The 120,661-nt window shown below is 35.6% G+C and overlaps 7 protein-coding genes and 1 long non-coding RNA gene across 10 annotated transcripts; 5 read left to right on the plus strand and 3 right to left on the minus strand.

Moving 5' to 3' along the window:
* Positions 1–4,157: 4,157 nt before the first annotated feature.
* Positions 4,158–4,640, minus strand: LOC122294157. Its single transcript, XR_006237538.1, has 3 exons — positions 4,541–4,640; positions 4,351–4,446; positions 4,158–4,247 (listed from the first exon to the last, which is right to left on the minus strand). It is a non-coding gene; the product is annotated as an uncharacterized LOC122294157 (long non-coding RNA).
* Positions 4,641–30,220: 25,580 nt separating this feature from the next.
* Positions 30,221–37,986, plus strand: LOC122294029 (ubiquitin-activating enzyme E1 1-like). Of its 3 annotated transcripts, none has more exons than XM_043102498.1 (7): positions 30,221–30,374; positions 30,611–30,990; positions 31,734–31,951; positions 34,531–35,325; positions 35,564–36,432; positions 36,547–36,979; positions 37,222–37,986. In XM_043102498.1, exons 2-7 carry the CDS (start codon positions 30,627–30,629, stop codon positions 37,816–37,818), a joined length of 3,276 nt encoding a protein of 1,091 aa, XP_042958432.1. In that variant the 5' UTR covers positions 30,221–30,374; positions 30,611–30,626; the 3' UTR covers positions 37,819–37,986. The 3 variants fall into 3 exon arrangements, with proteins under 3 accessions (XP_042958432.1, XP_042958431.1, XP_042958430.1); XM_043102497.1 differs by having other exon boundaries at positions 30,614–30,990; XM_043102496.1 differs by lacking the exon at positions 30,221–30,374 and having other exon boundaries at positions 30,389–30,990.
* A 4,922-nt stretch (positions 37,987–42,908) lies between these two features.
* LOC122293195 (uncharacterized protein At5g39865-like) lies at positions 42,909–50,770 on the plus strand. The gene is made up of 2 exons (XM_043101694.1): positions 42,909–44,154; positions 50,507–50,770. The coding sequence occupies exons 1-2, from the start codon at positions 43,412–43,414 to the stop codon at positions 50,565–50,567; spliced, it is 804 nt and encodes a 267-aa protein (XP_042957628.1). The 5' UTR covers positions 42,909–43,411; the 3' UTR covers positions 50,568–50,770.
* Positions 50,771–57,728: 6,958 nt separating this feature from the next.
* LOC122295192 (inactive receptor-like serine/threonine-protein kinase At2g40270) lies at positions 57,729–63,216 on the plus strand. The gene is made up of 10 exons (XM_043104302.1): positions 57,729–57,918; positions 58,035–58,193; positions 58,307–58,445; positions 59,362–59,433; positions 59,513–59,671; positions 59,757–59,894; positions 60,579–61,165; positions 61,601–61,791; positions 61,872–62,004; positions 62,355–63,216. Exons 2-10 carry the CDS (start codon positions 58,037–58,039, stop codon positions 62,945–62,947), a joined length of 2,169 nt encoding a protein of 722 aa, XP_042960236.1. The 5' UTR covers positions 57,729–57,918; positions 58,035–58,036; the 3' UTR covers positions 62,948–63,216.
* A 2,054-nt stretch (positions 63,217–65,270) lies between these two features.
* LOC122294422 (pentatricopeptide repeat-containing protein At2g30100, chloroplastic-like) lies at positions 65,271–68,396 on the minus strand. The gene is made up of 2 exons (XM_043103154.1): positions 67,070–68,396; positions 65,271–66,480 (listed from the first exon to the last, which is right to left on the minus strand). The coding sequence occupies exons 1-2, from the start codon at positions 67,817–67,819 to the stop codon at positions 65,707–65,709; spliced, it is 1,524 nt and encodes a 507-aa protein (XP_042959088.1). The 5' UTR covers positions 67,820–68,396; the 3' UTR covers positions 65,271–65,706.
* Positions 68,397–87,642: 19,246 nt separating this feature from the next.
* On the plus strand, positions 87,643–89,817 carry LOC122295129 (two-component response regulator ARR10-like). The gene is made up of 5 exons (XM_043104191.1): positions 87,643–88,320; positions 88,425–88,501; positions 88,634–88,670; positions 88,801–88,897; positions 88,987–89,817. The coding sequence occupies exons 1-5, from the start codon at positions 88,059–88,061 to the stop codon at positions 89,606–89,608; spliced, it is 1,095 nt and encodes a 364-aa protein (XP_042960125.1). The 5' UTR covers positions 87,643–88,058; the 3' UTR covers positions 89,609–89,817.
* A 2,837-nt stretch (positions 89,818–92,654) lies between these two features.
* LOC122295027 (bZIP transcription factor 18-like) lies at positions 92,655–96,925 on the minus strand. Its single transcript, XM_043104033.1, has 5 exons — positions 96,367–96,925; positions 96,127–96,217; positions 95,884–96,010; positions 95,590–95,778; positions 92,655–93,158 (listed from the first exon to the last, which is right to left on the minus strand). The coding sequence occupies exons 1-5, from the start codon at positions 96,816–96,818 to the stop codon at positions 92,893–92,895; spliced, it is 1,125 nt and encodes a 374-aa protein (XP_042959967.1). The 5' UTR covers positions 96,819–96,925; the 3' UTR covers positions 92,655–92,892.
* Positions 96,926–110,224: 13,299 nt separating this feature from the next.
* LOC122293535 lies at positions 110,225–112,370 on the plus strand. Its single transcript, XM_043102098.1, has 5 exons — positions 110,225–111,095; positions 111,201–111,354; positions 111,514–111,601; positions 111,714–112,069; positions 112,178–112,370. Exons 1-5 carry the CDS (start codon positions 110,225–110,227, stop codon positions 112,368–112,370), a joined length of 1,662 nt encoding a protein of 553 aa, XP_042958032.1.
* Positions 112,371–120,661: the final 8,291 nt, after the last annotated feature.

Raw genomic sequence — 120,661 nt, forward strand, 5'->3', positions numbered from 1 at the left:
TCCATAAGATTATCAATTGAAGTAGTCTCTCCCAACCCAGCTAACTGAACAAGGTCGTAAGTGTATTTATGTTGATTAATAAATAACTCATGTGGTTGACTATGGACTTCCAACCCTAAGAAATAAGTCAACAATCCCAAATCTTTCATATGAAAGACCTTATGAAGATGCTTCTGAACCCACTAAATAAATTCAATATTGGATTCATTAATAATGATATTGTCCACATAGACCAACATAAAACAAAACCAGAATCACTCTTATGAAGGAACAAATAAGCATCATACTCATTCTGAGTGAATTGAAACTCAAGTAACGTATTGCGGAACTTCTCAAACCAAGCTTTGGGAGCTTGTTTTAGACCATACAATGACCCATTCAGCTTACAAACATCATTAGTTGAGGAAAGGGCATACCAAAAGAAAGTTTTATGTAAATGTCCCATTTTAAATCACTATGAAGGAAAATATTTTTCACATCCATTTGATGCAATCGCAAAAACTGAGAAGCGGCAATGGCAAGAAGGAGACGAACAATCGTCATCTCACTACAAGAAATATTAAGGTTCCCCAGGGGGGTTTTTCGTGCCAAAAAGCTAGGTTTTGGCGGGAATATTCTTTTTCCCACAAGTTCTGCCCGTGGGAGTCTCGTGGCGTATAATTCGCCGCAAATGCTTCCATTTCCCATGATAATTCTAATTGGTGGGGACTAAACGTTTTTAACCACGGAATGTTCCGTGGTTAAATCCTTTACACTTCATCGCAAAAGGCAATAAAATTCTGATCAATATCATGGGTAAAACAGATAATGCCACTAAATCCACCCGTGGGAAAAGGTATAATTCCCAACAATACAAGTCATAGGCAATGGAGTAATTCCCACCAGTGCTACCCTTGTGCAACGGTATTATTCCCATAAGTGGTACTCGTGGGTAATGAAGCACATCTGCCTTAAAAATTCGTGGGTAAAGGGGCAATAGTGACAAATGAATTTTGTGGGGATAATTATTACCCACTACTTGTTTTGTGGCAAATAAGCCCTGCTCCATTCATATATTTGTTGATTACCCATGATTGTGACAGTGGGAATTACTTAATTTCCATGAATTAAGTGCTGTGGAAAAAACCTTAATATATTGCCTGAGAAATTAACATTTTTTTTCCCCACAAAACAACACTCCTAGGCAAAAAACTGTTTCCATGAGAAATACCTTTAGGAAATGTGTCGAAGTTTTAGTGGGTGATTTTTTCCCCACAACCATATTCCATGTAATACCTATATTTTACATGGAGACATCCTGTGGCAAGGAACCTTTTATGGATTCTCCTACTATATATTGATTCCCACGAGTTTTGTTATCCATGATGAGTTGATCGAGATAGACACCACCATTTACCAATAATTCTCCCACAACTTCAGTAAACATAATGAATAACATTAATTACAATGATGTTTCTTACAACATCCACTCATTAAACATAACTCAGCTGGGATACAGATAGCAAATCCATTCAAAACATTTAGGTCATATATATATTTACAACATTGATAAGGAATGTTCCCATATGCATAGTCTTTGAAGGAAATGGAAAAACATTAATGTTTACCCTGTGGGAAGGAGAAAGGGTCATCAGCGTTTTTAACAACTACTTTTGGGAATATGCATACAACAACTACACTCTTCTACTTGCATAGACTTCCAGCAGAATAACTTCCTCCAACGTATGTTCACTGGTAGCTCCATTGAAAAAAAGGTATGACATATTTCATGGTTGATCTCACCAGGATACATTGATACTACCAGCTGCTCTTGATGCCTACATGCCTCTCTATACCAGAAAATATCCACTGGCTGAATGAAAAAGACCTGAAAAGATTCATACATGATGTTATGACTCTTTTTAAAACACTAGCAGCAGCAGTTTATAGCCCTACAATTCAGCATGGATCAACAACGTATTTAGAACAATTGATAACAAAGACACGGGAACCATCCAGCAGAATAATTTTTATTATATCTGGATATGAATAATATTCCACCCAGGGATGTTAGAATGCAATCCCCAAGGAAGCTGACAGAAATTTCCTGCTGCATCAGTAGGTTTTTGTCCAACAAGTGCAAGTTCACATTGTTTATACTGACACCAAATACAAGAGGGTGCAGTTGACACAATGAAGGTTATGGCACATTGTTATCAATTACCCTTGGTATCCATTTGTATACATGGTAGTAACAACAAACTCATCATTGTAGATGGCATTTCCATTTGCTATGTATGGCCAATATAGTGGAGAAGAATCTATTGAGATTCTGTGGTGTAATATGGCAAGTCCTAAACTATCAGATATGAAATGATGTATTGATTGAGACTATAAGCAATGCTATCAAGAAGATTTTCTGTTATGTAACTGTGAATTCGTGCAAACTAAAGTTAAACTATACTTATGAAACCCAATTTTCCCCCCAACAGTTACCTGCTGAGTTAGTAATCCCTAATATTTTTGTTGGCATTTGCTGTTGAAAAATTTACATTCATTAATGCCTAATTCCCAGTCCATTATGCAAAACAAGGCAAGAAAATCCAGTTGCTATATTCATGCTGCAAGCATCATTGATAGTTGTTTATACCTATGGCTTTCCTGCAGTTTCATGTCTGGTTTTTTCTGCACCATGGGATAATCATACTTAAATATAAATTAAGCATATATGTGTCCAATGAGGATGCATTACAGCTCCAACACATAGGTATAAACAACCAATCCTAACCAGCAATGCTAAATATATCATTATACCAGAATTAGTTATGGTGTGTATTTGCTTAACTTGCCATACAACTCCAGTGAGTTACCCAATGAATTATATTTGCACGTGAAAGCCTGAGGATTTTTGCATGCCATGTGGATTCCTCATTCATGCATAAAGATATAATATGTGAGTCTTAAGTAAATGAATTTTAAACCTTTTGCCTAACCTTTTCAATGTTAACATTTCCATAGCCCAAATCTGGACTTCAATATGTAATCATCTGATGTGGGTTACACTATGAACCAATTTTGTGCTTACCAGACATATTCAATCTGGTTAATTGACTAAATACAGATAATTACTGTGGTTCCCCCCCCAATTCGTAATCCACCTAATTAGCTATTTCAACCCACTAGTCATTTCCTAACCACAATTCATTTTCAACAAACATGTACAATGATTTCTCATACTTCATTTGTTGGTGGACTACCCTGAGGAGCATATATTAGCATCATCATGGATTCTAAATATCAAAAATCAGTATATTTAAACCAAGAATATTGATAGAAAATTCTATCTACCATCACCCAATCTCGAACTACATCCAATTACCTTATGTAGGTCACTTCGCATGGTGGTTGCCAAACAATTATACTTCCATGTATGAGCAAATACATCCTTCCATCACTGAAAAAAAATAAGACCTGCTAGAACCCTTACATGCAGATCCGTGTATGCACTACTTGTGTTTCCCTGAAGTGAAAAAATAAAGGAGATTAGCAATCTGTACCCAATCATTTAACAAATATCCAAGAACTTCCAAACACTACTTCATAGTTGTAATGAAATATATACTCACTCATTCAGCAGCAAACCATCACCTGATGGTAACACATCTGCTAATCTAGTACCCATTCCCATATTAAACTAGTTTATGGAATTCCCAAAACAAAAACCTGTGTCCACTTACAGTGGAACACCTCCCACTGTATTTTTTCAAGTCAAAACTTGACCCCCAACCTTTCCCCACAGTTGATCAAAATAAATACATTATAATTGTTTCCATTTCCAATAGGGGGAACAAAAACATGTTATATCCCCATGACTGTCTTCAAAAAACCTTTACAATATATTAGGAATTTTATGCATCTCCTTAAGTCTCTTGTTGAGACTCCCTACTTGACCCCAAATGTGATGATATGGCCATGATTTGTTTGTCATGCTCAGAAAACTGTTTTCGCAGCTCAGCCATATCACCCAGCAGTGCTTCTAGTTTACTCTTATATAAGTCAGCAGATTCCTTGTTCCTTGCATTCTCCTCAACTATACGTTTGAATGCCTTGTTCTTTTTCATGAACGAGGAGGGCTCAGGTATGACAGAGTGGCCCAGCCCTCGTGTGTAGCCAGACTTGAACCCCAACACCTCTTTGAAAACATCACCATTGTCAAGTTCAACATCCTCTTCAGTTTCTTTCTCACCCAACCTCTCAAGCATCAGATTCTTAAAGAAAATACAATAACATCGTAAGTGCTATTTTAAAATCTGACATGCATAAATAACAATATATTTAGAAATCAGAGGGAAATTATCACAATTAACTCACATAATTGTGTTCACTAGCTGCATTGATGAATTTACCCTTCTTATTGGACCAGTGTGTTTCTTTGTAAAACTCTATCATATTACAAGCCTCCTCACCCTTCAAATAAACATCCACTTAGTTAAGCCAACTCAAACAATTGGTTATCCATAACACATAGGACTCACTTCTATGTGTGAAACAGCTAGCTTACCCTCTCTTCCATAAGCCTAACAAATGATTTCCTGCCACTTGTATGTTTAATCTTCTGTTTTTTCCTATTGTTACTGTTCCTACGAGATTGCTCCTGAAATATGACAACCAAACAATATTGTCATGCACTTAGAGTTATGTATGAGATCTCCTGAAACTAGTATTTATGTATATATTTGTAAACAGATGGATGAAAAAAACTGAACTCAATTGTATTGGGCTCAAATTGCAACTTCTTATAAAACCAGAATCCCAAACCTTGAATTTGGGGCTGGCCCACATTTCACATAGCCACTCCCATACATGTGGCTCCACCCATTCCTTCCAACCAGCTAATGCCTCCTCATGCGAATCAAATTTCTTGTAGTGCTTGTGTAATTCATAGTGGTAAGCGTTGTACCTATCAGCTAGTGTGTTTACCACAGCTTCGCGATGATTGTCTCTACTCCAATCCAACACGAAGTCAGCCTGCATAGACATAGTGACTATATCAAATTCAAACTCTCATTTGAAATGTACCATAACAAATATGTCATAAATAACAACATAAACCACCAATGACGGAACCCCTACTCTAACACGATTGATGAGCTCGTGCTTCTCCTTCTCATCTATCACACTCCAACTTGCATGTCTCATATCCGCATGTACTCTTATAATCCAACTCACCCGACTAGTGAATATTGTGGCATTTTCGCATGATGGGCCTCTATGCCCATCCTTTATATTTAATGGGATCTTCCCCATCTTTCGTAACCTCTCAAACATAGTACCCTTAGCAGGCCCTCTGCCTCTTTTTTTATGGGTGGCACTGTAACTGTGAATAACACCAATAAACTAGTTAAATGGGGAAGCTGGTTCACAACGGAATAAACTTGAACAACATGTTATGAGCAACAGGTTGATACTATACTGACAAACCTGTGTTGTTGGCCCCCTCATTTGGTTGATGCTGTTCAACTTCGGGTTGAGACTCTTCTATGCCCACTGTTGGTACTGCTTCCTGTGAGGCATCAACATAAGTATCGTCCTCATCTCTTAGGCTCCTCGTGCATTGCACCAAATCTGGAACTTCAGAGCCCACAGTTGGTACTGCTCCAGTTGATGCATTAAATATGGGATTGACATAATCCCTTAGGCTCCTTGTTGGAGGCACCTGAACTAGAGCTTCATCAGTAGGGCTCGCTACTATGAGCGGACGTTGAGGTCTAATTCTTCCCCTCCGGCCTCTTTTTCCAGATATCACCATTAAGACCTACAATGGTTTTTCCCATAAGTACAATATGTGACTGAATATGTTTTAGCTAATCATGTGAAGTAACATTATTTATCTCCACTATAAAATTATGTTGTTTCTTTTTCCTCACTTTATGTATTCGGATTATGAAGCCACCATTACATATGGATGAAAAAAATAAGGGTGTTTGAAAGTGCCTGCAAATCTGCCATCGTCTCCTCAGGTTACAAAATTGAAATCATTTGTAGTTGACCCATCTTTTTTTAAATGTGAAAAAAGCTGTTCAACTTTTCACAGAAACCTGCAACAGGGGGAAAAATATTTCCCCCCTTTCATTTCCCAAACACCATGTAAGGCATCTATTCTCTCTAATTTTTCCTAGTTATAATCTAACCCATTAGCTACTTCTTTGGAACTACATTGCTGCCCCTTTTCACATGACAAATATACTTAACACCTTGGATGCCATTGGAAGATCAAAAAAGATACACCCTATACTGTAAACAGTTCAGTTTAGCACTCAACTTCATGGATTATACCAGGAAGTTCAACCTATGATAACTGGAGTTTGGAAGTTCAATTGTCTCCTTTTAAAATCCCTGGACTTGTCACATTTTAGCAACTTTACTTATTTAAGTAGCCATTTTCCCCATTATTTGGACAAACAAACCCCAAGCACCTCATATTGAGGTTTTGCTCTAAACCTCTCTTTATACCTTCCGGGTATGCAGCTAGCCTGAGTGGCTTCACTATACTCAGCAACAATGCCTGACAATGTACCATCTAGATGTTAACTACTAGGTCTGAATCTGACTACCACCCCACCAAACATGTCAGTACTCTGTTCTTCTAATGTTGGGTAATATGCAAACCCATATATTGGACTTACCGTTCATGTAAAAAGTAAGATTTCCTACAATATTGGAAAAGCGCATCGTATGAAATCAACTTTCATAGCAACCTGAAAGCTATATTCTTCTGTTAAAAGAGGCATTTTTATAGTGAACATTATATGTCCCACAGAAAAACCATCATGCAAAAAAGACATTTGCTTAGTGGAAACTAAGGATGTGATTGTGGGGTGAAAATAGGGTTTACCTTTACTTCAAAATGTTGGTCTGTTTGGTAGAGAAGAGGAAGAGCTGTGTCAATGAGACCAAGGTTTTCTTGCGGATTCCAGGCTTCAGTGACTACTTTTTTTTTATAAGTAGGCTTCAGTGTGTGTTTATCCCAGCAAACATCAGTGTGTAACCCTTTTCTCAGTGCTTATATGAGAAAAAGCCCTCTGGAACCCAGAGCAAACTCACCACTTTTCTGCCCTTAGGTACCCGGCCACAAATCTATGATGAAAAGCCAGCTTCTGTCACTTCAGACTCAGACACTGGCGCGAGCTCACATGTTTTCAGCAAGTTAAAAGAACCGCCAGCGGTGTGAAATTTTAGTTTCCCGCGTATGGACTTACAACTTAGCCATGTGTCTAATTATATATGTCACTGCTAAGTGTTATTTCAAGCACCATATGTATTTGAGAAGGGGCTGCCCAGCTTGATGTGGTGTATATTAAAACGTACTGGGTTTGTATTTATGTGGGGTTTAATAATGAATCAGCCGCCAATGATATCTATTTCTTTTATTTAAGGCTGCAAGCAACATGCTTTATACAACTAATTACCTTTTTTAAACCTGATTCAATGACTTTGACATATTATCACGGGGAGTATCTTGTCAGGATGTTAATGATGACAACCAAACAATTTGGACACAAGGCCATGTGTCTATTAAATATTGCTGGGCCCCAGATGGCATTTTAATTGAAAGATAAAACAAGTATTCGAGACACGATTTTCTGCCCAGTTTATACATTATATATACCCCTGATGAGACGTAATATGATTCAAGTCAAGACTTATCTGTTTGGACACCACTTGTCTAAAAGCCTCAAAATTTATACACGGTGGGACCCATTGGCATACTAGGTGCAAATATAAGTGTGTGTTTTGGACACCACCTTTTGTAATATGTTAAAAAGTAATTTTTTGTACTGGTCACTTGGCATATAACAAATCAGCCAGAACTGTAACATTATAAACTTTGGTAAAATGCTTGCTATATCTCATTATCAACCTATTCTACTATAACACATACATGTATACCCATTATAATGCTTGTTTAGCCATGCCGTACATTATACCATCATCACTGCCACTTCATTTGAATTGTTTCAATGTAATTTAGATAAGCGTAGTTCACATTAGCCAGTATGCCACTTATGGAAGTAAAACCCTCTTACTAGTATTGGTTTATGCCTAATTTTAAGAGATGGTATTCCATTTCCCTTTTCGCTCGATTTATCAGTGTAGCGTATTCTTCATTTAAATTTCCAGATTTATGCCTTTTTTCCAACATGTCCGATACATCGACCGTTTAGCGTGCTGATAAAATTCCCTTATCAGAATCTATTTACATCCAAGATAGCCCAATATGGTGAATACATGTCCATCATATGGCAGATAACATGTAAATTTTATCAGTCTTAACAACCTTCAACATCGGTTTGAGATTTAACTCAACCTTTGTATTGGTGTACGCCTTTTTTATAACATGTCCATTTCATGCCATTACCATACAAGAAATATCATAACCAAGTATAAGCATTAGTTTTTCTCGGTGTTTACCTTATCTTCCTTTCATACCCTTTTAATCTCAGTAGGTTTGTACAAAACGAACACTAATAAATTTATTTTTTTAGGTCTATTGCATGCCATTTTCCATTCTGCTACTATCATAGCGGTATGTCATAGTAGTTTATGTTTACCTTATCCCCCTTTCATGCCCTTTTATCTCAGTTTCTTGTAACAAATTGAACACAAATCACATTTAAATACCCCCATTTCTTGCCATTAACATACTGCTACCTTATCCCCCTTTCATGCCCTTTGTGATCAGTTTTTTGTAACAAACTGAACACAAATCACATTTAATCACCCCCATTTCTTGCCATTAACATACTGCTACTATGGTAGCAGTATGTTAATGTTTGAATTGTTTACCTTATCCCCCTTTCATGCCCTTTTCGATCTGTTTAATTGGACAAAACTAATCTAATTGAACTTTTTGTTTCATCTATACTTATATTTTTAGCCAAATGTTACACACTCAGCATATACTATACGATAAAACAAATGTATTAAATTTTCTAATCCATTTTCTACTCTGCCATGTAATATGGTGAATGCTATGACAATGGTGGTCAAAGACTTCCACCATTGGCTGCATCTTTCCCAATATTGTGGCATTGAGGTCATCTTTCATGCTGCATGCAGTCTCTACTAGTTCTTCTAATTATTTCTTGACTACTGAGGCAATGCCTGCTTTAGCTAATCCAATGCCCTGTATATAACAGGTTTCCCATACATGCTACATCCATTATTTCAATGAAATCTGTTGGTAACTGATTTGACATTGTTCAGGTCTGAAAATGGTGGAGATAGTGAGTAATTTTAATTGAAAGCAGCGTCCATTTATGCTAATTTTCCAGTGTGTTTCTTTTTTTGTTTGCCAACCAACTTTGCCCCACCACAAATAAAATACTCTATTAGGCTTCTGTGTAAGATTTATTTGAACTACTCGATGTCATTGAGTAAGATGGGACAACATATTCCAGATTATGAGGATGTTTTTGTCAGCACCAGATTATTCAATACAGTTGTCTTCATCAGTCCAACTGTATAGAATTGATCTGGACGTTATACTAGGGAGTGACTTTGGTCAGTAAACTGATATCCAGATTTGATGCCTGTACCAGATTAATAAAATAAAAATAACATTGATCTGAATCTTATTATGCCTTCATCTGTATAATATATAACCAATTTTAAATATGTAAAGGGGTCAGGTATTCAGTGTGACCTGCTCAACCAAGGGTAATTAGTTTCTGGTGGATTGAAGTACTTCTTCCAATCCCTTCCCTCGTGAATATGTTCTAGACCAGCAGTATGCTAATTTGCGTACCCAGCTTATATTCAAAGCACCAGATATATGATGGAAGCCCATTTCCACCAGTGGTCTGCTTATATCTTAATGTAGATGGATATAAGAGGCAGTGTATTGGGTATGTGATGACCTTGTCATTTTACTAAGGGGCTTACAGCTTAGTGTCTGTTTGGACTCTTCTTTCTTGAAAGTGAATTTATGGTCATGGTACCAACATGACCAATAAGATCAATAATTAAATATATGAAAAATTAGCTGTTGGAAGAAAATTTGCACAAGCATAGCATGGAAGATCATTGGCATGTTATATTCCAAACATCATGTGAAGCAAAACAAGCAACATTCAGCATATACGAAATGGGATAACTAATCCTCTGATTACCAAAGTTTCCTCATTCCAAGTCAAAGTAGAGAGAGCAACCAGGCTGGACCACTTCTTCATCAAATACATGCTTCACACGGGCGTACATGAAGTGGTCATATGATCTTAGAATTGAGACAGTCAGGCGCTGTCTGCAAACGGAGGAAATAAAAACAGCTGTCAAGCACCAATGGCAATCAACCATCAATATATAACATTATTAGTGTTACATGATAGTACTATAACAGAATAACAACAAGCATGTGTGTCAAACATCCACTTCTCCTAATTTGCATGTATTCATGATAACAACAATGGAAGCATTTAATGCCATTTCAATAGCTATGTAGAATTGATTAACATAAGCCTCCACATAATTATAGACTACATGTATTAAATAAAATTCTGATGATAAACCATCAATCTAAAATAGTCTGGGCAATGGAATTGAGGTTTTACATCAGTACCATCACAATCCACAGTAGGCATGTTCTCCATCATAAATTGCCGGTTAAGGTCTTCATCATCAACACAATCCTCATCGTCAGTTTCTCGGCACAATTGCTCAGGTGACATGGTTGACGGATGTACCGGCAAGTTGTCTGAATCTCCTCGGGTCAATGACTTGTGCGTCTCCGGGCTCGTTTCATTAACTGCACCATAATGAATAACATCAGTATCACTCTCATCTTCAGTTTCAACAGTGTCCGACCAATCATCATCATCATTAGCATCATCATGCAAGTCCGATGTCTTGTGGCGAATATTGTAAACATTTCTATTGGTTATCTTGTGTACCGCATGCCAACTTCCCCCCAATTCGGGTCCTTGATGTAGAATACTTGCAACGTTTGGCATGCGAGGGCAAATGGATCATCTTTATACCATTGCCTAGAAGTATTAACACTCGTGAAGTGGTTCCCAACATGTATCCCCCTTCTTCTATCACCAATGTCCCACCATTCACATTTAAACAAGAAACACTTACGCCACCCCATATAGCGTAATTCTATGATGTCTTGCAACACTCCGTAGAAGTCAATAGGCACTCCTTCATGGTCGCCATGAACAACAACCCCACTGTTTTGGGTGCGGCGACGCCCTTCAAGCTCCTTTGTGTGAAATCGAATTCCATTCATTATACAACCGGCATATCTCGCGACCAATGGATCTGGACCACATGCTAAAGCAAATATGTCATCGGTCACCGCGGGGGGAGTCATTGCATGCAACTCGGCAATCTAACATGGATAGTTGACATGTCATTACGCACATATAGAAAGTGACGTTATAACTTTTATAAATGATAATGATTTGTAAATGAAAAAAGATAATGACATACACGTGTTCTGAACCACAATGGGAATTGCATTTGGTGCCTATGCTCGAAGTTACTTGGGTTCCCTGCTTGCATCTTGTTACGGTGGTCCCTACAAAGAATCATGCTTTAATAACGTATTCAACATGACGAACACGAAGTAGAATGTTGAACAAGCGTTACAAGGGTGTACTTACTCTAAATAGTCCTCAATCTCTGGGCAATTATTAAGGACGTACCACGTGGCCTTGGCCAACAGATCTTCATCTAATTTTGAAATTTGGGCTGCCCCTAGAGGCCGAACCTTTTGGGAGAAAACCGATAAACTTGGATCTAGGGAGCTCTGCCCAACTGTGTCAATGTTCCGTTCATCTCGGTTATGTCTAGTCTCGATATCATTCAGATACATAGAGCAAAATGTCAGGCACTCCACATGCAAATATGCCTCAGCAATTGAGCCTTCTGGATGGGCTCTGTTGCGGACATACCGTTTGAACTTACCCATATACCTCTCGAAAGGGTACATCCACCTGTATTGGATAGGTCCTGCTAGCAAAGCCTCATCTGGCAGATGAATAGCAAGGTGCACCATGATATCGAAAAATGCAGATGGGAATATCATTTCCAGTTTGCAAAGAATGATTGGAATATTAGCTTGAAGCTGTTTCAACACTGTTATGTCTAGTGTTCGACCACATAATTCCTTGAAAAACGAACACAACTCTATTAAACATCGACGCACATCGGGTCGTAGGTACCCACCAATAACAACCGGCAACAAATATTGCATAAAGATATGACAATCATGACTCTTCATACCCATGATTTTTCCTTCAGAAACGTTGACACACCGGGAAATATTCGAGGCAAACCCATCAGGAAATTTAACTTCTGACAAGCATGCACAAAAACTCCTCCTCTCATTTACGTTTAACATATAACAACCAAGACGCATAGAAGTTTGATTACCATGATGCTGTAAATGTAATTCTTTCCTCAGTCCAAGATCTTCCAAATCCCTACGCGCAGTAGCGGTGTCCTTGCTTTTGCCTTCAATATTCATCAAGGTTCCCAAAACGTTATCACAAATATTTTTCTCAATATGCATGACGTCCAAGTTATGTCTCAATCCCAAGTCTAACCAGTACGGTAGGTCAAAGAAGATACTTTTTTTTGTCCAATTAAGTTCATTTGGTGTACGTTTCCTCTTCTTTAATAATTTACCAAACTGCACATTTGAGACCTCATGTAATTGCTCCATTAAAGCTTGACCCTCCACAATTTTTGGTTTGAGACGATGTTCGTCCTTACCATTAAAAGCTGCCTTTTTCCTTCTCCAACTATGATCTAGCACCAACCACCGACGATGGCCCATGTAACAATGTTTTCGGCCATGCACAAGCCACAAAGAATCTGTTTCAAAGTTACATGTAGGGCATGCCAACTTACCCTTCGTGCTCCAAGCGGAAAGATTTGCGTATGCAGGAAAGTCATTTATGGTCCAGAGTAACGCAACCCTCAATTGAAAAGATTCTCGTTTGTATGCATCATATGTATGAATTCCCTCTACCCATAATTCTGTTAACTCATCTATTAGGGGACGCAAGAACACATCAATATCATTTCCCGGTGCCTTTGGTCCAGGGATCAATAATGACATCATCATGTATGGATCTTTCATGCATAACCAAGGTGGCAAGTTGTACGGCACGAGTAGCACAGGCCAAATGCTGTACGCTTTGCTCATATTATTAAATGGGTTGAACCCATCACTCGCTAGACCAAGTCTGACATTACGAGGATCTTGAGCAAACCAAGGATGTTTGTTATCAAAATCTTTCCATACAGTAGAATCAGCTGGATGTCTCATGAAGTTGGGGTCGTCAACACGCTCTTCTACATACCATCTCATGGATTGGGCAGTCTTTTTAGACATAAATAGCCTTTGCAACCGCTGCTTCAAAGGGAAATATCGGAGGACTTTTCGAGGTATCCTCTGTTGGTTTGTTGTACTTACGGCCCACCTAGATGCATTACATTTAGGGCACTCGTCTTTATCAGCATGATCTTTCCAAAACAATGCACAATCATTTGGGCATACATGGATCTTTGTGTAACTAAATCCCAAACCCTGCTGTAAGCGGCGAGCATCGTGGTATGAGGCGGGGAATAGTGCTTGAGGAAATGCTGCTTGCAACAGCTTAATAACCATGTCAAAAGACTTCACAGTCCAACCACCAACTGTCTTTATGTGAAGCAATTTGACGATAAATGATAGTTTTGAAAAGTTGGTGCAGTTTGGATAAAGTGGCTTTCGTGCATTTTCCAACAACTTGTCGAAATTACCCAGTATCGGAGACTCAGTGGTGTGTCGTGAAGGCCCGTCGTCTACATGAAATTCTGTTCTACCAGAATTATCCATAAAGGATCCCACACGGATGTCATCTAACATTTCATCTACATCATCAATGTAGTCATTGTAGTTACCATCATCAAGAACTTCTTCATCCGAAAATTCTACCTCATTTTCTGTTTCCTCCTCGCCGTGGAAAATCCATGCAGAATAAGATGTATCAATACCTACGATGAACAAGTGATCCTGAACCAATGAAATGGGATGGAAAGTTCAATTTCGACATCTCCTACATGGACACCTAATGCAGTCTCTACCCGGTGCATGGGCCTTTGCCAGCTCTATGAAATGTTTGACGCCTTTAGCATATTTGTTAGAACGCAATCTATCTTCAATATGCATCCAAGCCTTATTCATCTGTATGTGTGACAAGGAATGGTACGAGTTAACAAGGATATGAGAAAATTCTGGTTTGAATATGAAGGTTAAAGAAAGGAAGTATATCCATTATCACGAAACTAGTTGAAGGAAAGCCCCAACCAGCATGCGAAGGTAAAGTCAAAGTTTCATTGGAGTGGTAAGATCGAGGTCACTTCGTATGGATTTATAACTGCTTTATACATGATATTGAAGGGGGTTACTCGGATTTATGGGTGAACATTGGATGACATGAACTACGGTTGTTACTAAAGGCGGTGTCAGGATACCCGACTAGTAAATGGGATCAATCCTATTGGACGCCACCAATTTAGTTTTATGGATGATATGCCCTACTCTCTAGATCCGAGTATAAATAACAATAAAGTGAATTGTGCATATTCTAAATTGATCCTTACTATAATGAAGAGGTAGGAATGTTGTCAAGGAAAACAACATTCCTACCTACGAAAAGTTATAATTAATTATATGGCTCTGCTTGCTTACGTTCAAGAAAATATTGCATTTAAACTGGGCAAACTATACATTAATGCCAGCTGGAAAAGAGCTATCTCAGTAGATGTATGTTTTCAATTTGAGGAAAATCAGCCCAAGAAAGACCTTATTTGGCAACGTAATAAATTTTAAAACGTTATATACCTATTGGACAGTTGACATAACTGTCCAATATAACACCCAGAAGACACTAATTTGACAAGTATCATAATGTAGCCTTATATTCATGCTTGCAATGGGATGTGGATTTGTAGAAACATTTGGGGCTTTCAAGAGGGTTTATGGAATCCAATGTACTATATGACTTCAAAATAGCTCCATTGAAGTCAGCAGTCCAATATGCATGGAAAGACATATAAAAGTAAATTTGGGAGAATATCTTTAAATCTAGAAACTCTAATATCAATGAAGGGGAACTATCCTAACATTTAAATTCCTTTCTGGATTCTACAGAATAAGGATATTTGCAAACAACTCTATTCCCATTGTTTGCCATATTGAAGCCCTAGAATGGGAAGCCTGCTTTAGGATGGCATCTAAAGGGATGTTGTTGTTCCCTGAAAAAATCTTGCATCTTTCAAAATCTAGTTGAAAGATGGCCAACCTTTCTGATTTCAGAGCAAAATCTATTTTATAATGGAGAGAATAATATAAAATGTGTAATTCTGTGGTGCTTGAAGCATAATGCAAACATGTGAAGTACATGCTATGCATGCAATGTGCTCTGACACGCAGTAGAGTCAATGACAACCATGTGTCATCCACAAATAACATGACCATTATATTGCAAAGCTAAGAAAAGTTTCATGACATGGTGTGTAGGTAAGTAAATTTACCTACATGCATATACCGTGATGGCCAATGCTATATCCAATCGGTCAAGATATGACACTAACCAACATATAATAAACATGATCATTTCCAATGGAAAGTTTATACACACTCGACATGAATTTCTGATAACAATATAAATCACAACATAAGGGATGATAAATGTTATAGGGTTTGGTTTATGCATTAAACCAATAGAAAATATATATATTCCGAAAGAAAAAAAGTACATTATATGGCAAAAATAACCCATCAAGCATATTAAGGTAACTTGAAGCAAGGGTTTCCAAGTCAGCAGATACTAACCTTTGTGTTGACCCAATAGAGCGGACACTTCACAGCAACACCCTGTGAAGCCAAAAAATGGCAGAAAGAAATGACAAGGGAAGAATATATGAGTGGATAATGGATGGAAAAACCATAAAACTATATACAAGACACGGGAAAATAGCAACAATCAGTTGTAATCATTTTAGCTTAATAACAAATCTGAAGTAGAATCAAAATCAATCGAATGACTTACCAAATACATCCCTAAATCAGCCTACTCAGATGCTATCAATTAGAGAGCAAAACTTTTTGGAAATGGCAAAATATTGTGATTAGCAAAACTTATAATAAGTCTGCCAGAATATTCCTCATTGGTTGCTAGAGATTTTCCAGATATGACAACATGGTCCAACAGGAATGTTCCGTGACATAAAGTGACGTTATGTAACTGACTATTAAGCAGGCAAAACTGTAGTTATCACTTTTATTCATGGACCAATCATGTTGCCTAACCCGAGTTGCTATAGAACAACAGAGAGCAACTAACCAAACAATGTTTATACTAGTTTAGAATGCTTGCTGTCATTTGAAAGTTTGAGTGTTAAAGACAACTGAACACAACCGTAGTTCATCGACCAATAATATGAACAATATTAATATCAACTTCAGTTTCATGTCTATACCTAGATCAAGGCCTCTTACGAATGATTGAGAACAGTATAATAAATAGATAGTGAATACACACTAGACAGATGTGAATGAATCATACATTATAATAAAACCAGTAAGTTAGAAACACTCAAATATAAGCAACTGAGATAGACAATATAGAACAAAATTAGCAAGTATTTACGAAAATGACATAGTTATGTCATTTTAAACTGGTTTAGCCAAACATATTTAGTTATGTCATTTTAAACTGGTTTAGCCAAACATAATTTCCTAACCAACACTTGTATGTGTAGCAAAAAACCATTTCATACAACTCGTGCTTAACAGTGAGGTGGTTATAGCAAAGAAAAAAAGGTAAGCCAACAAGAAATGATACCATATCGACAGTTCATACTTCCAGCAGAATTTTTACATGTCATTTCGAATAAAAATGAAAGACAAGCTACAACAGAGACTTTCAGAATGCAAACCAAAGTTTCATATTGTGCTGAACTATAGTGGAGGCAGTATTAAACCCAAAACGCAAGAGCACCCAGTTTTATACAGTAAATTAATCCAGTAGTACTGGTGTAATTAAAACAGGATGTAGTGAACTTCGACAAACTAAGCACATCAATTTATACAACCAAATACTAAGGAAAGACCACTGTATATCCAACTCAGATAATGATATTGTAGATATTTTAACATATATACAATATACATGCACTACACACACCTGATGCTCACATTTTCCCAGATTATTTTAGCGTAAACTATATTTACATGCAAATATAAGGATTTTTTTTTTTTATCACAATTCAGGATTTTTGTTGCAAAATACCCATAATCCTGTTGCCTCACATGGGACATTCATGGTTGAGTCAGAAACATGCATAGATATGTATAGGATCCTGTGAGGCATATGATATTTACGAAGACAGCCAGCCTACAGCCTCTCCATGGCGAGATCCTGATGAGTTAAATAGATGATTAAACTCAAATGGGACCAGAGCATGAAATCCCGATGCATTCGAAATGTACCAACTATTTAGAATTTAAAACATGCTTGTGGAAAAAACCTATGAGGAGGTTGATCTCAATTCTAGAGACAGTGATGGTTACTCGAACTCATAGAGTTTTGGAGAGTAAAGTTACTATGACTGTTATTTTTTCTTAGTATTCGTATAGTTTAATCTATCTCTGACAGCCAACAATACTTAACCAACTAACAACCAATACACCCCATTGATAGTTGGGCCTTCCGCTACTTGTAGGTCATGTAGGCCTTCCCCATAAAGGAACAGAAATCCATTAGCAGTTCTTCATTTTTTTGAAACAGGAACTGCTGATAGTAAGGTGCTAGGCTAGATTCCCATATTGAGAAATTATCACACCATTCACCCATCCTTTTCTATACTAATTAAATTGGAACTCAACCTCAAAGTCAGGAATACATAACTTGCTGCAACCATTTCTTTAATCACCACATTGATATGATGATATGTAGTTGTATTTTGGCTCTTGAGAGAGAGAGAGAGAGAGAGAGAGAGGGAAAGATATATCATCATATATAGGGTTTGAGCTAAGAAATGGAAGTAAAGCCCAGCATAGGTCAGGAAGCTCTGCTGGGATTTTAATGAAAAGGAAGCTTCCTTTTCATTAAAAGAGTGTCAAGAGGGGCTTTTCTTATGAGGATGGCAAACAACATCAAGTGTGACCCAGTTGGTCATCGAGCCGTTGGAAAGACATGCATGCCCATAACTTATACAGGGCAATACATTCAGCAATATGTTAATGTTATGTTAATTAATTACTTGATACTATCTTAATTTACACATCACCCAACTACAAGAAAGTCTGAAATTAAACATTGTTATCATATATATAAATATAAGTATAGATGATGTTTTCTACTTCTCAATCCTAATCCTTTATGTGTCTCGTGGGTATTCGACAACTACTTAGTGCTAATGTGGTGGTTGCTGGAACCATAGTTAACCTTGGACTATGGGATACTGTGGGTAATTAGTACTACATCATTGATGGCAGAAATTTTTTCAAGTCAAGGGTACAAAGTTATCTACGATTGACGGTGGTAACAAACTATTTTAATTAATTACACAGCTGGGTGAAAACAGGGCAGGATCCCTATAAGAGACTGAGCACTTTGAGTTATGGCAACTACAATGTTTTCTTGCTGGCTTACTCACTCACCTGCTCCGTTCAGATAAGCCAATATGGGTAAAGAAGGAATCCCATATTTAAAACCCCCACTGAATAAGTGTGTTAGACCAGAGTAAAATTTTTTCCGAAACACAGGATGGATTCGAGTTCTACATTCAGATCTCAGTGAACTGATTACAAGTGATCGATTTCATGCCTCCCATGCAGTGGAATATATCTGAGTTGAGGCATTACGGAGGCTTTTCGTGCCAGTAGTCCGTGTTGTAACCCAACTTGGTACGGATTAATCCTTACATATATATATATATATATATTCCCATATGTGTGTGTGTGTATGTTTGTGCTTCATACTTCACGTTAATACAACAAATATAAACAGGTAAGTTAATTTCCATCAACATCTAACAGAACTAAGGGAAGACAATTAGTGGTTAATTGATCCCCAAGGAGCTGCATCAGTCTCAACAGTGGGAAAAATCAAACATATTTCCCATGTTTCACTTCAGTTTTATGGAATTTGATAATTAATTCCAAAAAACTGCTCTTACACGTGGAATTCAGGTAAATAAAATAACACCGTAGGGTGAAGAGCTCAAGAAAGCCATTGGCAGCAGGTTTACATTCTCCTGCATAGCCAAGGTGCCACCACGTAATTAACACGATTAATTTGCAGCAATTGTTGTAAGGAAATGAAAGGTTTCTAGCATGTGCATAGATCTACCTAAAGAAAGGAAATTAAAATTTGGAATTGGCATTAAACCTTATACCTAATTATGTGATGTTATGGCTAAACATAATACAGCTCCAAAACTGTGAAGAAGAAACCGGACTCATGAACCAGAGATTTTTAATCCACAGAGAATTAATTACGATTTACCAGGCGGAGAGGGAGAGTTAATAACGATTCCCTGAAGAGAACATGCCGCGCTAGTCGTGCGTGGCGTCAACTGGCGGCAGAAGAGAGGAACAGGGCGGCAACTGTCGGCAGCGACTGGACGTACGTCGAAGGGGGCCGACGCAAGCAAACCACCGGCGTTGATGCACCCAGATGAGAGTATTCGAAGGATGTTGGGGATTTTGCAGGTTGGGGGTCGGGGAGTAAATGGGCAACGAAGCAATATTGTTTACATTGTGGAAGAGGCAAAAGACTTCATTGCCAATTCCCAAAGCTTTTAACACGACACCAATGTCGTCGTTGAAGGCCACGAATACCCACGGCTTATGGCTCGCCGCACGCAATCTGGTGACATTTGGGAAAACTTTATGCGTTGGTGACTTTTTGTGCCATAAAGTCCATATTGCCCACCAGTGGTTGTCATGGGATAACAAATTCGTGGTAAAATCCCTTATTTCTTGTAGTGTCTTAGCAATAGGAGCAAAAGTCTTGTCATAATCATTCTCATATTCTTGTCTATTTTCCAAACCTACCAAACGAGATTTATATCTTTCAAGAGATCCATATGATCTAAGCTTCACAGAATACACCCATTTACTATCAATATGTGTCACAGAAGAAGGACAATATACAATGTCTCAAGTGTCATTGGCCGCTAGTGCATCCATTTCTACTTGCATGGCAGTCCTCCAACACTCGTGTTTCATAGCCTGCTTATAAGATGAGGGAATAGCAATAGAAGGAAGTATAGCAAACAAAGAAGAATGAGATAAAAAAAACCATACTGATCCGGGGGCTTGGAGACTCTAGAAGTATGCCAACGAGATGGTGGATCATAAGATGTGTTAAAGAATTTATCAAAAGCCATGGGCAGATGCTTAGGAGGGGCAGAAAGAGTGGTCATATTTGCTAAATGAAATGATTTATGCCTACTGTAAACACAACCAGGTTTAAACCAAGTGGAAGCTGGTGTAGAAATTGTATTCTTATCTGAAAATTTTGGCAAAACACAGAAACTAGGAGGAATAGGGTCTAGATAAGTACGACAAAATTGTTGTTTGTCAAAGGATACCACATTGCAAGAAACTCGGATGCATTTAGCCCGAGGATCATTACAAACAAAACCCTTCTGAAAAGAATTATACCCTAAAAAGGCATATGTTACTGATTGAGTAGAAAGTTTTTGTCTTTTGTGAGACGGAAGATGCACAAAATAAATACAACCAAATGAGTGCAATTGAGAATAGCCTGGGGAGTGCCCAAATAGTAAAGAATAAGGAGAAACATTGTCTAATATTAGAGTAAATAATCTATTAATTAAATACACAATAGTAGACAAGTTTCACACCAAAAAGAGAGGCACACACGAATCAATTAGGAGAGCTCGGACCATATGGAGTATATAGACAAGAACGTTGAGAAATAATTCCTTGATCTTGAAGGAACATTTGAAACTCAGTAGATATATATTCTCCTCCCAAGTCGGAGCGAAGAGCTTTAAAAAAGGCAGAAAATTGTTTAGTGAGATAAACCAAGAAATGATTGAATACTAGAAATACTTCATTCTTAGTGTAAAGAAAGTAAATCCATGCGAAATGAGTATAATTATCAATAAATGTCACAAAATAGTTATAACGATTATGGGATTCTATCGGGGCAATACCCTACACATCACTATGAACAATGTGAAGGGCACGAGTGACACGAGATCCTTTTGAAGGAAAAAAGGCAAAACTTTACTTTTAGCTAACTTTCATGTATCACAATCAAAATTTAATTGATCAAAAGCATAGAGCTCTTTATTGCCAATTAAACCGGAAAATAACAACTTATGAAGTATATGAGAATTAGGATGGCCCAACCACCTATGTCAATCCTTCACACTCAAAGTACCAACATTACAAGAAAATGAGAATAAAGACTTTGACTCAATAGATTTTGAATCTAAACATAAAGGAAACAGTTGACTCTTTTGAACCCCTCGCGATCATCTTCCTGGTCACCTGATCTTGTACAAGATAACTAGAAAAAAGTGAATGACACTCTACAATTGCTATAAACTAATTGTCCAATAGAAATTAGATTGGTATTTAATGAAGGAGACACCAAAACATTATTGAAGGAATGAGAAATGTCACCTACAACAATGATAGGTAGGGCACTACCATCTGTCGTGTGAATTTTAAGTGGACCAGCATACTGTGAGACATTAACAAGAGAGTGTGAGGCACTTGTCATATGGTTGGTGGCACCAAAATTAAAATACCAAGGTTTAGAGGCAGATTTGATTTTACTTGAAATACCAAAAGCTGAAAGAGCTGAGATGATCATTTGTTGTACCATTTCTAGTGTAATAGAGGTGGGATTTTGAGAAATGGAAGCTAGAGCATGAGAGGAACTAGCCAAGGTAGAGCAAGCAGCACTAGTAGCTTTGGTAGCAGCTGAATAGGCAGTTTCTTGGCGACATGGAGGACGTATCGGGCAATGCTTGATATGTCCTTACTTCTTGCAATAGTTACAAGTTTTCTTAAAATAATTTGTAGCGAGATGCCCATAACCTTTGCAACTATAGCATTGAGTAGTGCTCAAATCCCTCCCTTTGGTTTTTCCTTAAGCTATATATGCCACAAGAGCTATAGGAACTTGTTCCATGGCTGTTTGGGTCATCAATCTTTGCTCCTCTCGAAATATCTCTCCCAAACACATATCAAATGGAGGCATAGAATCTTGGTTCATCATATTAGCACAAATAAATTCAAATGTATAGTTTCATAAGAAACTATATCCGTATACTTGCTTCATGAACAGGTTGAATTTCGACCAAACTTATTGCCGGAATTGAAGTGTATACAATATATGTATACTCAACCCACAAGTCACAAAAACTAGAATAAAACCCCTCCACAAAGAGAGCTCCTTGAGAGGAATTTGATATCTCTAGTTCAAGTTGAAATTTCCTAGCTGCATTATTCTGAGTATACATTCGCTTAAGATGATTCCACATATCACGAGCATTCTTGAATGTGCGTAAATTCAAGATAATATGGGGATCAACAGATCCAAGAGTCCAAGACATGACTCGGGCATCCTTATTTTCCCAAGAAGCCTGCTGATCTTTGTCCTACGGTGCCGCACTACTTCCATCAATATGACTTCAAAATTCCTTACCTTTCACTAATAGTTGAAACTGAAAAGACTACGTAGCATAATTGATAGACACTAAAGTGGACCTAGTCTTAAAGATTCTTTGCAAGTTCTAAATGGGCCAATTACAAGGTCAAGAGTTAGGAAGATCAATGAAACTATGTAAGGATGGGTGCAATTTACTTGGGATGAATCTTGCTAGACTCCAACATTCAAAATGGGTCTGAAGGAAGGAGAACTAGTTTTGATCCATTTGATGCAAACTATGGAAGAGTACAACATGACTTAGGATTTATTATTTGGGCCTATTATTATGTTTATGTAATTAAAGGTCTTGGACTTATTTATTTCATTAAAATGTTTTATTTTATTATTTATAGGAATTATGCTAGAATAATTGAGCTTGAAGATGTTTGACCCACATATGTTTTATTTTGTTGAACTAGAATTTTAAGAGAAATATTATTATATGTATTTTAGAGGGGGCGCCGGCCATAGCACCTAGAAAGGGTTTTATTTTCAGCAAGTGTGGATGCCTAGGGTTTTATTTTCTGCAAGTGTGAGTGTCTAGGGTTTCTCTTGCGATATAATTCGGCTAGGGGTATTTTAGAAAAAGGGACCTTATTTTGGCCTAGAGTTTTAATTGGGGTTTGGTTTAAATACTTTTTATAGCCTCATTTTACAAAGTTTATGAAATTTGATAAATATATTTCATTGTGAATTGAGTTTATCTTTTCTTGTTCTTGAATGAACTTTTAAACCTATCAAAGGCAAATCAAAACCTTTGTGGATTTCTTCCTTGTAATCTAAGTTATTGAGACAAGTTCTTCAATAGCTACAGATTTTCTATAATCTAGGTTCTTGAGATGAGTTCTTCAAAGGGTTTAAATTTTCCATTGGCTTGATTTTAACTTTCTTGGATAAGTTTTTAAATTGATTGTGGATTCAATGAATTTCAATTGTATGGGTTCATATCAATAATTCTTTCCATTGAATCGAACCAGAAGAGAATCTTTAATTTCAGAAGACATGATAGACGAGAAACCCTAGCCGCAACCCTTGAGACTAGAGAAAAAAAAAACCACAACTTCAGAAACAGAAAAACCCTAGTTGAGAATTTGGAAACCAAAAAAAAACCTTAGCTGAAAATCTTAGAATCAAATAAACCTAGAATTCTTAACCTGTCTCTAATACCATAGCAAGTTTCTTTGGCTGAATGATCTTCTACCTCTTTCTTCTCATTCATAAACAGCAAAAATAGATTACATAGATTAGAAATTCGAAATCTGACTTCCTATTTTAAAGGGATTCAAATCTTGGATAAGATATGTTTCCCATACTTATCTATCAAATCTTAAATATTCAAATCACAAATTCTATAAATCCTATACAACTGCACAAATCTGTCTATACCCGAAATACATAGATAAAACATAGAAATTAATTCAAGTAAATATAATCCACTAATGGTTTTGCCATTCTATGAGCTGCTTCATTGGGCATACATCCAGTATTTGGATAGTACATCTTGGGATCAACTTCATCATTTTCTTTACGTCATATATCAGGTTTCCTAGCAGGGACATGGATTCTCCATCAGCAAGTATCTCATTAACCATTAGTAGAAAATCGCTTTCAATGTGTAGTTCTTGTAAGCCCAAAGGGATACTTAATTGTAAATCCTTTAGGATAACAATCAGTTCAATCTCCATAGGATCATTCACCTCATTTTCTTTTTTACTAGCAGTCAATATGAGCCCACCTTTTTATCTCTTAGAATAATTCTCACTCTTGCTCTACATTGATCATGGAATATAGCTCTATCAACATTCAATTTCAACACCCCTGAGGAAGGAGGTAGCCAACAACATCTTGAAGCTTTATATGCTTTGAAGCTTTTTAAGCTTTCTTATGTTCTTGATATAAAGACAGCATAATCTACTACTTGCTTAGGCTTTAGTATGTTATCTTCATGTATTTTTTGGTTCCTTCTATACCACATGCCCCAACTATAAGAAAAAACTTCTTCACATCCCCATTACTCCCCTTGATTATGACTTCTTTTGCAAGATTTACAAAATCTTTTTTATCTGCATATGACATCAAGTAGCTAAATGGTTTTCGCCATCAGTCTCTTATGGAAGGGTGGTAAAAGAGAGTATGATTCACATCTTCCTCCTCCTCCTCATTATACTACTTGCAATAATCTTCTATAATCACTTTTCTATACTTCAAATTCTTCAGAGTTGGAATCCCATCTTTACAGGTCCTCTATACAAGCACTTTCACTCGATTTGGTAGCTTCATTTTCCATATTCTCTTCCACAACTTTTTCTGTTCCTCAGCATTTGAGTTCTCATCTTCTGGTCTGGACTATCCAAGTGGATGAAAGAATCTATATGCACTTCTGACATTATAATTTCCATTATTTTCATGTTCCCATATGAGACAATCTTCTCTTCTTTCTGAGCCAATTATAATCTTCAAAACTTTAGCTGTTGGTGATAAGACTCTTTTGACTTTATCCACATACCACCACTTTGTGGCATCATCAATAAGGCTTGCCACTATTTCACTATCTTCATCTTTATGTGCAGTGGAGGTGTGCGGTATAAGTTTATGATCTAGCAACTAGAAATTTATCCATATGTTAATAGATTTCCTATCCTCCACTCTCCACCTGCATCCTTATATCAAACTCTTTTTTTCCTCCCATAAACCTCTCCATACATAAGAAGGGGCTAAACCTAATGTTCACTCATTAAAACTAGTTTTTGGGAAGTACTTGGCCTTAAAAAACTTTATGCAGCAAAGTTGTGTCCTCTTTTAAAATCCTCCGTCCTTGTTTGGCTAGTAAAGCCAGATTGAAAGTCTGCAAGTCCACGAAACCCATACCTCTATTTGTTTTTGACTCACACATCTTCTTTCAACTCACCCATCGAATTTTGTTCTCATCTTTCTTTAAAATTTTGTCATCATATTTTCCAACAGATTACATATATTTCCAGAGAGTTTAAAGCAGCTTATCGTGCATGTTGGAATAGATAAGGCCACAATTTTGATAAGGACTTCCTTACCCACTTGAGATAGCAATATTTCCTTCCAACCTTGAAGCTTAGTTCATACTTTGTGCTTTAGGTGTGAAAAAACTTTATTTTTTCCTTTGCCAATCATATGAGGAAATCCTAGGTATTTCTCGTACTATTGGTAATTTTGTACCCCTTAAAAGGTCATGATCTTCTCTTGTTGGCTATTAGGAATATTCTTACTAAAAACCATAGAGGTCTTCTCTTTATTCACCATCTGATCCGAAATTTTCTCATAAATCTCAAGTAGATGTTGAATATTCAAGTTTGTCTACATATTTGCCCTAAGAAAAAGAATACTGTCATCTATAAATAAAATGTGATTTATTTTTTGAGCTCCCTTGCATATCTTTATTTCATCAATTTGCTTATTCACGTTAGCCTATTGTAGCAATGAGATCAAGCATTTAGTGCACAACAAAATAGATAAGTTATATCTCAAACTAATTCCAAGTAATAATTGTGATACATTAGGGTCATGTTACAAAAGAGTGGCCTTCTGCCTTTTGTAAGGTCTGAATAAATGATTAGAGATACTGAGAAACGAGTGTGGGCCTGGATCGGGCTTTAGTTTTAATTAGAATGGACATTATTTCGGGCTACCGATATCTCTGTTTAGATCGTTTTCTTTTCTTAACAAACCCAGCATATGAAACCAGGTCCTTCCCATCCAACTCTAAACAAACATTTTGATAAGTCAACAAACAAACATAAAGATAGAAAAATTAAGTCAACAAATGATAAACAATAAATGTCAAAATAAATTATTCCACAACTATATAAAGAATTAATTTAATGACAAAAATAGGAATTCATTTCCTTAATCTTCCTCTAAGCCAAAGACTAACATTTAGGCCTGATTTGGATAGTGAAACTATCTCAACTCATATCATACAGTCATTACAATTTTTTTAAACTTTTAAACAAAATACAATAAATAATTCAAATTTTTTTAAATCTAAAACAAAAATAATATTTTAATAATATTTATTTAACTTTCAACTTTTATTTTATCTTATTTCATCATATTATCCAAACCTAGCCAAGTTGAGAAATTTTTTAGTCATAAAGAGGTTTAACAAAAGTAAATCCACAAACTGATGTGACTTGATATGATACGTTAGATTGTAAAACTACTTTTATTACAAAGTAGATCTTAAGTATCGCATAAATTCATGTTAGTTTGTAAGATCTTTTTAAAGATGTAGCACTTCTCGCTTCACAATCATCTGAAAAACATTGTTCAAGCTATGAATAAGTCGTCTTAACATCACTCAAGAAGGCTCATTGTGTGGATTGTCAATGCCTGAAGTCCACACGTGACATTATTTTCTCCAAACACATCTCAATCAACAACTGTCTTGTTATTGCCATTGCCATGTTCTACCTGAGCTTGTTCATATATTTCCTTGAACCAAAAGTCTATAGCAAACTCACTCATTTCTTCCCAAACCCCTTGAATAGGCACATTGAATAGCTTGTTATCTGGTTCTTTGCTTCACGTCTAGAAGTCGATCACATCCTAAATGAAGCCCACCCCTCATCTCTATTGCCTCTCCTTCTCTTAATAGTCTTACTTTATGTCACGTCCCTACAATATTGATGTCCTTAAATTTGTAGCCATGAGCTAAATGGTTATGGATATGTAGTGATCCAACTTCAACTTCAATCGTTGCATATTATACATCAAAAGAGTGAGCACAAAGCAATGGCTTAACTCAATGTTCTCTGCGTCATTAGTCTTTTTTTGTTAAATAAATGTTGCTGGCTTTAATGTGGCCCTGAAGCACTACTTTAAAGATAAAAAGGGAAAAAAGAACAAGTTCCTTCATGTACAAAAGCTAAAAGGATTCCTTTGTTATGGTATGGAACAAACATTAGGTTCTTAGAAACCCTTTAAGAAAAAAATAAAATAAAATAAAATAAAAAGAATCTAAACACCTGTTTCAAAGCATATGCTGTGCGAATACACCAAGATTGGTGCACATATTTATAATTCATGAGCTGCGATGCTATTAACCATAAGTAAGACCAAATTCTCCATATTTTTAATGAGTTTTGCTACATACAAGTACAGTCGTACATTAATCTGTGTACCAATACTGATTTATTCATTATTAAAATTTAAATTAACACTGTTTTTAATAAAATTTACTTTTTGACCAATCACATCATATTGGTGCACAGATTAGTGTACAATTATACTTGCAACTATACTTTTCCATTTTTAATCGAGGAGGAGGCGACCCATCGAGCGAGATTGAGAGAACTGTGTGTCGTTGGCACTACATCAACTTTGTTCGCAAATAATTTGAAGGAAAAACACATATAACCATGGGTGAATAATGAGTCGATTCGAATTGAGATTATCTCTGATTATTTGATTGAGAGATAGACACAAAATCAAATGTTTTCGTGGGGTCTAAATTACTTGAAGATCTCATCTGGATATTATTAAATGTCGTAAGACTCATATGCTGTATCTATCTTATAAATCATCTAGTTTAATTAGATAATTAGAAAAAATCTCAATTCCGTGTATAATGCATGCTTTTACGTGTAGAAGTCAACTTTATTTTAAACTAATTTGTTTCGTTAAATACAATCATTTTTACATATTTTTTATGTACTCAATTGATATGATTGGTTAAAACAGTTATTTTATATTAAAAAAAGTGACACACTCAATCACGTTAGTAAAATACGTAAAAAATATGTAAAAATAATTATACATAAAATTTTTTAAAAATTAAAAGAAAAAAAACAAGAGAGAAAGTAATATACAAATGGAAAATTAAATTAGCAGCACTCTAATTATAATATTTGTATAATATTATCGATGGGACATGCAACAAGTGAATATTTTATTATTGTTTATAATTGATATGATCTTGATAATAATATTAAGCGAGCATTATATATAAGATATCGTGAGCATAGGAGTCGGATACGAAACTGACCTTGCCACGATAGTGACAGGTTCTGGGACACTTTCCTTTTGTTGCAAAAATTCATTAATAATAAAGTAAATCTTTCCTGATATAATTTCATATTATATATTATATCTATTTTATAATAAAAAAAAATATTACTGAAACGGCTCATTTATATTACTACTCACTTTACTCTATTAACATAAAAAATTAAAACATAAATATAAAACAGGTAGAGGAAATATAGAATTTCAATATTTATTTTTTTGTGTTTTCAAATGTTATTTTATTTTACATATTTATTTTTTTAATTATTTTAATAAATTATGTGTCACCACCACTTCAACAGGATAAAATGAGTGGTATAAGTGGGGCGGTACAATAGTAACATTTTTATAATTTAATATATCACATCAAATTTATGAATTTATTTTTATAAAAAATTTTTTAGGTTAAAGTATTTATTTTAAATTTTATCTTAGGCTATCGTTTGAGATAATTAATCACTTTTATTTAAATTTTAAAAACAAAAAATATATACGAACTCTCTCACTTTTTATTTTTGACATCATATATTCATAACAATATCTTACAAAACTATCCTTAAAAAATTAAAAAATAAACAAAATACCATTAAAGCTGAAAAAAGGGAGACAAAATACCTTTAATAAACCAAATATAAAATGAAAAAAAAAATAAGATAGTAAAGGATGCGTTATTAACTGTATATATCTCACTCTGTATTCTAAAATTCTAAAATTTATATACAATTTATAAAGAGAGAGAAGTTATATTTATAAATTGGTACTAAATTTTTATTATACAGATGTACAATAATTGTGTCTTTTAAATAAATTATTATGAAAAATTTTATTTAAAAATTGGTATGTAAACTACACCTTCTATTTTATTGTTGTGATAAAAATTGATTTGTTAAAAAAATTAAAATTAAAATATTTTATAAATTAAATATTATTATTTCTATAAAATAAAAAATGTGCTTTACAACTTTTAGATAAAACAACTCAATTATTATATGGAAAATACTACTCTTCTCGTTGAGAGCTATAGTTGAGGGATTCTGATTGAGATTTTTTTTTTTATTTAGTGAAAAAAAAAATATTTTTTGATGATAATGTAAATATTTTAATTTTAAAAAAATATTTAAATATATTAAAAAAAAATATATATATAAAAATATAAAAAAATATAAAATATATTAAGGCTCAGTTTGGATATTAAAACTATTTCAATCCATTTCATATAATCATTATAATTTTTATAAATTTTTGTCTAAAATATAACTAATAATTTAATTTTTTTAAAATTTAAAATAATAATAATATTAAAAAAATTATTTTATTTTTAATTTTTATCTTATTTTATTGCGACGGCTGCAAGAATTTTTTAATTTTTAATTTTCAACGGGGCCCAAGGCCCCAAAGCCCATTTATAAATACCCCTAGCCCTACCTTCCACTTCTACTCCGTGTGCGAACCACCTCAAACATTTCTTATTTCCGCTCCAACAAACAGCACAAAAAAGAAAAAAAAAACCAATTCTCCACCCCAACCAAAACGAATCCATCCATCCCTCTCCATCTCCTAGATTCCTTTCTTCTTTCCATCCCACCGTCCTAATCGGTACGTTTCTTTTTTACTTTTAACTCTCTACGATTAAGGTCTTTAATCTCCTTTGCTTGGAGTGTTAGCCTTGGAATCATGTTGAAATTAGGGTTCTTAGGGTTTATCGTTTCATTTCTGGTTCCGATCTTTGTTGGATTCGCGCTTGGAGACTATCTTAATTGTTCTTACAAGTTCTTGATTGCTTTTCTGGTTGTTGTGATTCTTTCGATAATGGCGTTTTGTGGCGTATTCAGCAGCTTACTGCACTATATGCTTCCTAGAAAGCGAGCTTGTGAAGGAGTGGCTGTACACGAAGATACTGATAACAACAACAAAAACAAGAAGATTCGGATCGTCGAAGCTGCCGATCCGACGGTGAAGATCAGCAGCGACGTCGTTTGTGGTGAGAACAACTGCAACAGCAACAGCAGCGACAACCACGGGAGCGGTAGCTTAGTTAAAGAAGAAGAAAAAGAGGAGGCTTCTATCATGGCTTTGGGTGATGCCAATTCGACGGACATCGACGAGGATCTCCACAGCCGCCAGCTCGCGGTGTATGGCCGTGAGACGATGCGCCGGCTTTTTGCTTCCAACATCCTTGTCTCAGGGATGCAGGGTCTTGGCGCCGAGATTGGTATATATATATTCCTCTGTCAATAATTTTCAGTTCTCTCTTTTATTAACCAAGATGTCTCTTTTCAACGATAAATATTTAAAAAAAAAAAGATGTCATTTTTCACCGATGGAAAGGTAAAAAAGATGTCTTTCATTCTCCTTATAAGGTCTGGTTCGCATTGACTTTGAGTATTCAGTATGATGATCTAGTTTCATGAGTGATGGGTATTGATTGCTGTTTATTATGAAATCATCTGGTTGTTAGATTGTCCTAGATTAGTTTATTTATTTTGGAGTTTTCGCATACATGTTCACGTATCAGTCATGTCAGTTTCAATTGGCGATTCTTTCCTTCTCTGGCTTCTTTGTACATGAACGTTGTCATATTTGGTTTTGGTTTTTCATCTCTGCCAAAAAAGCTTCGGAGGTTGGTGGACAGTTTGTTTTGTTCATTTTTTTTCTCTCTCATTCTCCGAGAGAACCAAACTATATGGAAATGATGCAAGAGCGTACCTATCATCTGATACATTATTGTCATGTACACGCTGTATTAGTTTGGATCGTCTGCTGCCCCTTTCTCTCTTTTATTTTTCTGGTCCCTGATTTTATTTTTAAGAGATATCTTATACTTCATATTCTTTCCTTGTCCATGTAGCTGTGACTTGATTATCATTCTTGCCAGCGTAGTAATTCTGATGTTGGTTCTGTGATCCTTACTCTTACTGGTGTGTTCAACGTTCCTTTTTTGTTGGTTTGCTGCAGCGAAGAACCTCATTCTTGCTGGTGTCAAGTCTGTGACCTTGCATGATGAAGGGATGGTAGAGTTGTGGGATTTGTCCAGTAATTTCATCTTCTCTGAAGGTGATGTTGGTAAGAACAGAGCACTTGCTTCTGTCCAAAAGTTGCAAGAGCTCAACAATGCTGTGGTTGTTCGTGCCTTAACAACAAATTTGACAAAAGAACAGCTTTCTGATTTTCAGGTACTTTTGTTTCTTTTATTTTTTTGTTGATTTATTGATTGTCTAGTTATCTCATTAATGGAACTTATTGATTCTAACGTTGCCCAAAAAAAGTTAACTATCTTCATGTTCTTGGGAATTCAAATCGAACCTTTGCATAATGGTTCTTACTTAGATTTCGTTTGGGTGCCATTTGGGTATGAACAATTTAACTTATAAAAAAGGTATGAACAATTTAGGACGTGCTAACAATTAAGGAAAGAGAAATACTTTAGCCATAGAGGGATTATACAAGAGTAATCCCACAAATTGATGTGGATTGATGCAGTTCGTCATATTGTAAAGTTACTTTTATTATAAAATAGATCTAATAGATCAAATAAAGCTACGTCAGTTGGTGGGATTACTCTTGTGTAATCCCTTTGTGGCTGTAGCACTTCTCATTAAGCCACCTCTTAGCTTTCTTCTACTATTTCTTATTTCAATGGAATTCTCTGGTTTCAATTATTAGATATTGTCTTGATGATAGGTTTCACTTATTGGATATTAATAGATCTAACGGATCACATAAAGTCATGTCAGTTGGTGAGATTACTTTTGTGTAATCCCTTTGTGGCTGTAACACTTCTCATTCAGCCACCTCCTAGCTTTCTTCTACTATTTCTTATTTCATTGGAATTCTCAAGGGTTCAATTATTAGATATTGTCTTGATGATCGGTTTCACTTATTGGATATTGTCCTGATGATAGCAAATTGAGTTTCGATTTCGTTTGTTATTGTGTTGGTTAAATTATTGTTGTTGCTAGATATTCATCATATTTTCATTTGTAGTTGGGGTTTAGAGTAAGTTGTCATATGGTGAATTTCCATTTTTAGTAGTTGCTATGGTTCTACTTCCTAGTTGAGTTCATATCACAAATTGGTTGAATAAGGGATTCGAATAATGATGAGATACAAATTTCTAAATCTTTGAATCGGTGTTCTTTATAAGTTCCAATCTGGTTTTCATTTTCACACCTAAGCTATCACCTAAGTAGCTAATCTAGTACGGGTATTATTGAAATTGTAGTTTCTAAATCCAGTAATTTACTTGAAACTGTAAAGAGTAAATGATTAGAATATAATTTTTTATTTGATGAACTTCTGATGAAGACTCCTCAAATTTCCATAAAAAGTTTGCTCTAGGGTCAGTTTGGCCTTATCTCTGCATTTAATATAATGATGATATATCATATTCTCTTTTCTATTATACTTATCAAAAAAATGATATATCATATTCTCGTTAAGCTGATTTTCTTAACAATGTTATGGAGATGTGGAGTTAGAAACATCCCTATTGCTGTAACGAGAGAACTTGTGCTTCTTCAGAACTAGCGGAATATGATTTTATTTGCTTTCTTCCATTACACCATTTGATTGCAACCCACCCCTCAACCAGAAAGAACAGGAAAAGGGAAATTGTTTGTTTAAAGCATGGAGCAGGATAAAATGCTTGCAAATAGGATAGGAAGTGCTTACTTGTTTTGCAGTAACTCTATATTGGTGATGTTTTGGGGTTGCAGCAGCGTAGTTCAAATCTTGATTGTTTTATCTGAATATAAGCTGATTGATTTTTGTTACTTATATTAAAAAAAAAAAAAATGCTGATTGTTTTTTGTTTTTTATGCAACGATAGATTTGCTGTGTGTGTGTGTGTCAAGAAAAAGTCTATTTACAACCGGCCAGGGGAACTGTGGGGCACTGTGTCCCACGTGGCCAGTTGTTTTAGACCAAAAAAAAAAAGTCATCTTAAATTGAAGAATAATGAATCGAAGAAATTCGAAACAATCCTAGCAAAAACCCACATCTGAAATGGAAGCACATGAGATTTAGAGAAATTAGATGAAAATGAAATTATTTGAGAACCAGTAACTCAGAGAAAGTGATGTGTTAATTACAATTCGAATATCTCCAGAGGGGAAGGAAAAGGAGGAGGGAAATGAAAGAAGGTGTGAAGAGGAAAGACTGACTAGCTTGGATTGAGGAGAGCAAAGGGAAATAGAAGAAAAAGAAACGAAAATGGGCAATGGCCTCTGCTTTTGCTGCTTCTCCTTTTCCCTTTGAAAAAGAAACGAAAAGTGGAGTTTGCGAAGGAAGAAGAAAATTTTGTGTGAACCTTTGTTGCTGCAGTGATCTGCTACTCAACCGAAAAAGAAGGAAAATATAAAATGTTGTTTGCTTCAAAGTGTGGTTTGCTACACCGAAGGAAGAAAATCTGTGTGAACTTTTTTAGCCTTGTCGCGGTGGTTTGCTACTCGACTGAAGAAGAAGAAAAATAGAAAATCTTCGAAGTGTAGTATGCTACACCGAAGGAGGAAGAAAATTTTGGAACTTTGTTTTGTTTTGTCCTTTTCTTTGCTTTTGTCTTTTTGCCTTTCTAATTTTTGTTCTTTTTTTAATTTTTTTTTCCTTCCACATAAGTTTTGCCACGTACAGCCGGTTGCATCCCATTTACTCAGGCCGGTAGTATGTAGCAAAACTGGTGTCTCAATGCACTGGTTTGTGTTTGTATCATGGTTATTGGATTGGATAAGCTAATGTTTATTCTCTGGTGGTGCAGGCTGTGGTCTTCACTGATATCAGTTTTGAGAAAGCCATTGAGTTCAATGATTACTGTCATAATCATCAACCTCCTATTGCATTCATCAAAACCGAAGTCAGAGGCCTTTTTGGTTCTGTGTTTTGTGACTTTGGACCTGAGTTTACTATTGTTGATGTTGATGGAGAGGAACCACACACAGGTATAATTGCATCAATCAGCAATGACAATCCTGCCCTCGTATCCTGTGTCGACGATGAAAGGCTTGAGTTTCAGGATGGGGATCTTGTTGTATTCTCAGAAGTTCACGGAATGACAGAATTGAATGACGGGAAACCAAGGAAGATTAAAAATGCAAGGGCTTATTCATTCACCCTTGAAGAGGATACTACAAATTACGGAGCCTATGCAAAGGGTGGTATTGTTACACAGGTGAAGCAGCCCAAGGTGTTGAACTTCAAGCCATTGAGAGAAGCATTAACCGAGCCTGGTGATTTTCTTCTCAGTGATTTCTCCAAGTTTGATCGTCCACCTCTTTTGCACTTGGCATTCCAAGCACTGGATAAGTTTGTGTCTGAGTTGGGGCGGTTCCCTGTTGCTGGTTCGGAAGAGGATGCTCAGAAACTTACATCTATTGTCACTAACATTAATGAGAGCTTGGGAGATGGTAGACAGGAAGATATTAATCCAAAACTTCTCAGGCATTTTGCCTTTGGTGCAAAGGCGGTACTGAATCCCATGGCTGCAATGTTTGGTGGTATTGTGGGACAAGAGGTGGTGAAAGCATGTTCTGGGAAGTTCCATCCACTTTTCCAGGTTACCACTGATATTGTCTTATTTCATGTTCTGGATAGTTGGTTAAGCTTTCTAATATTGAAATTATGCCTGAAGGAGCCTTTCTATCTGGCCTGTGACCTAGGCTTTTGATGTTAGTCTAATTGTTTATTCTTGGTTGCAATACGATCTTGACCACTTTTTGAGGGGTGAGAGTTAGTTTATATCTTATCTTGGTTGCCGTTCTCATAATGTAATGTTCGTTTACTTGTTTTTACAGTTCTTCTACTTTGACTCAGTGGAGTCCCTTCCTACAGAGCCGGTGGATTCTATTGATTTTAGACCATTAAATAGTCGTTATGATGCTCAGATTTCTGTCTTCGGTTCTAAGCTTCAGAAGAAACTGGAGGATGCCAAAGTGTTTATTGTTGGATCTGGTGCCCTAGGCTGTGAGTTCTTAAAGAATGTAGCCTTGATGGGAGTTTCATGTGGCAATGAGGGGAAGCTTACACTTACTGATGATGATGTGATTGAGAAGAGTAACCTCAGCAGGCAGTTCCTATTCCGTGATTGGAACATTGGTCAGGCCAAGTCCACTGTTGCTGCTTCTGCTGCTAAATCAATAAACCCTCGATTCAACATTGAAGCCTTGCAGAATCGAGTTGGTCCTGAAACTGAGAATGTATTTGATGATACTTTCTGGGAGAGTTTGAGTGTTGTCATTAACGCTCTAGACAATGTGAATGCCAGATTGTACGTTGATCAGAGATGCTTATATTTCCAAAAGCCACTTCTTGAGTCAGGAACTCTTGGTGCCAAATGCAACACTCAGATGGTCATCCCTCATCTCACAGAAAACTATGGTGCCTCAAGAGACCCTCCTGAGAAACAAGCCCCTATGTGCACTGTACATTCATTTCCACACAACATTGACCACTGCTTGACATGGGCTCGATCTGAATTTGAGGGTTTGCTTGAGAAAACACCAGCAGAAGTGAATGCCTATTTATCCAACCCAAGTGAATATTGCACTGCAATGATAAATGCAGGTGATGCTCAGGCCAGGGATAACTTGGAGCGTGTGCTGGAGTGCCTTGACAATGAACGATGTGAGACATTCCAAGACTGCATTACCTGGGCTCGTTTGAAGTATGTTCCTTGAATAGTCCTTTTAGTAGCTTTTTTTTTTTCCTTCTGTAAAAGCTGCGATAGAAGTCTTTGTTTCTCCCTTCAATAGATGATATTGTCTTCGAATTCACTCAGGTTCGAAGATTATTTTGCCAACCGTGTGAAGCAGTTGATTTATACTTTCCCTGAGGATGCTGCAACCAGTACTGGGGCGCCATTTTGGTCTGCACCTAAGCGATTCCCTCGTCCGCTGCAGTTCTCATCTGCCGATCTCAGTCACCTCCATTTTGTTATGGCCGGATCCATTCTACGTGCAGAGACATTTGGTATCCCAATTCCTGACTGGGTCAAGAACCCTAAGAAGATGGCTGAAGCTGTTGATAAAGTGATGGTCCCAGAATTTCAGCCCAAAAAAGATGTGAAAATTGTGACAGATGAGAAGGCTACCAGTATGTCTACGGGTTCCATAGATGATTCAGCAGTCATTGCTGAACTGATTATGAAGTTAAAGCAGTGCCAGAAGAACCTGGCACCAGAATTTAGGATGAAACCAATTCAGTTTGAGAAGGTATACCTTCTACCGTCAAGTCTCTTTCATTCGATTTTTAGCACTATTCCCATGCTTGTCTCTTGTCACCTGCCCCTAGATTGATCTATTGTTAATCTAAAATTAGTCTGTAATGGTTTACTCTGAAATTTCTATAAACTTCTTCACCCATTTAAGCTCCCCTTTACTTGAAGTAATTTTCTACTAACTAATATTTGAATCAGCTTTCTGATTTTCATGAATTTGATCCCATAAATGTCTAGGATGATGATACAAACTTCCATATGGACTTGATTGCTGGCCTTGCCAACATGAGGGCACGAAATTACAGCATTCCGGAAGTTGACAAGCTCAAAGCCAAGTTTATTGCTGGAAGGATCATTCCTGCAATTGCAACATCCACTGCGATGGCCACAGGTCTTGTCTGCCTGGAGCTCTACAAGGTTTTGGACGGAGGGCACAAAGTGGAGGACTATCGGAACACGTTTGCCAACCTTGCGCTGCCTTTATTCTCCATTGCCGAGCCACTTCCACCCAAGGTTATCAAACACGAGAACTTGAGTTGGACTGTCTGGGACAGGTGGATCCTGAAAGGCAACCCTACTCTGAGGGAACTCATTCAATGGCTCAAGGAGAAAGGGTTGAATGCCTATAGCATCTCATGCGGAAGTTGCCTGCTTTATAACAGTATGTTCCCTCGGCACAGAGATCGAATGGACAAGAAATTGGTGGATCTGGCAAGGGAAGTGGCCAAAGTAGACCTACCTACATACCGTCGGCACCTGGATGTTGTTGTGGCTTGTGAAGACGATGAGGACAATGATGTTGACATCCCTCAAGTATCAATTTACTTCGGTTAGGTTCTTGTTCCCAATAATCCGAGTCCATCGGATTGTGAATTTAGGCTAAGAACTGAACTCCATATTTATACCTGTCTTTGGCTCTACTGTTAATTTAACACAGGAGAACACCAAAATGGATATTTTTCACAACATTTTATATATAAAGTCTGAGTAACTTTGATTTCATGTGCTGTAATAATTTTCCCTACGATCGCTTTATTCCAGTAGCATTTCTATTTTTACCATCATGTCTATAGGGAGCTACTCTCAAAATTTCGTATTTGTGGTTGCTCTTGCTTGAATCGTGTTTCCTATATCATTGCCGTCTTCCTTCCTTGCAGTGTTGAATAATTTCGTGACTTGAAAGGCATTACTGCTCTTTCTAACTCCATAGTAAAAGTAATTATGATGGCTGGACTTGGTCAATGAATTCTTCATTTCTCTTGATGATTGTGAAGTGTCTTTTTAAACACGACTACGAGAGGATGGGATGAACCATCCTGATGGCTGGGTGATGTAGAGCTTTTGCAGCATTCTCTGTTGCAATCATTCACCCAACGAGAAGCGTTACAGCTAAGACATATCATAGTTATGATAAAAACAGTATTATAATATAATGTAATAGATTAAATCACTTAAGTTTGTAAATTTATTTAAGTGAAATTTATTTATAATTAAAGCATTTGTTTTCACAAAAAGGGCAAGAATTATTGAAATCACCATCTCTAACAATATGGTTTAGACCAAAGTAATGGTCATCTCAAATCCCCTTGCAACCCTCTTGGTTTTTCAACTAGTTTCCAAGGTTTTTCGTACCGTACTGTACCGGCCGGTACATTCCGTACCGGTGACCAGGCCGATACAGGTAAAGTATCTATTTTGTACCGGCTGAAATACCGGCTGTACCGGCCTGTATTTCGGCCTGGTACGGTCGGTATTTTAGCCTGTACCGGCCGGCATTTCGGTATTTCGGCTTTTATGTTTTTTTTCTTTTATTTTTTTTTATTTTTTTTATTTTTAAGTTATAATCTCATTTTTTGACCCCAATTCATATTAGACTATTTATAATTTATATATACATATGTATTCATGTATAATTTATTCATATATAGATTATTATTTTGAAATATAATTTATATATATTTATATATATAATTTATTTATATATCGACTATTCTGAAACGGTACACAAAACGGTATCGGTATCGAAATATTTCGTTTCAGTATCTTGACCGATACGCCATCCAGTACAGTATTCAAAACATTGCTAGTTTCTCTCCCCTGGACCTCGTGGGAATTGCCGAAATTCCCATTCTGTTTGGAAGCACAAATTGTAAAAATTAGTTTTACAAATTGATTTCGTTTTTATACTGCATCCACATGCCCTCAATTGACAAGGAGTTCATTCTGTGTCAGATTGTTATAAGCTGATGAAAAAACGAAGGTAAGATGCCATCGTTTTGATAGAAAGATTTTTGCTGGAAGAGTGTTATTTGACAGTAGGCAGCGCGGTGGATCCTTTAATGTCAGTAGAATGACGTCAACAATAAAGATAAGAAAAGACATTGGAAATTTGATTCAGGCCAACAACAGGTGGATACAAAAAACAAAATTGCTACATAACCGACACATGGTACCGATTGGGACCGGTTATTTTTATTTTTTATTTTTTACTTAATAATTAAGTAAATATTTTTTTAGTGTCGTTATAATTTTTTTTTTAAATTTAAGAATATAAGAGAAAAAATGATTTTTTTTTTTTATTCTTTCTCAAGACCGAGCTCATGCTACGTCCTCTAAAAAAATATTAAAAACAAAAGAATTGCAAGCTACAATGGTAATAAAAGTAAGAAAAATTTTATTTATCATTATTTTTATCATTATCTTCTTCTCATTTTATGATGTGACATTACTCTAAAAATAAAGAGTCGAGTTTACTTCCTAGCTGCACGAACTCTCTTTTATATAAAAGAGAAATTATGTGTATAATTTTAAATAAATAAATCTCACTTAAATTTTTGTAAAAAAGTGTAAACAAAATTATTTTTTTAGTTAAATCTTTTTTTATTTTTTATTTTTTATAAATGATCGATGCGAGACTAACCTATTTAAAATTTATAACTAACGTTACTTTATATAAAAAAGGAGAAGCCATTGAAACAAAAGGGAAGCAATCATAAAACATATTTCCTCATCTCGTGTAAATCACTCATCAAGAGTGCAGTGGTTATTATCAAGAGCACACATATATTACTTATTCAAGTCGTCTCTTCTTTTAGCTTAAACTAGAAAAGCATGCATGGGTCTCTTAGGAAGAGAAAGATCTACTGAACTTTTAGATCCCACAAGAATTTGGCACCTGAAACTAATGAATTCAATACAGAGAATTTTAAGTTATTTGGAAGATAAACTACTATTCTTTTAGATGGATGCATGCCACATTTTTTTTTCCCTGAATGTGAAAGATTAGGTTTAGTGGAAAAGAAAGTAAATTTTGTGAGTTGTAACCAACTGGAAAGTCACAATTTGCAACTCCATATATGATTATTTATAAAAAACTTAAACCGATAAGAATAGATAGGTTTTATTATTTATTTTATATCTTAACACTCCCCTTTACGTGTGGACTTAACTCTCTTTTAATAGACGGCTCAACATGTAAAATATTTAATGAAACGGAATATAGAGTCAGGGTTCAAACTTAAGACCTTTATTTTGATATCATGTATAATTATCACTTATTTTAAAATTTTAAATTAATAAAAATATATAAATTTTATTAAATATTTTATATCTTAATGTCGTTTGAGGAATGCCTAGTTGGGTAGTAGCCATACATAGATTGGGTTACATCAATGATTTATGGAGGGAGGCGAAGATAGAATCTTCGCAGGGCTTGGAATTATAAACATTAATGTTACTCTAATAAATTAGATTAATTGTACAATTAGAGACTTATAATGGTAGCCTGCCTCCTAATGTACAATATTGTACTCTTGGTAGTACTAGGGAGATTCTTCATAGGATGAGCAAGAAACGACCTCTTTTATATATGATTGATTTGAGTATTGTAGCTGTTATTCTTGCATTAGTTTTAAACACTTTTTTTCCTTATTTGAATACGGAAACATTTTCAATTTGTCTCGTATCATTATAATTTTTTTAAATTTTTATACAAAATATAATAAATAATTTAATTTTTTTAAATCTCAATTTAACTTTTTCAAATTCTAAAATAATAATAACAATATTTCATTCAACTCATCTAAAACCAACTCATTTCATCTCATCTTTAAATTCAAATTACACCTTAATCTGGTTCAAGAATGCATTCCAAATAATTGGACTTAAAAATACTTATTTGTGAGTTCTTTTATTAACACACTTAATATACCACTTATGTAAAAGGTGCTAACTTTGATATAGCCAAAGAGCTCGTTTGGATATTGAAATGAGATGATTTTAGATAAAAATTAAAAGTTAAATAAAATATTGTTAGAATAATATTTTTAATATTATTATTATTTTAAAATTTTAAAAAATTAATTGTTTATTGTATTTTGTGAGAGAATTTATTAAAATTGTAATGATGAGATGAGAATTGAGATAGATTATAAATATGTAAAAATCTAGTTATAAGCACAACTGCGTACTAATATGTATACTAATTAAATGTAATTGATCAAAAAATAGATTTAATTGAAAATAGTGTTAATTTAAATTTTGAATAAAAAGAAATCAGTATTGATACGTATATTAATAAGCGATTTTACTTGTACGTAATAAAATTTTAAAAATATTTCTCAATTCAAACCAGGCTAAGATTTTTAATATTATTAAAAATAAATAATATTTACAATTATAAGTTGGGTAAGTTTCATTTATTTTTTTAAAAATAAGTAAATTTGAGATTTATATAAAAAAATAATTTTTTAATAATAAATAATTTTTTTTAAAAATAAAAAAGAAAAAAAGTGCACTGAATTACGCATAGAATCTAAGATTACCCTGTGCAAAAAACAACAAAAATAATATTGCAGCTCCAGCCAGATGTCATGTGCAGGTCAACTAGCATCCTGATCCAATCTGTAATCCATATGTAAGTTAGACTTTGCGAGTTTTGAGAAACACAGATTTTGACAGCTCTCAACTACTCACAGGTGGACAGAGAAATATAACAATTCTGGTTCACACAATAATAAGATTATTGACGGCAGGCCTCTTCCATGTTCAATCAATTAGCCGAGCATGTGTATTTTATCACCATTTTACCGCCTTTTTTTAACTCTTCAGTGCCTCCCTGTTAAACTTTTCAGAATCCACCCACTTCAACTTTAACCTTTGAACTTTCGGAAATAGACAACTTATTCAGAACTACCACACGCCTTGTCTCATCCTCCTACAGTAATTATACATTAACATGGTCTAAGAATACACATTTTGCAGCTCTTTCTCTCTGTTTCTCTCTTACTTTTTCTTCTCCTTTATTCTTTAATCTTCTTGGCATGGAGCTTTGGATGCCTAATTTGTTTTCCTTCTGGTAGTGACAGCAGGTGAAAAGGGTTGAATACATAAGTCAATGAGCCACTGATGGGAAGAGTTAGAAACCATCACATCCTCCATCCAATTTATGACCTGCGTGAATATAATAATAATCTGTCACATACAGGAGGAGCCTAAGCCCGAGCCCGCGCAGAATCGCAACTGAAGTTATGAAGAATTGTGATTCAAGTTTGCCAAAAACAGAGAGATACTCACGAGTCACTACCTGTTTCTTCATTTCACCATGAAAATGCACTTTTCTTGGGTTTGTTTGCTTTAAATTCATTAGTCTGTCACCAGGGAGACCATTTTAATTTGGGTTGTTTTAAGGCATTTAAACATATAAAATAGTTCTGCCAATGCAGTAACAGCAGCATTGCACTTTCCTGCCAGCAGCAGCAAGCATTGCAGATATATTATGTCGTCATTGAATACCAACGCAAATATATATATATATATATATATAAATATATCATGAGCCCCTCTCATACGTAACATACAAAACTCTGCATTGACCTGTTCCAAATCCAACCTAAAAAAGAAACCCAACAAAAAAGAAATGAAAAAAGAAAGAAGAAAAGAAGAATCCATGGTAATTTTAGGGTAATCATTCCATCCATACACTTAACAGGACATGTCATCTATAATTAGGCTCAAATCATCCTATCTGTGTAATCACAGCCTCTCTCAAGTCTCACGCTTCTTCTCTCGTAAAATCCATTAAGGCGAAAACAAAAAGACAACCCCAACTAACTTAACCAACCGACTTAGCCCCCAAACCTCATCCCTAACCCTTTCTTTTTCCCCCACAATCTCAATTCTCAAAGCTCAAAGGAAAATATATAAATGGATAAATAAATAAGGGAGAAAAGATTGAGCTTCCATTTCCAAACTCTGCAAGCCCAACCTTGCTTTCCTCCTCCTATCATCAAATCCTTCGCTTTTAATCAGCAATCAAAACAGAAACGCAAACCCATTTTGTGTCTTGTCTATTTTGTTTTGTTTACTTTCCCGGTTCGTTTCTCTTTGTTTCGAGGGCTTCGAATCCGAATTCCGATCCCTACCCTCGATGTGGCGGCAGTTGGGTAAATCAACCGTTCGTATTCACAACACGTCATCTCCGCCCACCCTCCTCTCTTTCAAGGACGTCCAAGAGCTCTGCGCCGAGGAGCCCCCTCAACCCACCGCCAAGAAGCCGTCGATATTCCACAGGGTCCGACTCGCCAACTCGATCATCCGTGCCTGGTCAACTCGCCCACCGACTCATCCACCCGCAGAATCACCCGAGTCCAGTCCAAATGTCGCCGCCGTCTCGGACCAATCGGGCAGCGACCCACTTGCGAAAACGCAATCCAAACCGTCGATTCGAATCCCCGGCACTGAGAAGCGCATTGTGGTGTACTTCACAAGCCTCCGGGTGGTGAGGTCTACATTCGAGGACTGCAGTACCGTACGATCCATTCTACGTGGGTTTCGGGTCTCGCTCGACGAAAGAGATCTCTCCATGGACTCGGCGTTCCTAACCGAGCTGCAGGAGATCCTGGGCGGCCAAAACCAAAGCAAGTTAAGCTTGCCAATGGTTTTCATCGGCGGGAGGTATGTGGGCGGGGCGGAAGAGATTCGGCAGCTGCACGAGGCGGGAGAGCTCAAGAAGCTTGTGGAAGGCTTGGCCGCAGCGGAACCGGGCGTGTGCGACGCGTGCGGCGGCTACAGATTCGTTCTTTGCGGCGAGTGTTGCGGTAGCCATAAACTGTTCACGGAAAAAACCGGGTTCAAGAGCTGTACGGCGTGCAACGAGAACGGTCTCATCAGGTGCCCTTCTTGTCACTCCGCACCTCTCTGAGCCGTCCGATTAGACTAAAAGTAGTCTTATTTTTTTTATTTTTCACTTTTTTGACAAAAAAAAGGGTTTTGGATAAGTTAATGTTGTAGGTTTATTACGTTAAAAAGTTTTTATTTGGGTTGCGGGAGGCTCGTGAAAATATGATGTGCCACTTTTCTGAAAAAATTAAAAAAAAAAAAATATTTAGAGTATAGCTAATGATATCTTTACATTTTTTTTAATTATTATTATTATTATCTGTTTTTGTTTTTATTTTTCTCTTTAAATTTAAATTAAAAATTTGGATAATCTAAAAAGTCATAATTTTCAGCATCTACTATCATGTTTGTGAATGTCCAAAGAATTAGTCGGAATAAATATGAACAGAGAAAAAAAATGTTTAAAGACATTGTTGTGAGATCTGTACAGTTAATGTTGCTGTCTTTTTATTTATTTATTTATTTATTGTGAGTATTTTTAAGAAAATAAGGAAAACTCTGGCGATTTGATTGCCTTCAAGACCATTTTGTATTTAGTCATTTAGACAATATCACATGTGAATAAATAATACAAATTCCTGAAAGCTTCTACGCCTTACGCAATCTTGGGTTAGGCTTTGAATTTTGACTTATTGACTATGGGAATTAATAACACATGCTATTGATCAGATATCCTCGATTCTGACTTGACCTTTAGGTTTCCAAGATTTTATGTATAGTTATTCTTGTATATTTTCTATGCATTCTAATTGATTATCTCAATTTTTGAATATAAAATAACTGTTTTCATTAATCATATCAGTAGAATACATAATAAATACGCAAGAGTGACTGTATATAGCAAAAGTCGAAATGTATGTAAATATATATTGTTTTCATTAATAAAAATAATAGATATTTTTTAAAATTGAATAATGCTAAATATAAATTCAGAATGTGCAAGTTTTTATTTTTATTATTTTTCTATTTTTTTTAATAAGTAAAACTTATTCCAAAAGCTATACAAGTTTTCAACTTATTCAAAGAAGAAAATTTTGATCAATATCACTCTTATTACTAAAAACTAAAAAAACTAGAAAAGTAACTAAAACTGTAATATCAATTAATTGCGATCCACTTATTAAGCTAGATACAATAAAATCAGAAAATAGTAAAGTTCTAGAAGAATTGTAAGAATTTTAGACAGGTTCCTCTACTGTTATGTAACGATTTTGATACCCTCTATACATGTATAAATACCACACACTGTGGCAATGAAATGCAAGGAAAAATATTCCTCAAATACTCTCTTTCTATTATGGTATCAGAGCAACACGACTAGCTGTCTCTTTCTGATCCATGGCCAAATCTCCCTCTTCCCCTCCTCCCTCATCTTCTTCCCAACAATCACCGCCAATTACATCCATAATCTCTTCCTTCTCACATATCGTAACAACAAAGCTTACGAATGACAATTATCCTCTTTGGAAGGTGCAAATCAGCACCTATCTCAGAGGACAAGATCTTTTTTATCTTCTAGATGGCTCACGCCAGTCTCCACCTGAATTTCTTTCAGATAAAGCGACCACTGTAAATCCAGAATACACGATGTGGAAACGTATCGATCAGTTGGTCCTCAGTATTCTTTTCTCCTCTATTTCGGATTCTATTGTTACTCATGTCCTTTCCTCAAGCGCTTCTCGAGCCCTCTGGAACTCTCTTGCTGCAATGTTCTCCTCCAGATCTCAAGCACAAGAGTTTCACATCAAGTTTCAACTTACTCATCTATCACAAGGCAATCAAAATATCACAGAATATTTTGGGAAGGTTCGTTCATTGGCTGATACACTCGCAGCAACAGGGAATCCTCTTCCTGATAAAGAGTTTGTTTCATACCTACTTACTGGTTTCAATGCCTCTTATGATACTCTCGTGACCTCCATCACAACTCAAATTGATCCTTTGTCTTCACATGAGTTATATCAAATGTTGTTAATACATGAAAGCAAGGTACACCACAAGTTAAATCGGACCAACACTGAACCTTCTGCAAGTTTTTTCACTACAAATGGTAGTGATAGAGGCAGAGCCCCACATCGTGGTGGTAGACAAGGAAGAAACGGTCGTACTGGCATATATGGCAACACTCATGGTGGTGGTGGTCGTTCCTACACTCCTTTCCCAAATCGACCCACCTGTCAAGTCTGCAACAAGCAAGACCATGTTGCTCTTCAATGCAGGTTTCGGTTTGACCACTCTTACCAACTTGATGCCCCACCATCATTCTCAACAAACTTCACAACCGCTCCAAGTTCCAAAAGCATGGTACCCCGACTCGGCTGCAACTCATCATATCACAAACGACCTGAAAAATCTCAACATATCTTCGGATTAGTATACTGGCAGTGATCAAATTCGCGTCGGTGATGGTATCATGTTGCCCATTCAACACTTCGGTGACTCTTCCTTCTCCACTCACTCTTCAACTTTTCGTTTGCAAAACTTACTTCATGTTTCCTCCATAACTAAGAATCTTATCTCTGTGTGTAAATTTTGTTCGGATAATCAGTGCTTTTTCGAATTTAATGACACATTCTTTTTTGTGAAGGACAAGACCACGCAGAAGACCCTTCTCACTGGTCCCAACCATAACGGGCTTTATGTTTTCCCTCCAGCACTTTCTTCACTCTCTTCGGCTCACCATCCCTTTGCTCAAATTGGAGAACGAACCTCTTTCGCTAACTGGCATAATCAGCTCGATCATCCATCACTCAAAATCGTGTCTCAAGTCTTGCACTCCAACCATTTGAAGTTTCTTCTCAGAGAGCATTCTTTCACATGCCCCACCTGCCCACTTGCTAAGCTTCATCAACTTCCTTTTCGGCCCAGTCAGGCCCAATCCACAAAACCCTTTCAATTACTTGTAGTAGACTTGTGGGGTCCATCTCCTCACATTTCTTGTAATGGCTTTAAGTATTATTTGTCTCTTGTTGATGCTTATACACGATTTACATGGATGTTTCCTATTAAGCTTAAATCGGATGTTCTCAATATTTTCACCAATTTCTTGCCATATATTGAACGTTTATTCAACTCTAAACTCATTACACTACAAATCGATGGTGGAGGGGAGTTCAAGGCTCTCACTCATTTTTGTCAAAAATTTGGAATCACTCATCGTTTTTTGTGTCCTCACACGCATTAACAAAATGGACTCATTGAACGTAAACACCGTCATATCGTTGAGACTGGGCTAGCCCTCTTAGCCCATGCTTCCCTTCCTTTTTCCTTTTGGGCCGAAGCCTTTGAAACTGTTGTTTTCTTAATTAATCTCATGCCCAGCCCAATTCTTCTACGTAAATCCCCTTATTTTTTAGTCCATAACAGAAGCCCAGACTACTCCTCCTTAAAAGTCTTTGGTTGTGAGTGCTGGCCCAACTTAAGACCACACAACACTCACAAAATGGCCTACCGATATGTCTCATGTCTGTTCTTGGGCTATAGCCCAACCCACAAAGGGTATATATGCTTGGATCTTAAAACCCAACGTCTTTATATCTCATAGGACGTTATCTTTGATAAAAAATCTTTTCCATTCCGTAATCACCTACCCACATTCATTTCTCCTGTCAACCCATCTTTAGCTCCCACTACTACGGCCCATCTTCCTCTTCTTACTCCTTCTATACTCGGAACAGGCCCATCTTCTCCTCCAATTTCCTCATTCACTTCTACTCCTTCTTCCTCGCCTATCACGTCTTCCAACCCTTCCAGCACCTCTGTTTCCGTTCCCTCTCCTCCAATACATCCTCGCCCTCCATTAATCCCTCCTAGGTCTCCTATCATAACCAGATCCCATACAAACTCATCCCGTCCCTGTATTCCCACCGATGGCATTGTGACCTATCCTTCGCGAGGTTGCTTCATTGCCACTATTACTGTTCTTGACTCTCCTTCTAGTTTTGCAGTTGCCTCTAAATGGCCCGATTGGAAGCTGGCCATGACTCAAGAATTTGATGCTTACAAAACAACTCTAGTGGAGCCTTGTTCCCCTTGTTCCCTCAGCAAATCTCCTTGGCTGCCGTTGGGTCTACAAGACAAAGCTAAGGGCGGACGAGTCTCTTGAAAGAAGGAAGGCCCGCTTGGTAGCAAAGGGCTACCATCAACAATCAGGAGTTGATTATGAAGATACCTTCAGCCCGGTAGTCAAAATGCCCACTATCCGTTTGATTCTTTCTCTTGCCATTTCACATCATTGAAGTCTAAGACAGTTAGACATCCAGAATGCCTTTTTACATGGCTCCCTCATTGATACTGTCTACATGTAGCAGCCCCAGGGCTTTGTTGATCCGGTTCATCCCTCCTATGTCTGTAAATTGCACAAAGCAATATACGGACTGAAGCAGGCACCAAGGACATGGTTTGCCCAGCTCAGTTTATGGCTTATTGCCTATGGGTTCACGGCTTCCAGAGCTGATCCGTCCCTCTTTATTCTTCACCAAGGTGATGTTCACGTCTATCTACTTGTGTATATAGATGATTTTGTGATTACATCGTCTATCCCCTCTCTTATTGATAAAATTGTTGATGATATGGAATGTGCTTTCCCAGTTGAGGATCTTGGAAAATTATCTTATTTTTTGGGCCTTGAAGTTGACTACTTGCCATCTGGTTTACTCATTTCTCAACGAAAGTATATTAAGGATCTCTTGCTTAGGAGTAACATGCTTAATTCTAAGCCCGTATCCTCACCTATGGCAGCCTCTGTGAAATTATCCTTGATTGACTCCCTTGATTTTGATGTTATTCATCACTACCGTAGCATTGTGGGCGGGTTACAATACCTGTCTTTTACACGACTCGATATTTCCTTTGTCGTGAACAAAGTGTGCCAGTTTATGCACAAACCGAAACAGCCACACTGGACAGCTGTTAAGAGAATTCTTCGATACCTCAAAAATACCATCAATTTTGGTTTGTTTTTCTCATCCAAGTCTTCTCTTCAATTGCAAGCTTACTCAGATGCCAATTGGGCGTGTTGTCTAGATGATAGGCGTTCCACAGGAGGATATAGTATCTTCCTTGGTAAAAATCTTGTTTCCTGGAGTTCAAAAAAATAGAAAACCGTGGCTCGTTCCAGCACAGAGGCTGAATACAAAGCCCTTGCTGCTTCTGCTGCAGAAGTTATTTGGCTTCAAACACTACTTTCAGAACTTGGTATTCACCTATCAACAGCTCCAATATTATGGTGTGATAATATTGGAGCCACTTTTTTGGCTGCCAACCCTGTGTACTATTTAAGGACAAAACATATGGAGGTTGATTTCCACTTCATTAGAGATCGAGTTGCTGCCAAGAGCCTTAATGTCAACTACATCAGCTCTAAAGATCAAATTGCGGATGTCTTCACTAAACCCTTAGTGTCGGAAAAATTCTTTCATTTTAGATTGAGTCTCAATGTGTTAGATACCCCATTAGACTCAAGGGGGCGTATTAAGCTAGATACAATAAAATCAGAAAATAGTAAAGTTCTTGAAGAATTGTAAGAATTATAGACAAGTTCCTCTACTGTTATGTAACGGTTTTGATACCCTCTATACATGTATAAATACCACACACTGTGGCAATGAAATGCAAGGAAAAATATTCCTCAAATACTCTCTTTCTATTACCACTATCTTGCCATACATTATACAAAAAGAATTGGGAAATTAAAGACTCTCTTCCAACTATGTTGCAATTTACAATGCTTATGAACTTTTCATTGTGACAATGTAAATCCCAAACTATAAAGCAATGCCAACACACCATGCATCTCTTTTCTTTCAAAAAAAAAAAATCATCACTATACATTTTCAGAAATATTAAAATCTTCTGTAGTTTTAATGTTTCTGGATTTTTGGTTTTTATTTTTTTATATTCTTTATGTTTTTTTCTCATATATATTTTTAATTAAATTAATTTTTTATCAAGGACATTTTCGGAATTAAAAAGTTAGGAAGGATAATACAACTTGTTTGGTAATTTGAGCTTTCTATGTATTAATTTTCCTTTTAAAAAGGCAATAAATATACAACAATTACATGGCATATCGATCGATCGTAGCATAAGTGGCCGAGGCCAGAGTTTTGATTAATTTTGGTGGTTGCCAAGTCTATTTTTCAACTACTACCCTTAGGGCCTTAACGTATTGAAGTTTCAAATCCGATGGCATTCCACATGGAGAAGAAGCAACGATCTGATACATTGATACGCACATCATAAACAGACTCAAACTCTATGGACTCAAGTTTTAAACAGTCAATTATATATAAAATGATTTCTCTGCATTCTGTAGTTTTGATGATCTCCTCGACATCTGCAGCAATAAAGCAGACATGAGATGGGCGAGAAAGCTGGCAAACACTTGTTTTCTGCCACAGTGAAAGAGATGTCCATTTATATAATAGCAACACCAAAAATTTCAGGCATGCTTGTGCTCTTCATGAACAAGAAAAGCTTTTCCTTCTGGATAAACGTACAAATCTCCATGCATGTACCCGAGAACATATTAGTCATTGCAGCCTCACTAGAGTGGTGGGTAATTATTAAATACTTCCAGAATGAGAACATATGGCGCTTTCGTTTTCTCATATGATATCATTCTAATTCAAACCTGTTGTAAAAGACTTCCAGAATAGGAACCAATCCAGGGTCTTCCCCTTTTAATTAAAACCTGGTGCTTGAAACATATGATATCATTATTAAATACTTCCACAATAGGAACATATGCCCGATCTATCTGCACGTAAAAGACCCCTAAGTCTTCTCGGACCAACATCCTCCTCAGTAAAATCCAAAGTCCTACGATTAGTACCAGCCACCATGTTTAGCCAAAAAATCAGCTACCATGCATATTAGCCTCCCTGTATACATGCATGCTTAAAATGAACATTTAGAGATCTAACAAGACTTTGAGCTTCCTCCCAAAAATTATAAAGATACCAATAATTACAAACACCTGAAACAAAATACACTTTAGGATGAAATATACTATTCCATATGACCAAGTATTTATAATAAACATATATAAGAGGTTATATAGCGGAAATCCTAACTTTTCAATTATCATATTATTTACTTGAGCGAGGTGTTGTGAGTCGGAAGCAAACTCTCTGTCAGATGTATGCTTGAGTGACATGTTGAGTGAGTGTTGAGTAAACTGTCACGTAAGCTTTTTGTCTGGCGTTTGTATAGTCACGAACTAGGTAAAAAAATAAAAAAAATTTGCCCCTGGACCCCCACAAAGCTTATCCATATTCGCTTTGACATGGGCCTATCAATTCAAGTTTACACTCCATGGTTCAAGCCTCATTAAAACTCTACCAAAAAATCCATAAATAAATTCTTGTCAGATTAGGTCATCAAATTGGACAGCCATAAAAATATACCAAGTTCCACAAATCCAACAAAACCCATTGTTATATCAGCAAGTTTAATTACATTGCATGTTGTGAGTTTAGATTCAAGAATAACATCACCCCTACTGAAAATATGTAACAATTTTCTTTCTAGGACAGCACTCGACAAAATATAAAGTAGGAGCAGTATGGATTTCAAACCTATATAGGTTGAGCCCTTATGGTAGGCTTGATTAGTAGTCTCTTAATTACATGCAGAAATGGCATTTGTTGGGCCGGCACTCGCACAGGTGAACTATAATTTAGATGAGTATATAGGATGGATTTTCCGACAGGAACTGTCATATCTACATGGTGTAGGCCCAAATATGTTATAAATGCTGTGACTTTTACCAGAACGATCGATTTAAGTGTGCTCCTTCTCATTCACGTGGCATCCATAAGTAGCTGTTGCAATTTATCAATGCCCATGACAGATAGAATTATGCGCTTTGAGTAAAAAATAGATAAATATATTCTTATTACTCTCTAATTCTTAATATTTTATGCATTAGAATTTTGAGTAATTTGACTTGGCATAAATATTTAATATTATATCTATCTTTTGTTTTTTTTTAATTGGGTTGTTAATTTTGGTAAAAAATTTGAGTAATTTTGGTTTTGCTATTTAGAGTAATGCTATTTACGTCCATTTTTTCATCATTTCATGATATAGTATTAGATTATAAATTCACAAGTGAAATATAATAAATAATTTTCAATCATCTAATATCATATCATGAGATAATAAAAAATAATAAAAATTAAAATGATAAATAGCATTATTATTTAAATCTAATTCCTCTCTGCATTATAGTTCTTATCAAGGGTATGGTCTTGTAAAATTGTCCAACAAGAATTCATGTTAAGTAGAAAATTTAAAGTCAATGATATTTGCATTTACAATATTCATGTTAAACCCAGCTAAAAGTTTTGATGAGATCAGACAAATCTCATGGATGGCAATAAAAAAAAGAAAACTGAAACGAGCTAGAAAAGAGTTAAAAGAACAATGCATTAGAGGATTTGGCTTCTCCATCTCAATTTTTATCTTCTTCTTGCTCCCCTCCTTAAAATAGAATATAAGAGTGACCTAAGAATTTGTATTCAAAATACAGTCACTATAAATGTAGACTATTGTACCAAATCATGTTAATTTTTTGTGTTTCCATCATTATTATACACGAGTCATTACGATGCAAAACAAGTATTCGAGTTGTTAGGTATAAATATGTCTGGTAGGCGAGAAAAGAGCCGTTAGGCGATTATAGGTATGGTCAAGTGAGATTTGAGTGACAAAGGGTGGTTGAAAGTTCTTACATGTCAAATGTATCGTATGATTTCAATGACAAAGTCAACCACCTTTATCTCTCTACTTCAAGATCAGTTTATAAAAATAAACCTTAAAAGAGTGAAACATATATGGAAACCTCACTCATGTATTCCAATGAGATATGGATATTCGAAAATAAGCTCAAATAAGATATTCATTTCGAATATGCGTCATTAATAACCGAATCGTGTTAGAGAATGTAACATATCAAAATTGGACACTGAGAGTCATATTTATGAATTAGTCCTGTCATATTCGGTCACCTCAACCTTTATAAATAACCCATGAAGTATGTACCATTAATGATTTAAAATTGATTAGTTTCTACCACTAAATCAGAGATTGATCACCTCAACCTTTATAAAATTAACAATTAGTATGCAAGCCATTGAATGTCACTGGTAAAATAGGTCGTACTACATTTTCTATTGCATTCTGTGGGTTGCCATGTCTTTTGTCGAGCCCCACTTCATGTCTTTAGTCTGACTCGTCCCTAAAAACAACACCTGAAAAAATTCAAGAGCAAGTGATTATGGTCCATTGGTCTAGACCAGACCAACCTTGTGACATGGTGCTGCTCTGGGCTGGCCCGATCATGGGTCCGACCTCTAAAGTAAGCCCCCACATGCGGTTAATTACTAGAATACACACGTTAAGGCCATACCTAAACAAACAAAGTGTTCTATTTTATATATTCGAAGTAGGGTGGACTGTCGATTTCTTGAAACTTCTACTGTCCTACTCATACCAATTCCAAATCACTTTCTTCTTATCATCCAATCAACTACTGTAGGTCTTCAAATCCAGATGAACATTTTTTGATTGAAAAAATGAAATTATATCATGAAAAAATTTATAATTTTCAAGATCGCACGCAATGAACTATCAGACACATTTTATAATAAGATTATTAGAAACTAAAGACATGCTGAATTCTTGTGGGAAGAGTAATGACGTTATTCTTTACCCACATTTCAATCATATTTACTGACGTGACTTTATATAATTTATCACTTAAATGGATAATTATATAAAATGTGTCATAATGTCATATATATGATTAAAGAAGACAAAAAATATGAGATAAATAACAATATTTTTCTTTATGAGAAATATCATCCATTCACAAAAGAGCTCTAATCACAAGAAATTTGTTCAGATCTGGTCAGTTATTTCCTGTAAAAATGATTATTTTTTACCAGAATACGCAAATAATTATTCTCGTTGCATATAATCTATTGAAAATGCTCATTTTTTCTTGTAGTGTCTTTCATCACTAGTTAATTAGATCCCAATGCAAATCACAAATTACATGCAAAGTTATTTTAACTTGCAAAACATACATGTACTCTATGTCCTATATATCATTATTATTAGGGAAATAAAAACTAACTAATCGTGTGATATTTGGACTTACTATATGCTTTCCTAAGAAAAAGAAAGCTCAAATGTGATGTACAAGATACCATGCATAATGCACCAAACTTTGGTCATATAAATATATATACAAATGAAATATAGTTATCCATCTCCAGCTATATACTTATCTTCCACGGCATGATTTTCTCTCATATGATGACCCCATTATTCGCATGACTAGTTATCATTATATACATGAGGGCATCCCCTTTGTACATGGTTTACTCCAACTTCATCTTTTGTGTCGGTCCACATGCCACATATTTATATTAGTTGGTTTCGAGATATATATGTTTTTTTTAAGATAATTGCTATACTTATAAAAAGATTCCACAAGCTGATACGATTTAATATAATATATTAGATATACTTTATAATTTACATTAATCTTAACATAGCACATCAATTTATATCGATTTGTGAGTTTAGTTTTGTAAGATTTGGTAAAATATTTCTCTTTTTTAAATATTATAATTATCATGATGGAAAAAGCTTGTCTGCCGCCCTACTTGTACCGCTACATTGTCCAGCTGGTCAATTTTTTTTACTTAATAATTTTAAGTGTATTGATGTATTTTTTTACTTAATGATTAAAAAAGTGATTACAAAAATGTGAAAAGAAAATTAAAAAAAAAAAACTGGGCGGTACGCCTAGCAGTATACTCCAGGTGGCATAGTAGCCGCACTGTTATCATGATATATATAAATTATTACCATAATTTCAACCTACATAAAAATATTTGGTCTGATCATTGTGTTCTAAGTTACATTAGAAAATGTATAAAACCAAGATCCAGTACTATAATTTGTTAATGCCTAATGGGGTTATCTTGTGGCGGCCGGCAGGGATCCAACAAATTCAAGAGGACCTGGTCAAGTGATAGGACGTACGTGGACCTGGTCAATACACGCATCATGTGCTGCTGCTGGAATCATACATCAACTTAGAGCATTCGTTGTATTAAAATTATCTTTAAAATTTGACAAAAAGTATAAATTTTTCATAAATTTAAAATCTTTCTATCTATAATCTCACATTAGATTAGCTATTGAATTCATCAAAATAATAATGTAATATTATTTTTTTAATAATAATATTTTTTTTTTCATTTTTAGCAATTAAACTAACTATAGGTACATTAATAATTTAATTTTATACTTATGGCTGACCATAAATTCAAAACTGAAATGAAACTAAAGTTGCAGGGGAAAAAAATGAGAAAGGAAAAATAAAGTATAACAGTTGGAAATTAAAATGTAGTAAAATAATTAGTTGATGAGTATATAGTAACCCTTCAAATTTAAAGGAAACTATAGATTTACTGTAACTCAAAACTTCCTATTTCTTATTTGATGAATCCAATGCAGCTTTGATTTACATATATTCATCATTTTATACATTTAGCTTGGCTTTTGATGAAGCCAATGCCAATACTCTTAGCTATGCATTTGGATGATCTACGGGATCATTAAATTTAAGAAAATAAAAGTTTTATATGTATTTATTTTTACTAATTTTTTTATATTTTATTAATGTAATTAATTATATTATTTTTAATATAAAATAATTATTTTGATTAATTATATTAATAAAATATATGATAAATATACAAAACTAATAACTGTATATGACAGAATTCAAAGACTAAATAATTTGTGTAAATTTGATGTGTGCATGCACAAGTCAATTGAAAAAAAGTGAGAGATTTGAAAAATTGAGTTATTGTGCAAATAGTTATGCAAAATTCATATAAATTATTATTTTTTCACTCTTATTTTATTATATTGAATTGACATTATTTATGCTTATTTAAACTTATTATTATCATTATTATATATATATATATATATATATATATAAAAGATCTCTCCTAAATGCTAAGATAAGAGCACAATTTTATAGAATGATTGAGCTCATTCAAATAAGATAAAAGAGTAAAATTAATGATTGAAGGCAAACGTGTCTAGGTCCCTCCTGTCTCTTTTTTCATATAAGAGGATGCTATTTCGATTACGCCTAATTGGTAGGAGGCCGCAGTCATCCGATGATTCCGATTATTACCCCCTACCATTTTTACCTAAGAAAAATAATAATAATTAAATAAGTGAAATACTTTTTTTTTTAAAATATGACGGTACCCCAATTTAATTGATAGTACTCACTTATGACTGAAGAATACTGTAGTTACAACTATAATACCTAGTGTTACAAATAATCATAAAATCCAAATCTAAGTATAAGAAACATTAATATAATCACTCTAATTATTACACAAATTAAGAGTTGAGCTATTGATATTAATGAAAAATTAAGAAAAACTGACAAATATACTTGCACAAAAACAATCAATCTAGTTAAATTAAAGATAAAACATAAAAACAAATCTACTATCTGCATCGAATAATATGTAATTTAGCTTGATCCACTCGAAGAGAGCTAAAAATGTCTTTCAGAAGACCATGTTTATTATTAGCAAAAACAATATCATTTCCATTAGATTCTAACTTGGCTAATATGTCAGCTACATGATTCATTTCTCTAAAAATATGGGAGATCCTCATAACCAATGAACTAGTCTTCAATTTAGCCTTATGTCAATATGTGTAACTCCTCCAAGGGACTTGGTCATTCTAATCCCACCACTCGAACACTAGTTTAGAGTCAGTTTTAATTTCGATATGCATAATATTCATATGTACATAGAAATTAAGACTATCTAAGTCACAAATAGATTATACAAAAACAATTATACAAATTGATATGGCTTGATGTGACTCGTAAGATTATAAAATTACTTTTATTATAAAGTATATCTAACGAATCAGATAAAATTATATCAGTTTGTGATATTATTTTTATATAATTCTTTTATAGGTGTTATTGTACTCTTTAGATAATCCTAATTGAAGAAAAGAGCGACATCTGTCACTCGAGAAATTCTCTTAAGTGAAAAAATTTGGCTTTTTTTTTCATATATTTTTTTTATACCTTTAAACATTTATAAAAAATGCACAATATCATTAAAAAATACTTCCTTAATCATTAAGTGAAAAAAAATCTATCAAGACTCACCGGCCGAATAATGTCTCGGTGGGTTAGTGTTTTCCTAGAAGAAATACTAGTTTTAGAGGTTGATGATATGAAAGGAGCGACTGTCAATTTTTGAAATGTGAAATAAATCTTAAAAATTTTCAATTTTGGCATATGTGAAATCTTTGATGGATGTTTCTACTAATAAGCTGAGTTACCAATAAACTATTTCATATATGTAAAATAGGAGAATGCATTATTGAAGAAAGTTAGGAAAGGACGATCCATCATCCATGCGCACGTGACAACAGGTGGCTTAAACAGAACGTTGCCATGGACATTGAACATATATAAAGAAGCGTCGCCACCCTGAACGCGGCACGCCCAATGACAAAGCAACTTCAACGTTGCTGAATCGCCGCAAAACTGAGAAGCCTGACTATACAAGCCGCTATATCTGGTTCTCTCTTATTTCCCCGAAACACTGGGTCTTCCCCGACTCTTCATATCCCTTTATCTAGTCAACGAGTCTCTCAAATTCTGTAACAGCATCGGTGAGTTCTCGGTCATTTACAGCTTTTAACAAAAGAGGCCAGAAAAAGAAAATGAAACCTCAGTGCATATGTATATACACGTTCAATTTACATGCTATGTATATTTGGTTAGACAGGAATGAAGATAAGGACCGTCTTTGATTTGTCAGGTGTTTTGAGTCTTCTTGGGATGGGTGGACGTTGGAGAATCAACCAGTTAAAGCTCCTCATGGCGGTGTTCATGGCGGTGATATCACTGTTTTTTAGGAGTCAATGTTCGTCTCTGAACAGCGAAGGTACATATACAAGCTCTGCATGATGTCCGTACAGTTCCCTTCTCGAGCTGATGCTTTCTTTTCAGATATTGAGTTTGATCGCTCTATGAAAAATAGTACTGCATTGAACGCAGGTTTGGCGTTGTTGAGGTTCCGGGACAGAGTGGTGAGAGACCCATTTGGGGCTTTATGGGATTGGAATGAGAATTACGGAGGGGTCGATCCTTGTGCTTGGTTCGGAGTGGAGTGGTCGGACGGGAAAGTGATGACCTTGTGAGTGGCATCGATATTATGCAGAGCATCTGTTCGTTCTTAGATATTTGTTTTTTGCTTTCCGATCTTAGTTTTTTCTTCTCAGAAGGCAACAGATTTAAGCACTTCTAAAACTCCAACCAAACACAACTACTTTAAGTGTGTCGGATATGTTGAACAAACTATGCTTTTGATCCAAGTTTGACTATTTCTATGCATGAGACCATATTCTATGACTCTGGTGAGATTCATTTTTCGTACACTTGACCAAGAAATCGTGTTCTAATCTAGATAATGATTTCAAGTTCTTGTGTTCATACAAAATGCTAATTAGAATGGGGTTCATGGTACTAGAGATGTGTGTCAGTGTATGCAATGGTAATGCTATAAATGCTTTTTCCATTTCAAATCGTTTTCAAGCACTCCTAATTCAATCTTCATTCATTCTTTCGGGAAGAGTCTGGAGACCATGGTAGCTAGTATGTACCTAAATGGCCACACTGCTTCTGACCATTATGTGTACCAAATCTAACTTCTAAAAGAATAAGTATGCAAGGGAATTCGGTTAATTGTTCAAGTCAATGATCAATTCAATTACAGGGTTTCGATCAAGAACCAAATTTTGATCTGCAAGAGTAGTAACTTTCTTGGAAGATACAGAAATTGTTGCTCGACACTCAACTTATAAAACAGCTGAAGTGATACACAGCCAATTTTAAAGAGGCAAGAGGCAAAGTAGTTATAGCTGCATAAGCAAAACTCTTCTACTGTAATCGAAAGTAATGCTGGTTCTGATAGAATTCTTATTTCTGTTTTATGCTATTCCTTTTATCCTACTGGTGGTGTTGATTCTTCCATCTTGTAATCCATGGTTTCTCGAATTTGAAATTTCTATGCTTTAAGTTTTAACCCTGCAGTCATAATCGTCCACTTGCAGGACTCTGAAAGATCTTTGTCTTGAAGGAACATTGGCACCTGAGCTTGGGGAGCTGGCTTACATAAAATCTATGTAAGCATATATATTTTTTCCTGAAAAACTCGATTTTGGTCCTTGATTTATATTTCTCTATTATAAATTGATTACTTAGGCTTAACTTCTACAGAATTTTACGAAACAATTCTTTTACTGGGAATATTCCAAACGAGATTGGGAAATTGAAAGACCTGGAGGTTTTGGACTTGGGAAACAATAACTTTAGTGGACCGTTTCCATCAGACTTCGGCAGTAATCCTATCTTGACTACACTGTAATATAATCCTTCTACATTTTTGTCTTCACTGGTCTTATATAGACGAGCTTCTACTAAGTCCATCCTATGTTTCTTACCTCAGTTTACTTGACAACAACAAGTTCCTTGGTACCATCTCTCCTGAACATTATGAGCTGAAGACACTTTCTGAATTTCAGACAGATGATAATAAGCTATTTGGTACTCCGAAGGCGTCCTGTAACAGTTTATCTTTTGCTTGGTAAGCAAGTTCTTGATGTCAATCTTCTCAGAACACTAGTACTTTGTATCTGTGATATAACGAGTATAACAATCTCTATGAAAAGCAGAAACAAGCTTGAAAATACTTTACTGCAGAGGAATTAGAAAAATGACGATCATGAAACTAAAATTGATAAACTTGCCTTGGTACATTAGCGGGTGGGAAAGAAATTTGAACTCATTTTTGCCACCTTGGCCACAATTCAGTTCAGTCATCTTGAAGATAGGTACATATAACTGATTATACATATTAAACGGTGGTTATAATAAGGAGGGCTAGCAGTTGGTTAATTCTAAAATATGTTGGAAAATAACATGATTAAAATACAGAGAGGGGAATAGTCGAATCTTATACTCATAAATGAGTAGATTTGAGGACATAATCTTCATAAAACTTCTTATGGGTCTGGGAATTAAAATTACTAAAGAAAGCTTTAGCCTTACTGTTTTAACAGAAGATTAGGATTTCTCTTTACTTAAGCTGGTGGCTTACCATGCTTACATGATTAGTGCGATGTCACTGTTCTAACCAGAAGTTTAAAGCAAATTTTGATCTCTGGCACTGGAAAACTTTTACACTTGAATTGATTCCAATAATTTCCGTTAGAAATCCTATCATATTATTACCCATGACTCCATGCTGATAATTCTTTTGCAATGTTAGGAAGAAAGACAGGTTTGGCGATGAAACTCACCGTAGGATGCTGCAGGTAGTGGATGATGTCTCAAATCCATCCAGAGGCAATGAAGACAACAAGAGGGCACTATCATCACCATTACCTTCTCCCTTTCCTTCGCCATCGGACTATTTGCCTCCGTTAGGATCACAGTCACCATTTTCACAGTCTACATCACCATTGTCAATTCCTCCATCGGCATCCTCATTAGAGTCTCCAATATCCTCCCCATCACAACCTCCTTTCAATATCTTCCTGACTCCATCAACATCACCTGTTGTTGCACCAACTCCTGCTTCAACAATTCCAGAAAATCCAACAGTAATGGTATCTGCACCAGCAGTTTCCCATTGGGATCCCAGTCGTTACCCTACTTCAAGTCCAAGCCAAGGGGTTAAACAGAATTCTAAAACAAAGCGTGATGTAGTTCTAATATGGGTTGGAATTATCGGAGGTTGCTTATTTATTTTGATTTTAGCGATCGGGCTTGTTTTTTGCAGAAGCAATAAGGTTGTTACTGTGAAACCATGGGCGACAGGGTTAAGTGGGCAGTTGCAGAAGGCATTTGTAACAGGTCATTCTTCTCTCTCTTAACAAAAAAAATCTCTGTGTTTGTAATCTGATCTAAGGCTCTCTATGCAATAGGACTACCATAACACTGCATGACTGAATTGCTAGCAAACATACACTGTCCACTAGTTATTCCTGGAAGACATCTGAGCCATGCATACAAACCAGTTAACTGATGACATCAGAACAACGGTCTAAGGAAACATCCATTCCTTGTTTCCCACATTTAAGTGTCATCTAAAAGGTTATGATTACCCGTCTTGTGGTCAAACTTCCTATGTAACTCCTTGTAAGAGTAAAACAAGTTTCAAACCTCCATGCATGCATAACAGATGAACAATACTTCATCTTCTAATCCCTCAGATCTGGTACAATCATAAATTATGCTTTATTCCCAACCTAGAGGTTTATGTACTGATATTTGACAGTCTGAATTAAGGTGTGCCGAAGCTCAACCGACCAGAACTTGAAGCAGCTTGTGAAGATTTTAGCAATATAATTGGTTCTTTCTCAGATGGAACTGTTTATAAGGGAACTCTTTCAAGTGGAGTGGAAATAGCTGTAACATCTAGTGCAGTGACATCTCCTGGAAACTGGTCAAAAAACTTGAAAGTCCAATTCAGAAAGAAGGTATAGAAGAATCAAATCTCACCAAACTTAGGGCATTCATTCTGACAGTTTCTGAGGGTCAATTCTGTTTATATCTTCAGATAGAGACATTGTCAAAAGTGAACCACAAAAACTTCGTGAACCTCATTGGATTTTGTGAAGAAGAGAAGCCATTCACGAGAATGATGGTTTTTGAGTACGCTCCAAATGGTACACTATTTGAGCATTTACACAGTGAGTACCTAAACTATTCCCTGTATGTTTAACAGATAGCAAATAAATGATGAGATCAATTTGTACTTCACTTAGCATTTCACAATTCTCTAAAAGACCTGTTTCATGTCATTGCTTACATACAAATTGCATTAACGGTTCCCAAAAAAAACAAAAAATCAGCACTTGAATATGCCTCTGTTGCTGCAGTTTACATTTATCATTATGTTATTCCTGCAAGTTAGGAAAATGGCTTTGGCTGAGAGGAAAATGCTATATAGTATATATCTTTTTTTTCATATCTACGATAAATGAATCTGCATGGGCCAATTTATGGGTCTGAAAATGTTCAAATATTTTATGCCTTGCAGTAAAAGAAGCAGAGCACTTGGACTGGGGAATGAGACTCCGAATAGCTATGGGCATTGCATACTGTCTGGAATATATGCACCAGTTGACGCCACCTATAACCCACAAAAACCTACAATCCTCCTCCATATACCTGACTGAAGATTATGCAGCCAAAATATCAGATTTCAGTTTTTGGAATCATATAACTGCAGCCAAGAGTGAAACAGATGTTATGGACCTTTCAGAAATCCCATCAGTGGAACCAGAAAGCAATGTTTACAGCTTCGGTCTAATCTTGTTTGAAATGATGACAGGAAGGATTCCATACTCTTTTGACAATGGCTCTCTTGCAGATTGGGTATCAGACTATCTAAAAGGAGTGCAGCACTCGAGAGAAATGGTGGATCCAACTCTAGAATCTTTCCAGGTGGATGAGCTTGAGCAATTGTTTGAAGTGATAAAATATTGTCTCCAACCTGATCCAAAGCAAAGACCATCTATGAGTGAGATCACAACTAAAATGAAAGATATCACAGAAATGGGGCCTGATGGAGCAACACCAAAACTATCTCCTCTGTGGTGGGCAGAGCTGGAAATAATGTCTACAGACTAGAGTTGAGAGTTGAAGTTGACACTTGAGTAGATCTTGAAGTCTCCGTGTATCCTTTTTCTGTTGATTTTAGTTGGAGTGAATTGCAAGGTAGATGAGACGGTAAGATATTTGTGCAGAAGTAAGAACTGGCGGCGCATGCTCCTGCTTGCGCTCTTGTTTTGTTCTTTTTTCAATGTTTTTCACTTTTTTGGATGTTCTAAGGTTGTACAACTTCACCATAAGAGATTATGCCATCAACCTCGACATCAATAAATGTGGCTTTTCAAGAATTATCCACTCTTAAGTTTATGGTAGGTCATCTCACTCAAGTCAGCGACTACTTATCTTTAACCTGTAACCACCTCACCGTTCTCCCACTAATCTTCACCATTTCCAGAAGCCTAGACGCTTGGCAGTTACATCTTGAAATTACATCAGGAACAAGAGAATTATTCCAGCGAGTATGTTGCCTAGGAAACATCTCAAGGGAATATACTTTCTAAGGACTTTGTATCACCTAACCCAGCATAAACATGAAAAACAAGTCTTTTGGGTTAGATGTGGTCATTGAAGTAGAAGCAAAACCGCTCAGTTCACTTACTCGAGGGAAAGTTCCTATTTGATTTCTAGAGGAAGGGAAAGTTCCCATTGCTAAATCTGGCTTGAAGGACTTAACCCTTGTTTGATCTTCCTACAGCTTTAGATTCATTTTGGTCATCTATCATATTATCCATATGTTTATTTTTCTCCCACTCCCAACCATAGAGTTCGAACAATAATTTTTGAAAATCGTGGTCCATTTTTGTAGAAAATAAAATGTAATAAAAAAGGAGATAGAGAATAGAGAATGAGGGAGAGAGTCCCTATCTATAATAATGAGAATAGAGAAAAAATGGAAATATAATAAATCAATAATACTAATTGATGGTGATTGATTTATATAATAAATTAAAAATGATAGAAAATAAATCATATTACTATATATAATAGTCGAGTAATCAGTAATGCTAGTTAAGTCGTGGAGTATTCAAATATTATACAGTCGTTTTAAAAAAGAGCAAAGTTTATTATTAAAAAATTAATTTCTTTTCATATAAGTCCTGTATTTATTTATACTTTTCAAAGGGGTTATATAAGACCATCACTTTTCTTTTTGGATATTGCATTTCTATACAGAGCCAAAATAAATATATTTTTGAACTCTGAATGTATTGATCGATGCCATCAACACTGAATGGGCGTTTACTCCAGACTGTTTATCTTAAGAATTTTTGTAATCAGGAATATTTGTTTGTTTCCGCCTTCTTTACTAAGCAGTCTCGATGTATGATTACAACTTGCAAACTTATCCGAACAACGACCATTGACCAAACAGAACGTAAACCAGTCAGGAGAGGAGGCAAGCGTCAAGACAAGTGAGTCAAGTACGTAGAAAATTAAGGTGAGAAATCTGACCTTGCTGTGTTTTTCAAATATCAGTTCTCGGACGGTGCAAAGCAGGCCAATTGTCATCAACTTGGGCAGATGGACAGAGGCTATTAGTATTAAAAACCACCAGATCTTTGCAAAGATAAGATGCTTGTCTATATACGGCTGTGGTTGGTGTGCTCGGGGCTGGAAGCATGTGTGATAAATGAGACTCGGGCTTGAAGCATGAGTGGCATTCACTTCCTTGTCATTTTTATGCTCCCAACTCATGACTAACCACTTCTATCAATTTCATCAACCACAAATTGGGTTGTTGAAATTTTTGATTGTCATATAATTATTTTACAACTAATGATAATATTTCATAAAAGAATAAACTCACATATTGTGATTTGTTGTAGTATATCAGATTATAATTTTTTTTTAAAAAATAAAATAAATATAACGTATCGCATCTAGCAACGTCAATTTATCAACTTTACTTTTAGCAAAAACCCTGCATAATCTATTGAAAATAAAGATACCAGGCCAAAATATCAAGTCCAACTTGCCATTCCTGGCTTATTATAATTTAATTGATTAGTGCTTTCTCCTTTACAACCTAGTCTTCTTTCATGTTCACGACTCGCATCCTCCAAAAATATTTTCCACATACAGTAATTGAACACAGCAATATCATGTTAGAATGTTGAACTTCCAGGATGAGTAGAAATAAGTTGATTGGAGTTCAGTGGCAAGATGGAGTCTCTCTACAATAGTCTTGACATAGAGAAAACAGAACTTACATCTTATATAACCAGAATATTCTTCCTCCATCAAGTTCATCACGGTTCACAATGATTTCCAAAATCTACACCAGCACTCTTAAAGAAAAGGAAGCTCTTAAGTAAAAGAAGGAAAAAGAATACAATAATAATGGCTTACAACAGCTTCCTCCTTTTACTGTGTACAGCTCGACAGTGCATATAAATACATGAAAGATGTCCAAAATTTACAATGTTATTGTAATGTTATAGTATTTATTGAACTCTACTTAATTACATTGTGCTAAAACTCTATCATTATGCTTACAACAATCACCATCTATCCAGTATTTGTTCCCAAGAACAAGACAACTTTATTCCTAATAGCCTCCATCAAACGGCCCTTCCAACACTTTTGTGCAGCTCAAAGCAATCCAAACTATACAAAATCAACATGTGAAAAGCACCTAGAAATTGGTGCTTGTATTAACATGTAAAATCCCAGCGAGAAGTGCTTGTGCTATAAAAATCTAGAGTAGAAAACTATGTTTTGGAACAGATCGGCATTGACGAATCTCACGCATTTGAATAGAAGTTTTCAAAGCGTTTTCAAAGCATTTTCAAGACCCAGAGCCTGTGTTTCTTTATATACAGATAAACAATAGAAGGTCCAATCAAACTTGCATCAGAGAGGCGCTTGCAAAGCTTGAGGTAAGTGTCTACATTTCCAGAACGATGGATTCCTTTTCTTACTCCCTGCAGTACAGCTGCCCTGTCCAAATACTCTGGATGAAAGCCCAGATCAAGCATTTTAATCAGTGTTTCTGCAGCATCATTGAAATGCCCTCCTTTAATGTAACCCCTCAATAACCATGATAGGCTTTTCTTCTTGCGCAAAGAACTTTTAACCTCGATTCTAGTAAGCAACCGTGAAATAGCATTGGCCTCCTTCTTGGAAGCACAGATGGCTAGAACAATATCATAAAGGTCTCCGTCAGCCTCTTTACCCACAAGCTTCATTTCCCACAACTGCCTTTCGGCCTCCAGTCCCCGACCAGCACAAATATACATAGCAAGGAGCCTCTCATGTACCGCCCCAGAAAGTGAAGAGCTTCCCTCTTCAATCACCCAACTAGACAGTTGTACTCCATCAGCTAAAAGATCAGACTTATACTTTTCAACAAGCCCAACATTTTCTACATCAAGCTCTGCGATCAACCCATCCCTAGCAAAACCTTTCAACTTACGTAAAGCTTTCCCAAGTTCATTCAGCTCTTTAACCACAGCTGTCATTGCAATGAGGTAGCTGTAGACCTCTGGCTTCAACCCAGATTCTCTAAGATGAATAACCAACTTGACTGCATCCCTATAGTTACCCTCAACCTGACAGGATGCATCTCATGTTGTTATCCGTAAAATTTAATTCAAGACTAGGAAAATAAGTACGCAGGAAACAAAAGGTTACAAAATTAAAAATTAACCATGGATTAGGCAAAAGATGGTAAAAAATCCGCCAATCTCACAAATAAAGTTGATTAACAATCACTAGATGAAACATAGTTCACTACATGGGTTCGATCCATTTGAAGAAAGTGGTTGGCATCCGACACATTATACAGTATATAGCAATTAGTATTATATTCGGAAGACTAGCAAAATCTATGTATTTTGTCCGAATTATGAAGACTTACAGATTTCAACGCATCTTAGCATCAGAATAGTAATATTTGACAGAAACCCAACAGAAAACGAGTAAATATAAAAGCTATTGGTGATTGAGCTTCGACAATCAAATTTGTCCACCAAACATGAAAGCAAACAATAAGCTTTCTTCCAAATTAAACCACAACACGATTAGAAACTAAAACTACAAGCAAGGGTGAATGGAATTTAAAGCCAACATGATATCAAAAGCAGCAAAGACAAAAATTCATAGATGAAACAGGAATATGCTAAATTCCTCAATACTCACCATCATCTTCCAAGCAAGATACCCGGTTGGGCCTCCTTTATTCCCCTCCCCACCATCCTCCTCCGCAGCACCACCAATCCCACGCCTCAACACCTCCTTCACAAAAAAAACCACCTTCTCCCTCTCCTTCTCACCCATCTCCCAATACAAAGATATCACCTTCTCCACCATGCTAAATTCGGGCTTCAACCCAACACAGTCCATGTCCACGAGCAAATCCACCACGTCCCCAACATCATGTTCCTCCTCGATCAACTTCTTCACCCAACCGCACATTAAGCCAACCATGAGTTCCATGGTCTCCTTGTCCACCCTATTCTCCTTCTTCAGCCACTCGAACACCTCGAGCGCGCACCACGAGTCCCTCCCCTCCTGCGCGAAGTACACCAGCACCAGCTGTAACTCCCTCGCCGAGAGCCGCTCGTTCATCTCCTCCAGCACATCTGACGGCTCCCTCGCCATCCTTTCCAGCTCCTCAATTGCCTCGAAAAACCCTTCGCCCATTTCGTCCTCGTCGTCGCTCGTCACGAACTGGTCCAGCTCAACCGACCTGAACGATCCGAGTTCTCGGATTCTGCTAGGTTTCGCGACCACGAAGCTAGGGTTTCGGTGGTAATTGCCGATTCTAGTGGAAATTCTTGAACTCCGACAAACCCGGGGAACAAAGAACCGGCAGCGCCGAAGCGAAAATGACGAACAAAATGAAAAACTGGATTCGGTCGACGAAGCAAAATTGAACGCAGAGGCCATTTCTTTTCGCTCAAATTTCGAAAGAATCAAAGTATTTAACCCGTGTTTGGTTGCCGCCAGCGTTTCGAAGGAAAAGAGTGAAAATCAAAATGGTAAAGTTCAGATCAATCGAAGTCAAAACGTTGTGTTTTTAGCCATAATTTCGAGGTAAGTTCTTGCTTTCTCGGGGTTCCCCGATGGTCAAAACCGCACCCAACAGAAAAACATAGACAAAAGAGTTCACTTCCTTTTCTCTTCAAGTAAATTTCTCTGCAGAAAAACAGAGCAGTTAGGTCTCCGCTCGACACAGAAATATAACTCGAAGAAAGGTCCCATTGGAGGATGACAGATTAAGAAAACAGAAAACGGGACGAGTAAAGTAGAGCGAAATCGGTAGGGATATAGGAAACAAAACAAGATTGAAGGTGTTCGGGACTAAGCAATGGTTGTATGGCTCATGAGTGGAGCTTGTCAGCCATGGCTGTCGATTGCCACCGCTGCAAGACAAAAGCCGTCCTTGTGAGGACTTCGAGAGGCAACGTGTTCGTAAGGGGACTTCACTTCACAGCGACTCCTAAGTCTAATGCGTATGGCAGTTTACTGAAATGTCCTTGGGTCGGTGGCTCTTTGTAAGGCGGAGCCAAAAATATGACGATCCGAATTTGAATCCGCCGGCTCCATTCTGATTCTAACAAAATGTAGTCCGAGTCAAATTTATTTTTAATTTTTCAATCAAGTGGGAGGTGTTATTGGACTAACTTCGACTCTAATCTGATCTGACTTTATGCTCTGACTCGGATTCCATCATTCCGACTTTCCCTCTCGAGTCTAGTCTCGAGTCTAAATCTGACATTGAATCTGACTCCGATACGATACATATGTTATAAAAACATATATTTATCTATATATTAGTATAGTTATATAGTTAATTATATAACCAAAACTTATATAGTTAAATTCAATAATATAATAGTGTGAGCTAGTTATTATAAAATAATATAATTAGACTAAGAATAGTTTAGTATATGTAAACATTATAATATTACTATCATACATAATCAAATATAGAAATAAGTTAAACACTAATATTTAAATAAGTATAGTATAATAAGTTAATAAAATATATACTAATTTACTAAAGTATAATAACATATAATTAGAAACTGGAAAGTCTAGTATATAATTAAGCTAGAAATAGGTTAGACATTAGTATACTAACAAGTCATACTAATATATAATGACATGTAATTCGATATTATAGTATAAGTCTTCTATAGAAACAAATTAGAAATTAATATAGAAATAATGTACTAATAAGTCTAGTATAATTAGTTAATAACACATAATAATAATTTATTAAAATATAATAACATGTAATTAGACACTAAAAATAGTATGTAATACTATATTATGATAACATGTTATTAGACACTATAGTATAAGTATAGTATAAAAATAAGTTAGATATTAGTATAGAAGTAAATTAGCAGTAATTGATTTAGTTTTAATTTTTAATTTTTTTATAAAAATTGAAATTTGAAAGCCCATACTTTTTTTTTTAAAATGGATAAATATGAAAGTAAAAAATAGCCTAAAGCTGAAAGGCCAAATCCAACTCCACTCCAACTTGAGTTTGAGTCAGATCAGAATTTACACAACTTGGAGTCGGAGTCAGAATTCGAATTTAAACTCTGACTAAGTCAGTGGTCACCCCCTAGTTTTTTTCTCTTTTTGCTATAATTGACAAAGTAGTTGTTTATTTTGCTTTTAATTTCATGTTTTATTTTATAATTTTTAGAAATTCTCTATTCATTTGTTGAATGGATGGAATGTCAATGTTGTCAAGTTTCATGGTTAGTGATTGATCTGCGTGTCATTTTTTATTCTTAGTTGTTAACCTTCTCATTTAAACCTTTTATATTGTTATACTTCTTAAATAAGCAACCCTATTGGAATGGTGATTTATGCGTGCGAGGGCTGGCCTGTCCTACTTGGTAAAACCCATGGGCCATAAGGAGAATGGGCTGAAAGGACTCAGGAAGAAGGGCCCGGGCAAACCTGCCACTAGGAAACTCGGCCAGTAGTTTGCCCCTATCTCCTATCTCGGCGCATTAATGGGACTAGGATTCCATCTCTTAAAGAATCGAATGCATTAAATATGTCCGAGAGTGGCCTCTCCTGAGATCGAACCACTGTACCTGGCTCGAGTGGCTGCATTAAATGCCATGTCCTGCCGTTTCGGCAAGGAGAATGAGGACCATGATGGCAGTTTTATGAGGAATGGGACACGAATAAAAGCAGGTCCGTGACACGAAGGAAAAATAGGTTCTTTCACAGGTAAGACTCATCCTCTCCGTTTTAAACATTTAAGCTCCCACAATAACTAATTTGGGCATCAAAGGCTACCTGGTCCTAACCAACCTTTCCTTCCCTCTTTTGCAGGCATTAGATGGTGATTACAACGACGGCTACAAAACATACCTTAACACCTATCTTTTATGAATATTGCTTGGACCAGTGAGGATTTTTACTGATTTGTTTCTTTTTACTTAATGGTTAAGGAATTACTTTTTAATGAGTTTGTGATTATTTTTTTTAATGTTTAAAAGATTTAAAAATTTTTTGACAAAAAAGTAGAATTTTTTTTTACCTTCTCAGTTAGGATCCTCGATAGTTGTAGCAGGATCGATCTTTCATCTCATTTGATTCTGACTGATGTTATATGTTTCAACTACTTACAACAAGTTGAGATTTGTTTTTTTAAAAAAGAGGACAATCCCTCAATTTTATTAAAAAGACTCATTTATGACATAGGAATACTATATTACAAACAAATCTACGATTACAAAAGTCTTTAACCAAGGTTTCAAAAAATTCCTATACCTTTACAATATTTCGATGTAACTATTCAAAAAAATCAAGACTATATAATAAGAAAACTAAAACAGAAGTTTCCATATAAAGTTTGGCAAACTAGGTTTATCAATAACAAAGATTTCATACAGTTGTTGAGGCATATGTAAAGTAAAAGAAAAAAGACAAAGTAATAATTGTTGCTCCAAGGTTAACTAAAATATCTGTCCTTTCATTGCTTTCTCTATATATGCTAAAGATCAAAATCCATAAATTTGTCGAAATCAAGTATATCTTCCCAAAGATCCACATACCTGCAAGTAATGCTTTTCTTATTTTTATACTAATTAACTACCTGCAAAGCATCTCATCTGATTCAACAATGATATTATAAAAACGAAGTTGGTAACATAAAGATATGCAAGCTTCAAGTGTAGAAAGTTATGCAAAAACACTTATACCAGTCCTCAATTAATGGAAAAGCCATGCATGAAATGACCATAATGAACACAAAGGATCCAACCACAACTAGCAAATTCGATGTTGCCCTCTAAGGCTCCATTAATGTTGAGTTTTATTCTATCAATAAGATGATTTTGTTATAGAACTATCGAAAAGGAAAGAGAGAGATAGATTTATTATAAAACTTTCTAAAAGGAGAGAGAGAGATAGAACTCAGAGAAGTTATGAAATTTATGAATTTCTTAAAGAATTCAACGATATATATAGGCGTACAAAGGGAACTATGCTAGCTTACTATGCAATAATATGCTGACACTATGCACTGTGCATATGTCGGCCATTTACTATGCCAGTTACTATGCAGTACTATGCTGGCACTATGCACTGTGCATTATGTCGACCATTTACTATGTCAGTTACTATGTAGTACTATGCTGGTACTATGCACTGTGCATTATGTCGACCATTCACTATGCCATTCACTATGCAGTACTATGTTGGCACTATGCACTGTGCATATATCGGCTAGCTCAAGGTGATCATACAATTTATTTTACAATAATGTTATTTTACAATACTCCCCCTTTGGATGACCACATATAATGAATATGCCTCGTTAAAATCTTGCCAAGGAAAAACCCTGTGGGAAAAAAACCAATGGCGAAGGAAAAATAGTACAATATTCATGTGTACCGTATAATGCTTTAAGATTGCCTCATTAAAACCTTGCAAAGAAAAACCCAGTGGGATAAAACCTTAGCGAAGGAAAAAGAGTACAATCAGTATAAGTCTTCAAGACATTACTCCCTCTGAAAAGTGCATGATAAAAGGTCTTCAAATCTCCGCATTCCAATGTTCTGCACAATCTTCTTAAATGTTGCAGTTGGTAATGCTTTCGTGAATAAATCTGTCAGATTATCACTTGATCGTATCTGCTTTATTTTAATTTCACCTTTCTCTTGAAGTTCATGAGTATAAAAGAATTTAGGTGAAATATGTTTGGTTCTATCACCTTTGATATATCCTCCTCTAATTTGAGTAATACAAGCAGCATTATTTTCGTATAAAGTTGTTGGGCTATCATTAATCACTGGAAGACCACACTTTTCTTGAATATGTTGGATCATTGATCTTAGCCAAATACATTCTCGACTTGCTTCATGAATTGCAATGCTCTCTGAGTGATTTGAAGAGGTAGCAGATAATGTTTGTTTGACAGATCTCCATGATATAGCAGAATTTCCATAAGTAAATACATATCTAGTTTGAGATCTACCTCTGTGTGGATCTGAAAGATAACCTGCATCTGCATATCCAACTAATTGTGGATTTGAACCATGTTGATAAAATAATCCCATATCAACCGTACCTCGAAGGTATCGAAGGATATGTTTAATGCCATTCCAATGTCTTCGAGTTGGTGCGGAACTATATCTTGCAAGTAAATTAACTGAAAATGCAATATCAGGCCGAGTGCAATTTGCAAGATACATCAGGGCTCCAATTGCACTGAGATAAGGTATTTCAGGACCAAGAATTTCTTCATTGTGTTCACAAGGACGAAATGGATCCTTTTGCACATTAAGTGATCGAACAACCATTGGAGTACTCAGGGGATGAGCTTTGTCCATGTAAAAGTGTTTCAAGACTTTCTCTGTATAATTTGACTGATGAATGAGAATTCCATTTGGCAAATGCTCGAGCTGCAGGCCGAGACAAAATTTCGTTTTGCCAAGATCCTTCATTTCAAATTCATTCTTTAAATATGTAGCGGTTCTTCTGATCTCTTCAGGAGTTCCAACAAGATTTAGATCATCAACATAAACCGCAATAATAACAAATTCGGAGTCTGATTTCTTAATAAAAACACATGGGCATATTGGATTATTCTCAAATCCTTCTTTCAATAGATATTCGCTAAGGAGTTTATACCACATGCGTCCGGATTGTTTTAACCCATATAAAGATCTTTGAAACTTAATAGAATACATACTTCTGGATGTACTCAGATTAGAAGCTTCAGGCATTTTATATCCTTCAAGGATTTTCATATATATGTCATGATCTAATGATCCATATAAATATGCAGTAACCACATTCATCAATTGCATATTCAATCTTTTTATAACTGCCAAACTGATCAAATATCTGAATGTGATTGCATCCATAACAGGAGAGTATGTTTCCTCATAATCAATCCCCGGTTTCTGCAGGAAACCTTGTGCAACAAGTCGTGCTTTATATCGCACAATTTCATTGCTTTCATTACGTTTACGTATAAATACCCATTTATATCCAAAGGGCATTACACCCTTTCATGTTTGTATAATTGGTCCAAAGACCTCTCGCTTTGCTAGCGAGTTTAATTCAGCTTCAATAGCTGATTTCCATTTTGGCCAGTCATCTCTACTTCGACATTCTTCGACAGTTCTTGGCTCAATTTCTTCATTACTTCTGGTAATGTCAAGAGCCATTTTATATGAAAATATGTTGTCGACAACAGTTTTATTTCTATTCAAAATTTCTCCTGTACTCATGAAATGTATCGAGATCTCGTTATTTTCAGGTACTTGTCCCTCTTCAAGGGAAGACATTTCATGAAATACCTCTTCAGGAGGTTCTTTCTCAGGAGATTTACTCTCTTCAGGAGCATCAATTACTCTTATGGCCTGTGTTGGTATGGACTCTTCAAGAGTACCAAATTCATTTTGTATTTTCCTCTTCCGAGAAATTTTGTCCTTAGCACCAATAGGCCGTCCACGCTTCAGGCGTATCTTAGATTCGCCTATTGCTATTTTGGCAACTTGTCCTTCAGGGACTGCAATCCTTGCTGGAACATTAACAGCAGGAATATATGATTTTACCACACCTTTAGTGTCAGTAAATACATCCGGTAATTGGTTTGCAACACTTTGCAAATGAATAATCTTTTGAACCTCTAGATTACATTCTTTTGTACGAGGATCAAATTGGGAAAGAGTTTTATTTTTCCAAGTAATTTCCTGTCGTGCTTTAGGCACCGACTTCTCATTACCCAATGTTGGAAAAATGGATTCGTCAAAATGACAATCCTCAAAACGTGCCTTAAACATATCCCCTGTAAGAGGCTCAAGGTATCTGATAATAGATGGAGAATCAAACCCAACATATATCCCAAGTCTACGTTGAGGGCCCATCTTTGTACGTTGTGGAGGTGCAATTGGAACATATACAGTACATCCAAAAATACGAAGATGAGAAATATTTGGTTGCTGACCAAATGCAAGCTGTAATGGTGAATATTTGTGATATGCTGATGACCTAACTCAAATTAATGATGCTGCATGAATTATAGCATGTCCCCAAGCAGAAATAGGAAGATTTGATTTCATGAGTAAAGGTCTAGCGATTAGCTGAAGTCTTTTAATCAATGATTCAGCTAAACCATTTTGAGTATGTGTGTGGGTAACTGGATGTTCAACATCTATTCCTATTGACATGCAATAATTATCAAAAGCTTGAGATGTAAATTCTCCTGCATTATCCAATCGAATAGTTTTAATTGGATAGTCAGGGAATTGTGCTCGTAACTTAATTATTTGTGCAAGAAGTTTAGCAAATGCAGCATTTCTAGTGGAAAGTAAACAAACATGTGACCATCGACTTGATGCATCAATTAAAATTATAAAATATCTGAACGGTCCACTTGATGGTTGAATAGGCCCACATATATCTCCATGAATCCTTTGTAAAAAAGATGGAGATTCAAAACCAACCTTTGAGATAGATGGTTTGATAATCAATTTACCTTGAGAACATGCAGAACATGGATATTCATTGGGTAAGATAATCTTCTGATTCTTTAGGGGATGCCCATACGAATTATCAATTATTCGTCTCATCATTATTGATCCCGGATGTCCAAGGCGATCATGCCAAGTCATAAATATTTTGGGATCAATGCACTTCTGGTGCATTACAACATGTGATTCAATTGTTCTCATTTTTGTATAATACAATCCAGATGAGAGGGCAGGCAGTTTTTCTAATACGAGCTTCTGGCTCGAAATTATTTTAGTAATGAGAAGATGCTCTTTATCGTCTTCGTTAATGGTTTCAATATGACAACCATTACGATGTATATCTTTAAAACTTAATAAATTTCTTCTGGATTGTGAAGAAAATAGAGCATCATTAATGCAAAATTTGGTGCCATTAGGCAACACAATATAAGCTCTTCCGGAGCCTTCAATTAGATTCGATGAACCGGAGATGGTATGAACATAGGCTTTACTCAATGTTAGATTTTGAAAATATTTTTTATCCTTAAGAATTGTGTGAGTTGTAGCACTGTCAGCCAGACATACATCTTTATTATTCATCTCGGAGATAGAAAGTTCATCAATAAGACTCATGATTCTACAAAATATATAAAACTTTCATTACTAAAAAAAAAACATTACAGAATAAAAATATTTTACAATAATATAAAGGAAATACATTAATTAAAAAGGAACACTTCCATGATCAACTCTACCACTAGAATCCTCAAAGAAATCAGAAACATCAAGACTTGTAATATCTTCTCCATCTATAGAATTTAAAGCATATGATGGTTCAGCAAAATTTGTTTCAAATTTCTTTATTTTTTCTTTTATGGAAGATTGGTATAAGTCAACCAAGTGTTTAGCTGTACGACAGGTACGAGACCAATGTCCAGTCATACCACATCTATGGCATTCATCTTCATATTTCTTTACAAATTTATTTTGAGAACCTTTGCCCTTTTCTGAGTTGAACCACTTCTGGTGGTACGGTGTATATCTATTATTTTCCCTTTTAGTGTGGTCACTTCTAGGACCTCCACTTCTATAGTTTTTCTTACCACGTCCACGCCCTCTTTTTCTTTGAAAAGATGCACCATTCGCTTCTGGGAATGATGTAAATCTAGTACCATTCACTTCAGGGAATGATATAGAACCAGTAGGACGTGACTGGTGATTTCTTAATAAAAGCTCATTATTTTGCTCAGCTAATAGAAGACAAGATATAAGTTCAGAATATTTCTTGAACTTTCGCTCTTGATACTGCTGCTGCAGGAGCACATTCGAGGCATGAAAAGTAGTATATGTCTTCTCTAACAAGTCATCATCAGTGACTTTTTCACCACATAATTTCAATAGCGAGTTAATTTTAAAGAGTGTAGAGTTATACTCACTAACACTCTTGAAGTCTTGCAACCTCAGGTGCATCCAATCATGACGAGCTTTTGGGAGGATTACAGTTTTCTGGTGTTCATATCTCTCCCTTAAATCATTCCACAAAATAAGTGGATCTTTCACCGTTAGATACTCAGTTTTTAATTCTTCATAAAGATGGTGCCGAAGGAAAATCATTGCCTTAGCACGGTCCTGCAGGGACCCTTGATTTCCTTCTTTAATTGTATCTCCCAGGTTCATTGCATCCAGATGGATCTCAGCATCAAGGATCCAAGATAAATAATTTTTCCTAGAAATGTCAAGAGCAACGAATTCCAATTTTGTAAGATTTGACATTTTCTACATATATAAATCAGGAACATAAGTATGTTTAATATTTCATATTCATTTTGAAAACTACAAAAAATATATTGAAAGACTTACTTGAAGTAGAGGACTATTAGCTTCAAGATCGTCAGAACTCTCGTGCTGATAACGTGTTATAGAACTATCGAAAATGAAAGAGAGAGATAGATTTATTATAAAACTTTCTAAAAGGAGAGAGAGAGAGATAGAACTCAGAGAAGTTATGAAACTTATGAATTTCTTAAAGAATTCAACGATATATATAGGCGTACAAAGGGAACTATGCTAGCTTACTATGCAGTACTATGCTGACACTATGCACTGTGCATATGTCGGCCATTTACTATGCCAGTTACTATGCAGTACTATGCTGGCACTATGCACTGTGCATTATGTCGGCCATTCACTATGCCAATTACTATGCAGTACTATGCTGGCACTATGCACTGTGCATATATCGGCTAGCTCAAGGTGGTCATACAATTTATTTTACAACAATGTTATTTTACAACAGATTTAACCAACGGCCAATATGAGCTTTTGTGTTTTAGTCTCATGGTTCATGATTAATACAAAATTGTGCTTCTCTCTCCAAAAATATATGATTTCTTTTTGTTGATTTAAGCATCTAACTATCTAAGCATCAGATAGTCCCTCAATGAACAACCTCTTACTGTCTTTGTTCAGAACGACAAGAAAAAAAATTAAAACAAAAACAAAATCAATCACACATGAACATAAGATTTATGTGATTCGGCAACGTACTTACATCTACGGAGCTACAAATAATTTTGTTCTCTTAAAAGTCGAATACACAATGCAACAGTACACATGAGTGGTCATATGAAAAGTACAATATATATGTGGTGAAGCCCTAATTAGGGTTAGCCGATAATTCCTAATTAAGGGTAGGGTCCAGGGCTGACTCTTTCATTAGACAACTTAAGCAATTACTTAAGGCCTCTAGTGGAAGAAGGTTACCCAAAAAAACATATAATTAGAATTTTTTAAAGAAAAAATATTCAGTTAAAAAAATTAATTAATTCAATAAAGAACATCAAAAATATCAAATAAATATTATGTCATTATTAGTTTTAAAAGTATTCCACATAATAATTATTTTACTTAGTCTCATTCTAAGAATAAACTTCTCTTTTATCATTATGACTTAATATATAATGTGAAAATTATAAATAGTAAAATTCAATGTTCGATTCTTCATAAAATTTTTTTGTATAATCATTCGAAGAGGCAATGGGCCATTTTTTCCCAAATGTGTAGGTTATTTATAGAACTTTATTGACATTAATAATTATAATTGGTTCTAGTGCTCGTTTGAATACTAATAATATCTTAGAATATCTGTAAAAAGGAGTAAAATAATTTGAGTTAAGATGTTTTATTGAATTTTTGAAAAAGAAGAGAGAAAAGTTGAATTTAAGAATATCTGAATATACATGAGAACAATTGTGTTCCCAAATGGGTCCTAAAAGTTTAAAGCATTTCTTGTAAAATTAGATTTGATAAAATCCTCTCTAAATCAACAATTTCAAATAAAGATTAATTTGCCTATTAGTTAAAAAATTAGGTGGTATAAAATCTTAATAAGTAATTTTACTTTGCAAAAAGATTATATAAACAGATACGACTTGAGTTTATTATTCTTATTCATGAGCCTCCTATCATTAGTACCTTTTTTGTGATTTTTTTATTTTATTTTTGATAAATAGAACACTTCATTCAAACTTAGAAACATCTTACATGGCAGCATGATCAAACCAAATGGCATGATCAGCAAAATTAGGGAGATTTCTCCACCACATTTGAACATCCAAAACATTCCATGCATATCTAGTCAAAGTATGAGCTACTCCATTACTCTCTCGGTTCACATGTTCAAAGATAACTTCCTAGAAAAGACTCAATAAACTCTTAGCTTCCATAATTAAGTTGCCATTAGCTGATAGAGACTCATGTGCAGCTTGTAGTTCTTGTACAATAAGCAAACAATCAGACTTAATAACTAGTTTAGGAATACCCAAGGGAATGCACATCTGCATCCCCCTAAATACTGCAAGTAACTCAATTGTAGCCGGATCATTCACTTTATTTTCTGAAATAGTAGCTGTCATCACCACCTTTCCATTGTTATCCCGTAAAATCATCCAAATCCTAGCCTTTCTCAACTCTGAAAATATAGCTCCATCAACATTAAGTTTCAAAAAACCATTAGAAAGGGATTTCCACCTACAAATATTCTTCACAGCTTCACCATTTAAGAACTTTAAATCTGAAAAGGATTTCTACAAAGAAATGGCCATATTAGCTGCTACACAAGGAGTCATATTCTCATTTTTCATTTTCATCTTATTCCTTCTATACTACATGCCCTAACATAGCACAAACATTAGAGTAAAATCTGCATCACTTCCATCAGCCATCACACATCTTACATTTTCAATAAAGCATTTATCTGGTTTGAACAGTAATCCTATTGGAACAAATCTCTGCCATATTGCTCTTAATTGAGGACAAGATAACAATGCAGATTAATATCTGCTTCCATCTCTTCACAAAAATAGTAGTCTCCTTCTACTGCAATATTCCTCTACCTTAGATTTTAGAGTGTAGGCAATGTATTCCTACAAGCTCTCCATGCAAAGGTTTTAATCTGCCATGGCACTTTCATCTTCCAAATATTTTTCCATAGTTGCTTATCTCGTAGCCCTCTTGAACTCTCAGCCATATCCCTTAAACTCAAAGATTGAATCAGTTTATATGCACTTTTCAAAGTAAAACATCCACTTGACTCCTTTGTCCAGATCCATTTGTCTTTGAACAGCTTGAAAGACAATCTAATCTTTAAGATTTCCTCAGCTACTATTGGATTAAAGAGAGCTCTAACATTTTTAGTCTTCCATGTTCTTGTTTCCCGACAGATAAACAGTTGCATTCTCCTAAGAAGCAGGTAACACATTCTCACTACTCAACCTTATGCTCTTGTGACCTGGAACCCAATAATCCTTCCATATAGAGATAGAAGCTCCAAACCCTACCCTCCATTTATAGCCTGCAGGCAACCATTGTTTTGCTTCAAAAATCCCCCTCCATGCACGCAATAGATGTAATCCCAATTTTGCTTGAAAAAAGGTTCCATTAGGGAAATATTTGGCTTTATAGATCATTTGTAACAAAAACCCCTTGTTTTGTAAAATTCTCCATCCTTATTTAGCTAATAAAGCCATATTAAAAGAGTGTAAACTTCTAAACCCCATCCCACCTCTGAATTTAGAATCACATAATTTTCTCCAACTTAACCAATGCATTTTTGCTCATTACCCCTTTGCCCCCTGATGAAGTGTTAAAACTACATAATTAAATTATTTAAGTGAATAAATTGTTTAACCAAAAATGATTTAAGTACTTAATTACATAGTAGATTATGATAGTTGAGTCAATTGATAAATTCTGGTATTTTTATACTTAAAAAAATTTATAATGTAGCTGTTCCACGTAAAATTTAATATTCTAAATTTTATTCCTCTCATAACAGGGGTAGTTTGGGAAATAGATAGTTAGTGCAGCACACAAAAGATGAAAAGTGTAAACTCACACACGCAGCAGCAGACAGCACGGGTAGGGGACTCTTTGCTAGAAATGAGAGGCACTCGCATGAGCAGAGAATGCAACAGCAGGAGCACGATCATCACGGGGGACCCCAAAAACGCAGAGGAGAGCAGGGGCAAATGGGAATTTCCACGAGGTTTCTTTCTTGTTTTTACTTCATTGGGATCAGAAAAAAGAGGGTTCTCCCTCTCGGCTTTAGTATTTTTTTTTTACTTTTTCTATTTTCATTTTTGGCTGCTACGTCTTGTGGGGTCCGGACCTTAGGCGGCTGGTTTTTCACTTTTTACTTGTTTTTAACTTTTGCTAGAGTCGTTAGACCAATATTTTGAATACCGTACCGAATGACGTACCGGTCAAGACACTGGAATGAAATATTTCGATATCGGTATTGTTTCGTGTATTATTTTGGGATAGTCGATATATAAATAAATTATATATATAAATATATATGAATTATATTTCAAAATAATAATTTATATATAAATAAATTATACATAAATACATATATCTATATAAATTATAAATAGTTTAGTCTAAATTGGAGATAAAAAAATGAATTTTGTAGTTTGAAAAATGAAAAGAAAAAGAGACCGAAATACCAGCCAGTACGGGCTGGTACATAGGCCAGTACAGGCCAAAATATCAGCCGATATTTGAACTGATACGAAATATATATAATTTCTACACCGGTCTGGTAGTCAGTACGGAATATACGGCGATTTTAAAAACAATGCTTTAGATACAAACCTTAGGGGCAGGTAGCTTTTTTTTTTTTTTTTTTTTTTTTTTTTTTTTTTTTTCCTTTCTTTTACTTTTAAGTAAGTGGATGCTTTCATTTTGGAGGGGAATCAAGGATGGAACTCTCTCTCTCTCTCTCTCTCTCTACTCTTTTTTTCCTGCTTTTAGTTTTTACGTTTATAGTTTCCAAACCCAAGGGACTCAGTTGGCTGGTGTTTATTTTCTTCTGTGTGGTTTATGTTTATGTTTTTCCAAACCGGCGAGAGGTCAACAGTTTTCGGTATTTTGATTATTTTCTGTGTAGTAGCTTCTTCTTGTTTTATTTCTTTTATTTACTTGTCTCTTGATTATTTTTACTTCATTTTTCAACAGATGCAGAAATGTTTAGAGAGGATATTCAACTTGAAATATTAGGGTTCATCATTTTTAGACATTTTGCTAATTTAGTAATGATATGCTAGATTTTTATTTTGAGATTCAATGAGTAACTTATGACTATTTTGGGTTGTATTTTCTTCAAGGTTATGGAATTTTGAATGATTAACTTGATAGATTATATTTCATTTTGCCTCTATGGGAAGGATTAAAATTCTATGTTCTTGAACTTAATCAGTCGTAGACATAAAGGCACGATTGATGCTTGAACTTGTAACAAGATTTTGATGGCTTTCTTTCACTTTTAGACTTACTATAAAATCTGTCAAGCACCTTGATTATATTGAAAAGTGTGCTTATTGTTTTATTAACTAACCATGACTTCTAGGAATGAGAGCATGGTTGAAAGAAGATGAAATTAGAGGAAAATCCAACTTCAAATTAGAAATGGGAGAAATTTGCATCCCAAGTGTTTGTTTTATTATTTCTTAAAGTTTAATTCAACTTCTACACATTTTCCTTAAATTTCTTGATTCTTGATAATTTTAGAAACATAGATTCACATTTATTTTCATCTTTTATTGTTGATACATCTTTTACATAAAAAATATCACCAATACTTTGATAACCATTTGTCCCTGTGGAATACGATCCTGGATTTATCCTTGATAAAACTTGACACTTTTACACTTTGAAGAACACATTTGAGATAGAGTCACCCCACCAAAACTGAGACATCATCCATTCCAACTCTCTACACAAGCTCAAAGGCAATTTGAAACACGACATAGTATATGTGAGAATAGATAAAGCTTTTGCCTTGACAAGAGCTTCTCTCCCTCCATGTGATAACAGTTTCTCTTTCCAGCTTTGTAATTTGGTCCACACTCTTCATTTAATATTAGCAAAAGCTATTGATTTTGATCTCCCAACAAGGTTAGGTAACCCAAGGTGCTTATCATATTGTTGGAAAGTCCTAACACCCCATAAATTCAACAGCTCCATTTGTTTACTAGCATCAACATTTTTAGAAAATACCATAACAGTTTTTTCTTTATTAACTTTTTGGCCCGATGCCTCCTCATACCTCTCTAGAACCCCTTGACTATGTCTCGTAGTCTGAACATCAACTCTACAAAAAATAATGCTATCATCCACAAACAATAAGTGACTCACCATAGGAGCGTCTCGGCACAACCTAATTCCGCTCATTGATTGTTTATTCTCTGCATCTTTTAACAAAGTGGTGAGACCCTCAGTACACAAAAGAAATAGGTAAAGGGATAAAGGGTGGCCTTGCCTAATCTCCCTAGGAGGTATAATAGGTCCATAAGGCTCTCTATTAATTAATACTAAGAAAGAAACAGTCGTCACACATTGCATAACCAGCTGTACAAAACCTCGAGCAAACCCTAGTTTGAGCATTATTTTTTCTAAAAAACTCCACTCTACACAGTCATAGGTTTTGCTCATATCCAATTTAAGGGACATATAACCTTTTTGACCATACCTTTTGTGCCTTAAAGAATTGACCAGCTCATAGGCCACTAACATATTATCTGTTATCATCCTACCACCAATAAATGCACACTGAGATTCTGATATAATATTAGGTAGAAAAACTTTGAGCCTATTCACAATGACCTTAGAGACCAACTTATATACCACATTACAAAGACAATTGGATGGAAATTAAAAACTAATCACAGGCTTTTTTCTTTGGAATGAGGCTAATAAGTGTATGGTTGAGGTCTCTTGGTAAGTGACCAGAATTCAAAGTTTGTAGAATAGCAATAGTCACAAAACTACCAATAATGTGCCAATATTTTTGGAAAAAAATGGGAGATATACCATCTGGGCCTGGTGCCTTAGTATGATGCATTTGCTGAAGGGCCACCCTAACTTCATCTGCTTAAAATGGTTTGGACAAATCTGAGTTCATCTCTATTGTAACCTTTTGATGCACACACTCCACAACTTCCTCTTGATGCCTCTGATTAGAAGAAGTGAAGAATTTTAAGAAAAAGTTAACAACTAAATTATCCCTTAGAGTAGCTTCCCTCCAAACACCCCTCTCATCTTTTAAGCCTTTGATAAAATTCTTCTTTCTTCTACTAGTTGCTTGAGCATGAAAGAATTGTGTGTTTTGATCTCCTTCTTGAAGCCACTAGACTTGCGATCTTTGCCTTTACATAACTTCCTCTCTCTCAAGCCATAACAGCACTTCCTGCCTAGCCTTAGACGCACCCATAACATCAGGTTGCAAGGAATCTCTATCATGGGCCTGCTGCAAATTTTTTCTAGCAGCAGCCAGCTTTTTGTTCATATTCCCAAAGGAGTGTTTGTTCCACTCAGTTAGTTGTTCCCCATATCCTCGAAGCAAACTCAACACACCCTCCATGCTACCCTTATCCTCACCATTGCTCCAAACACGATCGATAATATGAGAACATTTCTCTTCACCCACCCACATAGCCTCAAAACGAAACTGTTTATCCCTCCTCCCCCTAACTTCCATCTCTTTAGTTTTAAACCACACAGGTAAGTGGTTTGAATGAGCAACAATACTATCTCTAAGCACAAACTGAGGGAATAAAGTATACAATTGATTGTTCCCCAAAAATCTATCCAATCTCTCAAGATGGACCGAGTACCCTCTTTGCCATTGCACCATGAAAATTTTGGTCCCCTAAACCCCAAATCTCTTAGAGAACAATCTAAAAGAACATTCTTAAAAGCTTCCATTTGGATTTTAGAACATGGTCTCCCCCCTCTCTTTTCATTGAAATGCAAGATTTCATTAAAATCACCCCCTATAAGCCAAGGACATTCCACACCAGTATTAATATGTCTAACAAAATTTCAAGTCAAATATCTATTGGCAACCTCAGGATTACCATAAACACATGTGAATTTCCAATCTAGCTAATCCCCTTCCTTTATCAAAGCATCAATATGATTCTTAGAAAGCAACTAAACTCTAACACACAGATCACCTTTCCATAATAAAGCCAATCCACCACTTTTACCCACACAATCAACAGTTAAACAATGACTAAAATGCGATTTGTACTTACAAATTTCCATAGAATGTTCCTTTAGTTTAGTCTCCTAAAGAAAAAACAAACTGGGATCTTCCTTCGTGATCAAGTCATGTAAGGCTCGAATTCCCTATGAAATTGAGGTTACATCATGGATTAAAAAAATGAAAATGCTTTAGATACAAATAGATTATATAAAAATAAACCTACAAACTGACGTGACTTGATATGATACGTAAGACTGTAAAGTTACTTTTATTATAAATTTGATCTAACGGATTCCATAAAATTACATCAGTTTATGAGTTTATTTTGTGTAATTTTTTTGTGTTTGTAGCAATTCTCTTCAAAAAATATATGCCTTGAGAATTAATAATTCCAAATTATTACACTATAGATTAATAAGACTAAGCATGAATTTTAAAGCTCATTCCACTCCACCTCTATGGATATATATAATATGACCTTTCAAACCATGTAGCATGCATGATTCTTTTATTCATTTTAACAACCATATATAATTCGATAACGTGTTGTAAAATTAAAAAAAAAACAAAACAAAAAGATTTTAAAACTAAGCTGTCTTTCTTCGTGGGCCTAATAAATGTAAAGATCTTGGCAATGAACCTCTCTCAGTACATGTCTAATTGAATCTAATACATTTAACCAATAACAGTTACAATCGTGAGAATGTTATAAGTGCTATATAATTATTTTGAAATAAATAAATAAATATAAAACTCATATAAAAAAAATTAATTTTTTAATAATAATAGACCTCATTTTTTTTAAAACGACTGTATAATATTTGTGTAATTATTTATACACTATACAACTGTACGTGTAATTATTTTTAACCAACAGCCCATACCGCTTGTACGTACAAAAATAAAATTATGATGACATCCATGCATGCATGGTACCAGAATGCAAGCTTAATTACCATGCATGCATGCTATGGTCTCGATCGACTCATCCATGACATGCATGCATGCAGCATGCATCAAGTTTGATGTATGTAGCATGTTGAGCACAGAGATAGAGGAGGTGGTGGGGAAGATGATATAAGGTCGGGAAAGAAGACAAACATACTCATTCTGAAATGATGGGCTCGATCCGCATTAATAGGGATAGATAGTATTCCATCTGCACTTAAAAGAAAAATAACATAGTTTGTGTTATTGTGGGGACTGCAGTGAATTATAAACAAATGGTAGGGATTTTGAGGAGTTGACCCTTATTCAGTACGTACTGGCAAATAGGCAATGGTTTTTTGAGCTTTTCGAGTCTCAATGAGCATATGAAAACAAACAAGCTTCAATTTAAATATTGGTCACATGCTGCACTCTGCAACTTTCGATGGCTACGGAATGCCTAATTAATTCCCTCAATTCCTTGTGAATATTAATAATATCTACTTATTTTTGTGAAGTTGGAGTTATTTATTAATGTCATTGTTGTAGTTACATACTACTAGTACTGTACAAATTGCTTTGCAATGAGGTTGAAGGTGTGACGAGTCCCCAACGCTTAAAACAAATAGTACTACTAATTAATAAATAATTCACACATCGACTGATGTGACCAATATTAAGTCATTTATACGTAAACTTACTATTAAAAAAAATGACAATTTGCGATGGATTATATGTGATGAGAATAATTATTTGAAATTAAAACAGATTCATTTTAGTAGAAAATAATCATTTTCTTAAGAACAATTGTTCACGACTGAGCAGTTTTCCTATAATGACTATTTATACAAAGCATCACTCCGAACGTGTCACAAGAATTAATGTGACTAGACATGATAAAATTGGAGATTGATGAAAGATAATCTTTTCTCTTTGTAAATATGTAATATATATTAACCACTAATGACAACTCATGTTTGGCTGAAGGATGAACCATATTTAGAAAGGCATCTTTTGGTAAAGGAGGGCTGTTTTCCCTGCTATTTTAGTTCTTTTCATTCTCATTATTAATTAGATAGGCAGCTTAATTATCAAGTATTCTTGAAAACAATATCAGAATAAAACTATATTGTTTATTAGTGGAATTCACTTTTTTACAAATGACCTATATGAGACTTATCTATTCGAGACTTGTACCTAACATTACTCTTTTCTAAATCCTACATAAGTATCCAACACTACTGATCATATATTTGACCATGTATTTAAGAGTTTAATTTCCTCTCTCAGTAGTTCTTATCAATAATCATTATATATATAAACTATATTTCTGCTATATATATATATTCTATTCTCTAATCTCAGCTTGCTTGACTCATGTTTTTCAATGCCCTCTCAACAAGTTAAAATAATTAATTCGTTAAAAATGGAATAAGGAACATACACTACTTTGAATGCTAGCTCTTCTATCCGATTAATTACATATATGCAGAATAATTGCATATATGTGCGAAGGCTAGCGCCTAGCTTGCTTAAGTGTCTTGAAGATTTTCATGATCACGAAGTCAGGTAAATAATTTGCAGGCAAAACTCAAAAACACCTATGCAGGCCGGCTAGCTAATTAACTTCGGTGCAACAGATCAGAATCATGATCATCCTCATGTATGCATGATAAATGGCAGCTAGCTAGCGAAGATAAGGCCAATAGGTTAGGAAAGATCAGCACTGAATCCAAAAATAAATGTCAGAATCACTATAGATATATATATATTAAAAAAAAGACCTGGCAAAAAATCAGGGAATCTTCGAGAAGTGAAAATACAAGTTTTGTTGTTATTAGGTGTGGTCATCCATGGTGATGAGCAAAAGAAAATCCCCCCCGATCACCGACAACGGGAATAATCTCAGCACGGTTCTCTCAACAATGCCTAGCTTTGCCCCAGTAACGTTTATAAGCTGGTTCATGTCTGAAATTAATTATTAAGGTTTTCTGTTTTTATCCACTCTCCAGCTTTATAATGCGTGGCCTCTACACGTACGTATATACGTACAAGTCCTTCCCACATACAATGAAAGTAATTCTTTCTGATCATCATAATGTAGATGACTAATTATTATTACATGAGTCAAAGCATGTATAGCATAATGAGAAATTAACCAAAAAAAAAAAAAGAAGTTGAAGAAAAGGGAATGTGATACCTACGCGCCACGTTGGAGTTTGGGTCTAATTCAAGGTTCCATGCATGTTAATTTCCAGTTCTCGAGCTTGTTTCTAATCTTTCACCTTACCCCAGATGAAAACTGGTCGAGGTTCTTAAATTACAGTACTTTTCCCATCTGATGATTCATACATGATATGATGTTTATCCTCCGTGCATACATAGAAAATCTAAGTCTGTGTGTAGAGAACTCTGTACGCTAAGACCAAGATCATCCATTAGGGTTTTTTTTATTTGTACAAATCCTTGAGGAGGGAACCAGCTACCGGCTCGGGAAGATTTGCTCCCCAAATGGAAATTATGTAACCCTTTTTGCTATCTCTGGACAAAGGAAGAAATCAGATCAGTGGAGGAAATTAGTCCTAGCCACGAAAAAACTGGCCCTCATGCTTGAATTTTCTTTGTCAGAGGCGATCAGTTCGAATTGATCAGAGACACTTTTCAATTTAAAGGTTTTGCATAGCTGGGAAAGAAAGAATTAATCAAGATGGAAAGTGGGTGTGTCGGTGGTTTGAAGGTGAAATCTTCTTCAGACAGGAGTGATCAGGACAAGGGATCAGCAGGAGATGATGAAAGTAAGACAAAAAACAGTGCAAGCTCGAGCAACAGCATAGTTGAGGAGACTGAGAAGAGCGGTAGCTGTATTAGGGTAAGACCATATGCTCGATCCAAGGTGCCTAGGCTAAGATGGACTCCTGATCTTCATCGTTGTTTTGTCCAGGCCGTTGAGAGACTTGGGGGTCAAGAGAGTAAGATCAATCGATCATCAAATTTTCTCATGAATTAATTAATTACATCTACTGCCTTTTTTTCTTCCTTCTCAAGAATGAATTTTCCCCCTTCTGATATATAGGAGCAACTCCGAAATTGGTTTTGCAAGTAATGAACACCAAGGGACTAAGCATCGCTCATGTCAAGAGTCATTTACAGGTAAAACATGAGTTTGCAGTATGACTCGTATGCTTTTGCAAAGAAATCAATTGGATATATATGCAGTGTGTGAGATTCGTTTCATTGATTGTAAATTTCATTTTTTTCCCGTTTGGTCATGTTTTGGAGCAGATGTATCGGAGCAAGAAGGTTGATGATCAGGGTCAAGGTACGTACGTACATCAATTAATATAGCTAGGCAAATAGTTATTGATCTAGACTGTAGAAATTAAGGTTTATTTGATAACTCATGCTTCTAATATATGAAATTCGAACGTTTTATGTTAATGAATTTGTAGTTATAATTAGTAGAGGACATCTTACGAGAAGTGCAGATCACTTTTGGCAACAGTTCATGCTTCGAAGTATCGACCAAAGGGTTAGCCCCAAATACAGGTAATTGTACTACCCTATCATGATTATAGCTTTACCTTATATTCGTTTAATCTGATTTTCAAAATCTTTGATCTTTCTTCTCCCTCAAGATATGGTGAGCTTTACTGGACAGGTCAAGGGAGCTGCATATCCAGGCCTTATTTCACTGATGACATGAACTTAACGAGAGGTATCGGCCTTCATGGATCAATAGCTGAAAGGATTTCTGGAGGTATCGATTTAAAGATCAGGAATAACAACATTGCCTTCGAGGAAGAAAGTAGTAAGAGACTAGAGGAGTTCCAAAAAGAATTTCAATGGCTGTTCAATCACACTTCCACTAAAACCCAGAAAAGCTCAACCCCCTGCATAGAGAAAAAACCTAATGTTAGAGAGTCAAACCCGCAGTGGATTTCAGCGAATATTATTGGAGAAGAGCGAAACACAGGGAAAAGAAAAGGTTTCCACGATGACAATCATGATTTGAGTCTGTCACTGGGCATAAGGCCATCAAGACAAGCGGAAGCGTCTAAGAGAAGTATATGTTGGGTGGACGAAGAAGTGGATAGCAGTTTATCTCTTTCCTGTTCCTCTTCTTCAAAGATCAAGAGAAACTATTCCATAGATCTGAATATGCCATCAAAGCTTAGCAGGTTGACAGAATATAATAATCATGTTGCGAAAAGAAGTATAGCTCCGAAATTGGCGAGTACCCTTGATCTGACTCTATGAATCAGAGAATTCTAGTGAGATCCTGTTGGTACTTGTACAAGAGGAACATACTAAGATTGTTGCTATCATCGAAATTTGAGTCATGGTAAATGCTTCTAATCTTGCATCTTATCCGTTTCATTTTCAAATGCAGTTTGTGAGTTATCAATTTCAGCTCATCTTTCAGTTCTTTCAATAATGTTTCATCAGAAATGCCTTATGATCATGAATTTATACCCTCTGTCTCTCTCTCTCTCTCTCTCTCTCTCTCTCTCTCAAAAACATGTAATTGCAGCTGACTTGGGAATTTTCTTTGATCACCCCCATTTCTTCAGGACTTGAACCAAAACCTTCATGCTTTTAATTAAGCCGTCCTTCGAAAAATATAGACAGTTTCAAAGATCATGGATATATATATATATATATATATATCTCAAGAACCAAGATAGCGGCCTTTGAGTGTTTTCTTTTACTTTTTTTGTTTAGTCGGGAAGGTGATTTCAGGCGAATTAAGTCCCTTTTCCAGCCTCAATGTCGATGTCTTGTATGCACAGTGGTATATATGCCGGAGGCTTTGATCGATCCAATATAGTTTTTAGTTTTAATATATTTTCACTTGTCCAAAAAAGAAAAAGAAAAAAAAGTTCTTTGACCCTGATCGACTCATTTATTAAGCTCATCTCATGCACGCTTTTATTCCAGCTTGGTCAGATAATCCCTTTCTTGCAAGGTATTACTCGTCTTCCACAAAGAGGCCTAAAAACTCCTACATTTATCTAAGTAAACTTCAAGACACATCTAAACCTCTGTTGTAAAAGATAAGTTATGGTTAAATTTAATTAGATCAATCTATTAGAATGATCATAAATACTTCTCGGTTCTCCCTGATCTCCCAAGTAATAGAGAACTATTACAGATATAAAGAGATTACACAAAATAAACTCATAAACTGATGTGGTTTCATGAAATTCATTAGATCTGTTTTGCAATAAAAATAACTCTACAAACTATTAAGCCATATCAGTTTGTGAGTTTATTTGTGTGTAATTCATTTATGTCTAAAGTATTTTCCATTCATTAATGTTCTAAATTATCTACACTCCCGTCTGACCATTCTGATATAGGTGGCATGACTCATATCCAACCCACACTTCCAATATTAGAGATTAACTGATCTAATACTACTTTCTTTATAAAATTTTAGGAAAAACTCATCCCATATGGGCATATATTTGATCGAGATATCCCAATCATCAAAGCAATCACTATAAATCATCAAAGCAATCACTATAAATCGGAAGAACTTCTCCTTCTCAAATAATGGAGTAATATCCCAATCATGACCACCTTAGTTCTCGTACTGCAACTACAAGCTGGCCGTGTCAACAATATTAATTCTAGTCTGCAAGTTGCAAGTTCCAACTATTATCTCTGAGATTAGAGCAATAATATTAGTGTATAAAAAAACGTTGTAAAGGAATTAAAATTTAGCCTGCAGGCCGGGATGGTCTGTCTCAAAGCTTGTCCAAAATCATGCAACACATATAGAGGACGTACGGGACCATTCTCTGCCAAAGCTAATTAGAAGTCGTTTTTTTTTTTTTTTTTTTTTTTTTTTTTTCACCTTTTATGATCAAAGCATGGGCCTCATCCACCACCCTCAAATCATTGTCTTCAACGTCCTTCAATCTACCAAACATAATATATATATTTATATATATAATGTGTGTGTGTATGTGTCATGTGAATGAATGTCAAATTGTATACGAAGAGCCATGAGTACGTACCGATCGAGACGGCCTTAGATCTGTCGTCGCAGCTCGATCGGCGCGCTAGGACAGTATAATGACTAGCGCGCATGGGCGTGAGAGAGAAACATCCAAACCTACAGTCCAACCTCGCATCTCTGACTTTAAGATATAGCTTCAACTCTTGTCCGCGAACGCTAGCTTTTGGTTTGCTATGGTGTGTGCAATGTGTATATCAATACGTACACAAATTCTATCACCATGGGGCATTGACTAGATCATGATGATTATGATCATGATGAGCTCACTGCAGAAGAAAAACAGGTTCATTATATAATAAATTAAACATATCTATATACATATTATATATATACACACACACACCTCAGTCACGAGTAAATTAAAGGAACATATATGCTACATACACACAGAATTCTCTGCCGATAAGTGCAAATCTATTTTTTATTTTTTTTTTCACTTTTCTTTCACTATTTTTTTAAAGTATTTAAATATTTTTTAAAAATAAAAAAATACATATTCATTTAAAAACACTTAATTATTAATTAAAAAAATTAAAAAAAATTTTGATAAACAATTTCGGTAGAAATTGTCTATGGGAATAGCATTTACCTAAATTAAAAGTTGTAGGAAAAGATTGTCATAATGAGTAATTCTAAATACAACCGTAAATTATATAAATGTCGTATAATCACTTTAAAAATTAGTGGGATCCAGTACTATTAAAAAATTAATTTTTTAATGTGAGTCTCATGTTTTATTCTTTTTTTCAAAACGATTATTAGACGGTTGTATAATTCATGGTTGCAAATATATTTTCTCTTATTTTAATAATTATATGCATATATCAGATCATATATGGGGGCAATTGCATCCAGTTGAATCTTGAATTAAATGGATTGGGGTACGTCCATGTGACATTTAACAGCATCCCACTAGTACTGGTACAAGCTGAAGAAAGCTCGATTTAAAATTTTTAACTGGTCACGTTGTTTTTAAAATAAAAGGGTTATATAAATATGTGGGGTCATGCATTGATCTCTTTAAATTATTAGAAAACTTTGGAGTATAGATACGCGGTACGTCCATTCTATTACCATCTCGATACTATATTATTAAAAATAGTGTTTATATAAATAATATATACTTAATAATGTATAATTTGATATCATAAAATATATATCACGCCAATAATATTGTTTATAGGGTCAGTGTATTAGAGTTAAGTCATGGATTACTCTCCCTAGTATGCATATGGTACATATCGCATGCAGTACTAATGTATACAGTGTCACAATCGATTGAGAACAACATACAATTTTAGGTCGCTTCCCAAAAATCTTGCAAATAAACACAGTCCAACAGGCATACAAAATCTATAGAACAACATACAATCATAAGGTTACAGCAAATAGACAATTAAACTGAAAAGAAACATGAAGATCCAATTAAGAGCTAGAAGACTGGTACATACACTGGCCATTTCCAAGGTTCATATATATATGCATGCGAATTATAATATATATATATATATATATATCAATTGCGAACTGCCTGATCTGGGTTCAAAGTGTTGTAGCCCAGCATCGCCTCTATGCCACCAAGGGTTGAGTTAATGTTCACTTTCTGCTGCATCCCAGATTGATTTAAGCTTGGGCTTACCATCATCTCGCCCAGAGGAAGTTCCCAATTACTTGGCATCCATGTCTGTCCAGCTTGCTCATGTGGTTGTTGATCTTCCTGCTGTATTAAATTCATCCGGCTTAGCCTATTCACTTGTGTTGTGTTTTCTCCACTATTCTGGGCTGCAAGTAACAAAGAGTCCATTTTTTGACTTATAAGCCCTCTTTATAAACAATATGCACGAATTATATAGGGTTTTAACCAAAGAAAACAAATTGTAACGAAAAACAAAGTGATTCTTGAAAAGTTAAGGTTGAAGCAAGTGAGAGAAAGAAGTAATTTTCCCACTTTTTAGAAGCCCAAATGACCTCATGATTCTAAGGAGTTTGTTGAGAAAAACCACCACAATCGAGAATTTTCCAGAATTTCATTGGCTAAACAATGATAAATATGAAAACAATAAAGAAAAGAGAAAGGGAAAATGTATCTTTAGGCTGAAAAATGTAAGAAGAAGTGAAGAAAATGGAATGTTGTGAGTTGCTACATAGGCTTGATGAGGATGATAATTTCAAGGTCAATAGTTAAAAGGATGATAATCCAAAGGTCAATGGTTGTAGAGCTTCAAGTAAGAAAGAGTTGTTGCTTTTTAGAATGGAGACCTATTGGAATCTTATAGAGAGTAATAACTTCTCATTCTTAAACAGTGTGAAATCCTATATATATACTACATACACTCATCATCAATATGCAATATCATAATTGACTTTTGAAGTTACTTGCAGCTCTTTTACCAGATGTAGAGCAGAAAGGTTAATTTTTAGGAAATTTTTTAGCGTAATTGCAAATTTTACTACAAAACCTAGGTGAAAAACTTATCCAAACATCCATTGATGTTTGATTAAGCATTACAATCTTCTACTTCTAGATTCCCTTCCCACCTCTACCTACGGAAAATTGAAAAATTTAAAGATGTCATACAAGTATTCACCATAAATGCCATTGAAATTCTTGTTGAGAAGGGAGAGTGTCTAATAATGATTGTAGTTTGTATTTGTTGTAGATATGGTTTGATTAGTGTGGTATGCATGAAAGAGACTAATGAAAGGAGACAAAGTTTATTATATCTTGAGAAATAATAGTTGCAGTCGTAAATGTGTAAGCACTACGCAATCATTTTGAAAAAAAGTGAATAAATACGAGAGTCACATAAAAAATTAATTTTTTAATAATAAACTTAACTTTTTTTCAAAACGATTGCATGACACTTATGCATTCCACAACTGTATATAGTATTACTTTTATATCTTTGTAGAAGAGAAACAACAATTGGCTAAAGGGATGGGCACCATCGTGGAAGATCACAAAAAGTGAGTGAATGAAATCCAAAAAATTGAAGCCTACATGATGGTAAAGGATCGATACCAAACGTTAGTCAATGACTTTGACCCCATGAAAGATTTTTTTAATATAACAAGAATTGTGGAGAAAAGAGGAAGAAGAAAAATAAAACAAATCGTCACAAAAGACTATTTTTCTTGTAGTGATAAAAGGTTTTGGGTGGTTTAGCCACACAAGCCTACATCCACCGCTGGGGTTACCCTAAGCATTGGATTTTGTTATCTTATTTCTTAAATGTACATACATCACAAACAAAATGTATTTACGTTACGAATGAGTCATAATAATTGAAACTCGAGGTAGGTCGTAACGATAATACAAATATGGTAGGTAGTGATAATGTCAAAATCGAATCGATCCTAAAATGTAGGAGAGAATAATTTGATTATAATTGTCCAAAACATAGGAGATAATCCATAACAAATCATAAGATTTGATCACCCCAGTTTCTCTATTTTGTATGACGTTACGTATATAAGATTAAGATAGAGTGTAACTAATTAATACTTTTACGAATTAAGATCCCTCAAGGTTTTCCCAAATTTTAGAGTTTCATATAAAAAAAAAAAGATACATCAAGTGGACCTTACAATATTTATTAAGGATATAATGTTACCCTAAAAGACTACGCATAACTCTTTTCCATACTTCTACACATTACTCTTTTCTTTTATCCTATTTTTGAGCACTTAGATTGACCCAAAGGAAATCAGTCACAATGTTTGGGATGAAGATAAGATGTCAACCCTTGGCCACCATGTCAACTAATAGAAACTTATAATAGCTCTCTCTCTCTCTCTCTCTCTCTCTCTCTCTCTCTCTCTCTCTCTCTCTCTCTCTCTCTCTCTCTCTCTCTCGTGAAGTATTACATAATATTTTTATAAAAAAAAAAAAAAAACTATTATGTAGGATGGAATTATTAAGTCTTCCTTTCATGAATTTCAATAAGAAATTAAATGACAATTCAATTCTGATGTAGATGATGATCTGTACAATAGAGAAATTATATTATTTGTATATAGGATTGCTTTGCAGATTTATGTTCCTTGATTTTCAAACGCAAGAATGGAAAGAAAATTTACTCTAACCATATATGTATATGCATGGTTATGGATTCTAGAAATCAAGCAAACATAGAAACATGAGTAAAGGCCGGATCTAGTAGTGAATTTGCTGCTATATATCTAGGTTGATTATTTAAGGTACTGATTTTACCTTGGGTTGAGTTCGCATAAACCATTTCTCCTATCCGACGTTGATTTAAGTTTGGATTCACCATCTGCTCTATCCCAGCTGTTTCCCAATTAAGGAAGCTTGTCTGCGCGGCCTGGATTTGCTGTTGTTTTTGGTTGAAATGGAGTTGCCTCAACCTATTCACTTCTGCTTTGTTCTCTTCAATTTCGGCTACCAAAAGAGAAACTACCATTAAAGATGCAAGTAAAGGAAGGCACGCAGACATATATATACATGACTCATTTAGATTGAGGACGAGTACGCGTACGTACGCACCATCTCTAAGAATCTTATTGGTATTGAATTGGAGCATTTGTTGGTTCAAGCTTCTTTGCTCCATTTGCAGCAAACGTTGCTGGTTTTTATAAAGTGCAACTTGAGGGGATAAGACCGCAATTTGAGCCTGCATATAATATATCTCTCATCGAGAAATCAACACATTTAAGCAAAAATGCATATTGAAATATTGAAGAGCCACCCGTTTCTAATGAAGATCGTACTGATGAGCTTCATGGTTACCTCTAAAGCTTTCACCTTCCTTTCCATATCAGTAACGTACTGAAGCTTCTTCATTCGAGATTTCTGTGCAGAAACACGGTTTGATATAACCCTACAAATAAAAAACATGTCCTAGAATATCAGGAAGAAAATATTATATGTATATATATAATGGATTCAATTAAGGTCATCATAACCCGCACGTAAAGAGAAAAAAGGCAGTATTAATCATGCATGAAAGGATCGAAAATGGCTCAGTACCGTTTCATCTTTTTGGGGTCCATATTTGGATTTAGGTTTTTACCCCATCTGACCCGCACAGTGCCATTCAGAGTCTCAACTTTGGGAGGGTCACTTGCACCAGCAACAGGTTTTACAGCAGTAGAGCCATCGGATGAAGGAGATGGGTTCTGGGTTTTTTGGTTACGGTCATCATCTCCTTTAGATAAAAGAGGGGAGCTGGCAGGAGGTGGCCGGAAAAAGCTCTTCGTCCCGCTGCTAGACCCAATATTGTGGCGACCATCGTTGGCGAGGATTGCGGGTTTTTTCCACACTTGAAATGATCCATTACTGCCTAAAGAACGATTTGGTGGAAACGTCGGAGAGAAGGGCGGCATCGCTTCAATTGGCTTTTTAGGCCATATTGGTGTCACGCCCTGCGGCTGCTGGTCATTAACGCCAGTACTGATGACCTTTGCGTTGGTATCTTCCATATTTCAAAAATATTAATGCTTTAATTTCCTCCTGCAAAAGAAGAAATACAAGCAAGATGTAATATTAGAACAAGATGACGACGATGATGATGAAACCCTGCGAAGGAAATGGACTTTCCTTCCACTCACACTTATAAGCCTAATTATAAGATGGATGACTAAATGGGCAATGAGATTAAGACGCTTGCCTGGCCCTTAGTATATAAAGTGAAAATACACTCAAAATTTTCAAATATTTCCTTATCACACTTAGGATTCTTGACGGAATTCTTTTTCATATCATGAAATATGTTACTCACAAGTCTGTGTGTATAGATACAGTACCGATTATTATAACACTACGTCAGTTATAAAATAGATATACAATTCGAATTACGTATATTCAAAACACATAAGTAGTGTGTTTGGCATATATCAATCAGTAGATTACCATGTTGTACGTTAAAAATGAACACATTGGATACCAATCTACATATGCATCGTGTGTGTATATATGTGTTTCGTTCTAGTCATCATGCTTATCTGTATTGAGACCTCTCCAATGGTAATTAACAGTACACGTCAATACATGGAAAATATGAATTAGCTGTCGCTTGTGCCAATTAAATTGAGTGCACGAGAAAGCAGCAAGCCATGCATGCATGAGTTTTTGAAACTGAATTGGGGTCAATATGGAAGCTTAATCATTTCAGTACAGCAAAAACCTCAGCTAAATGGTTCCACGTGTAACATCCTGATATGAATCTCATCTAAACGTAAAGTTTTGACAATAATGCATTGGACAAACTTTATAAGATATATACCTGCAGGGTTTGAAGGAGTTAACACAGAGAGTTGTTTGAATTGTATCGAATGTCTGAATTATAAGAGAAGTCAGATTTTTTTTTTTTTTTTTTTTTGTCATTAATTGCAGGTAATTAAGTGGGTAACTAAAGGTCTACCTGGCAGAAATTATAACCAAAATAAATAATATCTTTCACATAAAATGAAGAGATTCTTATCTTGCCAGGTAAGAGTTTCGGAAATTACTGTATATATATATATATATATATATTTGTATGAGTACTGCTACGTTCATAAATGAATTACATAAAAATAATCTTACAAATAAAGTCATCTGATTTGTTAAATCTATTTTATAATAAAAATAACTTTATAATCTAACAAACTATATCAAGCCACGTCAGTTTGTAGGATTACTTTTGTGTAATTCTTTTATGGTTAGAACATTTCCCTATTTGTATTTTTGCTAGTACCGTAGCACTCAAAATTTTTTAAAAACTTTTTTTAAGCACAAAAAGACCTCATCACTTCAATTCAAGCACAAACCAATTTATATATTAGAGAAAACCTTAATTTAAAAACATTGTCCTATATGTTTGTTATCCTCAACCAAGATCTCCTTTCTTTTCCAATCTATTGATCGGGATATATTGTATATATCAAGTGCCAATCATATTGTGAAAGAAAGAGAAAAAGATTGAGGGTGGATCCATCCCTTTACGACATCGGCCGGAGGGATGGATCCTGCACCCATTACAAAAACAAAAAAGACCATGGCCGATTATAGGAGATGCATAGTGATGAGACTGATTCAATGTACGTGGTTCCAAATCAATCTAAGATGTTTGAATATTTTTATTTGTTTATTAATACTTATTTGAATCATACATAATGACGTATTAAAATGCTCAAAAATTTCAAGTGTACTAGTTCTAAACTACAATCCTTTGTCCTTCTATTTACATCCCAAATTATCATGATTCCTTGATTTGCAGTACCTTAACTACCATATTTTTCATAATTAAGTTTATTCTTTTCATCTCTTTGACATGTGAAATCGAACAGAACCCCATGTGTTATGTAAAGATTCTTGAGTGAAAATCTGAAAGACAAACGTTTGATCTACAAATTCATCTTATAGAAAAACTAACAAAAATAAGATCAAAAGTTAAGATGATATATTGAATATATAAAATACTTTTCTATATAATATAAATTTGACATATCATATTAAACCAAGTCCACTTAAAACTTAATTTTATATAATCTCTTGGTTGATAGATATATATATATCATTACAAGAATCTGGGCTTTTCCCAGCGATTTTAGAACTGCTGCCAAAAAAATTGCCGTAATATATGCCATATAACGGCGATTTATTAATCGTTGCATTAAATCACTGATTAAGTGGCGATAAGTGTCACTTAGTATATAGCAGTGACTTTAATTATTTTAGTGGAGAAAAATTTCACTGCTAAATCACTGAATAAATATCAGGCGCCAAACATAAAACTTTATTTCCCTCCCCGCCTGCGAGTTACAGTACCCTCCCTCTCTCTCCATGTGTTTTTACTCGATTTTCCCTCACCTGAAAGTAAAATCCCTTCCGGCGAATCCATAGTGCACCACTGCGATAATCCCCATTTCCGAATACGGGTAAGAGCTCCATCTCTGGCCTCCACTACATTTTTCTTATGCACCTTCAAGCTGCGTCATCGTTTCCTTCCAAAACCAAGAAAACCGTGCCTCCATCGATCGGCTTACCCATTTCAATTCTATGAACCCCCTTCCATTCTTCCACTTTCTGAACCCAATACTTCGGCTACCAAAAGCACTAAAATCCTCCTTCTGTTGAATGCCAGCGTACCCACGGCGATTTCTGCGACAATCACCCTCTGTTTTGATTTTTCCAACGGGGTAATTTCTTCAATGAAGTGTTAGTTAAAAACAAAGAAGTTGGAGGTCCCAAACATACTGTGTGCGAGGCTTTTCAGTCCATTCTAAGCCCTCGGTTGGCCAAAATCCACTGCCCGGCCACTGCTCAGCATGTGCAAGGTATTTTTCTACTTCCAAGTTGTCTGTTTGGTACTCATTATTTTCTACAAACATGCATGAACATAGCTGGCAGCGAGGGGTTAGTTGGATTGTTGGATGACATGCACAATTTATTGACTATAAACATTTTGTCGTTTTTTTATATGAAAATTTTTATTTTTTGGTGATCTGTCGATGCTGTGCATATTGTCAATTCATTGGTGGGATATCATTCTTGGTAGTTGGCAATTTTTTACGTTCAACCTCAAATATATTAGGTCTTTGTTTAATCGATATATTTGTTGCTACTAAACCCCATTCATCTAACATATCCTTTTTAAGGTTAGTTTTAGGGCTAGATTCTGGGAAATAATTTTGGCCAACCGAAACCTTATATCTCCAACATTGTCCATGCAGGCTTTAATCAAAAAAATATCCTACCAACAATGAATTTTGTTTGGATGAACAAAAATCATCATGCTTGTTAAATTCAATTTTAGTATGCTTGGTTGCTTGAAACTAGGTGTTCTTTTCATGTTAGATCATCATGCTAATGTGTGATATGTGGGAAAGGCTGTCTTTTTAAGCTTACTTATATTTATTCAATTTTGATAAAAATGCTAATATGTATCAAGCCTCACTATTAGTTTTGCATCTACAACTTGGTCACATGTTGTAGATTAGCATTACAACATGTAGACAAATTCCTAATATATCCTATTATGTTATGAGTTCTTCTACAGGTCCACGGGGGGGGTACACGGGGGGGAATCGGCTGCCACGTCAGCCAATAAATTTATTTAAAAAAAAAAAGTGAATGAAAAGCACAGAAAAGAGAGGGAAAGTGGGAAATGAAACCATGAAAACAAGGAAATCAGCAGCTCGGAACACGATTCAAACCCAGTCAAAGAAAGCCACCGAATCTAGGCCGGTGGTCGTCGTCGTGGGTAGCCAAAGCTACGCCGGTGGTCGTCGTTTGCAGGTAAGTTGTTTAGATTTTCATTTCTTTGCATTATTTTCTCTCTTTGCTACTTTTCTGGACAGCTCCTGGGGAACAATGCTTTGGGGCCTGTTGTTGAGCTGCAGATATTCCTAGCCTCATGCGACACCTGGAGCAATTAATTTATGGAACTTAGTCTCCACTACCTCTCCCTCCTGCAATGTCCATTGAATTCCATCTATAAAGGAAAAAGGATGGCTTTTTAAGCTTATTTCAGTAATAAAGTAGAGAACTGAAAAAAAGAAAGAAAAATAAAAACTTGAGAATTATCCCAAAATACTATATTAGTTTTGTGAGGTTTTAGAAAATTAATAATCTGGGTGTATTTTCTTTTCTTCCTTAAAAGTGAATAGGGTAGTGGCAACGAGCTCGCCCAGATCATGAATGTAATAAAATGCCATTGTGAGAAAAAAAAGAAAAAACAGTACATCAAATTTAGAACTCATCTAGATAAGTTTGTTCATGAGGTAAGGTGGAGTTCCAGAGTTAATGTGGAGTGGTTCTGGTGTTTCGGCGCTGATGCTTTATGTGGTTCTGGTGTTTCGTGATTGCAGAGTTTGATGAATGTATTAGCTGTTCGTACCTACAGCCTCTTCATCTGCACCTTTTGTATCGTGGTAGAAGCTTCTCACTTTCCATTTCTAGGGGTGATTGACAGCACCAACAAAGCTATCTGTTTTTCTCATGAAATAGATGAAGCTTAACTGCTACAGAATTTGTTTAAGCTGCTGCTTACCTATTTTTGACATTTTTTTAGTTACTATGTTCAGTTTTGACAATGTATATAAAATATGAATTCAGACTTATGTTTATAATACTATTCTTTTTATACAAGAAATTCTCATGCATGTATTTTTTCTTTGTGGGGATGGTGAGAAGACGAAGGCAGGGAGAGCACAGCTTGGTAGGTTGGGGTTAGGGTTTCGGGCTTCATGGGGTTGGTGAGAAGAAGGAGATGAGAAGAAGAAGAGAAGATGAAGTTGAGAAGTTGGTACCTGATCGTGGGGAAGCAGATTCGCAGTTGCGATGCAGGAGTGATGAAGACACGAAGGGAAGGGTCAAGGGAGCGAGAGCATTTGAACTTGGAGATTAAACTCAGCGGCTGATCATATGAAACGCAGCGTTTCATTTGTCCACGTGGAGGCCCGTGTACGCGGGAGTTACCCCTCCCGAGTGCAAATAGAGTTTTCCTTATGTTATTATAGGCAGATGAAGATGTCAATTTAATTGTTAATTGATCTATACAATTAAAGTTAGGTTGAATTTATAATATGACTGTAGGCAATAAGTTTAACACTGTGTAATAGACCCAGATACAAGAGCAGTAATATGGTTAGTTAAATAGAATTATTATAAAGAATAAAGAACAAAATCCCTATGCCTTGGGGTGTTGACTCCACAATTCCTCCAAACTTTTGTTATTGCTGACTTTTTCAACAATATAATTCTAGATTGTGCATATCCCTCTACTTTCCTCCCTAGTCTCCTATATACCCCCCACCAGCTCATGCATGAAGACAAAATTGAAAATTTATATTCATTCATATTCCATGCTGGAAATCGCGTCTTAGATCTCTGTTTGACACTTTCTCCTCTAGGCTTAATGTCCCCCCCCCCCCCCCCCCTCTCTTCTTTAGTTATAATGGAGACTAAAATCCAAAGGTGGCAAGTCGCTACTGCCTGCCAACCATAAGCTTCCATCAACTAGAAGCCAGACAATGAACTCTATTTCTGAAAATTGGAAATTATTAGTAGGAAACATCAAGCCCTTCAAGTGACTTCGAATTCTTACTGCTGGAAATAGGGGCTTCCAACTTCTATAGTATTATCTTTTCCCTTGCAATTCTCAACACATTCAACCAACAGAGATTTTGATTGACCAAAGGTTTGCACTCATGCACAAATATAATTCCATAAGAAAGATGTCTTTGGAAGCTGCCATAGTACAGTGCTAGTTGGGTTATTTCCAACTAGCACTGCCATGTACCCACAATTGAAGCATGGTCACATCCCTATAAATGCAATTGCATACTGCATTTATAGTCAGAGCACAGAGGTAAATACACACCAGCTTGAAAAGCAAAGCTCACCAAATGTGTATGTTAAACTAAACCCTGTATTTTGTGGTCTATCAAAATACTTAAAAACACCCTTAAGTGTAAATATAGCATGCAGTTGAGGGTGCCTTAAACATTTAGTAGCTAGTCACCATTTTTTTATGGATTTTTGATTGAGTAGCTGCTGTTACACATTTGCAAAATCTCAAATGTTTAATGCCAATCAGATCATGGAATTGTCCAGCAATGATTTTTTATCATACATGAGTAGGTTGGATATAGAGTAGGTAATTCACAGTATTAAATCGCTTGTGCTTCCATTGTATAACCTATAATGGTTTAGAGGAGAATGGGTTGTACTCTTAGTCACTGCCAAAGCATTATCTCATTTTATCCCCTAGTTAGATTAACTTTTACTAAAAAAAGAGGCCATTAACAATGTCCTGTGATGTCATATTAATGGAGATGTTGATTTTTATTATAGTGATCCTTTTCTTTTTATTAGAATGAGATAAATCAATGTGATATCATGCCATATATTCTCCATACCTTTGTTTATTGTCTTAAACATAATGATATTGACAACGTATTTGATGTGTAACAGTAGCTACTCATTGATCCAAATCTGGTGAAAGAATATCTCTCAATTTTTATTGAATATTTTATCTGAATTCTGCTATTGAATAATGATTTATTGTGATCTAAGAACCATGATGGAAATACCTGGATGTGACTTTACAAAGTCACATGCCTCTAGTTTGAATTCTGGAGATAAACGTCTATTGACTCCCGTTGTTTGAGAATTTCAAAACAACTTGTGAGACTTTGATTGGAGAGAGTGAATGAAACAGAATTTGTTGTTCTATATGAGTTTTTTTTTTTTTTATTTGGGGGTGGTTCAGGCAGCACAAATTATCAATAGTTTTTTGTGTTGTGATTGGGAATTAGATGTATGGATATAAAGGGATTTGCACAAATCATTTTTCTGGTTTATGATGTTCTCTGTTGCTTAAAAGTTGAATATACTACTTCTTGGTAACCATGAATTAACCTTTGAGTTGTGAGTGGTATAAATGCTTGGATATTAAAGTAAAGCTTTAAAACTTGAGGAGTTTTGAGGTTCAATTAGCCTCTTCTTTTTGACCAATTGACCCTTTTAAAGCTTGTTAGATGCATAATGATCCGCTTACATTTTTCATGAAAATGTTAAATTCATCTTGCTTTATGGCAGATACAAATTACAATGGCCATTGTAATTCTCTAAACTCTCACCGAGGATTTTATCAAATGTAACATTTTATTTAAGAATCGAGTCATTAATTAGTTTGCTGCCTTTCCTCTATTATTAGTCCATATAATAGTGTAGTAATATCGATCACTCCATAAATTAATCTTCCGGTTTTGCGTTTAATCTTTTCTATTAATTTGACATATAAGAGTCCTATCTTGCAAAATTTCCCGAACTAGGGGATAATCACCTCTAAACTCCTATGTGTATCTAAATCACTGACATGCATCTATATTTTCTAAGCTTTACATTAAATAGAGAACCGATTTCAATGATGTGTTTATCTATGAGCTGCTCTAACTATCTTTTATTCATATACTTGTCTGTTATTTACCTGTCAATTAATATTCACTGGGGTGCCTTGATTATCCCTTCTCGTTTATGCTTGATTTCGATTTTCCAATTTAAAAAAGATATCATTTCTTGCTTTTTGAGAGTGAAGGCTTTTAATTAATATTATTAATGATGATCATATAGCTTAGCACATCATTTGCCCTATCACAAAGGACCTAAGCAATATAAAGCAAGATTAATCACTCCGATTCTCATACCACATTTTATCATCATGTCATATACTCTGTGATTCCTCCTATCTGATTTGGAATGACTCTCCATGCTCTCATGAACCAGCAACTACATACTGCATATATATCATGTAGATTTCAAGCAATATGGAAGATGATACCGTTGGGCATTATGTGTACTTGGTTAGAAAGGAATGCGCGGTGCTTTAAAGATAGGGAGTGCACTACGACAGAGCTTCAAAATTTCAATTAAGACATGTTATTACTATGGTTTTCAGCCATTGTGCTTAATGGAACCAATGTGCATGACTTCTTCTTTTTAATTTAGCATCTCTAGAATGTGTGTAGGCTTTCTTCTGCATACTTCCAGTACTGTATATAGGCTTTGCCTATTTCATTCTCATTAATATAATCTATCTCTTACTTATCAAAAAGAAAAAGAGCTGGGCTCATTTCTGGCATGATATATTTTGAGTGGATAAGTTGCTAAATCTACTTTTCTAGAAGTTTCCAAGTTGCTGCAAATATGGATATTGTTCGTTGAAATATATGGGAATAACATGAGGGATTGGTCATTGGAATCCTATTTCCAAAAGAATTTCTCTTGGAAGATTAGTATGGAATTTTGTGCACTAAAAAAAAGTAGCTCTTTCTTTGGGTTGTGGCTTTGTGGAAATACTTGTTGTTTTGATCAAGAGGAAGAGGAAGATCACCATTTCCCCTCAAAACCACATCTCCTCATTAAGTATAGAAGGAATTCCCAACTGGCACGAATGTAGGCCTTGTCTATCTTGTAGAGCACCCGAGGGTTTCTGATCTCAACCTATTATCCAGGTTCTCATTAGTAACGAGAATGAGTTGACAACTACAATACTAGAATAAGTTGACAAACACTTTTTGCAATTTTTAGACTGGTGGTAATCTTCATTGGGTCTCTGAGTTTAGCATGTACAAGTTCATAGTTGACTTAGGCCTTTTTGGTTTGCGCTGGGTGTTTGAGAAAAGTGTCCTGACTAATCCCATGGGTGCACAGGCCCTCACTAAGGAGTTTTCCACAAGTGTACCTCAGGTAATTCAAGGGGAAAATCCTCTAGTCCGATTGCCCCAAGTGATTTTTGGGGATTTGAATCTTAGACACCATTTTTTTTTTATGAGGTTTAAAGGCTCAATATATTAAACTTGGTTCACTTACTAATATATTAAAGCATAACCTGAAACTAAGGCCCATGTCCAGAAATTATGGAAATTATATAATAATACTTTTGACTTATTTGATTGCTCCATTGAATTTATCATGTCAATGTGTTCATGTTCTGTTACTATGTTGTGTTACATTTATTTATCGTTAGTTTATTTTACTTTTCATCTCCTTAACTTTCCTTTTTGGTTATAATCAACTTCCTACAGATACTAGAGAGAAAAAAAAAAAAGTTCTTTAGATAAGTTATCGCAGCTGTTGACTGGAGTCACCTGGATTTGATAATAATCATCTGTCATACGTTAACAAGCTACGTGAGTTTTGGGACAATGGCTGGAATGCAGTTGTTATTGATGATCAGGTGAGGTTAATATATGATTCTGTGATTTGAGGAGCTTCATTGATAGTTGTAGTTAAGAATTTTCTCAACGGATGAGATTTTGGTCATATAACTTTTGAAGATCATTCTACTATTTTCCTGCTTTAATTCACTTGCTGGTGGACTTTGTCTTTTGTATATGGACCCCCTTGTATTTCCAAGTTTGCTGATATCTCCTCTTGCAAATCAGGTTATGTTTTCACACAATATTGATGTCTTAAAGGCCTTTTTCTTCAACAGAAAAATATGATTGGGAAATATAGTTGACAGAATACAAAGTACTAGTTGTTTTAGCTATCCATAGTAGCGTGTCAAATCGATATTTCCCAAATTCTGTTCTATAATGGGCTTCAACCTGTCCTTTTCATCCATTTTCTGCTCAACCAAAGTTTTTTGTTAGTATGAAACACTATTATAGAAATGGACAAAAACCATCTTCTAATCTTTAGCTATTCATTAGGCAATTTATCCAACATGAAGTATAAATAAACTATCTGTTATTTGGTTTGTGATGTAAAATTCCAGATTACCTCAACACAAACTTGTGCCCTTCCATTTCTAAGTAAATTCCAATCATGAATACATTCTTAAACCAGAATCTTCATATTTTTGGATTGTATAAAGCTCAATGGCCTTTACTAGATAGCCAACATGCTATAACTCATGGTATCTAGTTTCTTTTCCCATGCTTGGAATGAGGAGTTTTATAAGGTTTTGCCTTACTGCTGATTGTATGGAGAGAAGTTAACTGGGTTATGGAATTGTGTTTTGTATTTGATTTTCCCTATGTGAAGATGAGTTAAGGAAAGTGCTAAAGGAGTTGATTTCCCCTAGTTGGTTTATGTCATTGCTTTATTTTGAATAAAACCATTACTCCTATCATTTTTTATGTGAAGTTTTTTTCCTGTCAATTTGATCAAGTTGTATTCTAGTATTGAGTTTAAATTGACTACACGTTGGATTTTTCGTGTGCATATTGTAGGATCAACGTCGAGTGCATTTGATTTAAAAGGAATTGACTAATCCTTTCAAAATTTTGGTGAGCCGTTTCAGCCAAGGTTGAGCTGAAATTTACGCTGTAGGGTATTGAAGGTAACGAATGCATACTATGCTCATTATCCCTTTTTTTAATTCTGTTATCTCTGCATTTGTAACTTATTACGGATGTTTTCTGGTTTTGTCCATTAAATAGAACCCTACTTCAAGTTTAAAACTTTTTTAAGGATATCTATGTTATCTGAATTATTTTATGGTCATTGCATCGGGTAGATACAACAACTCTATTTCAATGTATGAAATAATATAAATAGCTTTTCCATCACTTTTATAGTTTCACATGACTACTAATTACGTTTTAGTAGTTTATAGTGAGTTCCCAACTATATGTATGACAATATAGTTGAAATTTTTATATATATATAGACAAAAATAGACACACACACACACACACACACACACACACACACACACACACACATATATATATATATGTGTGTGTGTGTGTGTGTGTGTGTGTGTGTGTATTTGTGAGGGTGGTGGACATGTCATTGCGTCAGATAGGAGAATCTATCTATATACAACCTTATTTCCTATTGATTGACATGGAGATAACCCAAAGTACAACTCAGTGTACTTTTTGGTGCGTATGTACAAGGATGAACTGTCATGGCCCAAAAACGCTGACAGGAGTTTCAGCGAACAGCATATGCACTCTTTCACGCTAAGTTAGAAATCGGTAGAATTGTGAAAACGCATAGACTTGAGCGCAATGCTATATGTAAGTTTTCTTTCTAACTTACATATAGCAAAAGCAACTTGCTACAGCATGTGACAACTTGACACATGTTGTAGCACCACCATCAGTATACCAATGGCAATACCTACTTGTACCATCTTCAGACCAAATCAGAAATTATAAGCATTGCTACCCTAAAGTGCAAGTACACATGTCCAATTTTTATTAGTGGCCACTTCATGCAAAGAAGGCAGGTTTAGAATAGCATCCAATGATCCATTCTTACATGAAGAAGAAACAATTGAAAATTGAACAAGGCTGGTTCACCTTAATAGATATGACAACTTATACGCTACCATTTTTCCACCATAAACCCTCACATAATGTGATAAACAATACCCATTTATATTGGCTTCTTTCCATCTTTGCTATAATCTTCATTTGTTAAATTTATGTTTAGACAATCAATTACCCTTGAACCATGCATGACTACGAACCTGAGATCGTAAGAATGCACCGAAAATAAATGTGAACACAAGTTAAACATGCAATTCTCAGGTCTCAACTAACATCATATGGTTAGTTTATTTCTCCTTTGATAATGATTCATTAATGCCCTCAATCAAGATTTGAGGGCCATCAGGTTTGAGGCTTTTCCTATACTCGATGTCTAATGTATAGCTGCGCAACATCACTTAGTCCCCACACTCACGCTAGAGTCAAACCCGGACCATTTTGTAAAATGCCCACCTTTCTCGTATGACATGATTACTCAAAACGCATACACTTCGTAGTCCTATAAGGATGTTTTATATACTAAATAGCTACTACTGCCATGTTGAGACCATTCATGCTAAATCACTTTAAATGAAATATTTTCAGACTTCAGTTTGCCCAAACATTCTTTCCATCGACCATATATTATGATTCCACAATTCTCCCATGCTATTTTCAAAGCTGAATTCATCAATTTCCTATATTGACGGTCTCTGTTTATCTAACTCTCTTTCCCACATTTGAAATTTGTTTAGATGGACAAAAGTTGGATGAACGAGTCCGATAGACTTTGATCACATGCATATGCCGAAGGGGTTAAAAATTTCATCACATAAGCACGAAACCGTGCAAGTGGACGAGATTGCATTCGGTGTCCATGTCGTACATGTCTTAACAATCTGTGGCTTCCTATAGTCGAGGTTGAATCTCATTTGTTTATTAAAGGGATCAATCCAAATTACATCCAGTGGATATTTCATGGGGAGGAGGAGACCACATCGTACGTCAGTGACGATGATATTGGTGACGAGATTATATCAGAAGATGATTATATTGATGATATACAGCAAATGTTGGATGACGTCCGGGCAGGCACCTTTGTTGATGTGCCCCAAGACAACACTGCCCCGCCAAATAGGCAACCAATACCTGAAGATTCACCATTAACTACTTTTGACAAGCTACTGGAGGATGTTCGGCATCCTCTTTTCTACTGGTGTACAAAATTTACAAATTTGTCTTTCATTGTCAAGTTATTACACATCAAATCAATTGGTGAATGGTCAATTAAGTCTTTTGACATGCTCCTTGATCTGTTGCGGTCTTCCTTTCCTGATGCGCTCTTACCACAATCATATGAGGAATCAAGGTCTTTGGAGCGCAGGTTGGGTTTCAAGTACCACAAAATCCATGCATGTCCCAACGACTGCATCTTATTCTGGAAGGAAAATGTCACTCTTAATGAATGTCCTGTATGTTCGGTTTCGAGATGGATGCCTAATACACACGACTCGCGCATTATACCTCAAAAAGTGTTGCATCATTTTCCATTGAAATCGAGATTGTAGCGTCTCTTTATGTCTACAAAGATAGCAGGTGATATGAGATGGCATAAAGAGCAACAGGCGATAGAAGATACTAGTATGAGACATCCAGCTGACTCTGAGTGTTGGAAGAAATTTGATGCACATCATAGTTGGTTCGAGTCGGATCCACGCAATGTTAGGCTCGGTTTGGCATGTGACGGATTCACTCCCTTCAACAATTTGGCTAAGCCTCATAGCATTTGGCCAGTGATCCTTGTCCCGTATAACTTGCCGGCATGGTTATGCATGAAAGACCAATTCTTTATGACTTCTTTGATTATTCCTGGCCCAAAGTCACCAGGGAATGATATCGATGTTTACCTGCAGCCGTTGTTTGATGAACTGCTTGAATTATGGGAATATGGGGTACCTACATATGATGCCTCAACTAAGGAGACGTTTATGTTGCATGTGCATTGTTGTGGACAATTAATGACTTTCCTGCTTACGGGATCTGGTTGGTCAACCAAGGAAAAATTAGCTTGTCTGTCTTGCAATGCCGACACAAACTCCAATTGGTTGAAATATGGCTGAAAACATTGTTATATGGGATACCAACGTTTCTTACTGCAAAATCACATATGGAGGCGGAGGAAAGGGTTGTTCAACGGTAAAGAAGATCATCGCATGCCACCAAGGGATATTGGAGGATATGATATTCTCAATCAATTGCAGATGATTGGGGATGTTCAGTTTGGCAAAGCTCGTAGGAAGCGAAAACGTACTGCTGAAGAGCTGAACTGGACAAAGTGTATATTCTTCCAGTTGCCATATTGGTCAACACTTCAACTTCGGCATAATTTAGATGTTATGCATATTGAGAAAAATATCACCGAAAACATCTTATTCACTTTAATGAACAGTCCAGGCAAAAGTAAGGATAATATCAATTCAAGGCGTGACCTTGAGATATTGGGCTACAGAAAAGAATTACATTTGAGGCGTGAAGGTGATCATGTAACAATGCCACATGCACTGTACACATTACACGGAGATGAAAGGCATAAATTTTGTGAGTGGCTGTTCGATATCAAATTTCCAGATGGGTTCTCTTCTAATATCTCGAATTGTGTTTCTCTACGTGATTACAAAATAACTGGGTTAAAAAGCTACGATTATCATGTTTTCCTTCAAAGACTACTCCCAATTGCTGCTATGGGGTTTTTAAGAAGTGACATTGCCTTGGCTTTGATTGAATTTAGCACTTTTTTCAAAGAGTTGTGCGCTCGAACATTGGATGTGAATCGCATCTCCCAGCTCCAAACTGATATCGACACAATTCAATGCAAACTGGAGATGATATTCCCTCCATCCTTTTTTGATATCATGGTCCACTTAGCTGTCCATTTGCCTCGTGAGGCCATACTTGGGGGTCCAGTACAATATAGATGGATGTACCCATTTGAGAGATATCTCGGCAAATTTAAGCGGTATGTTAAGAATAAAGCTCGACCAGAAGGTTCAATAGCCGAGGCCTACATTCACACTGAATGCTTGACATTTTGCTCCATATACCTCCAAGATGTTGAGATGAAGTTCAATCGAGCGGACCGCAACGTTGATGCTGAAGAAGAGGAGACTATAGATGGATTCAAAATTTTCAACCAGAAATTTCGTCCCTTGGGTACAGCTTCTAATGTGCAATTAGTTGATAAACTCTTTGGCGCAGCCATTTGGTATGTGCTCAACAATTGTCAGGAGATTGGACCATATATACAGTAAGCATCAACAAGTTTACTTTATCATCTACTTCCATTCAAACTTGTCAAGTTTTTATATATGCAATTAAATTTACATCAAATATTTTGCTTGGCAATTATGTGCTCCAAATATAGGGAACACTATGAGAAATGTAAGGTGCAACACCTAAATTCTTTCGATCGCACGCATCAAACTGACTTTCCAAATTTGTTCAAGTACCGTGTAAGTCATTTTGCTCCATCCTTATCTACGTTGAAATATTATGGATATTACATAATAAGTTTTAAAATGATGAAAACCTCCAATCTGAATTTTTGTCAATTTTGATATTTAGATCCAAGAACATCGTACCAATAATCCAAATGATGTGTCCGCTGATTTGTATGCACTAGCTTGTGGGCCTGACCATTGGGTTGCATCATATGATGCTTGCATAATAAATGGAAAAAGGTTTCATACAAAGCAGCGTCAACTTCGCCGGCATACACAAAATTCTAAGGTGTTGGTAACTTGGGACGAGGCCACAAATAACGCAGACTTTTATGGTATTATTAAGAATATTATTGAGTTACGCTACATGGAGTGGCGTCGGGTGTACCTATTTGAATGTGATTGGTTTGACGTTGGTGACCGAAAACGAGGGGTACGAGTGGATGACCATATGATTAGTGTCAACATGAATAGGACTTGGTATAAGGATGAACCACTCGTTTTGGCGAGTGAGGCTGATCAATATTTCTACATAAGAGATTTAAGGGTGAAAGCGAATTGAGGTCTTTTGCAAACCTTTACAAATAGGAATGTATACAATATTCCTACAATGTCGAGGATTATGGAAGATATTAATGATGGCGAAGTAAGTACTAATGAGGCCGATCAAGAAACTGAGTCATCATATTATTATGAACCAGTGCAGTTTGATAATGTGGATCCAGTGTCAACTCCACTGGATAGGCTTGATATACCACCTAGCCATATTGATGCACAATAAGTCATGGCTGTTGATGGTCAAGGCAGAGATTCTGGCAGCTTTATTAATGATGACATGATTACTTCTGCTTCTGGAGATGGGTATAGTGAGGGGGAATGTTCAGATGAAGAGGACCTATCAACAGACGAAGAGTTTGTGTTCAATTGATAATTACAAGCTAGAAATTGCGTCTAGTTAAGGTTGGTATAGCAGATTACCTCTTTTAATAATGGCCATGGGGTACATAGATAGTTCACTATGAGATTGTATTATCAACACTTTTTTCTAATTTATTCATTAAACCCATTAAGTAATTTTTTAATAGATGGACTGAAGTAATATGCAGTTCTGTACATTTATGTTTTCATATATGTATTTCTTGTAAACTTGTTTGACTCCTGATATATATGATATTATTCTTGCTCAGGTGAGGGGAAAACAATACTGTGTTGCATTAAGTACTCGCTGCACAGACAGATTTGGTAGGGGATTTGCTTTGCCCGATATCGAACTATTACATCTTCAAGCTGGAGGCATGAGGAGCACTATTAATTACCAAGGTATATAATTTAGCTCGAGAAGTTATTCCTTTGTCTATATTATGATCATAATGTATTGGTTAGTCTACACAACTACTTTTTGAAAAGGGTATGTAAATTTATTTATGATGAACCCTGTCTGTAGACTTTGAGATTATTTTATGGAATGGAACTAACGTTTATTACCATGCTATTAACTCCTACACACGCAGGTGACCGAGCGGGACCCACTTCTAGGGGCGGAGGGAGATTGTGGGGTATTCGTGCAAGGCGCCATGTACCGTACTCGGCTCGCCACAACCGACCACAGGGTGCAAAAATCGCCTCATATCATAGCCCTGAGGAGTGTAATCAATCCTCCTCAGATGACTCCACACAGCCCCCAAGTCCCCCACCATCCACTCTCCCAATTCCTACACAAGCGATCGTTCAAGAACCCTCACCAGTGCGCGACCAATCACCTGTTAGAGAACACGCAAGAATGGAAGACCCCAATATACCACAAACTGGTGTGTGTTGTTTCTTCAACATATTGAATGCAAGTAATTTATTTGTGTTTGTTTGTGTAAAGTTTGTGCCATAATTACATACACTAATCTAGTGATCTTTTTTATATACAGTTGCAGATGCCCCCACGGAGCCTGTAGTAGCGCAGCAACAGAGAAAATGAACTCGTGGGCCCTCTCAATGCATCGAGTTTGAGAAGGCGAGGAAGCACGGGAAAGTTAGTTTAAAGATAAACGACGACGAGATTGCCCCGTGTTGTGAACACGCTTCTATGTTCACGACACGTGTATCATGGATTGTTAAACAATACGGTGACATGAGTTATGAGCGATGGACAAGTGTTCCGCAAGCCATGAAAGAGAAGCTCATTGATCGTGTTCGGGTAAGTGTTTGGGTTAGTTATTTTCATCATGTTGGAAGTGGTTTATGCAATATAACCGTTGCCAAAATTCTAATTCACATTTAATTGTAGACTGACTTCGTGTTCGACTGGGAATGAGAAAACCACCAATTGACCGTGACAAAGGCACTTCAAAAGCACTTCAACTCCTTCCATCATGACTTGCACAAGATTTATGAATCATTTGGAAGCCATGAAGAAGCTTTAGCTACTGGGACAAGCTTGGTGGACCCCCTTGTATGGGTCAAGTTGTGTGGTAGATGGGGCAGCGATGCATTCAAGGTATATATGCTCTTTCTATTAGTAATCCCGTGTTGTGATCCTTTGATCCATTTATTATGTAACCAAATTTTTTTGTGGGAAATTTGGTTATTTATTATAGTTAACATTGGGTGTGCATGGCAGAAAATTTCATCTCAAAACCAGGAGAATCGAAAGAAGCAGGCAATTAATCACACATCAAGACGTAAATCATTCGTCTGAATACTTGAGCAAAAGGTATGAGGATGGCTCCCAATTTCATTTTGATTTCAATAGACTTGTCCAAAATTCTGAATTCGTTACCACCAAAAATACTTTCGAATATGTTGTGATGTAAGGTTCCACATTGCTAATTGTGATTGAATTTAACTTACTGTTGGGTAGTGGTTACTTTCAATAGACTTGAGCTTAAAAACCACGTGTCAACTTTTAAAAAGTTTTCCTACCTACGCAAATATTCTTATACTTATTTTGAACACATATAGCGCGCCGAGAATGGAAATCTAGTTGACTTCTATAAGGAGACGCGCTGGTCGAAGAAGAAGAATAAGTTCGTGACAGATGCTACAGAAGATACTTACGTGAGTAGTACACTTTCAGTCATTGTGTGATATGTTTCTTTATGATAATAATATATGCATACATAGCACATGCCACGATTGTTAATAATCGTTGTTTTGTCAACGTGCAGAAGCAGATGCAAGGTAGGTTGGATGGGCTACAACCAGAGCAACATAATGATGAGGCAGCAGCGACTGTCTTTAGGGAGGTCCTTGGCCATCGACCTGGATATGCGCGAGGACTCGGGGAGATGGTCATCCCTGAGTGAAGTAGACAACGGGACCAACTTAAAATGCAATGCTACATGTCTAAGATTAAAAGACACAAGAAAGATGTTGAACAACATAAGAAAGATGCTGAGGATTATAAGATGCAGCTCGAAGAAATGAGATCAGAGATGCGGGCTCTTAGGGAGCATCAGATTCAGACAAACAGAATGCTTTAGGCCTACTTTAGAGATCATCCGTCATTCACTGAGTCATATTGACAGACTCAGTATAATGATTCCCCCTTCCCATAAGGGGGAACGTTTTGTTTTTTGGCCTTTTTGGGTAGTTTTTTGTTTGTCAATATGACAACTGGTATATATATATAGTTAATATATATATATATATATATATTACTATATCTATATAAAGGGATTTTTTAGTCAACACCAGGGAGATGACTTTGTTTTGGGTGGCCTCTTTTTGAATAGTTTGGGCATTTGTAAGACTCCATACTCGAACCACTCCCGAGCAACATTTTGGTTTTAACGTTATCTAGTGTCCATGTCCCGAGAAATCACATTTGAGGAGGCAAATGAGATTGTCATGAAAGTAAGGTAAAATCTTTCAAATTTAGTGTAAGTTTCTTATAGCTGAAAAATAAAATCACCCAAAGATGGTGACATCAATTATCGGGTATGATCTTTAAACAATACCTGAATCCACCCACTATTTTCTAAGCTCTAATCATCTTGTAGGCAAGCGGCATGAAATGGTTATTCCCCAGCATGAAAATCAAATGTTCACCAGGATTTGAAACAAAGCTCGATTAGTTGATCCATGCAGGAATGTGAAGGTTAGCATATTCATTAGTAGCAATTGAGGTTATTAACGACTTTCACATGTGTACATGGTTGTTTTTTAGGTAAAGAGTGACTACAATTATCTCATGGTATCTTGTCATCTTTTGTATGGTCATTGCTTTATGTCATATCCATTTTTACTGATGACGATTGACACGCTATATTTATACTTAATGTAATGTGATATTAAGTATCAGTTAAGAATCATACTAAATTTTGACTCTCCATGAGAAACTAGCTGCAAGGTGGTATAAAATTTGTGTGAACTGAGTGCTAAATGTAAACAGACTATGCAAAAACTGACCTGGAAGGCAGTAGATATGAGCTAATAGGAGCAAGTAATTTTTGCCTACCACCCAAGTTGTCGGGAGGTGTTAATTTATAGTTTTGTAGTCTATGTTAGAGTGGAAATATACTGAATAGGCTAGTGCTATTTTCTTGCACTCCATTCTAAGATGTTTTGGTGCAGGGTTATATATATTGTCAAGCACTATATTTTGGGGTCAGGGCCTTGGAGAAAGAGTTATGGAATAACATCTTACGTTATAAGGCATGATAGTATATTAATACTAGCATAGGTAAAGCCATGTTCAGCACAAATTATATGAGTTAAGGAAGAATATTTTGCAAAATATTCATTGAGAGAGACTGAAAACAAGGCTAGTGGAAACACATCTTTGAACAGCCTTGCTGGACAGTACCTATATCAGGAGAAATGCCATATTATTATATTTTGAATGAGTAGCGAATATGGTCTGAAATCTTCCCAAACATTTGTGCCAATAACATGTATTTTGTCTTTTGGACTACGAAGTTTAATGCCAATGAATCTGTTTGACACTTTTCATTAATACAATGTTCTGGCCATTGGAAAAAGTCTATTCAATATAATATAAACTCCTAAGTTAATCGATTTCTTAGAATATTAATCAATTTCATATTTTGGTTTCTGAACTATATTATGTCCATTGAATCCAGCATTAATTTGCTAGGTTATCTATTCCCAAAATATTTACTCATTATGCAATATTTTGCCGAAGGAACAAAGATAAGCAAGGGGCAAGGTGCTGCGCTCCTTCAATCATTGAATACTGTTGGGTTCAGACAAGAATGAGGAGTGCTGGATTACATGTGTTCTCTGCAACCGGAAAAGGTACTCAAATATCAATTTCAAGCAACTTTGAAATTTAATTGTTGTGGGAAAGAAAATTTTTCCATACTCGTCCAGTTGTTGAAGTATAAATTACTGACTTTTCTAGAGGATTTGCTCACCTCTTGAAAAGGTGCAAATAGAGACTGTGTGCATGGATTGTTTACTGCGTCATATAGATGACACTTGCATGGGATTATCTTGTAGCTACAGACTTTATAATACAATTACTGGTTGTGTAATATATCGTGTCGTCTCTGAAATAGAAAGAAAGATATTATTAAAGGAGATATATTGATGCACATAAATATATGTATTTAATAATCAATTTTTTAAATCATTATAGTGACGTATATACACTGACAATTACAAATATGATTACTCTAATATTAAACATTCGGCCAACGTTAAACTCATGATGAGGATTCACTAATGAAATGATTTTTCACGACTGCCTAGCTAGGAGAATCTGAGTCATTGACCATTTTTTCAAAGCTGAATATATAGCTAGCTAGATTCCTCCTCGTAACACAATATCTGATCAGGAAAACTTTAAAAAAGTTGTAATCTTGACAACATGCTCAAACTCTGACCCTACTTAAAAGTATATTGTGATACTGATTTGGAGATTTATGATGTAACAACAACAGTACACCAAATTAGTATATTGGAATTTTTGTTATTGATCAAATTTGGGTTACCAAGTTTTATATGGAAAGTGTTCCTTTAGATATTTACTAACTATTTCTGTTATAGATACTTTAGAACAATGATCTGCACTCAGGATTTTTTTGACTTTTTTAGATCATTCTCGTTTACTTTTGGAGTTTATGTTGCCATCTTCATATATACACCGAGTGGTTCAATATATTTTTCCGCTATAAGAGATGACAATGAATTAAATAAATGGGGATAGCATCCATCTAAGTAAACAGAGGGATATATATATATATATATATCCCAAATTCACATGTAGAGCCAAAGGTAAGTAAGTAGCTAGTCACCTCTTCATAATTAGAATGGAAAAAAAAAAAAAAAAAAAAAAAAAAAAAACAAAGTCCTAGTAGAATAGTTCTTCAACCATGCATGGTTAAGAGTCCTGTATTTTGTTTGTCTTTCATTATAAAGAATACATGAATATTTTATATTTCATGTAAATGTAAAATAATCATTTCTCGCAAACCTGGTTGTTTTTTAAATCACTCTTACATTAGGCATCAGACTAAATCTGTGGTTTGATCTGCGGGGTGAGATTTGATCTGAGCAGCAACAACTGTATGTTATTAGAATCATGTGCGCCTTCACGTTGCATCTTTTCATAGCAATCAGCGCCTTCACGTTGCATCTTTTCATAGCAATCAGTGTTATTTGTTATGGGGAAGAATGTATGGAGATGTTTAGAAACTTGAGTGGTGATGGAAGTAGTTCAATGTTGCTCCTGATAACCTATCAACAATAAATGCAAATACCTTCCTGTGGACGGTGCAGAATGGGTTGAATTGCTTGCGAGGGTAATACAGCAGATACTAGTATGGAACTAGTATGGATGATGCCAAAGGTGGTGAAGCAAGATTGGTAGAGACAACAGAGAAGTCCATCAGTTCACGTGCTGGTGGTGGACACATATCGATCGCAAGGTACATATCTATAATTAAATTCTGGTTTAATTTTTGTATGAGACTAGAGGTTGATCATGGTTTGGGTTTTGAGAATTGACTATCTACTTGAATTGTCTGTTGATGGATACCCTGTAAGAGTCCTGTAATGAACATATGATCCATACTTAGCGTTTGGTGAAGCATGGACTTTAGTTATATTTATGACCTTTCAACAACTCCCGTTGACAACAAAAATCAGAATTCCTTCAAGTTTTGCAATGACTGTCAAACTACTATAGTATTTGCTTTCCTCCAAACTATCTCTCTTTTTTGGAATTTGCCACTATTGCAAGATTGAACTGTGGAGATTGTGCCACCTATGAAGATTGGGAAAACGTTACAGGATAGAATGATATCATGGGGGTAAAGTGTGATTTCCCAAAACATAAAAATAAAAGGAAAGGAAATTGGTGGGATAAAAATGGATTATTTATCAATTAATTTGATGGCTTGATATAACAATTGATTCAAGTTCAGTAAGAGTCCCCACACTTCCAAGTAGTCATTACATTCCTTGTGCCTTCCTTTCCAATTTTTGTTGCTCAAAATCCAATGTTTTCAAATGCCAGGAAAATGTGATGCTAAAGGTCCAAATTGAAAGACTTATGCGGGAGAATACCATTCTCAAGCGTGCTGTGGCTCTCCAACATGAATGACAGGAGTATGATGATAAGGATCAACAGATTGTTGAATGAAATGCCAGTGTGAATGAAAAGTCCAAATTAAACATAATGAGATTCATTGGTAGTTTTATGATTTAGTGATAACAGAGTTGTCAATTATTATATGGTTATGTTTGTCTAATTATATAATTTGTAGCTCAGCTTGTATTAACTTCCCCAATGCACCACCCAGTGTAAAAATTTATATTAACTTGGTTGAATTGACGCTTGACCAAAATTGTTAAATTGGATAAAATGGTTGCAGATATATTAGTTGATGTATGGATATATTGTTGTGCATATATGGAAATTTATGTTGAACATGTCAATTAGGTACATTTGGATGAATCAAGAAAAATATTAACCCAGTATTCTTACTGGGTGTCACAGTAAGAATACTGGGTTAACAAAAATTTAATTTTTAGGTTTTTCCAGCGATTTTAGAATCGTCATTAATAAGTTCAAATAACCAAAAAATAATATAATGGAAAAAATCGTTGTCATTCATACGGCAGCTATTTTTTCACCGCTGCAAAATCCACCAACGATCAGGAAATCGCAGCTAAATCAATTAGCAACGATTTATACATCGCCGGTAAATACTTCCCAAACGCCAATTTCATTTGCCGGCGACAGAAAAAGCGCTGCCAATTAATTTAGCAGCGATTTCCATGTCGCCGGCATATACTTCCCAAACGCCAAACGCATTTACCAGCGATGAAAAAATCGCTGCCAATTAAATTACCAGTGATTTTTTGGTCGCCAGAATATAATTCCTATTTGCCAGCGATTTGAAAATCGCTGCTAATTGATTTAGCTACGATTTACTAATCGCTGGTGAAAGAATATTAAAACAACAAAATCCATCACCAGCGATTAGGAAATCGTAACTAAATCAATTAGTAGCGATTTTCAAATCGCTGGCAAATAGGGTTGGTGTTTTTAGAATTATATGCCGGCGACCAAAAAATCTCTGGTAATTTAATTGGCAGCGATTTTTTCATCGCCGGTATACGTCATTAATCTTTTACCAGCGATCTAAAAATTGCTGCCAAATCATATAGCTGCGATTTCTTAATCGCTGGTGAAAAAATATACCAGCAACAAAATCGTGGACCAGCGATTACGAAATCGTTGTCATATGATTTGGCAGCAATTTTTACATCACTGGTAAAAAATTAATGACGTTTTGGAATTATATTCCGGCGATGGAAAAATCGCCACTAAATCGGTTGTTTAAGACGGCGATATTTTACTTTCGCGGCAGTATATCAAAAATGGCTTTATAATATTGGTGATTTACCGGCGAGTTAAAAATTGCTGGGATATTTATTTGGCGAGGATTTTAGTACTTTTCCCGGTGATTTAAAGTCGCTGGTAAAAATGACTTCCGTTGTAGTATATAGAGAGCATCATTTAAAAATACCTTATATTTTGGGTGAGGTGTATAAAATTAAACTTTTTTTCAGCAAAAAATTAAACTTATTGGTAATTAATTGAGGGGG

The sequence above is a fragment of the Carya illinoinensis genome, chromosome 14 (genome assembly GCF_018687715.1).
Source record: "Carya illinoinensis cultivar Pawnee chromosome 14, C.illinoinensisPawnee_v1, whole genome shotgun sequence".
NCBI lineage: Eukaryota > Viridiplantae > Streptophyta > Magnoliopsida > Fagales > Juglandaceae > Carya > Carya illinoinensis.

What these genes read in the sequence shown, in the direction of transcription:
- LOC122293195 (XM_043101694.1), top strand. Translation starts at nt 43,412, where the DNA reads ATGTGGCGGCAGTTGGGTAAATCAACCGTTCGTATTCACAACACGTCA. An exon ending in AACGAGAACGGTCTCATCAG is followed by an intron (nt 44,155 to 50,506) that starts GTGCCCTTCTTG and finishes CGACATCTGCAG; the next exon opens with CAATAAAGCAGACATGAGAT.
- LOC122295129 (XM_043104191.1), top strand. Translation starts at nt 88,059, where the DNA reads ATGGAAAGTGGGTGTGTCGGTGGTTTGAAGGTGAAATCTTCTTCAGAC. An exon ending in GAGACTTGGGGGTCAAGAGA is followed by an intron (nt 88,321 to 88,424) that starts GTAAGATCAATC and finishes TCTGATATATAG; the next exon opens with GAGCAACTCCGAAATTGGTT. An exon ending in GGTTGATGATCAGGGTCAAG is followed by an intron (nt 88,671 to 88,800) that starts GTACGTACGTAC and finishes ATGAATTTGTAG; the next exon opens with TTATAATTAGTAGAGGACAT.
- LOC122295192 (XM_043104302.1), top strand. Translation starts at nt 58,037, where the DNA reads ATGAAGATAAGGACCGTCTTTGATTTGTCAGGTGTTTTGAGTCTTCTT. An exon ending in TTCGTCTCTGAACAGCGAAG is followed by an intron (nt 58,194 to 58,306) that starts GTACATATACAA and finishes CATTGAACGCAG; the next exon opens with GTTTGGCGTTGTTGAGGTTC. An exon ending in ACTATTTGAGCATTTACACA is followed by an intron (nt 62,005 to 62,354) that starts GTGAGTACCTAA and finishes TATGCCTTGCAG; the next exon opens with TAAAAGAAGCAGAGCACTTG.
- LOC122295027 (XM_043104033.1), bottom strand. Translation starts at nt 96,818, where the DNA reads ATGGAAGATACCAACGCAAAGGTCATCAGTACTGGCGTTAATGACCAG. An exon ending in GACCCCAAAAAGATGAAACG is followed by an intron (nt 96,218 to 96,366) that starts GTACTGAGCCAT and finishes TTTTATTTGTAG; the next exon opens with GGTTATATCAAACCGTGTTT. An exon ending in GGAAGGTGAAAGCTTTAGAG is followed by an intron (nt 96,011 to 96,126) that starts GTAACCATGAAG and finishes TATTATATGCAG; the next exon opens with GCTCAAATTGCGGTCTTATC.
- LOC122293535 (XM_043102098.1), top strand. Translation starts at nt 110,225, where the DNA reads ATGGGATACCAACGTTTCTTACTGCAAAATCACATATGGAGGCGGAGG. An exon ending in CCCATTTGAGAGATATCTCG is followed by an intron (nt 111,096 to 111,200) that starts GCAAATTTAAGC and finishes TATACCTCCAAG; the next exon opens with ATGTTGAGATGAAGTTCAAT. An exon ending in CAAATTTGTTCAAGTACCGT is followed by an intron (nt 111,602 to 111,713) that starts GTAAGTCATTTT and finishes TTTGATATTTAG; the next exon opens with ATCCAAGAACATCGTACCAA.
- LOC122294029 (XM_043102496.1), top strand. Translation starts at nt 30,453, where the DNA reads ATGTTGAAATTAGGGTTCTTAGGGTTTATCGTTTCATTTCTGGTTCCG. An exon ending in GGGTCTTGGCGCCGAGATTG is followed by an intron (nt 30,991 to 31,733) that starts GTATATATATAT and finishes GGTTTGCTGCAG; the next exon opens with CGAAGAACCTCATTCTTGCT. An exon ending in AGTTCCATCCACTTTTCCAG is followed by an intron (nt 35,326 to 35,563) that starts GTTACCACTGAT and finishes TTGTTTTTACAG; the next exon opens with TTCTTCTACTTTGACTCAGT.
- LOC122294422 (XM_043103154.1), bottom strand. Translation starts at nt 67,819, where the DNA reads ATGGCCTCTGCGTTCAATTTTGCTTCGTCGACCGAATCCAGTTTTTCA. An exon ending in ATCTTGCTTGGAAGATGATG is followed by an intron (nt 66,481 to 67,069) that starts GTGAGTATTGAG and finishes GCATCCTGTCAG; the next exon opens with GTTGAGGGTAACTATAGGGA.